Source organism: Malania oleifera, chromosome 8 (genome assembly GCF_029873635.1).
Source record: "Malania oleifera isolate guangnan ecotype guangnan chromosome 8, ASM2987363v1, whole genome shotgun sequence".
NCBI lineage: Eukaryota > Viridiplantae > Streptophyta > Magnoliopsida > Santalales > Ximeniaceae > Malania > Malania oleifera.
The window spans coordinates 7,777,479-7,921,657 of NC_080424.1; the positions used below are offsets into that span (position 1 = coordinate 7,777,479).

A 144,179-nucleotide genomic window follows, 5' to 3' on the forward strand; every position below is an offset into this window, starting at 1 on the left:
CCTTAATTTCGTCGACGAGTTTCTAAAGGACTTCATCGACAAATGTGATCCTTCATCGACAAACCCTATTTATGAGGGTTTGGGTCTCTACGTTTAGAGTCTCAATTTTTTTTTACAAAGAATACAATGAGATATTTTTGGCCCAATCCATCCATCTTGCGGACCATTTTGATATTCCATGGTTTTAATTAATGCTTCCACTCGATGGTCACATGTTTGTCTACTTTCAACTCATAATGTTGCTTTTACTAAATTTCTTGCTCAAATAATAATGTTAAGATTAAGTTTTCCTGATCATCCCATTCAGACTTTCTGTTTAGATAATGTAGGTGAATTTTCTTCAAAAGCATTTTATGACTATTGCATGTCAATAGGAATAAGTGTTGAACACTCTATTACACATGTTCATACACAAAATGGTTTAGCGGAATCCTTCATTAAACGTTTACAATTTATTGCTAGACTTATGTTTATGCGATCAAAGCTTCCTACATCTGCTTGGGGTCATGCTATAGTGCATGTTGTGTCTTTGATTAGAATTAGACCAACTGCATATAACAAGTTTTCACCTTCACAGCTGTGTTTAACCACCAATTAATATATCTCATCTTAGAATTTTTGGTTACGCTGTATATGTTCCTATTGTACTTGCACAACGAAGTAAGATGGGACCACAGTGTCGGCTTGGTATTTATGTTGGTTTTGATTCTCCTTCTATTATTAGATATCTTGAACCATTAACAGGTGATCTTTTTAGAGCAAGATTTCTAGATTGTCAATTTGATGAATTAGTTTTCCCGTCATTAGGAAAAGGAAAAGGTAAAGGATTAAAAACACAAGAAATTTGTTGGAACACACCAACTTTGTCTAATCTTGATACACGCACAAATCAATGTAAACTTGAAGTTACAAGAATAATTCATTTGTAGAATGCTGTAAATAAATTGTCAGATGTTTTTACAGACACCAAAAGGGTCACTCTATCACATGTTCCGACTGCAAATATTCCTACCAGATTGATTGTTCCTGAAGAACACCCAATGGAAATAACAGCTAATGAATCTAAAGTGCACCAGAAGTGTGGTAGACCAATTGGTGCAAAGGATATTGTTCCTCAAAAGAAAAAGGAAATGAATAAAAGTGACACTCCAAAAGATGTTATTAACACTCAAGAAAGGTTAAAAGAAATATAGATCAACAATCCCATATTTCCATAGGAGTAACACCAGAAGTGTTTCTGGTACCGGAAAATTATGAGATTTCATTAAAATTTGAAATATGCGGAAAAGAGATGAAGTTGTTGTTGACAATATGTTTGCATATGCGATTGCTTCAGAAATTATTAATGATAATGAGCCTGAGTCTCAAACTGTAGAAGAATGTTGATATCGAAATGATTAACCAAAATGAAAAGAAGCAATACAAGCTGAGTTAGACTCATTAGCCAAACGTAAGGTACTTGGACCAGTAGTTCAAACACCTAAGAATGTCAAACCTGTTGGGTATAAATGGGTTTTTGTACGTAAAAGAAATGAAATGAATGAAATTGTGAGATACAAGGCACGTCTTATAGCACAAGGTTTCTCTCAAAGGTCTGGTATAGATTATAATGAGACGTATTACCCTGTTATGGATGCAGTTACTTTCAAATTTCTGATTAATTAAATGGTTTCTAAAGGACTTGACATTCGCCTCATGGACGTAATAACAGCTTAATTGTATGGCTCATTGGATAGTGACATATATATGAAAATCCCTGAAAGATTTAAAATGCCTGAAGCATATAATCCAAAACAACGACAAATGAATTTTGTTAAATTACAAAGATAAGGAGTATGGATTGAAAGATCCTTATATGGAATGAAGCAATCTGGACAAATGTGGTACAATCGTCTAAGTGAATATTTTTTGAAAATTGGATATGAAAATAATTTTATTTGTCCTTGTGTTTTCATTAAGAAGATAAATTTTAGATTTTTTATAGTCACAGTTTATGTTTATAACATAAACATAGTAGGAACTCCAGAAGATATCTCAATGACTGCTGACTACTTAATGAAAGAATTTGAGATGAAGGATCTTAGGAAGACAAAATTTTACATTGGTTTTCAAGTTGAACATTTAACACGTGGAATTTTTATTCATCAATCATCTTATATAGAAAAAATTTTGAAACAATTTTATATGGGTAAATCTTATCCATTAAGTTCCCCGATGATTGTTTGTTCACTTAATATGAAAAAGGATCTTTTTCATCCTCGAGAAGATGATGAAGAAATCCTTGGTCCTGAAGTACCCTATAGGAGCACTCTTATATCTTGCAAATTGCATTAGACCAGATATAGCTTTTGCAGTAAATTTGTTGGCAAGATTTAGTTCTACACCAACTCAGAGACATTGGAAGGGAGTAAAACATGTTCTTCGTTATTTCCGCGGCACATCTGATATGAGTTTGTTTTACCCAAAGGGAGTAAAGTTTGTGTTGAAAGGATATGTTGATGCTGTATATCTTTTTTATCCTCATAAAGTTTGATCACAAACACGCTATGTTTTTACATGTGATGATACTGCTATCTCATGGCGATCTATAAAACAAACGATCACCACTACCTCTTTAAACCATTCAGAAATATTGGCAGTTCACGAAACAAGTCGTGAATGTGTATGGTTAAGAACTATAATCCAACACATTAAAGGGACAAGTGGATTATCACTGGAGAATGACATGCCAACAATATTATACGAGGACAATGCAGCATGTATTGCACAAATCAAAGGTGGGTACATAAAAGGTGATAGAATTAAACATATTTCACCAAAGTTTTTTTACATTCATGAACTTCTTAAGAATTGAGATGTTGACATTTGCAAAATTCGTTCAAGTGACAACCCAGCAGATCTATTCACAACAGCATTGTCAACTTCAACTTTAACTTTCAAGAAACATGTACATAACATTGGAATACGACAACTTAAGGACATTTCTTAATTGATTGTATTTTTTAGGGAAAGTATGAATATTGTACTCGTTTTCCTTCGTCAAGGTTTTGTCCCACAGGGTTTTCTTTAGCTTAGGTTTTAACGAGGCATATTCATACTGTATAGTCATCCAAGAGGAAGTGTTGTAAAACATGTATATTTATGTGGATAACTATCTAGATAATAGGTTACAACATGTGGTATGCCGACATAATGGTTCATTATGTAGGTAACTTTTGAGATGTCAATGTATTTGCCTATATAAGGACATGTTTTACAATAAAATGAGATAATAAGATGATTAGCAACATCTAGTTCCTAAAGAACTAAACTGTTGAATTTCTATAGTTCTAAAGTTTTTTTTTGTATTCCTCTTTTTATTTCATTTATAACAGGAAACTCATTTTTTTTTCTTATATTTTTCTTTTCTATTAAATACTATAAAAAAAAAAAGTTTGTTTTAATATGACTAAAAATTTAAATAAAATAAAATATTAATGATGTGTAAAATCAAAATTTTGTTTATAAATTTGGTATATATATATATATATATATATATAATTTTCTTTCTCATTTTTCTTGATAACCAAAAATGAAAATGAGGGTTCCATTATTTTATTTTATTTTTTCCTTTCCCTAATATTTTCTAAGTTCCAAATGGGTCAAAAAAAAAAAAAAAATGAAATGTACTTTAATATATACTAATTAAGGGAACCAGTGTACCCATCTCTTATGACAGAGGTGGTGTAATGACCCCCAATAACTTCTCCATATTCATGTAAAGCTAGAGATGTAAAAACCCCACGTTGCCATAGGTCTGAAATTAATAATATGAAACCATCCATGGAACTTTTGTTGTGTGATTAAATTACTACAAAACCAGAAGAATGTCTCAGCAGGTCCTGTTGAAGATGAACCCAATATCCACTGCCAGTGAGGACTGCATCCCTGTAAAGCAGATTTCCTGAAGAGTTTGAAAATCTTCTTCAGTTTTCCCACCTCTTAGAAGTGAAGAAGCCTCCCATTCAATATGAACCATTTCAGATTCATGCGTGATACAATAGCTACCAGCAGAGTTATGAAACAATGTCCACAGGTATTGTGGAGTCGTGAACTCTTTCCATAGCCTTCTTTGCCTGGGATGAGAGTGAAAATTGCAATTAGATGTAGAAAGTCATGTTAAGAAAGGATTGTTGAGAGAGAGGGAGAGAGAGAAAGAGAAGCACACTGAAAAAAAGACAGAAAGCATACTTCTTGATCCCAGTTAGTTCGTATGGTAATGGTAAGAAGCAATGACGCTTGCACGAAGAGTCCACAGATGAGCCCCGTCCACAGCCCCTATTACATTGAAACCATTTCAGAGGAAAAAATATATATAATTTAAAAAGAAAAATGCTCACAAGTCCCAGAGGACATAATCTAATAAGAATGGAGAAATGGATTATTACCTTCCCCCCGACATGGAGGACAAAAGCTAATAAAATAGCAGAAGGGATTCCCACCAGATAATATGATCCAAGATTGATAACTGCACCAATTTTCTGCCAACCACATCCTCTAGCAGTCCCTGTATATGTTCATTGAACAGATTGGCTACTGAAGACTCTAGTCTAGATGCTTAATTTCAATACTCAAAGCAATAATTCACAAGATTTACAAAAAACAAAATCGTTAAGAAGTTCTATTCTGCTTATGGAAATCATATCTCAGGAGAAATCAGGGTTATGAGGTTGGTAAGAGTTGTGCTTTGGATTGGCTAAGAATTGTTGAGAATAAACCCCAGAACAAGCAGAGTGGCAAAGCAAATAAATGAAACAAAGAAAGACAACACGCACCAACAACACCATGATTTACGTAACTTGATTTCGACGTCCATATCCACAGGCAAGGGTAGAGGGAGTTTTCATTATGAATCGAATAGTGGTGCAGCAAAGATGCAAGGATCAAAATCACACAAATGCTCATACCCTAGTCCCAAGTACATCCAACCTTGGGCCGAGAATGTAAGACTTGTAAGTGTTGAACCCAAAAACTAAAGGAACGAAAAAGGATTTTGAGCAAAACAAGAAAACATTTTCAGTGTCTCTTAAAATAAAGAAAATGAACACAACTAGAATCAAGAGAAGCACACAAACTGTCATACCAACTTGAAACCACTCCCTCATAATGCTATTTTATCCACTGAATATACAAAGTACCTGAAAGAACACACTGTATCCCATCTAGGAAGTTGGACGACGCAACAAAAGGCAACATGATTGCTACATATCTGGCAACTTCTGTTTCATTGCTATAAGCATAACCCCAAATGTTGCGAATCAATATCAGCACTGACCCAACCAAAACACCCTCAGTAATGGCAATTACTAACACAACACATACTGCCATTCGAGCTGTTCGTGGATGCCCAGCTCCTAGTTCATTTGAGACTCGAGTGCTGCAAAGGAGAAAAGAAAGATAGAATATTAAACTGGGTTATGGGAGTTTTGGAATTCAACCATGCTTTTATAGGGGGGAAATTGAGAAGGAACAAAAAAAAATGCCACAATTTTTAAATGAGGTTACAGTCTATTGACTATAGCTAGTATATATGCTTTAGGACAACAGACCTCACAGCACCACTGAGTCCAAATGGGATCATCCAAACAATTGCACCTGTATTGAGGCTGGGAAAAAATGTGCCTAGTCAGCTAAAGGAAGAGTAGAATCTATACAAGATATGAATAAATCAGAAACAAATTTTCAAGAATATTCTAATAATTAAAAAATATAGATGGATTATCAGTGGACTAAGACTAACCTGATAGAGAGCACTGATGTTTCTAACTTTGGATTAGGAAGAAGACCAGATAAAAGAACCATCATTTCAAATGACCACATTTCCAAGCTGTTCAAAATCATGTTAGTAATGTGAATTAGAAGCTTCGGATGCAGGAAATATAAATTTCAATACCTAATCATGAGATACATGAATTATGACAATGAATGATGTCCTCGTGCATCATTAGGCTGCTGGTCAACATATACATATTTCTATCTCACTGTCCTTTTAATACAGAACAAAGCAATAAGATTTAGGAACTAACCAGACCATAAGGGCAGAAGGAACAGCCAGTCCAAGAAAAGGGAGAATATTGTGTAGGGCTTCCTTTGAAAAGCCAGTCCATGTTTTTGCACATGAGGAGGAAAACTTGACAAAAAGCGCCAACAGCAACACATTCATCCAATAAGAGATGGCATTCGCCATGGCGGCTCCTTTGACTCCTAGGCCCGATTTGAGCACAAGAATCCAGCAAATGAGAAAATGAAGCAAAGTTGTAATACCAGAGGTTATCATCATTGGGAAGACAATATTTTGGGTCTGCAGGAACCTGTTAAGGCACTGAAGAAGGCCATATGCGAAAAGAGAAGGTATCATGAATCGGGCATAAACTTCAGCTTCCTTTGATATTTCAGGATCTTGGCCGAGAGTCATGAGAATGGATCCTGTGTTTGCCCAGATAACAGCAAGGGGTATGCTTACAAGCAAAAGAACAAGCATGGCTTTCTGCATGTGAATTCCAAGCATATGGTACTGCTTTGCCCCATAGGACTGGCCACATAATGTATCCAACGCACTTGCCATTCCCATCTATTCCAAATATAACACAAATCATATAAACATTCAGAGGAGAGATACAAAATAACTTAAAATGATGCATAACCATCAATAACACCATCCCAATAAATCAACGAGTATTTTAAAGTGAAACTAAATAAGGTTTTGCGGGTTTACTTTTGAGGCTGTGTATGTGTGCAGAAAGCACACTACCTTTTTTCCTCTTCCTTGAGTTTGCAACTCGATGGAACCTCAAACTCAGGAAAAATCCTATCCCTCATGGGCCGCATACTCATAATACACGCTTACAAAATCCAATTGGTGCACAAATACCCAATACAAAATATGGTCACGGATCACGGCCTTTTATTTAAATACTCCAAAAGCCCGAAATTCATATTAATAGGGGGTTTATTGAAATAAACTTTGGTGGTACATGAAATTCTAACAGTAAGTGTACACTTTTACATGACAAAAGCATATCAAACAAGAAATGAATATATAAAATCACTATATTGATGATATTTTTTTTCCTTCTGAGATCCGACAAGAACTCAGTTGTCCAAAGATCTCAGGAACAAATTTTGTTCTTACCCGAGAATTAACAGTAACAAAACATTAATAAGAACAGCACCATACCGTTTTAAGAAGGCTAACAGGGACAGAAATGAGATGGTTGAATAAATACTGAATGACACTGTTTTCCAATGCATTGAAACCTGAAGATGGGAAAGAATGATTAGACCCCATACCCAGAACAGGGCTTAAGAACCAAGTTTCTCGAGAAACTAACAGAAACCAAACTCATGAACAAAGATTGTGCGCAAGATGAGATGAGTGATCGTAATTTATATCCATCTTTAAGAAGAAACCACCATAACCCATCTCATAACCTAATGTAATAGTGCTGAAAATGGATATAAATTGAAAGGAAAAATTTCAGACGCCTGCTAAAAGCAAGAAGAACGAGGCAAAGGAACTATGGAGAAAGTAAGGGAAACCCAGCTCACCAACAAGCTCACACCAGTCACAGTTGCAAAAGAAGCGGCCATTGAAGCACAGAGAGAGATAATTCACCAATATGACCAGAGGCCCAGCTAACTACAATTGTTTCTTCACTTCTTCCACAATCTCCTTTCTCTTTTTATGCTTCTCTCTCCATTGAATCCCAACACGTTTGTTTCAGATGTGTGAATCAGACGTGAGCTGAGCGATGCCTTTTGGTCCTCCCTGCCCATTTTTTTCCCGATCTGCTTCTCTTCGCAGCAGAGGATGAACAGAGAAGGAAGAATGGAGGCGGAGAGGGAGAAAAGAATTTGACATTTTTAGTAGTAAATGAGTTTCGGGATTGGGAAATTTCTTTAAGTGGCTCCAACAATTCGAAAAGTAGTGATTTACATACAACAAACGGGAGCGCCGGATGTACATGGAAATGGAATAGAACAGGAACCCTCTTATACGACCCGCAGCAGTAGTACCATACTCTGTTCTGGTATGCCCCTGTTTGCACATCTGCTATTTGATTTCATCACTCCATCTTCTAAGAATTTTTGCATGACAAGCAAAAAAACTTTTTAGGAGTCTCTTATTATGAATGCATGTGTTGATGGATGATCTAACGAAATTCTCAAGTTGTTCTTATGAAAATGAAAATAAATTAAAATTTTAAAAATTACTTAAAATAAAAAATAATATTATAGAGCTCATTTGGAACTTTCTGTGCTATGATCATTTGAATTTTGGTCTAAAATACTACTACTTACATTAGGAATTTTGCAATCCTTATAATCTTGGAACACTAGAATGAGCAATTCTACATATATAGGCAATTATGACTCACTAAGTTTTTTCCATTATAATTCAATCATAGATGTTTTTATTTTTTTTTTAACTCGTTATCATGATCATAACACTTACTTCTTTCTAGTATTCATCCGTCATAAGTGACGAATTTTCTAATAAAGTTTAGGAGGTGCCGTCCTCTTTTTTTAAAATTATATTTCAACCCCTGTAGGTTTCTCTTGGGAAAAAAAATTCAGCTTGCCAATTAGTAACAAAATAAAAATGTAGAAAAAGATTTCAAAACATTCTATCTTTGTTCGATTCAAGGACTATAAGAGCAGAGCATGTATTACATATTGTGATTTCGAATATAACAAGCCACTACAATTTGGACAAGATGCTGAAAATACATTCAAACGCTCTATTTAAAAATGAATCAGATTTTTGGACAATTCTACACCAACTTCACGTTTAGATTACAGAAAAAAAATGGAAGTTTAAAAGGAAATAATGAAAGAATCAAATGGAAAATTTAATTCTGTTATGTAATATTCTAATCCATTCATTCCTATACACCAAATTGATTAACCATTTTATTTGCATGTGATATTTTTTTTCTTTTTTTTTTTAATAAGAGCGGCACCTCCATTTATTTATTGATAACTTTTCACTTTTGGCGGAGGAATACCGTAGTTACAAGACAATCAATGGAAGATAACAAAGACAACAAGTTAAAAATCTCCCAAAGAACAATACCAACATCCAGTCAAAAACCAGGTTACAAGTCCAAACAAAACAAAACAAAACATTACCTACAAAACAAACCTCACACAACAAAATAAAACAAAAGATAAATAAAATAAGACATAAGGTAAAATCAAAAGGAAATCAGCGAAACATACCTCATATAAGTTATACACATCTTCTCCAATTTATACAAACCATTGCTAACTCTAGAGAGTTGACTACTATTTGTAAACAAACTATTCCCCCTCATAGCACCTTATCGAGCTAAGGCATCTGCCACTTTGTTCCCTTCTGTATACCAATGATTTATCGAAAAATAATAAACCAATAAACTACTCCCAAAAATCTCACAAATACCACAAGGAGCACTTCCTAGCTCTTATCTAATTAACTATAATATTCGAATCACATTCAATATCAATACAGGTATGACCCAAATGTTTGCAAATCTTTATTCCCTCTCAATTCAGTTTCATTATTTGAATAAGAACCAAAATATTTTGAAAAATCAATCACAAAAGAACATATATGGTCTCTAAGGATGCCACCACCACCCGCCGGCCCTGGGTTTCTCAGGCTGCTCCCATCCAAATTTAGTTTCAACCTTTCTTGCCTTGGTTTTAATCATCTCACACTTTGCATAGTTTTAATTCTTTTATTCCGAATTTGTACTTTCAGATTCTATAATACCCGAAAATTAGAATCCTTTAACTGAACCATTTCTGTCATGTTCCTACTCAAAACCTCACCCAATACTTAATGGAGAATCACACATCATTACTACTCTCTAATTTGCACATGACTACATGCTACATTTTATTTGTATGTAAATTCTCCAAGTTGTCCATGGGCTACATGTTCTCTCAAGTAAATAGTAATCAAAAAAGACTCTAGCCTTTTGCTCTTGCAATGGTTTTCTCTTTTTGGTTCTTTTTGAATCGAATCTTTCTTCTCTAGAGAAGTACAGAGGAACAGCAGAACTTTCCAATCTAGTACATAATATGATAGCTTGAAATGGTGATGCACTAAAAATGTCTGAAGTATATTTATTTTTAGGTCATTGTTTCATTTCCTCTTTAAAGAATCCGGCCACATAAAGTATGCATGTATATGGTACAGTGGTGTACTGCATTTTGACCCATAGGCCAGAAAATTCTGCCATGGAAAATTTATAAGCATTCAAATCAGAAAGGGATAAGTCTTACACGAAAAAAGCATATGCCAAACAAGAGATTATAATCTAAAAAACTTGAACGATTGCTGATATTTATGCCTTCTGGAATCTGATAACATCTCAGCTGTTCAAACATCTAAGTAGTAAAATTTGTTTTTACTTCAGAGTTAACTGTGCTAACAACTAGCATTAATAACAGCAGCATGATATGTACTGTTCTCCTATGGATTCCCATCTGCCCAAGAAACGCTTACTAGTTATTGAAGACTGCAGATGGGACAGAATGATCAGAAGAATCCATACTGAGAACAGGGCCGAAGAACCAAGTTTCCCGAGAAACAAACAGAAACCAAACTCATGAACAAAGATATGAAGGGCAATAGATGAGATGGGTCATCATCATTCGTATCCATCCATAAGAAGAAACCGCCATAACCCATTTCTCAACCACCCATATAGCGGCCCTCCCAAGTTTATTAATAACCCTCATCCTGCCTTTTCATATCTTGGTTCCCAACCTGATGTCATATTGCTAAAATGGATATAAATTAAAGAGAAAAAAACAACCATCACCAAGTTTCTCGACAAACTATCAGAAACCGAACTCAAGAACCAAGATATGAAAAGGCAGGATGAGATGGGCAATCACCCATGCCCATCATCTATACGAAAAAGCAGCCATAAGGCCCATAACCCAATTCTCAACCTGATGTTACACTGCTAAAAGTGGATCGAAACTAAAGAGAGAAAAAGTAAATCTCAAAACACTGAAAAACAGGAAGAAGCATAGAAACCATGCATGGAGGGAGAAGGAGAAAGTAAGAGAAACCCAACTCACCAACAAGCTGAAACCGGTCACGGTTGCAAAAGAAGTGGCCATTGAAGAACCAGAGAGAGCTAATTCCCCTAGATGACCGACAAACATCACTGATATCATCTGCAAGAAGTACTGCAGAAGACTAACAGAGACCAGAGGCCCAGCTAGCCATAGTTGTTTCTTCACTTCTTCCACAATTTCCCCTCTCCTTTGTCTGCTTTTCTCTCCATTGAATCCCAACTCACAATTTCCTTCGGAGGCACGAATCAGAGGTGAGTTGAGGGAAGCTTTCTGGTCCTCCCTGTCCATTGCTTCCTGCTCTGCTTCACCTCAGAGCAGAGCGGAGAGAGAGAGACGCGCAGGGATAGAGGTAGCTAGGGAGGAGGAGCACACCAGGGTGCCAGGGACAGCCGCCAAGGTCATTATTTACATTCAGACAAATATGAATGGCGAGAAAATTTGGAATATTTTGGATTTACATAGACTGACTTCATATGGGCACGGCTCTGTATATAAAAGACCCTTATTGATAACTTTGCCCCTCAACCCTTCAATGAATCACATGCATAATTATATATGCGTGGGGGTGAATTAAAGGAGACTAAACTTTTATTGCATTGGTTTATCTTCACTTTTTTTGGTTTGCTAGGATAATTTAATTTTAAGGATTTATTTGGATTAAAAATTTTATTTAAGAAAAAAATAAAAGGGTCAAATACTATTAAAAAAATGATATATTTTTTATTTTTATTTTTATTTTTTTTATAACAATGAAATATGAGAAATTATAATAAAATTCAGAGTTTGCTGTATAACTTATTCACTTAATTAGTGAACTAGTTTAGACGTAACCTCTGTTTAGAGGTCGTTCAGATCAAACAAACAATCTTTTAATGATTGATTTGTCAGTTTTTAGGATGAAAACAACATAAAATGATTGGCCTCTTTGGCTATCAAAATTATTTATAACTTTTAAATAATAACAAAATATAAGATTAATTTTTTACTTTTTCAACGTTTATGCAGAAAACTTAAAAAAAAAAAAAAAAAACACGTGCTTTTTTTGTGTGCGTAAAGTTAGAAAATTAGAAACAATGGGATAGTTTATTATTTTAGATAATTAAAAATGAAAAATAAATCTACAACTTAAGAGCGCCTTAATCTCCACTAGTATATGTGGCATCCACATTAATTATATGTGTGATCATAGTCACCAAAAATTATAAAAATAAATCATAAGTTTAATTAAAAAAATAAAAATAAAAATAAAAGCCCTTGTTTGTTGGGAGCTTGGGATTGGAACTTCAAATTGAGATTTGTGTGGATTTAAATAACATATAATAAAAAATTATATAAACTTTAGTTCAAATTCACACTGTTTCATAGTCAAGACATAAAACAAACATGCTCTGAGATTATGTTTAGTTTTAGGAATTTATATTTTTAAGAATTAAATTGTTATAGTGCAAGGATTTGATAAATTACAAAAAAAAAAAACATATATGTCCATCAAATATCGAATAGCAAAAGAATATATATTTTCATGGTAAATATTAAAAACTATCGTAGTGTCTTATTTACACTTATAAAATGGACATTGTGGAATTACAAATCCTCAAAAAGGAACCCAATAGCTCCTTACATTAATTCTTGCTAAAAAAATTATTATCTTAATAGCTTATTTTGTTTGCTATATTATTTTTCATTACATTTCACTTTTAATTCATTTAATTCCAGCGTACCAAATATATATGTTATCCGAAACTCCTACTTGAATAAGTCATTTGGACCCACTAAGCTAGCATTAAATTAGGAAAATCAAAATTGTTACCTACCCATTGATGCATTCTTGATAATTTCACCCAAAAAAAGAAAAAGAAAAAAAACATACGGATCAGCGTCTTCCACTCCCAAATCTCGCTAATCATATTATATAATTTGTAAATATTATGATAATTCATACTAAAAAAGATTAATTAACTATACATATTACTATTTGTAATGCATAAAATTTACTCCACGTAGCTTTAAAAAAAAAAATCCAAAAAGTTTGGAAAGATTGAAAACCCAAGAAGCATTGAAAACCCAAAAGCCCAAAAATAATCACCGAAATTCATATCTCATCCAAATCCAGGAAATTAGGTCAAATCTAACTCAATTTGGTAACTGGGCTCCAATTAATTTTGATTTGGTAAATTAAACCCAAAGCCCAATTCCTTAGCCCATTAAATTTAGACATCCAGCCGGCCTGGTGTCGCTTTAATCCAAGCCCAATCATCCCTAGCCTCACCTAGGCTTTCCCTAAGCCCCAAGCGTTCCCCACGTGCATGAGCATGCAATAGCCCAAGGAAAGAAAATGCCCTAGTCTCACCAACACTTCTCTTCTTCACTTGCCCGTAGAAAGGCATGCACATCCCATACAAACACACTCATTTCGCCTAAGTAAATGTTGTAGACATCTTGAGAGGCATCCTCTTAACCAAGAAAATGCTGCAAAACTCTTAAAAGACTCTCCATGCTAATAGTGTTAGATTGGAGGAGTCCATAAGCGTGTTTGATACACATAAGTGAATACCAATTTGATCCAAAAGTTTAAGTCTATTGGATCTTGGGTCCAACCATGTATATAAGCACTTATCATCCACTCACTTTTTTCAATATGAGACAAACTCATTAGTAGAATTCTCAACAATCTCTCCCTCACTTGTGAGTTCCAATCGCTCCCCTTTGAATGGAAGCTCTTCCACTTGTGAGTTCCAACTACTCCCCCTTGAACGAAAGTCATCTTCTCCCTCATGGGACTAATTCTCCAACAATCGCTCAAGTGGGCCTTATCGCCGCACCATACATGTCTCGGATTGTATTCCATGTGAGCCTCCGAACCAATCCTACCTTCCACGTCTTGACCTAATTTGGATCCATCTTGGCAGCTTAGATGATCTTTCTTTAGCCTCTGTCACACACTCCCACTCCCAGAGTTTGAACCGTCGGCTCTGATACCACTTGTTAGCACCGTAGGAGTCCATAAGTGTGCTTGATACACATGGGTGAGCACCAACTTAATCCAAAAGTTTAAGTCTATAGGATCTTAGGTCCAACCATGTATATAAGTGTCCATCATTTACTCACTTTTTCCAATGTGGGACAAACTCATAAGTGGAATTCTCAACAAAGAGAACTGTACCAAATTTTTTAGAGAGATAGAAACAAGATGGAAAACTCTAGAAAAATTATTGTGCGCTTTAGCATTATTCTCTACATCTTTGATAGAGACCAGTTCCCTGTTTGGTTGGTTTTCTTGGGAGGAATTATCTTGGGCCTTATTAAGTTCAAGTTTTCTAATTTAACATTTTTTCATTGGATTGCAAGTAGCTCCCACACATGTAGTAAAAGATGTATATGCAAAAGAAGGATTAGAAGAATCTCTACTAAGAACAGGGCTGAAGAACCATGTTTCTCAAGAAACTAATAAAAACCAAACTCATGAACCAAGATATGAAGGTCAATATATATGTGAGATGGATCTACATATATGAAGAAACAACCACAACCATTTTCTCAACAGGATGTTGTATTGTTAAAAATGGGTTTGAACTTAAAGAGAAAAATCTTAGATATTGAAAAATAAGAAAAAGCATAGAAACCATGTATAAAGGGAGAAAGTATAAGAAACCTAACTTACCAACAAGCTACAACCAGTCATGGTTGTGAAAGAAGTGGCCATTGAAGCACCAGAGAGAGCTAATTCACCAAAATGACCAACAAACATCACAGATATCATTTTCAAAAAGTATTGCAAAAGGCTAATAGAGATTAGAGGCCCAGCTAACCGCAATTGTTTCTTCACTTCTTCTACAATTTCCTCTCTCCTTTTTTTGTTTTTCTCTCCATTGAATCCCGACTCGCGATTTCCTTTACAGGCATGAATCATATGTGAGTTGCGGCATACGTTTTGATTCTCTATCTCCATTGTTTATTTTGCTCTATTCCTCTTCTGAGCAGTGAACAAGGAGAGAAAAAGAGAGCTAGGGAGTCCAAGGGGGACAAAATTACCTTTTAAGTTTGAGATTAATGTGACCTCGGTGACCTAGATTAATGATATTCTCCAACCAAACGCTAATAAGGAACTCTCCAAAAGTTAAAAAGTCATTATTTATGCCCAAACAAATGTTAGTGGTAAGGAAACTTGAAAAGAATTGATTTGTGCAAGACATATCGCATAAGAGTACACTTTCACCCACTAAAAAAATACCTTTATCTTGCGTCTAGAAGCATAAAATTCTATCATTTTATTTAAATTTATTTGGTTTTCTTTCAAATCTACAAAATTCAAATTCAAACCTCCAAATTCATTCTACCAAACACTATCTTGCTTTGTTTTATTAGAGTTTTATTTGAGTTTTTCTTGGCAATTTTACCCCTTAACACACAATGCACACGCAGTGAATTCACGTAAAGGAGACTAAATTTTGTTTCATCATTTTACCTTTATTTCTTTTGTTTATTAAAAGAAATAAACTATAAAATTTTTATAATTTTGGGTACTCATTGCTCAAAGCACAGAAACCAAACCAAAATTTGATGTGAGGATGACACATTAGTCAAAATAATTACATCAAAATAGAGATTTGAAGCGTGAATTTCATATTTTAAATTTGAATTTAAAATAAAATTAATATAATTTTATATTACATTTTATCCAAATCTAACATCCAAAATTCATACTTCCAAACATAGAGTAAAAGTCTTTAGAACGTCTTCTTTTTTACTTTTTTTCTTTTTATTTTAGTAATTGAATTGCCATATTTTGTCATCTTGAAAATTGCTAGAAATGATAAAATTAGTAAAAAGTTTACTTCCTGAGATGAAAATGAGATTTTAAAAATAGATTTTATTTAGGTATTTACAAAAAATAGTACATTACTTAATTTTCAGTTTTCCAATATTTACGTGGTAACTTTAAAAAACAATAGAACATGTTTTTGGACTTTTATATCCAAATTCAAAAAATTGGAAACAAGTGGGTATTTTTACAATTATTTAAATAATTTAAAATAAAAAAATTTTGACAACTTAAAACGCCTTAGTTTACCCCAGCGAATTATCAAGAGTGCGTCAATGGGTGGGTGGCTTTCACCTCCGGATTTGGTGTCGCGACATAGTATCCAAAGTAGCGCAATGGTAGCTGCAATTATCGGGTTATTAAAAAAAAAGCGTATATGTGCGACTATAGTCATCAACAACACAATAAGACAACAATTGTGGGTCTATCGGGATGTATGAATCCTTTTTCACCAATTCATCCGGTAAAAGATATTTTCTTTGACAACTTAAAAATTATTAAATCTTTTTTTATTGCCGCATTTCGAGTTATTTTATGTCTATCCATTTTTTTCTAGTACCATTAATCATACCTAACTATTCTTGAAGTTGTTACTAATAGGAAATATAAAAGACCAATCCTACAATAAGAGTAAAGCAATCCTCAGTTTATGAGTTAGAAGTTCAAACACTGAACTAGGATTTATGTAAATTTGAACAAATTGCATTACAGATAATTATATTAAATTTTTTCTTAATAAACACAATTTTAAATTCAAAACATGAAATTAAATGTTCTTGAATTATGTTTGATTCGTGGAATTTATTTTCTTAAGAATTGATACATTATATGTAGGGATTCACTAACTTAGAAAAGAAAAAAAAATGTTATTTTCATAAAGTAATTAATAATATAAATTTTATTTTTGTCCATTAAAAATGGAACAGAATAAGCATAAACTTTGTGATAGTGAGTTTTGAAAATAATCATTCCTTGAAGTATCATACTCTTAGAATAAATACTCGCAAATAAAATAGAATCCACTTAATAAGTTAGAATAGAACAAAATGAAATAAAATTGTTCTTTAGAATAGTTTGTATTCACAGCATAATTTTTATTCTATTCTCCTCATAATGCATTTTATTCTAATATATCAAAGTTTAAATAAACTTCGGGAGAGGTCCCTGAAATTTTGAAACTTAAGATCATTGTCTTTTTGTCAAATCTCTAGGGTGGTCAATTTCTTTTGCCCAATTAATAATGATAATAAAACATTTATTAAATAAAATCTAGTAACATTCACTCATTTTTTCAAAATATAACACTCTGTCCCTTGAGTTTAAAAAGCTACCACAAAATCTCTTGAGCTATGATCTCATTGATAAAATAAACCTTTCGTTAATTGGCCGTTAGTCAACCGTTAAGTTTAACGAAAAAAATAAATTTCATCCTTAATAAAATGACAATTTTACTCTTTCACTCAATTTTGATATGATAAATTAAGAAAATGGCATTTATTTAATAAATTAATTTAAAAAATTGGTCATTTAATTACAATATGATTTAAAAATTAAATGTATAAGTGGTCGAACGCCCAGTGACAAAGTCAGATCAATTAGTTGACATAAGCATAACAACATAATTAAATTATTATTTTAAAAAAATAATAATTATGAAAAATAAAAACACAATTTATTAAAGGAAAAATTTATTTGGTTCAAATTTATTGTTCTTAAATGCAATTTATTTATGAGGCATAAACCACTCTCTCTCTCTCTCTCTCTCTCTCTCTCTCTCTCTCTCTCTCTCTCTCTCTCTCTCTCTCTCTCTCTCTCTCTCTCTCTCTCTCTCTCTTATAATAAAGTGAAAATTTAAGAAGAAACCGTAAAAAGAAATGTCTTAGTATCACCCTCAAACACTCCCAAACCACTTTGTCACTCTTTTATGTTTCCATCTAACTATGAACTAAATATCATAGAGCACCTGCGAACCTGAACCTCCTCCCTGCTACCAATGTACGTATGTCCTCTAATCCCAACTAAATTATCTTAAATGAAATCATACAAAAACAATATAGATTCATGTTGAATTTGGATCTAGACCTAACCCAATCCAATTCAAGATTCGCTATTGGGAGTTTCATAAAAAAGAAGATATGATCACTGCAAAGTAAGATTTAGGAGACATTAACGTTTTATGACATAACATGTACATTACTTGATTTTTGCATCATTGACTTGTCAGACTTCTTGACTTAAGTGTACATTTTTCATGCATACTTCGCATATGCACTTTCATCAGCGTCTTGTAGCTTACATGCTTTGAATGCTTGCTTCATCTCTTAGGATATTGAAATCAATTTCCACAATGAACTTTCTTCTAAACTTGGGGTTTATGTTTTCACATACCCTTGAGAAATCTAAGGTATGCGGGGCTTTTGTCTTTCATAAGGTCTCTCAATATTTAGTGGTCAGACAAAGCAAACCTTTAATTTGAAATAAATTTAATAAGTAACTAATCCTTGTAGGGATCATTAAGGGTTATGTCTTCGCAAACCTTTGGGGATCCTGAGGTGAAGGTAGCTTCTGTCTTACGTAGGGTTATATAATATCTAATGACTTGGTAATCAAATAAAAGGAAGAATCTAAGTCTTGATCAGTCAATTTCAAAGGTAATCTTAAGCTAATCAGTTATCGCCCGTCGGACATGTATAAAGGGGTGCTAGTACATTTCCTTTACATAACTGTAATATTCCCGAATTCAACCTGATAATACAGACTATTGACTACCGGTTTCCTTGGACTGAGATATAGTTTAGAGACCAATGAATCGGTAGTATATTAAATAGGTTTTTTAACCTCACCTAGAGTTAAAAATAGGTCAGTGAAGACTCCATTGGATTATATTTCAATCCATTTCTCACCATATATATATATATATATCCATTTTCATATGATCTTGAGCTCGCCATTTGGTGGAGGCGATTCAGAGATTTAACCCCTTTATTTCGGAAGTTGACTCTTTGGAATGTTGCGACAAAGTGTACAGCCAATAGCCATCTCTTTTAAAATTATTGTTAGAAAAAAAAATATTACTAGTTAGATTATAATTTTTTGACCTTACAAAATTGTTTGCTCTTTAATTATCTTGAATTGGTTGACCAAATCATAGAAAATAAAATCGCTCAAGCTACTACCCAATTCAAAAGGAAATCTTAGGAAATTTTGGGAAACTTCTCTCAATAGTTTTTTTAAAATTTTTAAAGTGTGAGAAAAAATATTTTGTATGATATTGTGGATATAAGTGAGGCCTTTGGATATGAGAATATTATGTATTCTTAATCATCTTTTTTGTATTCTTTCAATACAGTATATTGATATCTGCTCATTGCAACATCCATGAGTATAAGCTTTATCGTTGTATTGCATTTTTTTTGTGTTCAATTTCACTTTGTTGATGTGATCTCAAGAGCACATTTTGAAAGGATGAAAATACAACTCTTGTAATAACCCTAAAAATGACTATACAAGATTAGTGGGGTGATTCCAAAAAAAAAAAAATTTTTTTAATTAATTTAAAATTTTAAAAATTTAAATAATGAATTAATTAATTAATTGAGTTTTTTTAAAAAAAGAAAATTAATAATAATTAAAATTTATTTTTATTTTATTAATAAAATATATAATTATTAATATTAATTTATTATTATTATTATTATTATTATTATTATTTTATCCTAACATCTTGAAGCTTCAAAGAAGCTTCAAGAATTAATTCCTGCAGGTTCCCCCCCCCCCTATCTTCTTCTTCTTCTTCTTTTTCTTCTTTCTTTTCTTTTCTTTTCTTTTCTTTTCTTCTTCCTGCACGCACAGACACTCTCTCTCTCCTCTTATTCTCTCTCCCTCTCTCCCCGATTTCGTAGCGAATTTTCGCCCAATCAAAAATCAAAAAATGCCGCCGGACTCTATTCTCCGCTGCCATCATTTCTACCGGAGCGGATCGGTGGTAGGAACGACGTAGGTGTATCTCCTGAGGTAAACTAATTTCCCTTTCTTCTTTAATTTCTTGCAAATTCTAAACTCAATTGACGAACGAACACTACCACGAGAATTTAGGGATAATTCTCTACAAGTCTAGTGGGACAGAATTCTTGTGGGGTCATCGTGGGCAAAACCCCAAATTTGAGGTACGGGAGTTATTAAGGGGCTTATTTTTAATTAATTAGTATTAATTTAAAAATACTAAAATGTTGAGCATCTGGACTTGAAGTAGGATTTCTGGAATTTAGGGCTCGGGTGAGTGCCACAGGTGTAATTTTGGGACCCGCAGGCAAAATTCAGAAAATTAAGTGGGGTGTTAAATATTAGTTTAAATGTTAATTTGAGGTATATGGAGTTTAGGGAAGGTTAGATGGGTATTATTTTGAGAAATAGGTTAATTAATCTGGGAAAAATGTAAATTTGCAGGAGTTGAATTTCGGACGCCAAGGGCGTAGAATTTGGGTGTTAATGAGTCTCTCAGTGAGCCAAATAAGGGGAATAAATTATAATAGTATTTTTAGAATTATTATTTGAATTAATATGTGAAAATGAGCATATGATATTTTGTCTGAAAATTATTATGATATAAATATCAGATAAATTGTGTGGCATTTGAGTAATTGTAAATTGTGATATTTCTGAGTGTAAAATATAACGATGAGTAATTTCTGAGAAAATATTGAAATGAGAATTACTCATGTGATTAGTGAGTAATAATAATATAGTATTTATATTTGAGTAAAAATGTTTTGCCTAAAAAATGAGATTTTGTGAATTACTGATATTGGAAAATAATGAAATGTGGTATTTATTTGTGAGTAGAAATTATTTGCATGATAAATGAGTTTGTACAAATTGTTGATATGAGTATTTTGGGAAAATGTGAAAAATACGTGAAATATGATATATAATATTACGAGATAATGAAATGTGCATAGAAAATTATGAGAATATTTATATTGAACTGAATTGTGATATACTAGAATATAATTGATGAAATGTCAATACCGCACAATGATTACGGGTATGTGGTACTAAACCCTGTTGGATGGTTATGATATTGAGTACGATACCGTTGCTAGTGGTGTTAATGCAACCACACGGACTCTTGGAGCATGTGACGTGACAATCGATTGTGCCATTTTGTAGGGTCGTGGGCCCCCTAAGTCCGGATCAGGGTTATAGGTCGGTCAGTTGTACTACAGATGCGATATGTGATATGATATTTGATCTAACCGGGTTGGCCAACCGCGGTTAGATCTAGCCTTCGGACCGCACAACCTTGACCATAGGGGGAAGCATGGCGTGGATAGAAAGATCCTTAGGGTGGCCATGAGTTACAGACGCGATGTTAGTATTTGATACTGAGGATACTCATGAGTCGGAAAGTAAAATGGAAACGAAAAGTGAAAGAATGATAAAATTGACTAAAATGAAAAAGAAAATGAAAGAAAGAATGGAAATTGGGAAATAAAGAATGATAAAATTGAGAAATGGAACCGTGTGAGTTGGTAATATTCATATTTGAGGCGAAGTGAAACTCTCCGCTTGAGGGCTTGCTGAGTAAGGTGAGTGCCCTAATAGGTATCATATGTGGCCATACGTGGTTGCATAGTGTGTTAGGGCAGAAAGAAGTTACCTGTATGGGTGGGTAATCTTCCCTATTCTCAGGAACTTCACGGTAAATATGTGTTGGAACTTATTGAATTTGAGAAATGATTTTAAAGCTTATGAAAGCTTGTGTTGTATAATTATATGATTATGAGAATGTGTATATCAGTGTATTTTCTCAAATGAAACAATGATTTGAAAAGTAAAGTGTATTATAATTGAACTCATATGGCCACACACTGTAAATAATTTATTCCTTCTTACTGAGATGTGTCTCACCCAATTTATCTAAATTTTTTAGGGAATAGAGATCGACCGGGTGATAGAGCTCCATGATAATAGGGAGCTAGAACCCTGATATACAGGGTGAGTTTAGACTAGGGAGGTGTGATTTCCTAGGGTTGTATAATTTTTTAGTATGAGATAGTATTGTATAAATATGTATGTTAATACTTTGGATATTGTATTCTAGATGTTATAAATATATTGTCTTCCACTATTCGGTTGAATAAATAAAATAATTTTTTACCCGGTACCCAATGCAGGTCGAGTTGTATGAATGATACTAAGATTGTTGACGTGGCCGATTTGTGAATGTTATGGATAATGTGTAATTATTTATTTATTATTGAGGAAAAAAAATTGTACTATAATCGGGGCGTCATAGTTTGGTATCAGAACCTAGGTTGCTAGGTTCTATAGACTTTAATAGACAGCAGAATACAATACGAGAGTATAGGAGTGCATTTTGAGGAAAATAGGTGATGAGTAGACTGAAATGTAAGTTAGTGGTTGTTTGAGGATAAGGTGAGAATTTAGGGTTCGATCTTACGGCCTAGAGACAGGGGTACCGGGGTTGTTTCTGTGTTTTTCCTGGGGTGGCGATTTCAGGAAAATCATGGATACTACCGCTAGGTCTTGTTTCTGAGTGGTAGGACTGAATCTTAATTGGGGATTTAGGATGTGGATAGAGGAATAATTTATGAGTTATTGTAGTGTATGGGTTGCGTGATAGTGATTGTATGCTAAGATTTGTTGTTTCCTTTGCAGGATGGATCCGGGAAATAGCAACACGAATGTGGGAAGTGATGGAGTAGGACCTTCTAGTGTGGGTGGTGCAGACCCTGACGCGGTATTGCATAGCGTCACTCTACAGGTGATGGCTGGGATGGTGAGGAGCTTGAGGGAGCAGAAATGCACGATCGAGCAGTTCACGCGTATGCGACCCTCATTTTTTCTAGAGGAGCAGACCCATTAGTAGCAGAGAACTGGGTTCAGGACATAGAGGACATACTGGCAGTCCTCTCATATACAGACGAGCAGAGGGTGTTTTTTGCCACATTTAAATTGACCGGGGAAGCAAAGCGTTGGTGAAGGTCAGTGAGATTACTTGAGGAGTAGAGGCCTGACCTGTAGCGATGACGTGGAGTCGCTTCAGGGAGATTTTCTTTGAGCAGTACTTTCCCGCTACATTCAAGAGCGCAAAGGCATCAGAATTTCTGTATCTGACATAGGGGTCTATGACGGTGCAGTAGTACACAGTGAGGTTTCTTGAATTGTCCCGGTTCGCCCCGTATATGGTGCCAGATGAGGAGAGGAAGTTTAAGGAGGGTCTGAGACAGAAATTGTATGAGCATGTGGTAGGTTTCCGAGCTCAAACCTTCTTAGAGATAGTGGACAGGGCTACGGTGATCGAGAGCGGCATACAGAGAGGCGCAACAGCCCAGAGCCAAAGGAAAAGGCTCGCGCCTTCTGATTTTCAGGCAAGGCCCAGTCGAGGGCCATGGAGGAGATATGATAGCAGAGGGGGACGACAATAGGGAGGAGGAGATCGAGCAGTACAGGGTAGACAGATGCCCCCTCCTTGTCCCAGATGTTTGAGGAGGCACCCAGGAGAGTGCCGAGCGAGAGAGGTTGTTTGCTATCAGTGCCATCAGCCTAGGCATATTGCGCGGAACTGCCACCGGTAGCAGCTGTTCCTCGACCGTACAGAGGAGGCTACCGGGCACCTTGAGGTGGACAGCAGAGGAATACTGCGTTGGCACGAGTTTATGCGCTGACGCCTAGAGCTGCTAAGGCGGCAGAAGATTTGGTGACAAGTACGATTTCAATACTGTCATTTAAAGCTACTGTTTTGTTTGATTTTGGGGCGACGCATTCTTTTATTGCCCGAGATTATGTTAAATTGTGTGGGTTTGAGCCTCAGTAGTTAGAAATTAGTTTGTCTGGTTCTACGCTGACTGGGGCTATAAGGATATGTAGAAAGGTACTCAAAGACTGTCCGGTGGATATTCAGGGGAGTCTTTGTTAGCTAATCTGGTGGTCCTAGACATGCATGGGTTTGAGATAATCTTGGGTATGGATTGGCTAACTGTCCACTATGCTAGCATTGATTGCCATCAGATAGTGGTAGTATTCAGACCTCCAGAGGGACAGGAGTACAGATTCGTTGGATCACGTGTGCGCACCCCACCTCAGTTACTATCCGCTATTCAGGAACATGGATTGCTATCAGAAGGTTGTCATGGATATTTAGCCTATGTGAAGGTAGTATCAGAAGGGAGGCTGAGGGTGGAGGATATCCCAGTGGTGAGGGACTTTTCTGATGTATTTTCCGAGGATTTGCCGGGACTACCTTCTGATCGTGAGGTAAAGTTTGTTATTGATTTGGCTCCGGGGACAGCACTGATTTCAAAGGGCCATATAGAATGGCACCGATAGAGTTGAAAAAATTGAAAGAGCATTTGTAGAAGCTATTATATAAAGGGTTCATTCGGCCCAGTGTGTCGCCCTGAGGAGCATTGATTTTGTTTGTGAGGAAGAAGGATGGGTCGATGAGGTTATGCATCGACTACCGGGAAATAAACAAAGTGACTATTAAGAATAAATACCCGCTCCCGCGTATTGATGATTTGTTTGACCAGTTACAGGGGACACAGATCTTTTCGAAGATAGACTTACGCTCTGAGTACCATCAAGTGAAAGTCAGGGTGGAAGATGTTTCAAAGACGACATTTAGAACACAGTATGACCATTATGAATTTCTAGTTATGTCGTTTGGTTTTACGAATGCTCCTGCAGTGTTTATGGATTTGATGAATAGGTTTTTTCACCAGTATTTGAATCAGTTTGTGGTGGTATTTATTGATGATATACTGGTGTATTCGAAGAGCCCAGAGGAGCATGAGGAGCATCTGAGTATAGTGCTACAGGTGTGAGTTCAAGAAGTGTGAGTTCTGGTTGAAACAGGTTACCTTCCTTGGACACGTCATATCCAAGGGTGGTATTTCTGTTGATCCGAGTAATATTGAGGCGGTAGTAGACTGAGTACGACCAAAGAACGTGCACGAGATCAGGAGTATCCTGGGATTGACTAGGTACTACCACAGGTTTGTTGAGGGCTTCTCTAGACTGTCAGGGCCACTTACCCGATTGACTAGGAAGGGAGTGAAGTTTGAGTGGTCTGATGAATGTGAACAGAGCTTCCAGAAGTTGAAGCAGTGACTCATCACTGCGCCTGTGTTGACAATTCCTTCAAGAGAAGAGGGGTTCATAATTTACGATGATGCGTCCCATAAGGGGCTTGGATGCGTGTTGATATAGTGAGGGAGAGTGATAGCCCATGCCTCACGATAATTGAAAGAATATGAGAAGAACTACCCTACCCATGATCTAGAGTTGGCAGCAGTTGTTTACGCACTGAAGATTTGGAGACACTATCTATATGGGGGTAGGTGTTAGATATTTACTGACCATAAGAGTTTAAGGTATTTCTTCACGTAAAAGGAATTGAATATGAAGCAGAGGAGATGGTTGGAGCTAATAAAGGATTACAACTGCACTATCAGCTACCACCCGGGAAAGGCTAATGTGGTTGCTGATACTTTGAGTCGAAAATCAGTGAATTCATCTATATCTGCAGTGGCGATTCATCATCCGATCCAGATGGATCTAGAGAGACTCGGTGTCGAGCTACTAAAGGGCGATCACTAGGCGTTCATTGCTAACTTGGTTTTACAGCCGACTCTATAAGAGAGGATTAATGTAGCTCAGAGGAATGATGCAGAACTAGTAGAGCTTGTAGGAAAGGTATAGGACGGTCAAGAACCAGAGTTCAACATTTCAGAAGATGAAGCCTTGAGGTTCCATACCAGGTTATGCGTTCCTGCCGATCCTGAGATCAAGAAGGTCATTCTGGAGGAAGCACATCGGTCCTTGTATACTGTACATCCAGGTAGCACTAAAATGTCCTTCTGGTGAAGCAACATGAAGAGGGAGATAGCCCAATATATGGATCAATGTTTGACGTGCCAGCAAGTGAAAACTATGCACTAGAGACCGGCGGGATCATTACAACCACTTCACATTCCTGAGTGGAAGTGGGAGTATATAGCGATAGATTTCGTCACAGGATTACTGCAGGCGTTGCGTGGACAGGCCGCTATTTGGGTAGTGGTGGATCGACTGACGAAGACTGCCCACTTTTTGCCAATCAGAGTTAGCTACTCCATAGGCAGATTGGCTGAGTTATATATCCAAGAGATAGTTAGGCTCCACGGCGTCCTAGTGTCCATAGTTTCAGATAGAGACCCACGGTTCACATCTCGTTTTTTGAAGAGTCTGCAAGGGGTCATGGGTTCTCAGTTGTCGTTCAATACAGCTTTTCATCCTTAGATAGATGGGCAGACGGAGAGGATGATACAAGTTTTGAAGGATATGCTGCGAGCATGTGTGCTGGACTTTGGAGGTCGTTGAATGCAATATCTGCCACTAGTTGAGTTTGCATATAACAACTGCTACTAGGCTAGTATTGGGATGGCACCGTATGAGGCGTTGTATGGTAGGAGGTGTCGATTCCCATTGTACTAGGATGAGGTTGGAGAGAGACACGTATTGGGGTCAGAGCTGATACAGTAGACTCGGGATAAAATCAGACTAATCAGAGATAGGATCAGGACAGCGTAGAGTCGACAGAAGAGTTATGACTTGTCTGCGAGAATTGGAGTTTGACACAGGAGATCACGTATTCCTGAAGGTGGCACCACTGAAAGGTGTTATGAGGTTCGGAAGGAAGGGTAAGCTGAGCCCTAAGCATATTGGACCATTCGAGATTCTTGAAAAAGTGGGTCCAGTTGCCTATCATTTAGCATTACCATCTAGGATCCATGACGTATTCCACGTTTTTATGCTGAGGAAATACGTCCCAAATCCCTCCCATGTGATTAGCTATGAAGCACTGGAGTTGAGAGACACTTTAACTTATGAGGAAGTGCCAGTGCTGATTCTTGACTGGAACGAATAGGAGCTACGCATAAAGAAGATTCCACTGGTAAAAGTTTTGTGGTGCAATCATGCCGTTGAGGAGGCTTCCTGGGAACTAAAGGATCAGATGTGCCAGAGATACCCACACTTATTCAGTGGAGCTTAGAGTTGAGTCAATCAAGTGAATGGAATAATATTGTATATTTTTATTTGTATAGTATAACGTAAGAATTATAGGGTTTTTAATTTTGAAATATGAATGACTTTGGGAGAATTTTTGAAAAGTTGTAGTCTCCCTGAACCCTCATTGTAACCACGGTGTTCCTCCGCCATAAGTGAGGGTAATTAATAAAATTAGAAGTATTTCCGTTAAGGATGAAAAACAAGGGAATAGCAAATTTCGAGGACAAAATTTTTATAAGGTGGGGAGAATGTAATAACTCCAAAAATGACTATACAAGCTTAGTGGGGTGATTCCAAAAAAATTTTAAAAATTCAAAATTTAAGAAATTTAAAAATTAAAAAAATTAATTAATTAATTAATTAATTAATTGAGTTTTAAAAAAAATAAAAAGTATAATAATTAAAATTTATTTTTATTTTATTAATAAAATATATAATTATTAATATTAATTTATTATTATTATTATTATTATTATTATTATTATTATTATTATTATTATTATTATTATTATTATTATATCCTAATATCCTGAAGCTTTTTTGAAGCTTCAGGAATCATTTCCTGCATATTGCCCCCCATATCTTCTTCTTCTTCTTCTTTCTTTTCTTTTTTTTTTTTCTTTTCTTCTTCCTGCACGCACAGACACTCTTTCTCTCCTCTCATTCTCTCTCCCTTTCTCCTCGATTTCGTGGCGAATTTTCGCCCGATCAAAAATCGGAAGATATCGCCGGACTCCATTCTCCGCTACCGTCATTTCCACCAGAACGGATCGGTGGTAGGAGCGGCATAGGCGTATCTCCTGGGATAAGTCAATTTCCCATTTTTCTTTAATTTCTTGCAAATTATAAGCCTGATTGACGAACGAACACCACCACGAGAATTTAGGAATGATTCTCTACAAGTCTAGTGGGACAGAATTCTCGTGAGGTCGTCGTGGGCAAAATCCCAAATTTGGGGTACGGGGGTTATTAAGGGGCTTATTTAATTAATTAGGATTAATTTAAAAAAGCTAAAACATTGAGGATCTGGAGTTGAAGTAGAATTTCTAAAATTTAGGGCTCAGGTGAGCGCCACGATTGTAATTTTGGGACCCACAAGCAAAATTCAGAAAATTAAGTGGGGGTGTTAAATATTAATTTAAATGCTAATTTGAGGTATATGGAGCCTAGGGAAGGTTAGATGGATAGTATTTTGAGAAATAGGTTAATTAATCTCAGAAAAATGTAAATTTGTAGGAGTTAAATTTTGAGCGCCAAGGGCCTAGAATTTGGGTGTTAACGAGCCTCTCAGTAAGCCAGGTAAGGGGAATAAATTATAGCAGTGTTTTTAGAATTATTATTTAAATTAATATGTGAAAATGAGCATATGATATTTTGTTTGAAAATTATTATGATATAAATATCAGATAAATTGTGTGGCATTTGAGTAATTGTAAATTGTGATATTTTTGAGCGTAAAATATAATGATGAGTAATTTCTGAGAAAATATTGAAATGAGAATTACTGATGTGATTAGTGAGAAATAATGAAATATGATATTTATATGTGAGTAGAAATATTTTTCCTGAAAAATGAGATTTTGTGAATTACTGATATTGGAAAATAATGAAATGTGGTATTTATTTGTGAGTGAAAATTATTTGCATGATAAATGAGTTTGTACAAATTGTTGATATGAGTATTTTGGAAAAATGTGAAAAATACGTGAAATATGATATATGATATTACGAGATGATGAAATGTGCACAGAAAATGATGAGAATATTTATATTGAACTGAATTGTGATATACTGGAATATAATTGATGAAATGTTAATACCGCATAATGATTGCAGGTATATGGTAGTAAACTCTATTGTATGGTTATGATATTGAGCACGCTACAGTTGTTAGTGGTGTTAGTGCAACCATACGAACTCTTGGAGCGTGTGGCGTGACAGTCGACTGTGCCATTTTGTAGGATTGTGGGCCCTTTGAGTCCGGATCAGGGTTATAGGCTAGCCAGTCCTACTACAGATGCAATATGTGATATGATTTTTGATCTAACCAGGTCGGCCAACCGCGATTAGATCCAGCCTTCGGGCCGCACAACCTTGACCATGGGGGGAAGCATGGCGTGGATAAAAAGATCCTCAGGGTGGCCATGAGTTACAGACGCGATGTTGGTATTTGATGTTGAGGATACTCATGAACCGGAAAGTAAAATAGAAACGAAAAGTGAAAGAATGATAAAATTGGTTAAAATGAAAGAGAAAATAGAAATTGAGAAATAAAGAATGATAAAATTGAGAAATGGAACCATGTGTGTTGGTAATATATATATTTGAGGCGAAGTGAAACTCTCCGCCTGAGGGCTTGTTGAGTAAGGTGAGTGCCCTGATAGGTATCAGATATGCCCATACGTGATTGCATAACGTATTAGGGCAGAGGGAATAAATAAAATAATTTTTTACCCCTTACCCAATGCGGGTCAGGTTGTATGAATGATAGTAGGATTGTTGACGTGGCCGATTTGTGAATGTTATAGATGACGTGTGATTATTTATTTATTATTGAGGAAAAAAAAGTATACGAAAATCGGGGCGTCACAACTCTTGTCATAATTGTTTCGCATAAGTAATAGGTCGTTTGACAATACAGCTGAATTACAATTTTTTTTCTTCATTATTTTGTTGTGGGAGTTTGTTTCATAAATATCTGAATTACAAATCTAAAAAAATAATAACTCAGAATCCTTGTCATATGCTTTTATGATGGTAAGACAATATTTGAATAATTTGAAAATAACGGTCGATCAAACCTCAAATTTGATAGAATCAATCCATTAACAAATTTGGAGACTATATTTGTGCAAGCTCTTGTGATTCTTGATCAGGTGTGACAGTTTATGTTTATATAAGTTGTCGAATATCTAAAGGGATGCTCTTGTGATTCTAACAACTTCTTTATTGTAATCTTCACCAACTTGGGCATCAGAGCGTTTTTGAGAAGCTAACGTTGCTCACCTCATTTTCTATGCCTACACACAAGAAATTCTTATATGAGAAGCCCCGTCTCTAATCATGAGGTATGTCTAACCAAAAACCATTTTTTTAAAGGCAAATTCTCGAAAATAAAAAAAAAATTTAGAAGCTTCTAATCCATTTCCTCCTGTAAATTATAATGTTATTGGAAGGTCCTATGCATTATTGTGGGAGGGCAATACTCCATTGCCAACTCCTAAGCATCTAGTGCTCTCCAACACACAAAAAACAAGACCTTAAAAATATAAAACACATTTTCAAATTAGTAAGGCATGCACAAACGCATACCTTTGATTATTTAAGAAACAATAGTTTTGAACTAAACTAATTAATAATATTCCTACTCCTACCAAATCATGCATCCCACCAAAGCACCGCAGTCCACATTTTGTTCAAATGTCTCACTCTGCCTAACCAACCACTTCTTACCCACACCCACAAGTTTTTTTTTTTTTTTTCATTTCACAATAAGTAGCAATGCTAATTCAATTCCGCCGACAACCTGTAACTCAGTGAGCCGACTCAGTGTCAAATCAATTCAACCATGTTAGTTTCCTATTTTGGGATCCAAGCATGCTTATCATTGCAATCTACATATGTTGGAGCTCCAATGATATTAAATATGAGAGAGATTTGTGGTTTTATTTAAATTGGAGATTTGGAAAAATATTTGTAAATTATTTTCTATATGTTTTTTCTCTTTATACAAAACACTGATAAGACACAAATTAATTTACTTAAACATAATTTTATAAGATCAAATTTTGGTTCATTAAAATAAAACTCAACAAAAGTTGCTGATGAGAATGGTAAAGTGGATAGAATTAACTCTGAACGATAAATTAAAGAAATTAGGTAAAACACTGTATACAAGATAGGATGAGCGGGACACATATTTCACATTGAGTTAGAAAGCAGGTTTGCGTACATGTGTAGGGATAGATCTCTATTTTATTTTTCGTGTCTTTGAGAAGATCTAGGCACTTGAAAACATAAATCAAATAACAATACCATTGAAGAGGAAGTGAATGAGTTATTTATGTTAGTGGTCTAGGAACTAATTATGGAGAGACGTAGGCGAGGAATAACTTGGACCGAGGAGATATATGTAAGAATTTGATAATCCTAATCTATCTGTGGGTAAATGGATTATATTACACATGCATGAACCCCTTTTCAACATGTTGGGCGATCTAGAATTTGATCATACTAATCTATTTGTCGAAGGGTAATATTCTAGATTACATAATATGCTGAAAAAGGGTTCATGCGTGTGTAATCTACTCCATCATATGAGACATAAGACTTCCTTATTGGTTTTTCTCGTTTTCATATTTTTCTTTACTTTTCTTAGTATCTTCTAAGTTTCGGAGGCACTCATGTTAACTAAAATTATACACCCACGGCATCCTACTAACTCAAGTGAGTCGAGTCGACCCACTCAACTTGTGAACTCATTTTTGAGTCTAGATACAGCCGAGTAGAAATTTTGAGAAGACTATATATTACGTGCATGTCTGCAAGTTCTACGGAGTACACAGTTATTTACCATATAAGCATTAATATATATACACATACATGTATGTATTGGAAGGTTGTGAAAAGGACCTTTGAGGTTGACTCTTGAGAGAGCAACCTCTGGCTCTTTTTTTAACTTGTTTTTCGTATAAATATATGGAAAGGTATGGCCTTTGAAAACTATCACCCAACTAAAATTTCTATTTTATATATATATTGCCTAAATAATATAAATTAATATGACAAACGTGTAGAGCAATCATTAATTACGTAAATTAAGTATGCATGTCTCCCCCCTCCAGCCATAACCCTTCCCCTATATATATATATATATATTCAGCTATAGAAGTTGTCATATATTCAATATTAGGTAATGAGAGAGGTTGCAAAAGAGACTTTCTTACACGTACAACAGAACTAGCTGGCTAGCTGCCCTCTTGAATCAGAGAGAGAGAGGTGATCAGGTAGGTTTTGCAGGAAGATATCGGGAATGAAGAGTAAGAAGTATTAGGTAGTAATGGTGTTTTAATTATATGGGAAGAAGATGATGAGGACGAAGTACGATACGATATTAGCAAGAAGCTTTAGTAAGGAGGAGCAGAGGAAGTTCGGATGTGGGGCTTTTGTGGGCTGCTTCCTCCTTGCTTTCACATTTTTCATGGTTTTCAAGCCTTATGATCTCACCCATCTCCCAGCAGTACTCATGCGTGAGTCCCTTCCTACCTACCCATGTAGTTCCATTAACACCTCCTGCATGCAGTATTAATGGTAGACCTCTTGCATGTGTAGCTCTAAACGTAAACAAAGCATGATCGAGCTAGCTTTACCCTCTTACATGAGTTTCTGCATTTTTGGTATGATTTTCTAACTTGCTTCCATGCATCAATGTATATTTTTTGCAGCAAATTTGCAGTTGTCAATGGGGATGCGCTTTAGGTTGCGAATGGTTGAGGAGACAAGTGGCTCTCAGCACATAGGTATGCCCAAATTTTGTCGTCTGCAGCCATCATAATGATCCATGACCATATAAATAGTAATAAAATGATCAGATTCTCCTAATTAAATGAATCGAGTTTGAGTCTCCAACACTACGATTTTTTATTTGAGACAATACTTTAGTATTTAAGTAGAGAAAGGTAGAGAGACGGGTTCATTATCCTGATGAATTAGTTGAATGTCCAAAGGGCCTCGAATACCATCGTTTCAATATAATAATAATAATAATAATAGTAGTAGTAGTAGTAGTAGTTAAAATTAAGGTTATCTAGGCATAGAGTAACCTTCATAAAATGATATATTATACGAAAAAAAGTCCTATCACCATAAAGGACATACAAATATAATTTTACGTCTATCCCCATACATCCTATTTCATGAATATATAAATATAAAAATCCTTGCAAGAGTAATCTCTTTTAAAATTATTATATTTTTATATAATATGTATTGTATTCTCATTATATTTCAGGTTATTCTTAGGAAGGCGTATTTTGCAAACTAAACACATTCTAATTAACGGTTATTTAGTTGGGAAAATTAATTTTTTATTTCTTATATTTTAATTTTTTAAAGGATATCACTTTTTTTTTTAATTGTTCAACATCCATATGAAAGTTTTTTTTTTAAGAAAAAAAAAGTGGCTTATATAACACAAAGTGAAAAACTAATTACCTAAACTAGTTTTTATATTAAGTCAGCACAAGCTCATACGAAAAAACTAAAAAATAAAATGCATTTTTAATTTAAAAACTCAAAAAGTAAAGGGCAACTTATTTTTCACAACTGGACATACAATTTTGTAAAAGTAATTCAAAAAGTCAACGGAAATTGTGATTAATTAAGCTCAATGTAATTTTCACATTCAAATTCTAAAAAAAAAAAAACATTTAAAAAATTAGCTCCATCTCCATCCGGTATATAGTTAACCCTTCTTTGATATAATAATATGCCCTTTGTATTACCTCACCAGACAAGAATAAAAAATCAAATAAGAAATAAAAAGCACTTCAAATCATCAAACAAACAAAGCAATGCGTCGATTGATTAAACATTTAAAAAAAAAAAAAAACATTATTCTTAAGAACTTTAAGAATAATGTTTCTTTTTTTTTGTTTGGCAGTAGTCGCAGTGCAGGTCATACTTTCTCTACGAAAAAAAAATCATATTTTTTTCATAAGCATGATCTATGACTTAATAATTCATTTTGTGTTGTTGATTGTACAGACACAACAAGAAGTGAGGCAGAATTGGAACCCATATGCAAACTATTGGAACCGAGATCAGACTATTGTAAGATCAATGGTGATATAAGGATCCATGGAAAGTCTTCCACCATTTTTGTTGCTTCATCTGATCCAATGGGCAATTTGGGAGCAAACAGTACTACTTTGGGAGCAAACAGTACTACTTCATGGAGCATAAGGCCTTATGCTCGAAAAGGAGACACAACAGCAATGGAGTCTGTGAGGAACTTCTCGGTAAAATTGGTCAGTAACCATGACCATGAACTCCCAAGCTGCACAGTAAACCACAGTGTCCCATCTGTTCTTTTCTCTCTTGGAGGGTACGCAGGAAACCATTTCCATGACTTCACTGATGTCATGATCCCTCTCTATTCGACTTCTCGACAATTCAACGGCCAAGTTCAACTTCTAGTGGCTGATACAAAATCTCACTGGGTTTCCAAGTTCAAAGCAATATTGAGAAAATTGTCCAACTATGAAATTATCAACATTGATGGAGAACACAATCAAGTGCATTGCTTCCCAGGAATGATAGTTGGCCTTTATAAACAACGCAAGGAACTTAGCATTGATCCCTCGAAATCTCCGTATTCAATGAGAGACTTCAGGGAATTCTTAAGAAGCACTTACTCCTTAAAAAGGGCTACTGCAATCACACTAGGATCAGATCATGGAGGTAAAAGGCCAACAATGCTTATCATTTCAAGAAGGAAATCTCGATCTTTTATGAACGAACGCGAAATTGTTAAGATGGCTAGGAGGTTGGGGTTCAAGGTCATTGTTGCGGAAGCTACAGCAGACTTATCAAAATTTGCAAAAATTGTGAACTCTTGTGATGTGCTGATGGGTGTGCATGGAGCTGGCATTACTAACATGGTTTTCCTTCCTGAAAGGGCAATTTTAATCCAAGTAGTACCTTTGGGTGGGATGGGATGGTTAGCTAAATATGATTTTGGAAACCCTGCAGCAGAGATGAACCTTAGGTACTTAGAATACCAGATAAAGGAAGAAGAAAGCAGTTTGATAAAACAGTATCCACTTGATCATGTTGTTTTTAAGGATCCCTTTTCAATACACAAGTTGGGATGGAACGCAATTAGGTCAACATATTTGGACAAGCAAAATGTAAAGCTTGACCTTGTTAGGTTCAGAGCCACCCTTTTGGAAGCCCTTCGGTTGCTGTACCAATAGAGATTTGCCTTCATTTTTGTTCAAGGTTAAGTTTTTTTCTTACATGAAATTTTTACCCTTTTTTGTGCAATCTGTTTTGAGTGTTCATTGTTAGTTGCAACTTGCATAAATCCCTCGTATTTAGAGTTCTTTCTCTATGTAACACTATTTTCAGCCTGTCATAGGATCCCCAACCAAATTCGTCCTCAATACAACTCCTTTCCTTTAAACTCCTAATGCTCATCCTCCTAAATTTAGGCAAATCAATGGGTCTATCTATGTTTGCAATATATATATATATATATATATATATATATATATATATATATATATATATATATATATATATAGATAGATTGGAAAAGGAAAAGATAAAAAGAAGGGGAAATGCCCTACCCTCTTTGTGGAAGTTAAGATAACTGATCACATAACCAAGGCCGCCCCTTCCAAAAAGCAGGCAAGTTAGGTCAACCACTAACCAACCATATAGAATTTGACGCATGTATAACTTAAGGGTAAATAGATTAGCTAGGCATGCCTAAGAGGGCTTTCATCCAGACACCATAATAGAATCCCTAATCTAGATAAGCCATATGGAATGATTTTGCTACACCTTAATAAGGATCTATTATGGTATTCATTACCTGTAGGTTTCAAAGTCTAAATTATGTGAGAGATCATTTTGCCATAACATAAGCCTCTAACTAACCATGGACTTGAAAATAAAATTTACGATTTTGTTAGGGTCAATTATAGGGCCTCCTTGACACTGAAATTGATCTTAATGTTTTTTTGATTTGGTAATCTAAACCTTCTTAGTACTTGATTCAAAGATTTTTATTTTGAGCTCTGAGCTTCTTAAAAACTTTTGATAAATTTATGACGGTTTATCTTCATTTTTAAGTTTCTTAATCTTTAGCAAGCCTCCCAACATGTTTGTTGCATTTTAGAATTTTTGGGGCTTTCCTTGCACTACTCGATAATCATGGCCTTTCGAAATTTCATTTCGAATTCATCACTTGAGCATATTGATTTTTGGCAAGCCATTCAATACTCTTGATGTGTTTGTTACATTTTTTAAAGAATTTCTAAGCCTTCCTACCACTTCTAGGATTATTTGTGCCTCTTAATTTTTGAATTTTGAAGTTTTGATTTTTTTTTTTTATAATTTTGAAGATCATTTTAATTCTCTTTTTTTAAATTTTCAGAATTTATATTTTTTTTTATATTTTTCCTTTTCGAATATTTTCTTGACTTGTGTATTTGTTTTTTTATCTCTTAGATTTTCCTAAAATTTCCCATCTTGCAGATTTTTTTATTTTTTATTTTTTTTGCTTTCAATTCTCCTTATTCTTTACCTTTTTCATTTTTTTTTTAATCTTTTTTATTTTTGTTTCTGCTCTTTACTATTATAACTTAATTTTTTCCCCTCATTTTCTTTTAGTTTTTGTTCATCATCTAATTTTCTCACTTTTGTTTGTATGTATGTTTTATTTTCTATTTCTGCTTCTTAGGATTTTTGTTATTTAATTTCTTTGACTTTGAAGAACCCTCATTTTTATAAGTTTGTGACTTCTGGTTTTTCAAAAAGATGAAAATTGGCCCTTTCATTATAATTCTCTGTTATTTTTTCAATTTTACTTTTAGTGTGCTTTGAACAAAAAAAAAATTTTTTTGAGTGTTTTTTATTTTTAAAATACTAATCTCCTTTTAAGGAAATTTTAGTTTTTCTATAGACTTTTATTTTTTTTTTTTTTTTTTCTAAAAGAAAGAGGGTTTTTATTTTTTTTCTAGAGTTTCTATTTTTTGTTTTAATTTTCTTAATTTTTTGAGTATTTAATATGGATGGTTTTTTAATAAAGGAAAGTCGTTTCTAGGGTTTCTATTTAATTTTTTGTAAAGCAACACTTGTATTTAGAATATTGCAATTGAACCCTTTTTAACACCTTGCTGGTAAATTTTTGCACTCAATCCTTGCTCTATCTAATAATTTATTCAACAGTAACCCTCTGAAGTTGATCTTCGATTTCAACTAGAAATAACATTATCTTAAAACTCGTACCAAACTAATCAGTTGCACACGTTAAGTCTCTTAAGTTAACTGCCTATCTCTTTAATTACGATGATAAACACAATACAGTCAGATTAATAAGTTGGAAAAACTGTAAAAGAAGTGCCCCAAGCCACACAACTTTCTACTTTACGAAGGTAGGAAGAAAATAGTCACAAAATATATAGTCTTACTCCTACTTTTATGCAGAGTGACTATTTCCTTGACTCGAACTCATGACCAATCAATCAATAAATAGTAACCTTACCATTGATTCACGACCCAGAAAGAGTGCTCTATATAATTCTCGAATCAGAACTTAATTTTTCTTGCAATTTAACCCTACATGCATAATCCATATTAAATACCTGTAGAATACAAATGTATATACAGAGGCTTCAATGAGACAAGTGAACCCTACATAACAAATACATAAACAAATATTGGTTTTAAAAGGGATCTAAGACATGAAACTTTTAGTCTCACACATCTCACCAGCTAAACAAACAGTAGACTATCGAGTCCACAATACGGAACAACCTTAAACCAAGCCCATTAATTTGCAGAAGGAAATGTAAAATTATCTAATCATGAATGGTTGCTCTCATGCTAAAGAGGAAAAAAATTAGAAAAAATGATTTTTGTCAAACATAATTACATAAATATTGAAGGTACAGATACCATGTTGTACATGAAAAAATGATAGGTACCTGTAGCTGTAGAAGGCAAAAATTTTAGGAACACATTTAACTTGGAAACCATTCTTCTCTTATGATACAAATATTTCTTGAGACTCCATTGGGGATGACCAGTACCGGAGGAGTGATTCTACAGTTAACCTTCGAGTTGCGCTGAGCATTGAGATGAAAAATCGACAACCATCAATTTTGTACTCCTCAAGAGGATTCCTGTGCCCAAAACTCCTTACATTCACCTGTAAAGCCTCCCAATTTAAGTCCCAGTGTTTGGAAAGAAGGGATTTTAAACAAAAATTGAGAGAGAGAGAGAGAGAGAAACAAAAAAAAAAAAATGAAGAGGAAAGCATATGGGATACCGCTGAACTAAGCCTGTTCATGTTTACAAGATGATCCCTCCAGAAGCAATCCAGAGTCTTTACAAGGACTTCTCTCTGCATCCCAATTAAAAATAATAACAATGAAAGTTGAAAACAAATATAAAGTTTCAAGTAGGCTAGTAAGCAACAGCCATAACGCTTCCAAGATTGTAATAAGCTGATACATTGGCATGGAAAAAAAAAAAAAAAAACTACTCCCCTTCCAAATCCCAACTCTTGGAAAAAAAATTCAAAGCATTCAACAGCATGTCCTAATTGCAGAACAATTATTAACCACATAAAATTTCTAATGCTCTTGAGGTTATACCTAAAGAAAACCAGATGATAAATGCTTTAATTTTTATTTGTTCTTGAAAAATTCATGTCACATATTCTTTAATCCACAGATAGTTTACCACAATGGATGGCCAACACAACACCAATTCCCCACAATGGATGGCCAACTCAACACCAATTCCTTCAAACTGTGAAGCAAGGACAGAATCTCAATACCCCTTACCACATCTTGCTTCTGTTGTGTTACACAAACTCCTTGCTAGGATATGTCCTAGTCGTGAATAAGGTGTTAACAGTATAGGCCTACAGCTCATGATACTCCCACAGGAGCTCATTCAGTATATTGCCAGGTGGAGATGGGCTCATTCCACCCTGCATTTAAGCAGGGTTTAAACCTCGTATCAACGAACCAAGTGGTAATTTACAAAAAGGGGAATGATTGTGGTTAAAAGAAAAGGACTGTAAAGTTCCAAAGAGAGAAGAGCACTGGAGGATGTTAGACAAGAGTCAAAACACACACGCACGCACATGGAGAGAGAAAGAAAGAGAGTTTCCTACTCAGGATAACATCTTTTTTACTGAACATTCCATAACAGCTAATCCGCTTATGTTTTATGTTCAATGATCTAAGAGACAGCAATCTAAACAATTTTGACTTCAAGAAAGGTTTGAATACCATGACCCCCTTCAGCTTTCTACAAGTTTCCTGAGTGTTTTGACAGGACTGATCCATAGTTCAAAACCGAGCAATTGAAAAACGAAAATGGGGTTATTGGGGAAAACCAAAGGAAAAGAGCAGGGGGCCATCATGAACAACGGTAATAAAAATTGTTAAAAGGTGTTATAAAGGTTGGGTTTGGTTCACAGAATGGAACTGGATGGGAATGGTGTAGTCATTATATAAGGATATCATAGTGTACAAGAAATGGTGTTATCATTCTTAGGCAAATGAACATGCAAATCTTTGGATTATTACAGCTAACATGGAATAGGCCAGAAATGACTTTCCAAAACTAGCCATGGGAAAGTTTACCCCTATTCTATTCCATGGTAAGTGGAATAATATCAATTTTTTACATTGTCATTTGCCTAATGGCATGGCCTCCTTTTTTTACACTATTATATCCCTATACAATAGCAATATCCAAAAATTGATCCTATGCACAATACAAAATTTACTTATATGTAAGGGTATTTCACAATAAATTTGGTCTGCTACAAAATGGGTGGGATGCTAAAGTGGGAGTTAACATTACTTATCAAGTCCTTGGAAGTTTGTGTCTCGGATTTATCATTATCTTTTTCCTAATGTCCAGTATAAGAGGTGGCTAATCAGGAGAGAATTCATTTTTGGGAGGACCTTGGAGCAGGGGAGGTGCCTTTGGCTCCTTGGTAAAAATTGGGACTGCCCTCCATGTTGAAGGCTTTTAGTATTATGTTTATTGGCAAGGGAAAAGGATGCAGGAGCTTTATATTGGTGCACTACTATGGAAATTATATGGTGTGTTTGGTTGGAGAGGCGTGCTAGCATCTTCAAAGCTGTGTACTACTGACAATTTTCTTTCGAGTAGAGTACTTTGGGTGTTGACAAGTGATTTCTTTCGTGAAGGCTTACAGTAGGATTGGTTGTCCCCACTACATTTAGTTGTTTTTGTTTTTTCTGTAATACTATAGCTGGTTTCTTTTTTGTAAAGGGAGGGCTTCTTGTTCTTCTTGTTTTATTCCCCTTTTTTATGCATCGTCTTTTCTCTTATAAGTTTCTAACACAATTCTTTGCTGATCAATGTGTGTGTGTGTGTGTGTCTATATATATTCATGAGAACTCTCCCCTAATAACTAAGACTGAAGTTTTAATGTATAATATAAAAGTTAAAAATGAGTTTGTAACAATTAGGGCACTTAGTTGTGGAAAAAATTATATTTTATTTTAATTTTTCAAAGAATTACAAAAAAATTAGCTAATATTTTTAGTTTTACAACATTTGTTTAAAATAAATAAACAACAATAGGCACTATCTACCTTTGGAAATAGTTTTATTTTCATTCCTAATTTTTTAAATAATTACAAAGATGCCTCGTTTTCCAATTTTGTAAATTTATATTAAAAAAATTAGACAACATCTTTTTAATATTTTCTAGATTTTTCATTTTTTACTTTGCATATGAGCATGGAATTCATATCTTGGACTTTGATTTGTAAGGATTATGAATTGAGTTTCTTCCAAATCCACATAAATCCAATTCCGTGCTCCAAAATCCATAATCCCAAATAGCATCATATATAATTTTTGGAAAAATGAAAAATGAGTGGATATCTTCTTTATGTATATAAGAGGGATAAGGGATTCTCAGGAAATTATCGTGCTTTTGTTGATAACCCCAAACCAATCAATCGAATATTGATTAATATGTTGTAATTATAATAAATCCTTTAGTTCTTTTTTACTTAAATTCTTTCATTTTGATAGTTTTTGCAATTAGATGGATTATAAATATTTCCACAAATACCTCTCCGAATTGAAAATTCGTTGATAGTACAATTGATAATACATTTTTCCTATATATCCTTACTAGAAATTGTTAGTTTGAAAATTTCCCGAAAAGCTAATCATAGGTTCTTCTCTCCATCGGAACAATAGGGCTATTATTATCTTTGCTGTACTTATTTCGAAATCTAGAAATAAAAAATGAAAACCTGTTTTGGAGAACTAAAAACACTCTTTATTTACTACCTTTTTTATACAAATATTGGAAAACTATCTTTAAAAAAAAATTCTGAAATTCTTAAACTTCTTTAGAAAACTAAAAAAATGGAAAATAGAAAATGCTTTCCACAACTAAACGGGCCCTTAATATTTCTCTCTCGAAGATATTAAGCAAAATTGCAAATCACTATCTGATCCTACACTGGAACCATGCATGTAATGAAGACTACAATAAGAATGAGAACTTTCAGTCTGCTTGTTGATACCAAGTACCGACATAACTAGGATTAAATATTACGTAATTTTATGCAAGATTAAACTGCAATTAGCTGCATTTGGAGTAATTTTATAGCAGTATAAGTAGGAACCAAGATACATACTCAAGCCAGCTTAAGTCAGTCAATTATCACATAGAAACCAAGTTTTTTCATCTCCAGCAACTGAACACACGAAAGAGAGGACTTACCTCTATTTCCTTCACATACGTATAATCATTGCCTGATTCTTGCACAACATCTAAATATGAAGCAATTAGAAAATCTCCAAGGTATTTTCGAAGAAGATTGGAGGTTGATCGATACCTTCCATCCCTGCAATAGACGTAATAGCAGGTCATGCACCACAGAAATCACACGAAAAAAAAAAATCAAGGAAAAAACCTTTTAAATCTAAATAAAATTAAAGTTAAACTCACTTAGCCGAGTCATCAGAGCATATGTCAAGCCAACGTTTCAACGAAGAGCTTTTCTTGCGAATTCCTTTGAAAACATTTGGAGGAGTTGGCAAGCTTGGAAGGTAGAAGTTGTTAACATCTACTGAACTCAATTCATGAAGTTGAGTAAGAGACCTAAGTAAAGTTTCCTCTGTTATCCCTGCAAATGAATCTGGAGAGGCTTTATTTATAAGAATTCAAGTTGAGCATGGTAATCTGCGACTCTGATCCAGTCATTAATAATTCACAAAACCAAGGATAATGATCTTCAAAAAGAAAAGACAAAATCAAGGATGCATTCAAATAAACTCACCACTTAGTAGTTTTCCTCCAATACCCAAAAACTCTTTTAAAAGTTTACTCAAGCTCCACCTACTTGGATGCTATTAATGAAGGGAAGCAAATAATTAGAAAATGTGTTTTATGTTGTATAGAAGGATTTTTTATTTGTAGGGGGGAGGGGGAGGGGGAGGGGGAGGGGGAGGTGGTGGTGTGGGGGTGGGATGTGAAGCAGACAACATCCTTAAAAAATCTTAGCTACCTTCACTGGATCAACACTTCCAAAGACGATTTCATCTACCACTGCTTGCATGTACCTGTAAGCAGTCTTATGCTGATGAAAATTTGCAACTACAACAACAATCACACCAACAAAATGGCCAGAACACACAAAGCAAATCCTGAAAGCTGAAGGTTGAATGATTAAACATTATATTGACTACAAAAATGCCATTAAAATATCTATTAAAGTTATATATAACTATTTTAACAGTGATTTAAAAGAATTGGTACACAAGGACTAATATTTCATTTACAGTATTATAAAATGTCTGACATACTTCTGCATTTACATTTATGCAATTTAAAATACTTTATTTCTTATAAGCATGGTCTTAAATTTCAACAAAATGTTATCACAAGTGCTTTTGAAATTATATGAAAAAATAAACTTATTGAAATATTTTATTTAACCATTCATGTCTAAATTATCAATATTTGTATAATCAATAATTTTTAAATGATTTATGAATTTCATTTGCATTAACTGAATATGTTTAATGTACATTATCTTACAAGCATGTTTGATACACATACTATTTTACGACTTTTCCACTTCATACAAAACATAGATGTATTTAATTTGTAATATATTAGTCTTAAAACTTATATTATTATGTTTGTTAACCATTTCTAAAGTTTCACAAATAATTTCATGCTTTACTACTAGTTTCCGTTATTTTTTCAAATCGAAATCGAAATTGACATCGAAATCGAAATTTCTGTCGAAATTTTCGTACTTTTGGAGCTTCGAAATTTGAGTCGAAATTGAAATTTAGGACCTTGCTTATAAGTAATGTTGCACGAATGTCTGCTTTTGCATGCTGTTCACACTTTGCAACCTCACTAGTTTCAACACCTCATGATACAGAAAAACTATTTATAAGGCATGTCAGTTTTAGTAAATGTTTTCAAGATCCAACTATTTTGAGCACTCAATACTGTTTTCAACTTCACTAATAATATTGATTGTCAGAATCAGGAGCAGAATCACTTGAAGTAAATAATTACAAACTTCAAAAAGGAATTTTAAAGTTAGTTCTTGAATCTGTGAGTTTTCAAGCAGAGACTCGTTAGAAATGAATTTTTTTAATGCTCCTTTTGTTGAAAACTGAAAAAAATCATAGAGAGAGCTTCCAGGAATTCTCCTTTCCTTTTCATGGCCATAGAAGGTACCATGTTTATAGTACAAGAAGTTAGTACAAGAAGTTGCTGCAACTTTGGCTCCTCAACAATCACTTGTTTGTAAATTAGATCTCACTCTCATTTTTTATTTTATTTTTTTGTGAGATTTTACAGAATATCAATCTCATAGAAACAAAAAAGAGATGTAGGTGCAAATATCAAAGTACTAAAAAAACGTGATGGAGCAACCCATTAGGTAATTAGAATGTAATGGAATTTTAAAAATTAAGATGCAGGAAGTCTCCATATTTTTTTTTGGTTATTTTTTTTGTGAGGGGGAGGGGGGAGGTGCGGGGCGAAGGAAAGAGTGTGCACCATCATTTCCATGTCTACTATCTCTATTTGACAAAAGTGAAGTCAAATCATATTCAAAAATAAAACCATGGGAAATGAATGTATGAGTGATGTCAGCCATTGCATGAGCCATTGCGACTAATGTTGGTACTTGGTAGGCCCTGTTGCCAAATATAGTGTTAGTAGGCTTATTGATCAAGTAGGTACATACTGTCAACACATGCAGGTCCAGGGATACGATACCTCGACAAGGGGGTGAGGAAGAATGTGTTTTTATGTATTTTAAGGGTTCAATGGAGTCACCAATAACCAATTATTTTATCCTTGGTGTGGTTACATCACCTAATTACTACTGTTTTAAAGAGAACCTAAGATAAGACTAATCTCCAAAAAGCAGGTTTGCAAGGGAGAGTTGGGTTCAAGAGTACCGTTATTTGAGAAGATACTCATGCCCCACTTAACACATCCTTTTCTCAAACAGTACCATCTTAATTGTGCATGACCATTAGTCAAACCAACATTCTGTAGATTCTTCTTCATTACATTTCCTTTTATTATTGAAATACCTAAATCATTTATGCTAAGATCATTTCACTTTGTGAAGCCTACCTTCTCCTCATATAACCGTATACCCAAATCCGACTCTAGCTTGCAACCAAAAACATACTTTCATATTGTCGAATAATTAGGTAAAATGGAAGAAGTCACATCAATGATAGGTCTCTCCCTCTATTTAAAATATAAGCCAAGTACAAGCTAATGACCATAATACCCTAACAAACATAACTCTTAACACATGCTAATAATGCTAAATGACCAAATAACCATTAACACTCCCCCTCATGCTGGAGCATATATATCATATACTCCTAGCTTGTTACAAACGAATTTCGCACGAGCACCTCCAAAGGCTTCAGTGAATAAATTAGCAAGCTGAAAATCATACTTCACATGAGTGGTTGTAATAAGCTTATGTACAAGTTTCTACTTAACAAAGTAGCAATCAACTTCAATGTGCTTTGTCCGCTCATGGAAGAATGGGTTGGAGGCAGTATGAATAGTTGCTCGATTATCACACTTCAGTTTTATAGGCTGAGAATCTGGAAAATTCAATTTTTCAATAATGTTCTTCAACCAAACAAGTTCACATGTAGTGTGAGCCATAGCCCTACGCTCTGACTCAACACTTGACCTAGCCACCACATTTTATTTCCAAACAACCAAATTACCATCAACAAAGACATGGTACTCAATTGTGGATGTTTGTTCAGAAGGCAACTGGGCCCAATCTACATTTGTATATCCTTAAATATGATTGTGACCCTGATCCTGATATAAGACACCTTTCCTTGGTGCACTTTTGAGATATCTCAAAATGTAAATTATTGCGTCCCGGTGACTTGGTCATAGAGGATCGAGAAATTGACTCACAACACTTACTGCAAAAGATATATCTGGTCAAGTGACTGAGATAATTCAACTTCCCAACAAAACTCCAGCATTGTCCTAAGTTAGCAAAAAATCATTTATATGGCACCAACTTACTATTGGAATCCATGGGTGTGTTTAGGGGTGTTTAAAAATTACTAAAAAATCGAAAATCGAACTAGAACCAAACCAAAATCAGTTTTGGTTCGGTTTTTTGGTCTTCGGTTTCAATTTTTAAGCAAAAACGAAAATAATTACTAAAATATAATAACTTGTATATTTATAGATGTCGCTGACTCATCCCTCCCAAAGCCTTAGCCTTAAGTAGATCCACCATCACCACTGCAGTACCAAGAACGCTCTGCCAATCTGCCTCTGCCATCAATGGCATTAGCCTCTTCATCCTCTACCCCTAAACCCGCAACCATTCTCCCTCTCTCCCTCCTCTGCCACCGCCATCTTCCCCAAAGCCCTTCCTCTCCCCATCGTTACCTCTCTAACGAAGAAACCCATGTGGCCTACCCCTCCCCTAACCACCCCCCCACCCCCGCCCCGCCCCGCCCCGCCCCACCCAACCCAACCCAACCCAAAGACCACCGATCTCATCCAAGCCTTCCAAGATAAGTAACAAAAAAAATGAAATCATCATTTGTAGAGGATGGCCTAGAAGCTTCAGATGTGGGAGCATAATAAATAAGTTGCACACTCTTCTTTTATTCTTGTCCCACATCGATTGAATAGAATTTGGGAACTCCTTTTCACTTCCTATATATCCCCCGCAATGCTCTCCAATACAAGCATCCTCCAGTGATAGGCATCCAATTTTGTTGGGCTTAGAGATATTTGGGCTGATTCCAACTACAATGACCTCAATGGCTTGTTTAGTTTAAAATTTAAAAATCGAAAATAACCAAACCAAACCGTTTAACCAATGGATTGCAGTTTTTTTTTTAAACCAATAATTTATGGTTTGAATTTGGTCTTATATTTTCAAGAACCAAACATTTCGATTCAGTTTTCAGTTTAAGCCATAACTGAACCGAATAAAACTGAGTTCATCCCTAGGTGTATCAATAGGTTTGGAACCCAATCCAGTCTCATCTATAGATCAAGAACATACTTTCTCTGTGACAAGACCATTCCCATATGAGATCTTGATAATTACCAAGAAATACTTCAATGGTCCCAAAACCTTGGTTTGAAATTTAGTCTAAAGGAAAACTTTTAGATCCTAGATGTCTTAATCATCATCTCCAATAATCACAATATCATCCACATACACAATAAGGAAAATCTTGCCAAATGGAATATGATGACAAAATACAAAGTAATCCACTGCACACCATTGGAGGCGAAACTCAAGTGCGACAGCACTGAATTAACAAGCCATGCTCTGAAAGATTGTTTTAAACCATATAATGATTTCTTGAGTTGATATACAAAGTCGGACTCCCCCTGAGAAAGAAACCCAGATGGTTATTCCATATAGACCTCCTCTTGAAGATCACCATGTAGGAAAGTGTTCATATCTAACTAATGTAGAGGCCAATGACAAGTAGTGGCTAAGGAGATGAATAAATGTACTGAAGCAAGTTTAGCGACTGAAGAGAATGTGTCTCAATAATCCAAATCATACACTTGAGTATATCCCTTAGCAACAATATGGGCCTTCAATCAAACCATGAACCATCTAGATTAACCTTCAAGACAACCACAAACTTATCAAGAGGTAAAGGTACCAACTGAAATGAGATTTTACCACCAAAAACAAAGGATGGCATTTTATTAATGAGAGAGCAACAGTGAGTACGACATCACTCCAAAAAACATTGGGAACATTCATTTGATACAATAGGGTACAAGTGACTTTGAGAATATGTTTATTTTTCCACTTTAAAACTCCATTTTTTTGTGGAGTGTGGGCACCAGATGATTGATGGATCATACTAGAATTAGTCATACAACTACTGAATTGGGTACTAAAGTACTCGTTAGCATTATCTGTCAACGGAACAGCAAACAGCAAAGCAAAAGATTTCTTTCCTTACTTCAGCCCACATTTATTTCCTTATATTTCAATTTTATTATTTTGTACAGTTAGCATATATTTAGTTTACATGTATATGGCTTGACAGATTATAGTTTACTTGTATAGGGCTTGAATCATGCTAGACCTTATTTACTTTCCATGTATAGCATTTTTGTAAAGTCTATATATAATATACAGAACTCAAGGCCAATTCATTCAGCCATTCACAAAATATTTGACATGGTATTAGAGCCAGCTGACTGCTAGGATTTTTTTTCCCTTCGATTTTTTTTTTCTTCTCGGTTTTGTGGCTGTTGTGGTTTTGTTTTATCTTCTGGAATTTTTCTCTGTTCTTTCGGTACTTCTGTGGCTGTGTGGCTGTCGGCACAGTAGGTTTCTGGGTTGCCATTTATTCCTCCAGTTTATGTCCTTGTGATTCTCGGCAAGCAGGCAACAGTTTTCTATTTCTGTTTGTGACTTTCGGCAAGCAGGGACAGCAGGTTTCTTGTTTGCCACTAATTTCTCCGATTTCTGTTGCTGTTTGTGTCTCTCAGCAAGCAGGCAACAGCTTTCTGTTGCTGTTTCTGGTACTTATCTTCTCGACACAGCAGGTTTTTGGTTCAAGATTTAATTTTTAGTGCAGTTTTTTGATTCATGATTTAATTTTTTAGTGCAGGGAGGTTGTTCTTGGTTTTTCTTTGTACCTGCGTTGTTTATTTTGGGCTTCTAGATTTTCTGGTGGTCTGTTTCTTTTGGCACAGTTTTTTTTTTTTTTTTTTTTTTTTGGGCTTCTCTATTTTCTCCATTATTTAGCATGGACTCCGCACCTGTGTGTGCCAAGTTTACAGGCAATAATTATTCTACGTGGGCTTTTCAATTTGAACTTTTCCTGAAGGGAAAAGATCTTTGGGGTCATATTGATAGCATGGATTGTGCACCCAATCCTGATAAATCCAAGGAGTCCGCAGCTTGTCCTTCATGGGTTGTGCTTGATGCTCAGATTATGTCTTGGCTTCTTGGCTCGGTTGGGCCACATATTGTCCCCAACTTGCGACCTTATCGCACCGCTCAATCCATGTGAACTCATTTAAAAACAGTATATCATCAAGATAATGGTGCCCATCGTTTTCAGTTAGAGCATTCAACATGACAATTATTCCATCCAAGACTATTATTCGGGGTTTCTAACTCTTTGGAATGAATATTCTGGTCTAGTTACTGCAGATGTTCCTGTGGCTTCTCTTCCCATTATTCAAAGTCTTCACGAGACTAGTCGTCGTGATTAGTTTCTTATGAAACTCCACCTCGAGTATGAATATGTTCGCTCGTCTCTAGTAAATCGCTCTCTTGTACCTTCTTTAGATGTTTGTTTTCGTGAGTTACTTTGTGAAGAACAACAGCTTAGTACTCAAGTTACTCTAGCACAATCTCATGGTAGTTCCGAGTCTGCCCTTGTGGCTTATGCTGCTCAACGACGAGGACTGCTTGCGCATTCTAGCACTTTGCAATGTTTTTGCTGCAAAGAATTTGGACATATCGCTAGTAATTGTTCTAAGATATTCTGCTCTTATTGCAAGAAGAAGGGTCACATTATCAAAGAATGTCGTATCTACCCGCGGAATCATCAGGCCCACACATTCCAGACTTCTGTTAGTGTACCCCCCACAGTGACTTTTGCGGTCCCTAGCTCTTCTTCAGGTGACTTCTCTGTTCCTGCACCTCCTCCAACAAAATACTGCAACCCCAAAATGGTGCAACATATGCTAATTTTGACATTATCAGAAATGGGGCTCCAATGTAACAATTCTACTAATATCTGGTATGTGAACTCGGGTGCCTCTATTCACATGACAAATAATCCCACTACCTTGTGTCATGTTTGGCCCTACGCTAGTCAATCTACTATTCAGATTGCCAATGGCAGTTCTTTACTAATAGCTGTTGTCGGAGATGCCTCTTCTAAGTTCACTAATGTGTTTCTTGCTCCTCAGCTTACCATGAATCGTATTTCTGTTGGTCAATTAGTTGATAAAAATTGTGCTGTTAATTTTTCTGGTAATGGTTGTGTTGTGGAGGACCAAGTAACGGAGAAGCAGATCGCGAAGGGACCTAAAGTGGGGAACTTGTTTCCACTACTTTTGCCTGTTCCAGCATGTTCTCCAGTTTCTTCTATTAAGTATTTTGCTTGTAATAATGTTTCAGATCTTAGTATGGTGTGGCATCGTCGTTTAGGCCATCCCGTACTCAGATCTTATCTCATATATTGAACTCCAGTTTACTTGGTAATAAAGAACGTTCTTCTTTATCTCTTGAGTGTGCCTCTTGCAAACTTGGTAAAAGCAAAACTCTTCCTTTCCCTTTGCATGCTACTAGAGCTTCTTAGTGTTTTGAGCTTACCCATAGTAATGTTTGGGGACCTTCCCCAATTAGTTCACATGAAAAAATTAAATACTATGTGACTTTCATTGATGATCATAGCATATTTACTTTGGTCTACTTTCTTCGCTCTAAATCTGAGGTTTTCCGTACTTTCATTGAGTTTTTAGTGTATGTTGACAATCAATTTTTTGCTTCTATTAAGACATTACGTGCAGATTCTAGTGGTGAATATGTGTCTACTAAGTTTCAGGCATTTTTGGCTTCTAAAGGCATTATTTATCAATGTTCATGTCCTACTACTCCCTAATAGAATGGAGTAGCTTAACGAAAAAATCGTCATCTCCTAGATGTGCTCCGTACTCTCTTGCTCGAATCCTCTGTTCCATCTTGAGGCTCTAAAAACTGCTGCTACTTGATTAACCATTCACCTTCTCAAGTCCTACTCATGGAGTCTCCCTATTTCCGTTTATTTGCTAAGATACCTAGTTACGATAACTTCTGTACCTTTGGTTGTGTATGTTTTGTTCATTTACCTCCTCATGAGCGACATAAATTATCTGATCAATCTATTCAATGAGCATTCTTGGGATACAATGTGTGTTAAAAGGGATTTGTTTGCCATGATCCTACATTACATCGTGCACGCATTTCTAGGAATGTTATTTTCTTTGAAAATCAACATTTCTTTCCTGTGTCCTCTGTCCCCTCCTCTCCTATTGTGATTCTCCACACCTTTGAGGAGCAGTTCTCAGATCCTCATCCAGTCAGTTCTCGTTTTAAACCAAGTCTTGTGTATACGCGGCACCCCTGCCCACAGTCTCTTCTAGTAGCTCATCCGATATTCGATCCTACCATGCTCCAGATTCAGTCAGTTGCAGCACCTCCAAAGCTTTTGGTACGTCGCTTTTCTCGAGTATCTATACCCCTAGACAGGTATGGGTTTCCCTCTTTAAGTTTTGGCAACTCTGTTTCAGCTCTTACTGCTGCATTGTCCAATTTAGATATTCCCACCTTCTACTCACATGCTGCCAAGCATGATTGTTGGCGACAAGCTATGCAAGAAGAAATTGCCGCTCTAGAGGCCAATCACACCTGGGACATTGAGCCTTGTCCTCCCACCATTGTTCCTCTAGATTGTAAATGGGTTTACTCAATCAAATTCCAATCTAATGGAAGTCTGGATCGTTACAAAGCTCGCCTTGTTGCACTTGGGAATAATTAGGAATATGGTGTCAATTATGAAGAGACCATTGCTCATGTGGCTAAGATGACTACTATTCATACGATTCTGGCTACTGCTTCTAGTGAGTGGCCACTACATAAGATGGATGTCAAGAATGCTTTTCTTCACAGGGATCTTAAAGAGTGTATTTATATGAAGCCACCCTCGGGCTTTTTTCCCTCTCCAACGTCACATGTGTGTAAGCTTTGTCATTCTCTTTATGGTCTCAAACAAGCTCCGAGGGCCTGGTTTGATAAATTCTGCACCACTTTATAACAATTTTCATTCAAGCAGAGCAAGTATGACACTTCATTGTTTCTTCGGAAATCAGACATGAGCATTGTTGTTCTTTTGGTTTATGTTGATGATATTGTGATTACTGGTTCCGATTCTGCTTTACTTGCTCAGCTTAAGACTCATCTCTCAAAGTCCTTTCATATGAAAGATCTTTGGTCTCTCACATATTTTCTTGGTCTTGAGGTGAATCGTAGTCCCTCTGGTATTTCACTCAATCAACATAAGTGTGCGAGTGTCTTGGTGGCCACAGCTGGCCTTTTGAAGGGTACTTCTGTTGATACTCCCATGGAATTAAATGTCAAGCTTCGCAAAGAGTAGGGAGATTTACTTGTTGATCCCAGTTTATACCGGAAGTTGGTGGGTAGTCTTGTCTATCTCACTATTACTAGACCAAACATTTCTTTTGTTGTACAACAAGTCAGCCAGTTTCTTCAGACTCCTCGTCATGTTCATTTGGCTATTGTTCGTAGGATCATACACTATGTTCAGGGCACTTCTTCCCATGGTTTATTCTTCCCTACAGGAAATTCTACTCGCCTTGCTGCTTATAACGATGCTGATTGGGCTGGTTGTGTGGATACACGTCGCTCCATCACTGGTTGGTGTGTGTTCTTAGGTGATGCATTGATCTCTTGGAAGGGTAAGAAGCAAGACAGAGTTTCTAAGTCATTGACGGAATCTAAATACCGGGTGATGTCTCTTGTTGTTCTGAAATTATTTGGCTTCGAGGCTTGCTTGCTGAGCGAGATTTTTTTGAGACTGATCCTACGCCTCTACATGCCGATAATACGAGTGCCATCCAAATCACGGCCAATCCCGTCTATCATGAGTGCACGAAGCATATTGAAGTCAATTGTCACTCTATCTATGAAGCATTTGAAGCTTGTGTTATCACTCTTCCACACATTTCCACTGAATTACAAATTGCGGATATCTTCACCAAGGCTCTCACTCATCATCGACATTACTTCCTAAGTAGCAAATTGATGCTTGTTGATAAACCAAAATAAATTTGAAGGAGGCTATCAACGGAACAGCAAACAGCAAAGCAAAATATTTCTTTCCTTACTTCAGCCCACATTTATTTCCTTATATTTCAATTCATTATTTTGTACAGTTAGCATATATTTAGTCTACTTGTGTAGGGCTTGACAAATTATAGTTTACTTGTATAGGGCTCAAATCATGCTAGACCTTATTTACTTTCCATGTATAGCATTCTTGTAAAGTCTATATATAATATACAGAACTCAAGGCCAATTCATTCGGCCATTCACAAAATATTTAACATTATCACTATAAAGTATATTGATTGGCATATCAAACTGAGTCTTTATTTGAGAATAAAAGGCACAAAAGATATTAAAGAACTCAAAACGATCTTTCCTTAAATACAACCAAGTCATCATGGAGTAGTCATTGACAAATAATGACAACTGTAAAAAAGTACCGAAACCCCAATATCGACGTGACAGGATTAGGACCCCAAACATCATAATGGACGAACATGAAAGAACTATCTGCCCGTTTGTTGACCTAGGAAGCGAAGGGAATAGATAATGTTTTCCCAATTGACAAGACTCACACTCAAGACTTCAGAACTCAAGGTAGGAAGTAGATGTTTCAATTTGTCCAAGGACGAATGACCAAGGCAACAATGTATTTGAAGCGGTGTAACAACAGTTGATCAGGCAATGGGAGAAGCAAGCGACTCAATGTAGTAAAGTCCACAAGCCTCATGTCCTATGCCAATTGTCTTCCTTGTCTTCAGATCTTGAATAACCACAAAACTAGGAAATAAGGTTACAAAGCAATTTAGTGCCTTTGTAAGCTTACTAACTGACATGATATTGAAAGGGGATTAGCTCCAAATTTGAATTTCCAGCTAGGTTATAGAAGATTCGTCAACAGTTTTTAAGAATCAGCAACGAATCTGCTTAGCTAGCATTGAGCCGATTGAAGAGAGTTCTAACTATTTTTATGTTATAATTATGAAAGGAACTAGGTATTGCCCTTAGGGGAAGGGTAGGACCCTACTTCTTTCCTTAGAGTTCCAGACGGACTTTTTCTTTTATTGAACTACTAGACCTTTTGGTAAAGATGTAACTAGAAAAAGTCTACCCTTAGGAATGTACAAAGCAGAAGAAAGAAAGATGGAGGGAGTAGGATTTACTGTTCATATCCCCTAAATTGTAGTTGTGGACCCATCAACAAGGGAAACTTGAGGTAGATTTTTAGGATACTGGAGGGTAGAAAAGAAGTTGGTTAGACCTATCATATGGTCAACTGTAATAGAGTCGATAATCTAAGGACTAGTGGGACAGATACTAGATGACATACGAATTGTAGGATTACCCTTCTGAGCAAAAGACACAATGTGATGAGATGCTTGTCAAGATGCTTGATGTTGTAGGAACCTTGAATACTCTTCCCCCAAGACAATTATAGTATGCTATTGACCTGAACAAATGCCAGACGAGGAAAACACTTTCGGGATTTAAGGACACCGTCCCAACACACACACAACTTCAATACAGCAGCAAATTAGAAATACAGAGTGAACAAAATGCTCTTGGAATTCCCAAAGTGAACTGAACTTCCGGACCAACCGAAACAACCCCAAGTGAACTTCCTAACCAACCGAAACAAACACAAACAAGTCAACCATTGATTCAACTTCAAACAAGTACCAACAACTGGACATAGCGCTGCCATAACTCTACAAAATCAATGTACAAACGCTGCTACTGCTCCAATAGACTTAGACACAGCCCCAAGAAACCAACACAGCACCAAAACAATTGGAGAAACCACGAATAAGGTGACCCCACCTCTTATGAGTCACAACTAAACCAGCATAAGGCTACCACAGCACCAAAAAAATTATACACAGCCCCAAGAAACCAGCAGACAGCTCTAACAGTGCCAAACAGCCTCTATACAGTGGTAAATCATAAACACACACCGAACAACATCCTCCTGGAATTCATGAACACCATCCCAATACACAATGTCGACAATTGGAGCAAACCACAAGCACACGATGAACAAAATAGAAACGAATCAAGGGCACAGCAATACCACTGTTTCAGGCCTCAATGAACTCAATAAACATTGACCAACAGCTTCAGGCATTAGCTATCAATCACTCCCAGAATGCCGCACATGAACAACTAAAAAGGTGATATCTTTGAACAAAAAGATGACAAACAACTTGGTATTATGGCATGGGGAAGGATTCAAGACATTTGGGAGAAAATTGGAGCAAAATGGCTGCTAAAAAGACTCATACACCGGCTCATGGGGTCTGCACTGCCGGATTTTAGCCAGCTTGTGGAGGCTCCTCTGGCTGTGAAATTTTGCAGGCTGGCAGATCGGTGGGTTCTGTGGCTTGCTATGTGGTTACTTTTGCAAAATATGAGGAATTTCTTGAGATTTTGAAGAGGACAACAGCACCCAGGATTTTTCCCTCAACTGCAGCTTTTTCTGACAACTCCTGAGCCTGCTCCTGGACTTTGATGATGCTCATGATCCTTCTACAGCAGCAGGTTGCGTGGTATTATGATGTTTAGGGTTTGATTTAGTTTCGGTCATGCAATTAGGGTTTTGTTGGATCTTGCTCAAATACCATGTTAAATAATTGGGTAAAATGGAAGACCTCACATCAATGAATAGGTCTCTCCCTCTATTTATAATGTGTCAAGTACCATGCCAATGACCATAATACCCTTACTAACATAACTAACATATGCTAATAATGCTAAATGACCAAATAAACATTAACACATATATTGGACTAAGGCTTAACCTAGGTTTTGAGGCTTAAAGTTAAGTTCTCTTTGAAACAGCAGTACCTAGGTGACTTAACCACACCTAGAATAAAATAAAATTTCATTAACCATCAAAATATAAACAAAAGGCACTCTTCCGCTCCACCCAGTCAAGGCATCAAATGAATCGAATCCCCAAACCCACACATGTGGACAACTTAGAAAAATCCATGGGGACATTAGAGAGTCAGACCAAAATATCCATGTATGATCATCCATCATACTTTACGAGAAACATCCCCTGAAAACCCATCCATTATGACTTTACAAGTAACATAAGCACAAAGTAACACCCCCACCCACTAGGATAAAGACCACACTTACTCTTTATGACCTAGAACCAAAAAGAATTTGTTTCGAAAGGAAATCTCCTAAACCATTTTCCCACTAAAGAAATGTTTTTAGACATCAACCAATACCTAACCCCACCTCTAACTTGGGTCCACTAACTATATCCTAACTAAATGATCTCACTTACCATCCCCCCTTACCAAATAATAAAAGATCTCTCATTTCCTTCAACTACTCAGCCACATGAACAGAAATCCTAAAAAGAGAAAAGAGTCAGAAATTAGGCCCTCTTCTAACCCTCCAATCCCTTACCCACCCACTCCACCACTTGCTCCGAAAAACTAATTGATCAAAGGTTTCCCTCCCAAGGAAGACTTAAACAAGTCAACAGACACCCATGCCTCAAGAACATACTAAACATGCCTACCAGTGGAACATCCCTACCCATAATGCCAGTTCTAATAAATTCAGAAGAAATCAAAATAGGAGAAAACATAACATCAAGGCATTGGCTTGGTGGTAGGGTGTGGTGGGGTTTAGGTTCAGGTGATCTACGGTGGACCCAAAAAAAGTAAAAAATAAAAACATTCTCATCTAATTTGGCATAACCCATCAGCTTCTTAAACTCTAATGCATGAAAATAATTCAACTGCTACCATATAAATATGGAGTATTATGAGAGAAAACAGGAAACCAAGAAACACTTGTATTCAGCATTATCCATGAAATGCAGGTCAATCCACATTGGATGATATAATAGGATAAACAGCACGAGTCAAGTTGCTGAAAATTAGTTAGCACTTACTGGAATATCTGTTGTGAACAACTTTCCATATCACCAGTTAAAATCAATTGCCTGAGATCATAAACATGCTTTCTTTGCACCTGAAATGTAATCAACATTTGAATTAGTTAACCCTCTCACAGGATTCAATGTCATAACAAAGGATAAGATTTCCCATTTTTCTATTTTTTCTTTGAGAAAACCAAGAAATATTGGCTAAATAAGTTTCTTACAAAATGAGATAATAGTCGTTTAAAAAAAATGTACACCGGAATCCATAGTCTCTCCTTCTCAAAGGACATTAAAATGCACTCTAACTTGAGATATTTAAACTCACAAACTTTAGAACTAACAACCTTGATGAATAACCAACATGAGCTTACTAAAGGGGGCCCAAAAAACACAAGCTCAGCCCACCTTTCTTCTAATTTTTTAAAATTTCAAAAAGTACTCCTAGTGAGGCAATGTTACTTTCAAATGAATACCTCCAACACTTCATCGAACTCAACCAAGCTCTTTCTTATACCAAAGAAGTACTTCTCCGCATTGATTTGCAGGGCTAAAAGCTAGAAGTTGTGATCGCTCCAGTTAGTATTAAGAAGATTAGTTTTGACAGAGATAAAAAAAGTGCATAACAAAGAGAAAATAATAATAATAATAATAACAATAATAAACAATAAGGTGGCCATATAGGACATGAGCTCAAGCAGCACCTGTTTTACAATTGCGTCACCTTCAATTGGTATATCTTCGTCATTTGTAATCTTTGATATAAGTTTTACGGCCCACTCTGTGTCAAAATTAAACTTTTGAAACATCTCATCCTGCAAGCTGTTACATAAAAAATTCACAATGTAAGAATTAGCAAAGCTCCTTAAACTCATCGCACTTCTCACTTACTGCCAAAAGTTGTTGACGGGATTGGGGGATGTGTCAGCTCACACCAAAGTTCATTTACTTAAAACAATTAAGCTGGCAAAAAATCTACTAAAAACAACAAAAAGTTCATTCGCCTTTTCAGAACCTAATGAAAATTAAACATCAAATTACTATATGGGCAGTAAGTATCTTGTTAGCCAAATCACAACATCCACTCAAATTCCAGGAGGAATTATAACAATTTTTGGTTGATTTAACATTTCTTGTTACATAAAATGACATCTAAATACCCAGATGATTTTGAGGGGGGAAAATAGTCTTAAACTCTGTCAGCAAATAAAGGGAGAAGGAACTCAAGAAGTTTCTAGGATCTACTAAAAATTATCTCTGTATTTATGATATATCTCATATACATAAAAGTAAATAAAGCCCTTAACAAATGGTAACACTGTAGCAATCCCCCTCAAGCTGAACATATATATCTCCTAGCAGGTTACAAATGAACTTAACACTAGCACCCCCTAAAAACTTAGTAAACAGATCAACCGCTTGATACTTAGACGTCAAATAAGTGATTTTGGTAAGCTTTTCTCCAAAGCTTCTCTTGAAGAAAGTGAAATCAGCTTCAGTATATGTTTTTTCCTCTCACAAAAACTAGATTTGCAGCAATATGAACAGCATCTTGATTATCACGCATCAATACCGTAAGCTAGGAATGTTCAGACCCAAGTTCATCCAACATATTCATTAACCAAATCAATTGACAACAAATGTTGTTAGAATCAGCATCCGACATAGGATCATTGGGAGGTCCACAGGATCATATCCATGGAACATAAGATTTGACAACTCTCAATAAAATAAGCCTAAAAATTTGTTCTTAAGTTCAAGAAATTAAAGCAAGTTTCATTCATGTAGCTACCTTGCTAGCTAGCTCTGAGCAGGTTTTTCCTTCAACAGTTTTGACCCTAAAAAAAAAAACCTAAATACTATGAACTGCAAAGTGCTCTACAAAGAGCAAACTGTTGCAAGCTTGTTTATTCAATAATTGTCATTAAAGAGAAAAAGAGAAAAAAACGAAGAGAAAAGGAAGAAGAAATTACTAACCTTACTTCAACGAACCGATGTGAACTTCTCAGCTTGTCATCATACGATAAGAAGGAGAAGAAGGAGGAGGAAGAGGAAGAGGAAAGAGGAAGAAAAGAAGAAAGGAAAAGCTTTTTTGTTGAAGGAAGACCTTTTTGTTAGTTGAAAAGAAAAGAAGAAGAAGAAGAAAGCTACACGCTCTCTACTTTATATATATAAGAGATAGGTCTCTGGCTTGTCAATAATAATAGAAAAGGAGTAAAAACGATGCTTTCCTCTCGACGACAATGTCCTTGCCCTTCGAACCCTCGAGCATTGCATTCCCTCCCTCATTTCATCTCCTAGCCCACCTTCCAACCTTCTTCTCTATAAAAAAGACTGCTCTCCTTCCATGTAGTCATCCCTCTATTCTATTAGATAACCCTTGCCTCAACTTCAAAACCCTAGATTTGCTCTCTGTAGTTCTCCTTCTCCATCTCTGGAAGAAGTTCAAAACCTATTTCATGACAGAAGAGGCCCTCGTATTGATTGTAACCCCATTTAGATCTTTCAGATAGGTCACAAGATCAACCCTAGCTTCACGAAACCTCTACTCGTGAACTACTGACTCAAAAATCTCCTCTTTGGTAAGCCAGAGAGGTGGCTAACTGTTAGTCACCCGCTGCTACCTTGTCAAGTACCTTCATCCCTCAACCTTCTTGGATAGACTAGGTCCCACGAAGGTGTTCATATAGGGATGGGAGAGTTTGCTACTATCAAAGTTGAGAGGAAAGCATTCTCCGTAGTTCAACTGGATTCATACCTAAGTATGGAGTATGCCAAGAGACACGCATCTTCCATCGTGTAGGAGAAGGAGGAACTCTTCCGGGTCCTTAAGTATACGAGGCCAATGTAAGTACTATAGAGGGTCACCATGTAACCAAATTAAACAAGGCTTAGGATTGTGTGGATTTGAAAGCTTCTTGAAAATGACAAAGGCACATATTTATGTATGGAGAAATATTTCAGCAAGTTCCTTCCCGTTGTTTGCATCTCAGAGGGTGATCGGAAAAAGGGCTGGAGGGCTCTTCTTGATGCCCTTGTTAGAATTCTTGTTGACTGCAGCTGACATTCCTAAATCAAAGGGTGGCTGGAGGTGTTTGGACTAAGGATCATCGAACATCATAATAGAGGAAAAGAATGAGAAGAGAAGTGGGTTCCCAGATTCATTTTTGAAAAGAACCATGGCTCGGGAACATTTCTTTTTCCACTTCTTTTCCTCATCTCTTTAGATTGTGCTATGAGCCAAACAGAGTTATTTCTTTTTTGTGGACAATGTGAGTAGCATTTCGGTCTTTTGGAATCTTAATTTCAAAAGACCTCTAAATGATACGGAGATGGAGTTGTCTTCCTTGTTGTCTATACTGAACAATGAAATCTATCCTTGGGCTTGGTGTCTAGATCATTTGAAAGTGTTTTCTTGTAAATCATTCTTTGAATTTTTTACCCATTCAAACTCTATCTTTCCTCTTTATCTTGTTATTTGGAAGGTTAAAGTTCCAACAAAAATTAAAGCATTTACTTGGTTGGTTGTGCTTAACAAAATTAATACCAATAACCTGCTACAAATTAGAAGACCTTTGAAAGCTTTGTCCAAATGTTCGCGTGCTCTGTTACAGGAATTTTGAAACAACTTTCCATCTTTTTTTGCACTGTGACTTTGCATGGAGGATTTAGAGTATATTGTTTCATATTATGGAAGAGAGTAGGGTTTGCCTCTGTTTAGTGGAGGACTTGCTAAGTGTAGCCAATATGCAGTTTTATGGGGTTTATGGTTGGAACATACAACAACAACAATAGCAAGCCTTAAGTCCCACCAGGTGGGATCGGCTACATGAATCATTTTCTGCCAATTCACCAGATCCAGAACATTTTCGTCTATTATATTAAGGGCTATTAAATCTTTCCTCACTACCTCATTCCATGTAATTTTAGGCCTATCCCTAACCCTTTTCATGCCAGAAACCATAACTAACTCACTCCTCCTCATAGGTGCTCTACTAAGCATGCGTTTTAAATACCCAAACCATCTAAGTCGCCTCTCCCTTATTTTGGTTTCAATCGGTGCTATGCCTAAATATTTGTGCATATGTTCATTTCTTACTTTAACTTCTAATGTTAAACCACTCATCCACCTTAGCATGTGCATCTCAACAACTTTCATTCTTTGTATATATTGTTTCTTAGTTGCCCAGCATTCTAAAACATAAAACATAGCTGGCCTTATAGCCGTCTAATAAAATTTTCCTTCTAATTTTAAGGGTATTCTACGATCACACAACACACCTAACGCAATCCTCCATTTTACCCAACCTGTCTTAATTCTATGTACTACATCTTCTTCAATTTCCCCTTCACCTTGCATAATAGATTCAAGATATCTAAATCTATCAGTGCTATAATTATCCAGTTTAATCTTCTCTCTATTACTACTCCTTACATTACTGAAATTACATTTCATATACTCATTTTTATTCCTACTTATCCTAAACCCTTTAGACTCTAATGTGACTCACCAAAGTTCTAGCTTGGATTCCACTCCGGTCCTACTATCATCAATCAACACGATATCATCTACAAACAACATACACCAAGGGATCTCATCTTGGATATTTCTAGTAATTTCATCAATTATTAAAGTAAAATGATAAGGACTCAAGGTAGAACCTTGATGAACACTTATTGAGATTGGGAACTCTCTAGCCTCTCCTCCTACGGTCCTGATGCTAGTCACTACTCTATCATACAAATCCTTAATGACCTACATATATCTACTGCAAACTCCCTTCTTTTCTAATACCCACCAAAGTACTTCCCGAGATACGCTATAATAAGCTTTCTCAAGATCAATAAAAACCAGATGCAAGTCCTTCTTTTCCCTAAACTTTTCTATTAAACTTCTTAAAAAATAAATACCTTTTATTGTTGAACTCCCAGGTATAAAACCAAATTGATTTTCTAAAATCTTCGTTTCTAATCTTATTCTATGTTCAATTACTCTTTCCCATAATTTCATCGTATCACTCATAATCTTAATTCCACGATAGTTATTACAGTTTTGATTCAATGTCATTTTTTTTTTTTATACAGAGGTACTAAGATACTTTTCCTCCATTCTTCTAGCATTTTCTTAGTTTTTATAATATTATTGAATAGATTAGTTAACCAAATAATTCCTTTATCCCCTAAACATTTCCAAACTTCAATTGGTATTTTATCTGGTCCTATAGATTTCCCACTTTTCATCTTTTTTTAATGTCATCTTAACTTCAAGGACTCTAATTTTACGAATATATTATTTTTAATCTCTCATCATTTTTCACTTCCAAGTTCAATCTTTCATTTTGGTTTTCATTGAACAACTTATCAAAGTATCTCCGCCACCTTTCTTTTGTGTCTTCTTCTCTAATTAAGACATTATCATTCTTGTCCTTTATACATTTTACAAAACCTAAATCTTTGCATTTTCTTTCTCTAGCTCTAGCAAGTCTATAAATGTCTTTTTCTTCTTCTTTTGTATGTAGCTTAGTATATAAAGTATCATAAGCTCTATGTTTAGCTTCATTGATAGTTTTTTTGCATTTTTTCTCTCTTCTTTATATTTTTCAAGATTTTTTATATTTCCACCATTTTGCCATATCTTATACTAATTTCTTTTTGTCTTAATGGCTTTTTAGACTTCTTGATCCCACCACCAACTTTATTTACTACCCAAGTATCCTCCTCTAGACTCACCTAAAACCTTTTTTGCTATCCTTACAATAAAATTTGTCATTTTATTCCAAACAGTATTTGCATCAACCTCATCCCTATTGTCCAATCACACTCTTCGTTCAATTTATCTTTGAATTTTACCATATTATCTCCCTTCAAGTTCCACCATCTAGTCCTCTTGCGTTGATTTATGCTACTCCTCTTCCATTCTTTAATATGTATACCTAATATTAAGACTCTATGTTGTGTAGCCAAACTTTCACCGAAGATAACTTTACAATCTTTACAAGATAGACCGTCCCTGTTCTTAGCTCAAAAGAAATCTATTTTCCTTTTATTGTACCCACTCTTGAATGTTATTAAGTGTTCTTCTCCCTTTATAAAGCAAGTATTCAATATAACCTAATCATAAAACATGGCAAAATCTAAGATTGTATCACTGGACTCATTTTTATCTCCATATCCATCCTCCATGTATCCTCTCATACCCTATATTATCCTTGCCAATATGACCATTCAAATCAACTCCTAGGAATGTCTTTTCAAACATTGGAATCCATTGTAAAATACTATCCATATCTTCCCAAAATTATCTTTTCAAATTTTCTACTAAGCCTATTTGGGGAGCATATGCACTAATGACGTTCACTATGTCTAGGCCTAAATCTAACAAAATTGTAATGATCTTATCCCTTATTCTTTTAACATCTACTACATTATCTTCCAGGTCTCTATCTACAATAATACCCACCCCGTTTTTATGCTTCTCTTTGCCAGTGTACCAAAAATTAAATCCTAATTTTTCAATTTCCCTACCTTTCTCTCCTACCCATTTCATCTCCTGAAGGTAGGCTATATTAATTTTCCTTATAAATATTATTTCCACTATTTCCATACTTTTTTCCGTAAGGGTCCTTATATTCTAAGTTGCTAATCTTATCTTAGTTTCTTGTACTAACTTATTAACCCTCTCCTTTTATACTGACCCAATTTATTCCCTTGATCTAGGTGATTTTGGTAAGAATTCATGATAAAAAGATCTCACAAAGTTTTACGTTGACTATCAACTACCTAACACAACCCTACTCCTTTATCCGGGCTTGGGACAGATTGTGTGTACAAAGACTTTGTGTTACGCAAGCAAAGTACTTGTTTGCATTTTCTTTTTTTCTTTTTTTTAGCAAACTTATTTCACAAAGATAGTTTTCTAAGTTACACCCTACAACTAGTAGAAACTACTCAAACAATACAACGCATTTAAAAAAAAAAATTAAAGCATACAATTTTGAGCGTGCATCCAAGCTAGACTAATATCCACGCAATTGTACTTTTTGACAAAAAGAAAAATGGTATATTCCAAGACTTGCAAATGAAAACACAAAAAACAAATATTAAGCCTACAAATCCTAGACACAAAATCACCACAGCTAACCAACTATCGAAAAAATATATATTTAATAACAACAATAAGAAAAGAAATAACAAGAGAGGAGAAGATCTCACCGGTGGCTGAAACTAAAAAGGTGAATACAATTGCTTAAAAGTACCCTTTGATGTAGGAAAATTGATGCTGGTAACAAGAATCAATTAAAGAATATTTAAGAAACGAGGAAGTGCAATAATTCTTCAATCTGCCCAAAAAGGAGTTGGGTCAGAAAATGAATCTAAAGTTTTGGATCAAGCAGAATTTGATTTTCTATGGCTTCGGCAGCTATATTCTCGTCTCTGCCGCAGGAAATTTAATGCTGCTAACAAAAAACAATTGAAGAATATTTAAGCAACAAGGGATTGCAAGAATTCTTAAATCTAAATTCAAGATTCAAAATTCAATAATATTGAAGAAACAAGATTTCTCAACCCATAAAATCTTTATTGCTTTTTCATGATTTTAGGGTTGAAGAAACAAGAATGCTTTGGGAGAGAAGAAAGGAAAAGAAAGGAAAGAAAAGAAGAAGAAGAAGAAGAAGAAGAAGAAGAAGAACTGTTTGGCTCGTTTTTTGTTGTTTTAGTTTTTTTCTGGTTTGCTCCATATTTTTTTAGGATATTTCTTATTCTCCCTCCTTGTAAATTCTTTCTCTATTAATGATATTTATTTTTCTATCAAAAAAAAAAAACAGAAAAGAAAAGGAAAAGAAATTTTTGAAGAAAATAAAAAACTACAAGATAATGCATAACTGCTACAAGTTTGCAGCTTTAACCTCTCAGCCTTACTATACAACTCCCTATTTGTTGAAGCTCTCTACTGATCTCAAAGCTCTTAGCTGACCTCTACTATTGCTAGAAGAAGGAACAGCCCCAACCTACTGATATACAACTCAGGATCAGCCTATCAAGAACTCTTAAGCTCTTAAAGAGCTTTCAATTCCAAAGGAAGAGAGCTTTCAAGAGATGTTCAGCTGCTCTCTTGACTTGGATCGAACAAATCACAGGACATCCTCATCATTTTGCCCTAATTTTTTATGCATTTGGACTAACTGGACCAAATTTTGTGTTTATTGCAAAATTTTTAGGCCAATAAAAATATATATTAGATCTTTCCTTTAAAATTATAAATAGGAAAAATCCATATTCCATTGCACAAGTAGGACCAGTAGGATCCCAAGTAGAATTGCGAACTACTGAAATCCTACTTGATTAAGATTCTTCTTAAAATCCTCGATTAGGCAAGTCTAGATACTAGAATCGCACTATCCAAATCAAGAATTTGATAACCATGTTCAAAAATAATAATATCCAGACTCTACACTTGGACTTGAAACTGCAGTTGGCTTCTTACTCTTCCAAAACATCAAGTATTAGGGATGAGGATGCTTCAATTGACTGCAACAAAGACTCAGAAATACTAACTAAACCAAATTTCAGTTCAAAAAATTAAACCAAAACCAAACCGCTTTGATTGGTTAACCAATACTTTGGGGTAATATCCAATGATTTAAACAAACCAAACCATATAGTTTTAGGAATTATATTTTCTATGCTAAAAAATGAACAACAAATAAATACAGTGGCATGGTCTGGTCTTCTTTCCCATTACTTACAAAAACTGAACCACCAGTTTAGGTATAAGATACTATCATTACCGCCCAATAATATATCATATGTATTTATATTCTATTTATTTAAAATATTTATAAGGTGTAAATTTGGTTCGATTAACTGCAGTTATTGAGATTATTGAATTGAAACTGAATTGATTACCACAAAATGTTGAAAAATTGAACCAAGAAAATGGTAACCAATTTTTCTGTCTGTTTGATTCATTTTAGCGGTTTGGATCCATTTTTTAGTTTTCTTTGCTCCTCCCTACCAAGTTGCCACCAACAAACACATAGACTTAGTCATAGATCTTCTGCCAAGTAAGAGAGCCCATCCAATCTATATTTTTTAATATTCCTGAGGACAAGCATGACCATGATCCTCATACATAAGACCTCAACTAGGTGCACCTTTGAGGTATCTCAATGAATAACATCAACCAAGGGAGGTCTATATCTTTTTTGTCAAACCTCAAGAGAGGTCAGTTTTTTTAAGCCTAAAATTTTATTAGCGCATATCCAAAGACCAAAATCAATCACTACAAACCAAATAAGTATGCCAAACCATACTCTCGGAAACTGTTTTAAACCATATAAAGACGTTTTTAGAAGACACGCCAACTCCAACTCCGCCTAAGCAACAAACCCTAGAGATTGCTCCATATAAACCTCCTCTTGAAGGTCACCACGCAAGAAGGATATATTAACATACAATTGATGTTTCATATGTCTCAATATCGTCTTTCCTTTCTTTTTAAAAAAGCATCCAATCGGTGTAACAGCCAAAGAAAAATGGCAGCTAAGGAGATAAACAGATGCACACATGCAATTGGCCACGAATAAGAATGTATCTCAATAATCCAAGCCATCTACCTAAATATAACCATTAGCCACCACTCAAGCATTCAATCTGTCAACCAAATCGTCTAGGTTTACTTTCACATAAACACCTTACCAAAACTGAACAAGACAAGAAATGACCACCCCTAATTTTACCATCAGAACCCATAATCCTATGAAAGTATGAATGAAAGGTTTTTTTATATCATCTGCCTTAAAATAGCACCCTCTTTTCCTTAGTGAACTATGATGCGTCTAGCTGTTCCATTCCCACCCCATCCAGCGAACAAAAATGTAACCTAAGTTTACAACGCAAAAAAAAATAGGCACAATTCTAGCACATCAAGGGTCACGTTGGATTCCTATTGCTATATGTAAAGATTCAAAAATTTAAAAAACTAAAAAACTAAAAGAAAAAGAAATTGCTTAAAATAGTTACCTCACCATAAATCGGGTTGATCCAGGATCCCCTTGCCTGCCTGCTCTACCACGAAGCTATAGAAATGCATTACAATTTTGGTATTACAATTGTGTCAGAAATGGGATATATGGCAAGGAAATTAAGCAAAGAAAAAAAATGATATAAAGAGAAAATCAAGCTATAAATTATCTAAACTAACAAGTTAGTGAGTTGATGGCTTGATGCATTGGGTCTTCCTACTCCTTTAAAGACCCTCGTGGCAATATTATGCAATATAGCTAGACAACTCGGCTCATGAAAATACAAGTGTCCAAGAGTGATGGAAAAAATTGAAGAAAGTACAAAAGAATCAATAGGTAGTTTACAAAGGAAGACCTTGACTATTGTATGTAGAATTTGGGCAGCAAAACCCACACATCAAATGAAATATTACCAACTCAGAATATCATATTGAGAAGTTAGTTCATGAATTAATATAAATTTCTAGTCCATGTAATGTAAATAAAAAAACACTTCAAGAGTAAAGCTAATCAAAAATAGAAATATGCAAGGACCTAACTTACAATTTGGCTTTGAAGGATTAATGTAATTAATCATTAGGATATTACCATTTGTCCTTTAGGTGGTAAGAGAGACCATCGAGATCAGCAAGCCCTTTGGGAGGAGATGGGGAATAAATTGGTGCGTACTTAAGAAAGGACTCAAAGGAGGTAACGGTGGCTTTTGGAGGGGGTGTGGTTTAGAAAATACTGAAAATTTTAGAAACTTCAATTAACTATGGTGGGAGTGGGATGGAGGGGAGGAGATGGGTAAAAGAGGTAAAGTTGTTAAAGTATAAGGTTAATGAGTCGGAAATGTTAGGGGGTTAGGAGACTGTAAGAAAATGGGTTTGGTCTTATAACTAGAGTCTGGATACTCACCTAATGTTTTACTTTTACGGGAAACTAAGTGGGGCTAAAATTAATTCAATCCACCATGTAGAGGGAAAGATTGGGCTATTCTATCTTCACGAGGGGCATCTAAAAGTATTTTGAGGGCTTGGGATGCTCACACAACAACTAGAGTGAACTTTATTTTGGAGAAGCACTGGTGATTTGCATCATTTTATGGTCCATCCAGACCTACCTTTAGGTCCTAGTTTCGAGACAAGTTAGGGGTTGTGCAAGGGTCGTGTTATTGTAGAAGGCTAGTCAGAAACGACTTTGTAGTTAGATTCCCATTAGAGAAAAAAGGTGGTGAGATATTTTCTTCTAGCATGCAGCTTTTTGATAGCTTCACTAGGGAGTGTGGACTCAAGAGATATTCTGTTAAATGCTTTGTTCAATTGGTCAATAGGGAGGAAGTAATCATAGCTAACCGGTTAGATCACTTTCTTTTACAAAAGTAGGAGGATGAATTTCTTGATCTCACTCAAGAGATTCTACCTACATCTGTTCATATCACTTGGTTGGAGTCTAGAAAATTTAGATGGGGTCCCACTCCTCTTAGGTTCGAGAATATATGTGGCTGGATCATCATGGATTCGAAATTTAGCTAAAGAGATTCGGAGTAGAAGTGAGTTGTTGGTAGCATAGGTGTTAAGTGGAACCTAAAGGTGTTTGGAGATGTAACTGTGACTGAAAAGAGTATTGGAGTGAACTAGGTGTGCTACATAGGAAAGAGATCAAGGAGAGGCTTTCAGAGAGTTAAGCAAGTGAGTGTGAAGAATTAGTTACAAAACATACTTTTGAAGGAGGTTTGGATTTTGAAGGAGGTTTGAATTTGAAGGTAGAAAATTAAATTTTAATGGATAAGGTAGGGGGATCGTAACCCTTAGGTTTTTTTATAAAGTTGCTAATGGGCGAGATGAGGCACAATTATATAAGCGAAACAGAGTTTGGGACTGGGAAAAAAAATAGTGACTAATGTTAGGATGATAGCCAATAAAGCCACTAATTTAAAATTTTGTATATTAAAGAAGATTTAGAAAGGCCAATGATTGAAAGATTGGAGTGGAGCGCTACTTTGGAAACATACATGTCTTGGTTCATAGGCCATTTGAGGAGGAAGAGATTAGTGCAGTTGTTCTTAGTTTGGAGAGGAAAAGACTGCAAAGACAGACGGGTTTAACACAGCTTTCTTTCAGGAGTATCAGAAGCATTGCACTACTTGGCTTGTTGTTCTTATATCAATATATGCGTGTAATTTAGAATTGATTTTGGAAAGTTGTACCAAATCTTGCGATTCAATTCGATTCTTGATTCTCAATTTTGGAAAATTGGAATTTCAATTTAAGACTAAAATCATGATTTGACAACTATGACCTAGATTGCTATCTTCGTTTGGAATTAATTCAAAAACTGAATTTGGGACAACTGAAAAAGATGCACTAGATTTAAACCTCTCCTGAGAAAGGCTAGGTTCCTCTAAAATTTAAGCCTCCTTCGTACCCTGAACTCCCTTTAGATCTTTAATACCAAGGTTTCACAATTCTGGGGAAACAAAGTGTGATCCTTTAGATCATGATTCTATTTAGTTTAGACTATGATTCCATAAGAATTATAAAATTTCTTTCCAGTTTTAGGGTTCTCAACAACAAAAATACTTAATATCTATTCCAAATTTGTGAATCATCTCGGGGTTTTTTAATTGGATTGCATAGTATATACCCATTATGCACACAACCCACTGACCCAACCTTCTCCACCACCGCACAGTCCACTTGGCCAACCTGTCTCAACGATTCCCCATCTTCAAAATTAGAATATGTCATGTGTTGCAACTAATCCAATAACAGCCCCTCAGATTCAATATATTGTGATGATCCAATTTCCTTATCCATTTCTTCAAGGGATAAGGATTCAAATCAGTTACAAGTAATGATCTTCTTACCTTTCTTCTTCCTCCCTTCCTCCCCCACCCACATTGATCCCTTTGCCTTTGTGTGAAGCTCTGAAAGACAATGTACCACCTCATTCTAGTCCAACAAAGCTTCTCCAACTTTGTCATCTATATTGCTCTTTCGTACTTCCAGATCACTTGGCGCTGATTTCCCAGCTCTCCAAACTGCAAAGTTCCCACTCAAGACTTCCATTCGAAGATGTGATTCTCTCTGACTTTCAACTGAACCTTGGGGGGCCTATAACAGAATTGATCAACTCCGGCCCACCCACAGCAGCCTGGCTTCTCAAGTGGACCTTAGCAGGTTAAGGCTTCTTTTTGGGCTAAAAGAACTAAGCCCATTACACACTGAATCCAGCTCAAGCCACAAGAATGCTTTCTGATCCCTAGTCTAGGCTCCTGTGCTAAGCTACCACGGTCCTTCAGCTCTTTTTAAATTGTTTCCACTTTATTATCATGATCTTCTGGCATCAACCTTTTAATTTTGCCCTGATTAAACCCACTAAAATAGTGGTGGTGCCTTTCTTGCCTCCATTTGCTGGAGACACAGCTGCCAAGGGACTCCCAGGTGATTGAATAGTGTCTGTAGTTGGTTCTGCTAAGTCAAAACTGACAATTCTAATTTCTAACCCAAGACTCACATTCATAGAACCTCCATCCAAGCATCTCAGCTTCCTCTCCTCTGTCTCCTTAGCCTTATTTCTTTCTGTGTCAATATTGCTAATCTTGCTTTGTCTGCACACTCCCTCCAACATTTCAAAGTTGTTCTTCCACCCTGAGGCTTCCTTAACATCTAGCACACAAATCATTTGGATGCCCCCTTGTTCGGAATTTTCACCAAGGATATGAAGCAACCAAATCCACTGCATCTCAAGGCCCTGAGAGATTTCACCCATGGAAATGGAGTTTGTAAACAAAAATCACGTAGCTCCTTTTCAAACCACCTTCACTCCTCTAAGTCTAAAGATAGAATGATGGAATACCGACGCTTCTTGTTGGTCTCAAGGATGTTGAGCGAGCTGCTTTTTTCCTCAAAAGAAAACTTTTTTGCTGATTAAAATGCTGAAGTTCCCCATATGGACCAAGAAAAAAAAAAAAGTTCTTTGATAGGGAGAACTGAAAAAACCAGCAATGTTGAAGAAAAATCAATTAATAAGGACTCCAGAGGGTCGTGCAAGTATAGAAAACATATGTAATATGTAAAAAACAAGACTTATATAAATTCTAGGAAAGATTTTATTGAGCTATAAAAGAAAAAATGCATTTGTTCAAAGATGTTGAAAGGAAAACCATCTGCTCTTCCAGGAGAATTCTATATTCTTTCAGAAGGCCCCACTTCTTTTAATGGTTTTGGGAAGGGTAAGGATGTTAAGAGGTTGCAGAGGTGTGCTCTTTGTGCTGTGTCATGGGGAATTTGGCTCAAAAGAAATTCTATAAATTTTTTTTTTTTTCTAGAAAGAGAACAAAAATGAGGCTTCTTTGGGACAGGGTGCAATATTTGGCTTCACTTTAGGCTTATGAGGCAGGCTGTTTCAAGGGTTGCTGTTTTCAGGGACTTTATAAAGTTGATGTTGATTTTTCATTTCTTTGTTTTCGTGAGCTAGGATTTCTAGTTCTCCTTTGTTGTATCTGTTCTCCTTGCTATTTTCAATGAAGCATCTTTTTCTATTAAAAAAATGTAAACACTCATTAATCCATATAAAATTAGATAAAAATGTTTGGGAGTAGACACATATTTTTCGGAGACCGAAAATTAAACACCGAAGTGCAAGTGCCAAGTCTCTTTCACGCTATAAAAATGGCCAAAACTGGCTTAAACCTAAGTTTTCACCCAAAATATGTGATTTTTACAAGTAACGCAGGCAATATTTATGTTATTTGTTTTTTCCCACCTCTATTGAAATTTGTTTTCCACCTCGTTTAGTGAATGCAAAGGGAGACCCTGTGATGTACATCATTAACAGATGCCATAAGGAGAGCTTGGCAATCCCTCGGAAGCTCAAGCATAAGAGGTTGCAAATGAAGAAAGCCAAATCAATTGAGGAATCCCGAATTAGAGGCACTCTAAAGTTAAAGGGACTTTAGAGTAAAAAAGAGATCAATCACTAGAGTGCCAAAAGAATCCTAGTTAGGGGGTATTTAAAAGGGAGAGACAAATGCGAGAGAATTATCATCCTCCAATAAGGGAATGCCACTTCAGGAATCAACCAATAAGAAGAAGATAGATTCTTGATTTAATGGCAATGCAACACATGGTCAAGGTGAGATATGAAAAGCCGAAAAGACACCTCACAAGCGACATGTAGAAGACATTTGAGAGTAGAGCCTAGGAAACAGCTAACAAGGTTCCCATAATGAACCTTGGTTTAAGCCCGCCAAGCATAGGCTAACTAAGCTTTCAAACATCTCTAGGTATTGATTCATAGGAAGATGCACGACATTCCATCATAATCAGTTAGATGTTTACAATGATTTCATAATATTGTGCATGCACAATATTAGCCTTCACTTTACTTATCCCCAAGAAGGAGAGATCCTTAAGAGTAAGGGACTTTGAACCTATTAGCCCTTCCACCAATCTTAGATAGAAGACTCAAAGTTGTTTTAGGGGGCAATTTACCATGGCAGCGTCTGAATTTATCCAAGATAGGCAAATTGTAGACGCAATGCTTGTGGCTAACAAGGTGGTGGAGGACGTAAAGAGGAGTAGGAGGGTTCTTATTTAAATCGGATTTTAAGAAAGCCTATGACATGGTAAACTAGGCTTCTTTGACAAGGTAATGAGTGGGAAAGGTTCTTAGGAGGAATGGAGGAATTGGATCAGAGGTAACCTAAGCTCAACCACCTTGCTAGTTATTGTCAATGGTACCCGAGAGAGTGATTCAGGGCATCTGGGGGGCTCAGGAAGGGGATTTTTTGTCTCAGTGATGAACGCCTTAAGTAGGTTGCCTTTGCATGCACAAAGTCTGGGGGTGATCAGAGGCCTACATATAGGGTTGAATAGTATTCGGTGAAAACCGAACTCACCGACCAAACTGAAGAAGTTCAGTTCAATTGGTTCGGTTAAAATTTTAACTTTGGTTAGTTTGGTTTAATTTTTAAAAAATTTTGGTGTTCGGTGATCGGTTCGATTTAAAAGAATTTTTTTTCTGGTCAACCGAATTAACCGACAGAATGTACAAACATTAATATATAAGTTATAAATATATATATATATATATGTATATGAGTAAATATTTATAAATATATATATGTATATAAGTAAATTTATATATTCATATTATATGTAAATATAATACATTTATTTATATTATATTTGTTGAGTAATTGGGTAAAATGGAAGACCTAAACTCAATGATAGGTCTCTCCCTCTTTTCATAATATAAGTACAATTGAAATGACCATAATACACTTACTAACTCACACTTATTACTAACAAAACTCTAACACAATGCTAAACGGCTAAACAACCATTAACAGTATATAAGTAAATATATATTATAAATATTTATATATTTATATGATATATAAATATAATATATTTACTTATATTATATATAAATATAATATATTTATTCACCTATATATGTAAATACGAAAGGCATCATAATTATGGTTAAACAAATTAACCGAAATAAAATTTAGTTGGGCACTTGGGTAAGGGTTTGGCTATACCATTTAGTTCAGTTTGGTTCGGTTAATGGATATGAGTAACCAAATTTTTTTGGTGAATTTGGTACCAATAGATTGCATAGACCTACCTACACATGGGAAGGGAGGAAGTGGAGGTATCTCATCTTCTGATGATGCCATGCTTTTTTCTTGAGAACAATGTTGTGAAATTTTGTGAGATTATCATTTTTCTTTTTTAAAATCTTTGAGAAGATATTGAGTTTGAAGATTAATTTGTCCAAGAGTGGGGTGATCAACATCAATTTGGGTATTAGGGACTTAGTGGTACACAGCCTTGGCAAAATGTGTTTCCTTTACGTGGTCACCATCGCACCTCAGCCTCCCGCTTTGGGGCAACCCAAATTTTGTAGCATTTTGGGATCCTCTAATTGAGAAGGTGGGTAGGAAACAAGGGGTGGAAGAAGGCATACTTGTCTCTCAAGGGTCGTGTCACACTTTGGTGCCTTTTTTTCACCAATATACCTATTTATTTCGTCTCCCTCTTTAGAGTGCCCTTTAGAGTGGCTAGTACTTAAGAGAGGTTGATGCATGATTTCCTTTGGCAGGGGATTGAGGGAGGGTGAAAGAGGTTGCTAATAGATCCAACTTTGAAGGGGGCATAAGACTTTGCAAGTGGGAACATGATATTCAAAACATCTACTAAAATGATTATGGAGGTTTCCTTTAGAAATTAACTCCCTAGGGACAAGGTGATTAGACGTAAATACAAGGCCTATCGTAATCGGTGGGAGTTGAGAAGATGATTCGGGGCAATTCCCTTCAAATATTTTTTACTCCCACCTTTCAAAATCCCTTCTCCTAACCTCTTCCCTTGAAACCACATCATTTCGAAGGCTAAGGCTCCTTGGAAGATTCAAATTTGTGTCTGGACTATGATTTTGAATAGAATTTACACGCACTATCTACAAATCTCTCAACCCTGACATGTGTGTCATGAGCGCAAGTACAATGAAATGAATGCTCACTAGTTTGCGCATTGTAAGGTGGCAACGCACCTATGGAATGCCCTCTTCTCTTCTTTTTGCGAAGAGCAAGTAGCTCAGTAGAAAGTGGGTGATCTATTGCATGTGAGGTACAAGGGCTCTAGCTCAAGCAAAGATGGCAATGCTCTATGGAGTGGTGCTATGTTCGCTTTCTCGTGGACTCTATGGATGGAGAGGAACGTGAAAATATTTAGAGCTGTACAAATTGTTCCATTTCTTATGAGACAGGGACTTCATTTGGGGTCCACTATTTGGACTTTTTGGGGGGCTTATGACTGCAAGACCTTCAAAGAGAACAGAAGGCAGGTTTGTAGTCTTTACATTTTTTAGGACATCTTGTCTTCATCTTTTGCAGATTGATTCACCTTCAATAAAAATTTTCTCTTATCTAAAAATACTGTGCATGCATGCACCACATGAGAAAATTTTTTAATCAAGGGCAAAATAGTAACTTCCATGCATTTTCAATTAGCCCAAGTGTCACCACAATCAAATAGATGGTTATAATTAGTTCATAATATTATGCATGCAAGTTGTACGTGAGATAACTTCATAATCAAAGGCAAAGTAGTAATTTCGCATTTATTTAGCCTTATATACAAGTAGTCCTTCAAGTGCCTTGAGGAAATTCATGTGTGTCAAAAAAAAATTTCATGTGTATCAAAATTTTCCAAATGCAAAACAAAGTGATGTATGAAATTTAGCAAGAAATAGCTCAAATTTCAGAAGAAACATTAAAATGTCCCAATATTTCTAAACAATAATGCAAGACAGCACGAAAGATACGGTTATGCGAGATTGCAACCATCAAACATTCTAGGAACTAGGAAGGTATAAAAGGCTTTCAAAAAGTAAATGAGAGATCTACACCATTCTCCCTATGCACCCGCCCAAACCCTCACCTCATAGTTAAAAGTGAACTCCAAGGAGAGTAAATGGCAAAGAACACAGCTAAAAGAGAATACCAACTCATCTTCAGCTTCATGTCATGGTTGTTCTAAAAAATCTTTTTTCGACCCAATGAAAGGGTGAACGAGAAAATTTTCGTGCATGGAGTAGCCTTGGCAACCTGAGAATGGACTTGCCATCGCGAACGAACTACCCCACCACATAGGGAAATAGGATTGCCCTATGGGGGCTAGCTACTGGACTTGCCCTTGCAGCGGCTGCTGACTCCCACTAGGGAGACTCCTACAAAAATTGGCCTACATTTTTTAATAATAAATACCACAAAGTGTCTATACTGCAAGGGATTCACCCTTTGCTCCCATCACAGACTTCCATTTTCCCCCAATTTAAAAAAAAAAAATCTTTTCAAACACAAATTCTTCACCATCCATGCATGATTAGATTAGACTAAAATAAGAGAATAGAGAAAAACAGCCTATGAACTTCCTTGAATAACTTCCTTTGCTGTAATTGATTGGACTAACTTCTGCTTTCTTGTTGGTCTGAATTGGAGGATGTTAGCCATGCATACACAAGGTGCACATTAGGACTACAGCAAGGAAAGTTAGGGCTATAGAAGAGAGATCTGGGCAGACGTAGCTGGAGATTCTAACCATCACCTCTTCCTTAGGAGAAGGTTTACCAAGTGAGGAAGGTTGCTCATTTAGGAGAATGATGCAGGAGGCAATCATTAACACACAATTCTGGGGTTTTCTTAGTCACTCCAAAATAAGAAAAATGGTGGGACCATTCAATTTCAGGTGACTCCTTTCAGGCATTAGTAAAGAAGAATTAGGGGTATAGGTTGACAATGGTAAGCAATATGCTTGACTTTTCTAGAACATCCGATAATCTACAAAGCTTGGTGCTACACTTCTCAATGGAGAGGGGTGCTTCCATTCTTTATCACCAAGTTTAGACTATCAAGGACCACATAGAGATTGAGCACACAGCAGATAAGGGAGCTTGATGATGACGCTCTTCGAATTCATTGATTGGATGAGTTGGAGGCAAAGGCAACCCTCTTAATCAAAGAATCGACATTTGTTGACGGCTTGAATATAGTAAATTCGAGTCAATTGTGGGAAATCTGAAGGATGAAAATCATTGGAGGAATAGCCTAGAGGAGCTTGATAAACAGCTCAAACAAGCTCAAAGAAAACTCTAAAGAAGTATGAAGAAAAGTCAAGAGGAGTTAAGAGGAGCTCAAAGAACAGTACAAGGAAGCAACAGTCCCAAGCAAGGATTTCCAATACAAGAATATTAAGGAGAAAAATTGAGGTGATGTTGATGGTGGGTTTTGACGTTTCTACACATGTTGATTCTAATGGGGATTTTGCAGGCAAAGAGTAATGCAGTAAACTTTTTGACTCTCCAGTATCTGAGTTGCTTGGAGAGGAGGATGAGAATCTTAAGTTTTGACAATATTAGTGACTCGAGGAGAGAGTTATTGTTGGATTAATTGATGGAAGTCAAACAGCTATAGTAGTTGAACCCTAAACGAAGCATTCTGTTCGAGCTATGTGAATTTGCAGATTGTTTTATATTTGATCAAGAGGAGAAGGCACTTTGGACATAACTCATAAGGAAATCCTCCAACAATGCGTAGGTTGGTGTTTGCCATTTGAAGGAAGCTACAAGTCTTCCAAATATTGTAGTTAAGGGACTATGGCTATTATGTCATATAAGACTCATCCTATACAAGGAATGCAACTAGCTTTGAAAGTGTTGTGGGGAGTCCTCACTTTGACTTCTACAAAGACATATTAGGTGTCTCCTAAGCCTTTGAAAAGTATTCTTCGCATTCAAGGTAGTAGAACTAACTTAGTGAATATAGATTTTGTGCCAGAGGGAAAAACTAATTTAAAACTCAATTAAGAAACCTCCTTTTAATCAGGACTGAGTTAGAATCTCGTTTTTCATTTTCTTTTCATATCAGGAGTCAACTTTCCCTATAGTTCTTACTTTTCTCGCCCAAGGTTACACACACCATGTGTGTGGATGTTTTAAATTCAACCATGAAAACCAAAAAAATAGGAAGCAATTGCAACAAAAGGAAACCATTCAAGGAAGCCTACATTCTGTTGTATGCTATTTCACTAGTGTCAGTCAAAGAATAAATGAATGTTCACAGACTTGTTTAAAAATCCATAAATAAATAAAAAGGTAAACAGTGAGAAAATATATGCATGTGGCATTTTTCTTAAAAAATGTCAACTGGCTCCAGCAGGAGCGATTCCCCATGTGAGAGTCATCCCCCCGAAGGCCAAACCTGTGGGAATCAACTTTCATGAGAGCCATCCCCTTTTGGGGCCAACCACTGCAAGGGTAGGCTAGCCTCTGAGGGTTAGCCAATCCCAATGACTGCTGGGGGAGGCTCCTCCCACCACCACAACCGAGGGTTAGGCAAGTCCACGCAAGAATAGCTCTACGAGAGGTTATTCCATCCATAAAAACATTATTCTCCTTATCTTACGCTTAATGAAATAAGAGGTTGAAGATAAGTTGTTCTCCATTCTTGGTTCCCAGCTCTTTGCCCTCATCTTTGGAGTTCATTCTCAACTATGAGGTGTGGGCTTGAGTTATGAGGGAGAATAGGTAGAGATCACTCCTCTCATTTCTGGAAGTCCTTTGGACCTTCCTAAAATATTTTCTATGTTTGTAATCTAAACATAGTTTGTAAACCCAGAACAGACAGTCCTCAACAGGGTGCGTATCAGTGGTTTGGCCAGTCCAAACATAGGGAAAACAGAACCAGATGTGAGTCGAACTGGGTCGGTAGGAATTGTCCGAACTGGCCGAACCCAGAGGGGTAGGGGAGCTGACCCAGTTGAAAATTTGATAATAAGCATACAAAATGTGTGAAGATGGGAGTTTGAACTCGGGCAGAGCAGGGAAAGAAAGGGGCCAACCTTCATGTTATGTTATATTGTGAAATATATTTATTTGTTTATATATATTTAAAGGCTTCTTGACATTTTTCATGCATCATTTGTTTAATAAAAATGGAAAAGTATTAAATTCATATTTTTTAAAATTTATTTTTACACAAAGACATATGTATACAATATGAAAATCATATTTTATAATGATTTTATTGGTTTGATCATTGGGATCACCTGGTATGCACTATCTATACAAGTGCTATCAACAACACATTCTGAATCAAACAAATATTGAGATGGCATGCCCTGGTTAAAAAATAAAAAAAATAAAAATAAAAAGAACTTTCCTTTTTCGCGGATTACAAAAATATGGTTTAAACTGAGGATTATACAAAATATTCTTAATGATAACAATGATGATGATGATTGTGATTATTGTGACAGCTATAGGGCCTTTAAAAAATTATTTGCAAACATAACAAAAATTATGAAAAAAAAGAACCACATTATCAAATTCAATTTGTGCAACAAATATAGCCTTTATGTGGCAATAAATGTATTGCCATCCCAAGCAATTGAGATTTATCTTGCAGCATATTCACATCAACTTCTTTATATTATAAATGATATAATTAATAAATGTATGACACAGATTCTAAAAGAATTTAAATTTAAAAAAAAAAAAATGTTTGTTTCTAACAGGAAAATGCAAGATTGTTCATATAAACACAGGCCAGTAACTTTAGAATATATACCTAATTTAGAGTATATACTACGACCTAAATTGTGCGATTAAATGGCTCACCTGGTTATCTATTCTCCGGGATTCATGCAAAGATGTCCCTATCACATGGAGGCCCCCCAAACTTTTCACTTCAGAACCTTCATTCAGACAGTGTACTTCACAATCCTTCAATACTGACAGATAAGCGAGGGCTATGGTAGGCCCAAGGGGGTACATCTCACACTGTTCATCAGCAAGCTTCTTTAGCTCTTCCAAATCCATTGACTGACTCATTTGTATGGACTCTGAGATAATGGACTTTGCTTCACGATAGGTCCACCTCTTACCCTCACTTTTGCATACATATCTAGCTGGTGATTTATGTTTCAAATTAACAGATTCTAATCAAAGAAATAGATAAACATAAACAAAGGAAAAAAAAATGTCAATCTGAAATGCATATTTCTTTTCTTGAACAGAGAAAGAACCACTGAATCAAAGACCACTGGATCAAAGACTTTGAGAGTACAGTCACTAACCCATGAGGGCTGACCTAGCCAGCAAAGCCAGTGAGGATGGTCCAACCTTTATCTTCGGTAGTACCTACTCTAAAATAATAATTAGGAACTGAATATATTTGCTGAGCAGCACACATAACATAAATAATCACCTTTTCTGAAGCAAGCTCCCCATCATCTTCAGCATCAGGAGATTCTTGTGTCATAAATGAAAGCAAGCTGTCTTCTATAACTTCTTTTGCAAGCATCTTAAATATTACAACCAGAAAAGGCGTAAATTTACTTTCTAGAGTGAAAGAATGATCAGTAACTAAGAAACATGTATAAAAAGTAGAAGTTTCCAAAATGCAAATGTTAACGTAGATGAATGGTATAACATAAAAAGATAAATTAAGGAATGAACATATATGCAATAAATTAGGCATAGAACCGGTTGAAGACAAGATAAGGGAAGGGCGGCTTAGATGGTTTGGCCATTTGAAATGCAGGCCTAGTAGCACTTGTGAAGTGCAGTGATTTAGTTATTGTTTCTAGAACAAAAAGGGGTAGGGGTAGACCTAAAACAACCTGGAATGAGGTAGTGAGGAAGGATTTCATAGCTCTTAAGCTAGATAAGGAAATGATCTCGATCAAATGAATTGGCGGAAAAAGGTTCACGTAGCCAACCCCACCTAGTGGGACTTGAGGCTTGTTGTTGTTGTTGTTGTTGTCATAGTGAAAGAATGATGAATTTTGTCAAAAAAAAAAAATTAATAGCACAAAAAGCAAGCCATGTGGATGAAAAAGTTCACCATCAATCCTCAAAGCCGCCTAGAATAGAAAATAAAGGCATAAGAAAAATCTTCTCAAACAATGACCCCAGAATAAAATCAAAAAACAAGTAAACCTACTTTTGGATTTCCTCCAAGTATTATGTCAGTGCCTCTGCCAGCCATATTCGTAGAAAGGGTGATGGCATATTTTCGCCCTGCTTGGGCAACAATTTCAGCCTCTCTTGCAGCATACTGAGGGGAAAAACAAAATAATAATATTGGCAAAATGATATAACTAAAGATACAACCTCATTTATCAAATAAGCAATGAGATGATATAACTAAACATAAAACCACTTCCATCAAATAAGGAACCAGGAGCCAAATGACGTGCTATGCATCCAACTTTAGGATATCAACCAATTAAGCTTTAGCAGACCTTGGGCCGTGCATTGAGGACATTGTGGGGGATTTTCCATTCCTTCAGCAAATCAGACAAATATTCAGAATTCTCCACACTGCATCAAAAATATAAGAGATCACAGGTGATCACAGGTGTTAATTAACTGACTTCAGAATACTCAAGAAAAAATTAAACAATCTGCAGATCTCTTCTACAATAATTACTAACTGGAAAAAAGAAAAGATAATATAGCTCATATTAAATGATAGTAATAAGCATCCAAGAAAACCAAATGTAAATCATGACAAGCATAACTCAATAAGGAAAAACATTTCATTTTTGTATGAGATGAAATTAAATGAAGGAGAAGGGGCTGATAGATCAGAGAAAGATTGAGAAAGAAGAAGAAGAAGATTCTAGAGGGCCAATGGGCAAGCGATAGAGCAAGAGGGAGTGGAAGAGAGAACAGAAGTGTCAGCACCTATTCTTGTCCAGGGTCATCACATTTTAAAATTAATTTTTAACTTTTAGTTAAGTTTTCGTTAAATTTCTTTTATTTAAGAGCTCTTCCAAAGTATTGTCAAGACCTTCTTTCAAGTTTAAACCATGTAAAGTGATTGCTATTTTTTGTGGAAATGCGAAAAAACAAAAAAGATCATAAACTTTGGAAAATTTTGTGTATTGCAAAAGGAAACATTAGTTGATATTTGATGAATAAAATGAGTTCAAAGTTAGACGAGTTTTTGCGAATAAATGAGAGCGCTTGATTTTACACAATTGTGGTTCATGTATTGCAGATGCATCCATAAAAGTCCTAGAGGAATGTTAGCGTCAGTTGCTTCTTGCACTCTCCTTATACAAGCCCTCTTTAACTGGGCCATTAGGCCATTTTTCTCAAACATAATATGAGGCAACCACTTCAAATTTTATGTTCTCAATATTGCAGTTTTTTTTCACTTTTTTCTTTTCATAGTGCGGTTAAGAAGAGTGCATAAACCAACAGTTCTTATCATTTCACAAAAGACCATAATATCTTCTTTTGAACAAGTTTATAATGACAACACAAGATAGCGAGTAGAAGGCAACAGCTCATACTACCAGAACATTGGTTTGGTTAAAGAACATGCGAAAAGAACTTAGGTTTCAACATTCCCTGCATATGGAGTTGATATATGCTAATCAAGCAGTTATTCAAACTTCAAACTCAATTTTTCATGAGAGGACTAAGCCGCTAAAGTTGATTGTCACTTCATTCAAGAAAAGCTGTTGCAGAAGCTTATGAAAACCACGAACACGAATTCTAAGTATCAGTTAGCTCTTTCTTTACTGAATTTTTTTTATTCAAGAAAAGCTGTTGCAGAAGCTTATGAAAATCACAAACACGAATTCTAAGTATCAGTTAGCTCTTTCTTTACTGAATTTTTTTGGGGTGCTTGGATTAAGTTCATTTAACAAATTAGGAGCGTACAATATATATGCTCCATCTTGAAGGTGTGTTACAGTTTTACGGCATTAGTATCATTGATAATGATATTTTATGAATATGTGGTATATTACAAATACAGCAGAAGATCTATTCATTAATGATGACAACCCAAGATAGTGAAGACAAGGCGATGGCTCATACTAACTGTGCATTGGTTTGGTTAAAGAATATGTTGAAAGAACTTAAATTTAAACATTCCCTGCCTATGTAGTTAATATGTGATTATCAAGCAGTTGTTTGTATTGCTTCAAACTCAATGTTTCATGAGAGGACTAAGCACATTAAAGTTGGTTGTCAGTTTATTGAAGAAAACCCGTTGCAAAAGCTTACAGAAACCACTAACATGAAATCTAAGTGTAAGTCTCATTTCTTCAATGAATTCTTTTGGGGGTGCCTGGTTTAAGTTATTTAAACACGTTAGGAGCAGACGATATATATGCTCCAGCTTGAAGGTGTGTACAGTTTTACCACATAAAGGGTATCATTGGTATTTTATGAATATGTGGTACATTATAAATGCAGCAGAAGACCTAATTATTTGTAGGTTCTCCAGTTCCTTCTCTTTATTCTATTTCTCCACAAGAAGGATGATGGCAATGGTAGCTATCATCAACTCTAATATTCTTGGAAAGAAATCCTGATTTTTAGGCCCCAATTTTCCAAAACGAATTGATTTTCACTAAGGACAGATCCCTAAAATAATATTTTTCAGAAGTCATACTTTCCTTTCTCTAGGGATCGTCCAAACAAAATAAATATTTTTCATGGGCTCTAAGGGCAGGACCAGCGCAGCCACATAACTGTGAATCAAAGAGAGTATGCAGATCTACATTCATAGTTCTCACACAGATCCCTGAAAGTGAAACCACCTGAAGCTGGATCTGCTCATACAGCATGGATTCACATCCTGGATGCGAGCCCAACCTCTCTTTTTTCAGCAAATTGTTCCCGTGTTATTAAGGACCCAATAAGCTAAGAAATACTTGGCTTGGCATCCAGTCAGCATATTCACAGACTGAAACTACTTTCTAAATAATAGAGTTATCTCTGGTAAGCAGATGATAGTCCCCACAAACAACAACCACTAGTTTTTCATTTGTCAAGAACAAAAAATGAATGACGAAAAAAGCAGTCATTAGTTGTCAAAAAAACTTTATCATTTATGCTCACAGTTCTATATTTTTAAACTAGGTAAAAGACAATGACCTCCATTGAGGTTTGCCAAAAACCGGCAGACCTCCCTTGAGGTTTCAAAAATTTCTTAGACCTCCCTTGAGATTTCCAAAATCCCACTGACCTCCCATGAAATTTGATGAAAAGACACGAATCTTCCCTGATATTTGGCAAAACGTAAGCCCAACGAGGGATTATAAGTGTCCCAGAAATCAAATTTTAGGTCTCTAGGGTTTTTGAAACCTCAAGGGAGGTCCATGTCTTTTTACTAAACCTCAGGAGAGGTCTATTGAATTTTTGGAATAGTAAGGGAGTTCTGCATCCTTTTGCAAGACCTCAAGAGAAATCAGTGTTTTTTGCCTTTCAAAAATATAAAGAAATGAATAAATAATTTCAGCCTGCTTCCTAAATCTTCTTGCAGAGTGGACAGAACAAAAAATGCTACTCTATGCATCCTTTTAAACAATGAAACACAACTAAAATTCTGTCTATAATTGCTAATATGCAATCATAAAAGACAAATGAAGAAATCATGTTTTGAAGTAATAAATAAAACAACTTGGAGTTAAATTTTCTCCAACATGCACAAACTAATACCACACAAAGCCTGGTAAAAGAGATTTACCTAGTTGTCCCAACTAAAACAGGACGGCCCTGTCTAAACATGTATTCAACTTCATCACGAACATACTCCCATTTCCCTCGTGCAGTCTGGGACAACAAACAACCCAAAGCAGAGGTCTAGTGCCTCCTAAAAAACCTTTTATACTAGGAAAATAAAATTTTCAACTAAAATAAAGAACCAAAATTGGAAAATCCTACGGCAAAAGCTTGGATGGGTAAATCTTTACGAATATTTGGCAGATTTGTAGGAACTTCAATAACAGGCATCTGAAACATTTTCAAGAACTCTTTCTCCTGCAACAATATGATTGGAAGAATCTTGAACAAGAATAGAATTGGATGAAGTAACATTGCATATAATAAATGAACCCAAAAAAAAAAAACTTAAAAATATTAGAATCCATCCCATACTTCAGTTTTTGCAGTACCAGTCATTCCTGACAGCTTTGGGTAGAGCTTGAATAGTGATTGGTATGTTATTTGTGCCACAACAACTGAATCGGCCTAAGGAGTGTATAAAAAATAAATTTTCAATCACACAATTGTAAGTGAATCTTGGATGTAGCAAAGAAGAAGAAACTTCAGAAACCAATAGCCTAACATCAAAATGTACCTGAATCTTCAGACCTTCTTTAGCCTCTACAGCCTGGTGAATTCCCTCGGACCATCTTCTTTTCTCTTCTACTCTGCCTGTCAACTACCAAAATTTTTGAGAATTATCATCTCATCCCACTATATATTCAGAATCTTCACATACTGAACTATCACTTATGTACAAGCCCAAAACAATGTATGCATATAAGCCAAATATGGATCTGCCCAGACAAGTTTATAGCCTCAGCATGCTTGCACTTCATTTAAGCAAAAGTTTATACTGATTTTAATCCATATTGAGTCAAATAACTCACAGTATTTCTTTCATACCTAATTTTTCTCAAAGAATAAATGAGTTTGATGGCATACTTCCTTGTGATTTAAGGTGGTAGCCAGGTAGGAGCATTTTTGAAGAATATACCATGCATCTGTGTTTGTATGTGCCCCTGCATGTGCATGTCTTCTGAGAATGGTCCATCATAACAACAACGAGGGGGGGGGGGGGGGGGGGAGGCAACTTGCCTTGGCAGCTGGGCTCAAGTCACCCCATCCATGTAGCACCCCCTCCCCTTCAATCCTACATAGATATACCAAACATATATGTGCGTGTATGCAGATGTGAGTGAGTGTGTGTGTGCAAGAAGAAAGAATGAAAAAATGCATACAGAAAATCTCTCTAAAAAAAAAAAAACATTCATGTTATTTGAGCAAATTTGAGCAGTGTCTACCACAGGAATCAGGAACATGATCATGAACGGTCCAGAAACACAGATTTTAGATAAACGCAACATCTTAGAAAGCAATATGAAATGATAATGTCATAGAAGGCAATAATCCAAATATTAAAGCTGCTTATACCTCATTGATTATGAGGGCCTTCCCATTTCTAACAATGTATTGGACATCCCGTCGATAGAACTCTTTTGCCTTCAAGGCATTTATCACAAATCTGCAATATTTTAATGCACATTACAAAGATGAATGTTGAAATAAAACCAAATGTCAGCGAATTCAAATTATCTATGCAGGAGAATAACCAATCCCTAAACACAATTTTCACAACCAGCTAATACAAGTCCTCTACCACCTCCAGTTATCAGTAGAAAATAAACAATAAACTAAATAGAATAGAAGTTGTTTAAACTTGCTCTTGAAAAATCAAAATAAATAAACAAGGTGAAGATTTGGCTATTATAATTTTTAAGGAATGTCTTCAAAAGAAAAGAACACAAAATAAAATAACGGAAGAAACAAATGCAGGATATTATTTTGATTGTTTATCCAATATTTTTTAACAGGAAGAATGGTAAAGTCAATAAGATTCTATCCAAAATGCATATTCGCCTGGCTTATGGATATTTTTCATCCCATAAATCAAGAATGGTAATATGAAGTCCATAATATTCTATTTAAAAAATCCATATTCACCTAGCCCAAGGGTCATTTTCATCCCATAGGTCATTTGTTTCAAGAGCACTCTCAGCAAGTGCAATTCCTTCCTCAGTCAACTCCACTGAATTATCCTTAAGCTCCACACTGTAATGCTGTTGACAGAATTTTCATTTTTACAGCACATTAGTTTGCCGCAGTAGTAGGTAAAAAATAACAAAATAATTGGCATGTTTTTATGGCACATCAGTTCGCTGCAATAATATATAATAAATAACAAAAATGCAGGAAAATACATGTCAATTGAAGACAGAAGAATGCTACAGTTAAACTAAAAAGGAGGGGCGGAGAGGCAAAAGACTACTCACGAGACCTCTTACAAGCAGCTCAGCCACTTTGGCAGCAACTGGGTATCGTGCAGCATCCTTACTGGCCTGATATACAAAGCTTCAAGTGACATAGGGCTCTAATAAACTATTTCTACAGCGTGACTATTCCTTCATTGTTATTATTAGATAAAAGTTTATAAATACATTGGAAACCCATTTAATTATAAAAATAAAAAATATAAGAATAAAAGACAGCCGCAAGAAGGTATGATTACCTCACCACTTATTAACAAAGGATTTCTTCCTTCATCTATAAGGACTGAATCAACTTCATCGACTATTGCAAAATGAAATGGCTTTGGCCTGTGTTTGCACAATAAAAAACTGCCAGTGGTCCAATAAAACAACTAAGGAAGATCTTCATATAATGTTTGAAGAAATACCATCTCATCACAAGTTGCCCACTATTTCCAGCAAGATTATCTCGGAGATAATCAAAACCAAGTTCCTGAAACCAATATATATATATTAAATTAAAAACATAGAAAAGGAAGATAACAAGCTATAGTGTCAACTGCGCCAATCACATGAGGCAACAAAGGTAAGCCAAGAAACCACCAAAAAAAAAAATGACTGCAAATAACATCACAAAATTTTTAACCTTGACCAAGGCACAACATGAATTTGAAGTGACTTACGGAATTATTGGTGTATGTTATATCACATCTATAGTTCAATCTCCTCTCCTCAGCTGTCATTCCCCTCTACAAACACAAGTATAAAATGTAGAATGCATATTAAAATGCCACATTTATGCTCATTTGATTCCCACTTGCATACGTAATGCAGGAATAAGCCCGGGGCGTATACATTCCAAAACTTACAGCATTAGGACACATGTTCCAGTCCACTCACACCAACATGAACAAATAAATAGTAACCATAACTGTAAGTTTTCAGCTATATAATAACAGGAAATTACTTGAATAAGACCCACTGAAAGCCCAAGGAACCTATGAACACGACCCATCCACTCAGCATCACGTTGGGCCAGGTAATCATTGACAGTTACCACTGTCACAGAAAAATCAGTAAATTAAAAAGCATCATTAGAGTAAACAATAGAAATAGCCAATGCACCATTTAATCTACATAAGCATCATAGCACTTGCAAGACCGTACCAGAGACCCTTCAAGGTTGCAGCAGAAAGAAATGATCTACCAAACATTCTACAACTGACATAAAAGTAGACCACAAATACCTCCAAAATAAATTCTCTCCTAATTTCTTTTTATGTTTTTACTATTTCACCATTTTAACTCTGCTCCCCCTGTATCAAGAATTCATAACCACAGACATTTGACAAGATGATGAGAGGAATTACCAAATTAGCCATAAAATGGGGCTGACATACAGTCTCAGGTGTGCTGCTTTCTCCAAATGTTTACTTGAAAACCATAAAGTCTTTTAGGAGTTCAATTTCAGCTGGCTTTGGAACCTCTCCAATACAATAGTAGTTTGTGCATGTTGAGGAAGTTTTCCAAAAGCCTAGCTTCTTCATGTTAAACTTTTCAGAAAGAGAATCCTAAATGTAATTTATGGAACCTATTTAACAAAAAGCTATCTTAAATACTTGAAAACAGTAGGCAAACCCTGTTCCGCAATGTCTTTGGCTAGTCAGCCACAAATAATCGAGCAAATAAGAAAGAAAGCAAAGTATGACCTGAACACAAGAAGTGGTGAAGAGGAAATTATGACCAAAAAATCAGATAGGAAAGCAAAGAATGAACTTTGGACTCCAAATATAGAACAATTTCTTCCTCATACTAGCAAATACTCCATTTCAAACCATGCACCTTCATATTTTATGACAGTTCCATCCCAACAATCTACAAGTTTCAACTGGATGTGATACAAAAAAACAAACAAGAAGGTTTCCATACACAATGATGGTTTCAATGATTTTCAAAGAGGCAAATAAATATGTAGCAAAGAATTGATAAACAAAAACATACCATGAACACCTTCACCAGATAGGGCATTAAGATATGCCGCTAATGTGGAAACCAAGGTTTTTCCTTCACCTGTCTTCATCTCAGCAATGGACCCATCATGTAGCACAGCTCCACCAATGATCTAAAGTTGAAACTCAAAACATAAATGACTTACCTTCACATGAATAAAATTGCATCCAGTTATGCATAAAAGCAATACCTAACACTTCTATAAGAGTTCCATGCCCGATACTCCTCCAAAATGTATCCAACACTTTAAAACATGTTGAAAAAAAAAAAATTTAAGTGTTTTTCTTATGCTCTTATGTTCAACACTTTCTCAACACTTTTTGGACACTCAGTGAACACTCATGAGACACTTCCCTTGTATTTTTTATATGACTCTTGTAGTATAAATTTATTTTAGTAACTACAAAAGAATAACATCCAAAATATTGTTTTTTTGAAAAAAAATATATATAATAAAGTTGTCAAAACTTACAATGAAGAAAGTGATACATTCATTTACTTCATAAAATTAAAAAAATGGATATGCTGTTATATTGAATTTTTCAATATAAAGTGTTATATATATTAAAAGCATAATATTTGACATACATAATTTATTTAAATATAATGCTATAATATTATTAATTAGTTTATCACTCCCATGTCATGTCCTATATTTTTAATTTTCTATATGACCATATGATATCACGTCTACATCCATGCTTTATAGAGCATACAAAGATAATTATATATGTACATATGAGTGCTTGTAAGCGTGCATACCAGCATGTGTGTTTGTGTGTGCATGTGAGAGACAGACAGAGAGACCTGCACATCAAAATGGCGCATCCCAAGCTTTCTTCTAGCAGCTTCACGGACAACAGCAAATACCTCTGAAATAAATAAATGACTAAAAAACATCAAAATTATACAATCCAATAGTTTTTTTCTAGTATCCCGTTCATGTACTTCTCTTGCTTCTAAATGTGAATTTGCATTGCCTTTAGCTCCCATTGCAACATGAAAAATCCATCGAAGCTACTAACCAAACAATTTCCAGAACCGTTACTTGTTCAAAAATAATTAAAAAATGAAAATGACCGTTATAACTTGTTTAAGGACAAAAATACAAAGACCCAAAAGATCAAAAGTATAAGACATGAGAAGGGATAGTTGAAAACCAGCTTGAATATCTGCAATTGTCTCCCCATGTTTAAGCCGGTGCCGGAACTCCCCCGTTTTTGCAGTCAGCTAAAAAAAACCAATTGCAACTCAGCATTAAAAGTAACATTAAAAACAAACCAACCCAACACCACTCCCGGCAAACAAATGCAATCCCAGAAACCTGGTCATCAGCGAGACCCTGAATCCGTGGCTCCAGCGCATTGACAGAGCTGACGAGACGGTAGTAGTCCCTGACCACCCAGTGGTTTAAGCTCGTAATATCACTCCAGCCTTTTCTAAGACGACCCAAATTTTCCTGAAACAAAACAATTCCGTCTCAGCGATGAACCCTACAGCGGGGCATATCGACAAACAGGTGGTGGTCATGGAGCAGAGGATGACCTTGAGGGCTGCAACGGTGGGCGTGGTCACAAAATGACGACGTCGCAGTCCAGACAGAGATAAAGAAGAAGAAAGTGGAGAGGAAATGGATGTCGGGGAGATGAAATTTGTGCGCTGAGAAGGTTGCTTTGCAGCGCGGAAGGAAGGGATTTGGACAGCAGAGGGAGCGGGCACCGCCATGCTCGTTTCTGCTCTCTCTTGGCTCTCTGATTCAGTAGCCGCCAACTAGAGTCTGACCCAAATCAGCGCCTAGTTCAAAAAGAACCAGCGCCCTCTTTGCAAGGTATTTATTCGATATACAGAATAAAGAAAGTATAGGTTAATGTGATTTTCTTTTATCTCATTTGAGTCATATTAATGATTTGAAAGTATAAATTTTATATCTTAAAATTTAAGATATTTTAACATATTATATTATTTTTTAATTACATAATAAAAAAGTAATTCAACTGTATTTTATATTCTTTTTATATTTTTTCATGTTGCAGCTCTAACTCCAAAGTATCAACTCTAATTTTTTGGATGCTCACAAAAAATTGTCAAGAATTGCTTCATATTTAATTAATTGCTTTGAAATTTTCGTAGAAAATTATTTAAGTTGGCTCTTTGTTTTATTTTTATTTTTTTTTGTAAGATAACGAAGACATATACCTATTGAAACTATTGTAATAAAAGAAAATTGTTATAATGCCTAATAGTAACAATTCAAGCATCTAATATTAAACCAAATGTGACCTTCCGTTGCTTAATAGTGTTAAGGAAACAATTTGTTAAGTAAGAGTTAGTAAGGAGGTAAGCAAAATGCAGAGTGAAAATTTTAGGAGTCATTTGATATCATTGTCAATAATTAGATAAACGAAAATTAAAAATCAAAAATCAAAAACTATGAAAAAAAAAACAACCTATTTGGTTAACATTTATAAAACTAGTACAAATTAAAATTTTAAGCTAAAAAAAAAAGCTCATTTTCATCTCTAAATTGAAAATGTTATAAAAATATGATTAAAATAATAAATTAATAATAATACACATTGAAAAACTTAAAAAAAAATTATTATAATTATTTTTATTAATTGTTCTATTTTTAAAATTTAATTTACAATAAAAATTTTATTAAACATGACAATTGAAAGATAATAAAAGTATTTTATAATTGACTTTATTATTATTTTAAAATATATGTACATTTTATTTTTAATTATATTTAAATTTATATGACCATTTAATTTTGATTTTAATTTAAAAATATATAAAATGAATAATTTAGTCCAAAAAGTTATTTGTGGATATTAAAAAATTTGACAACAAGTAGTCAAAACAACTAAAAACCATGAAATATGGCTTTCTATTTTTCGACAAATAGCTAAAAATCGACAATAGAAACAAAAACTAACAATAAAAACAAATGCGTTTTTATAATTTGTTTTTTGACTATAGAGACACAAAAATACAAAACATGAATCAACAATAATACCAAATAGACCCTTAGTTTTGCCATTACTCTTCATATATTTCATGAAGGTGTTCAAGACTTTTCTTACCACAAAAATTCTCATAAATGTGAAATCACGATACTTGTGGATTTTATCATCAATTATGTTAAAACAATTATAATAAACAAATGTAAATAAGTAATAAATAAACAACTTAAGGGTTCTGATTGGTAACACTACCAAAAATTAGAGAAAAAAATAATTAGAAACGAAAATTAAAAACCAAAAACTAGAAACCAACAATATGTTTGGTTAACATTAATGAAACAAACACAAACTAAAAACTTAATTTGAAAAATGCCCATTTTCATCTTTAAATCAAAATATTATAAAAATATCATTAAAATAATAAAATTATAATAATACACATTAAAAAATTACTACAATAGAAATAAAACTTATTATAAATATTTTACTTAATTGTTCTACTTTCAAAAGTTACTTTATAATAAAAAATTTATTAAACATGACAATTGAAAAATAGTAAAAGTATTTTGTAATTGACTTTACTATGATTTCTTTTGAAATCATACTTTTTAGCATTTTAGCATGGGTGCATGCAAGTCCCACAAATTTCCTCTTTACCATTATTTAAATATTTTTATTTTAGAACAAAATGTTTTGGGGAGCTTGTGTTATTTTCACTTCTTTCAGATGGTCGTATTGTCAATTGTTACAAATCTAACTCTCAAAAAAATATTCCTCGAAGAACAGTTTTAACTTTTAAGCTCCTTATCACGCGCGCGCGCGCGCGCACACACACACACACACACATATATATATATATATATATATATATATATATATATATATATATATATATACATATATTTGAAACCTCTCTAATTTTCAAAGCAAAGAGCCCATAGACAAGTTCCCCAAAAGAAATCCCTTAACCCTTCCTTTGTCGCATGAAGGTCTTAAAGATTTCTCACCTCTTTATGACAGATAATGATCACAAGACAAATGAAGACTTAGTAACTAAATTTAAAATTTCATGTTTGCCCAATATTCCATGAAAAATTCTTTAAACTCTTCGTCCTTCAATAATTATAGAAATGTCGCTATCACAACAACCTCTGCATACTCCTCCCGGGATCAAAACAAAGCAAGTAGATAAAAAGAATAAACAAGCAAGTAGCAACAATGGGATGAGTTGGTTTAAATAAGATGCGATTATTACATTTATTGAAGAATTTTTCCAAGCCCTCTCAGTATCCATTCTTAAAAACTCCACTCCTCAAATAATATCAGACTATTAACCATATCCTTCAAATTACCCATCATCATAACACATTCTAATTACCCAATATTGGGCACCATGTGTGAGAAGAAAGTAATTTTCTTAAGCTTGATATACAATGGGGAAGGGTAAAATTTACCATCGATCACTAAACTTGGAACTAGGTTACAAAATTCTAGCTTGAAACGACTGCCCATTATTGGTATCAAACCAATAGCAGTTAATTGAGCAGAAATTTCATGGTGTATAAACAAAAACCTTATTCACAAGGGATGTTCTTATTCACAGGATTAGTGGAGGGGCCTTCGTATTTTTCATTTGTTTAGATTAATCTATAGCACCAAAGAAAACCAACTTGCAATCTGTATCACCAACAAGATCCTGCCAAGACCAGTTATTCTCCACAATAATGTGCCTGGCAAAATCATATAGCTCACTGAATCAACATTTAATTAGTAGTTTAAAAGAAAATAAAACAGAATGTCATACCACCATGAATTACTGAACTGAAAAAAGTTTCAAAAGCGAATACAACTTCCTGTGGAACTGGAAACCATTATGGAAAGAAAAGAAAAAGAAGAAAAAATCTTTCTTTCTTTTTTTTTATGTTTGGTGCAAGAAAAGTGAGGAAATCAAGTTGAGAATGGATTTCCTTCTTATTTTATTTTCTGTTTCTTTTATCAAAAAAAAAAATCTTTAATCTAGACAGAAACAGAAAGTTCATTACTAGAGTAATGCGTGCATCTTATAAATTTTCTGAGAAATTTTAACAGATTCTCCCATGAAATGATAATAAGGGCAAGTTTGAAGCATACCTTGATCAGTCTATCAGCAAAGCCAACAAAAAGGTTTCCTTGCCAATATAATAGAGCTGTTATGACAGACTCACAAGAAATAGATCCAACAGGAATAGCATCTATGTGAAACTCATCTCCAGATAATTCCTATAAATCAATATCCATGTTAGCAATTTCACAAGATGGAGCAGATCTCAGTTTTTAAAAAATCAAAACTGGGGAAAAAAAAACACCATTTAAAAGGATTTATTTCCAATTCAGAAATGTATTAGGATTTAAAAAAATAAAGAAAAGAAAAGAAACTCCAAATGCTTTTGTAATTTGGAGCATGAATTCTTACGTCAATTTCAGTAAGTCAATAATCTTGTCAAACCTTTGAGCAATGCAATGATGACTTCAATAGAATCTATACAAACAGAATGTAGTATTTTGCACATGTACCTGTACATCGAGAATCTCATCCCATCCTCCTGTAAACAACCATTTCCCCTCCATGCCAACCGCAAAAATTGCACCAGTATGAAGTTGTGTAGATCTCATAAAGACATCATTTCTCCAGATCTAAAAAAACAATGAAGAAATAAATAGACTGCTTACCCATGAAAATTATGCATAAACCCATGCCAGACTTCCCCCTCATAAAGTACTAGAAGACATCAGTGCACTCTCAGCTCCCTAGTTTTCATAATTGCAATTAATTTAAGGAAGTTTGGAATCAAAGATAAGAATAAAATAATTCTGTTGTCTTGCTAATCATTCACATGAACTGAGGTAATGCCATTTAAAACTGTAAAAAAATTATCATTTATTCCATTTATTAGCATTCTAGCAATTACTCTACATTACATGACTTTATTTTTCCCACTTAAATACTCTTTTTGCAATATGACTAACTTGAAATTTCCAGGGTTGTGGATTTGAAATTGAATCATTTCATTTCCATGTGGTTTACAAATAATGCACAAGCCAAGGGCAATATTCTCATATCGATTCTAGTTTAAGCAGGATTAATATCCACACCTTTATATTTCCATTCTCATAAGCCACGACAAGCACATGCCGATTGGCAGTAAGTGACCTGACAGAAGCTACATTTCCAGATGCCTCTTCACCTAAAACTGTCAGAGGACTGTGATCATTTAAAGACCATAATCGAACAGTTCCATCCCAACTTCCACTATAAAGAATCCCTTCATAAACTGCCAACGTGGACACTACTGACTTATGACCATTCATTGCACAGGACAAGGTGTAATCCTGAATAAAGAAGGGAAACATATTATGAATTTTCAAATATTAAATGGAAAGATCCAGATATACGCATGCTTGTGAGCAGCGTAAATCACAAAACTATTACAATCAGTACCTGCAAAGACCATGCTTTTATTGACTTATCTCCACTGCCGGTATAAAGATATCCAGCACAAGAAACAGCAAGGGCATGGATTCCACTATAGCGCCAATCCTTTTGCTCGTACCATTTCTTTATTGGTTCTTGACCAAAGGGGCTACTGACGCCCCACATAAAAATTCCTCCTCCAATATCACCACTGATGCAAAATGGTTGTTCTTCGTCAACAAAAACTACAGCCATTACCCTATGTTCATGACCTCTAAACGAATGTACAAGAGTGAAGTCCTGCAAGGTGTAGAAGCACCAAAAAACTCATCAAAAGTTTACAAAACCGTGCTTCAAGTTCTTAACTAAATCTAAAGCAAGATATTTTTTTAACAAACCTAATGCATGCAGCAATATAGATCAAGTTCGTAAATGATAGTAATGTTGCATGCCAATTACAATTTATCAATCATCAGCAAAATTAAATGTTTCCATGCTCAACCAGAATCCCATGTCCACATCAAACCTCATTGTTCATTAGTAATTTCATTTTTGGAACTTAAAAATGAATATGACAATTTTTTCCTGCAAGTGGATCATTAACGGTGAATTCCCTCTAGCACATAAAAATTACACGCAGCCTTGACAAGCTAGGGGGCACAGATTCAACCTTGTAGAAAAATACCTCATTGAATTGGGCAGGAACACATACAAATGAAAGTAGACAAAAACAAACAAACAAAAAAATATTCCATGTTCATTTTAAGTTTATCAACCAACTACAGCTCTCATTTTTTTAAGGACACAAAACAACGCATTTAAATGATTCTACTACTAGAAAACAGTACCCTGTTCCCAGCACCAAAGGATAGATCCTGTGTTGATAGCAAGTTATAAACTTATAATAATTCTCCTCTTTTGTTTAGAATATCAACTTCTAGAATAGATTCTGGTTGCATGCGTGCTTCACAAATAATTCAAAACAATATTGTACACTGCATGTTTGAGGAAAATCAAAAATCAGGAGGGAAAACTTTGAAGAGTTTTTTTCTATCCTGCTCCCCACACCTGATCCATGATCTTCTCTTGATTGAATCTGATGATTCTTGATCTGGGTTCACCAATTTGATATTCCGTTCTCATTGTTGTTCCTCGTTGCTCTCTATTGGCAATTTGATCCATCTTGTTAATTAATCGTTGTTCAGACTTTCAGTGTCCCTGTTCTGTTGCATCTTCCTAAGGACATAACGCAGACAATTTTAGTTCACATGGTCAAACTCCTTTTTCCTTATCCAGTTCATAAACCACTCCTCTTTTCCCACCCTTTAAGTAGGCGACCACAACTTTGTTCGCAATAAGGTTGATATCCATGATCTGCTTGCCTACAACAAAAGCATGCTGGTGCAACCCAATAAATTCTGAAATTGCCAACTTGAGACTAGCAGCGAGAACTTTAGAGAGAAGTTTATACGAGCTGCTCACAAGGCTGATGGGACGAAAATCTTTGATGTTTGAAACCTCTGCTCTTTTAGTGATCAAGGAGACAAAGATTGAACCAATGCTAGACACCTGCCTGAGTTGTGGAAGTCTTTGAAGATCCCAATTATGTCCTGCTTGAGAATGTCCCAGTTCCTTTGAAAGAATGCCATGTTAAAGCCATCAGGCCAAGGGGCATTGTCCCCATTGCAGCTCTTGAAAGCGATCACAATTTCCTCTTCTTCAAAGGCCCTTTCAAGCCACCGAGCCAGGGAGATTCAGCTCTTTGAAAGAAACACCATTTACTGTTGGTCTCCAGGCCTCCCGTGCAGTATACAGGTTCATGTAAATTTGCAAGTTATCCTTTTAATATCCACTTCCTCCACAAGGAGCTCACCCCCCAATTCAAATTTTGTTAACAAGCTGTACCTACAACACGCATTAGCAGCTCGGTGGAAAAAACCGATATTCCTGTCTCCTGCCTTCAGCCAAAGGGGCCTAGATTTTGTCTCCATGCTATTCACTCTGAAGTGGCTACTTCAGCAAGGGCTTTGTGACAGCAACTTTTCTGGATCTGTTCTCAACACTTAGGCCTAAGCTCCTGGCCGTCCAGTTCCTTAAAGTCGTTCAAGATTTCATTCTTCCTTAAAAGTAATATTGCCTAATATATTTTTGTCCCATCACTTCAGTTTCTCTTAGCAATTTCAGTATTTTAGGCGACAACAAAGCTGGCCTTCCCTTCGACCTGCATATTGTACCACCAATTCTAAACCAGATCATCAAAACCTTCACGTTTAAGCCACATATTCTCAAAATGGAAGGGGGTTGGCCCCTACCTGATTCCTCCCGCGTCAAGTAAGATTGAAAGTGATCTGATATGGGCCGAGCCGCCGAGGGAGTAAGGATTGTGTAGCTTTTGGATAATGTTCCTCCCAATCAAAGGAAATAAGAAATCTGTCAATCCATGAGCGTGAGGTGAGGGAGACTCTCTAGAGTTTGACAACGTGAAAGAGCCACTGGTGAGGGGAAGGTCAATGAGGGCAAAATCATTCATGAACTCATGAAACTCCTGCATGCTGGAAGAATCAGAGGATCTCCCACTCCTTTCATAAGGATATAGGACCAAGTTAATGTCTCCCCAAATATCCCAAAGGGCCTCCCATTTAAATCTTATGTCCGTTAGAAAGATTACTAAATCCATGAATTGTTCAGTGACATTCTTCCTTGATTCTATCATAATTCAGGATTTGAAGATGAGGAATGATTACACGTCAAAGTTGCATAATTAGGCGTTTAAAATTGTTAAATAAATATTACAATTTCACTTAAATGCCTGATTATGTCCCATATTTTAACATTGAGCTCATTTGATAACATTAAGATAATTATCCTATTCTTTCCGCAAATTAACGAATATTCATGTTTAATTATCACAAGATAATTTTCAGAAAATTGGAGAGGCCATGCATTTAATGTCTCGGACCATACATGCAACATACAATGAAGTTGGAGGCCAAGCATATTACGTGGGTCGTGTACAAGCATTCAAAGAAGAGACCGGGCCATGCAAAGTGAAGAGAGCCGTGCGCTGGAGTCCAAGAGAGGCCATGCACGTGAAGAAGCATGTTTTTAATGGGCTGTACGTGAACTGGGGCCACGCATGAAACCATGAGCATCAAATGCAAGCTAGGCCATTAAATGAAGGAAGCTGGCCATGTAATGAAATTGGAAGGAGGTCCGTGCGTGTGGAAGAATAGGAAAGGCCCATGCAACAAAGATGTGTGAAGATTGGAGAACCAAAGCTACGCCATGCATGTGTATTGGAGCTGAAGGAGAGGCGTGAGCATTAATTGCAAGCCCGGCCCATGTATGCAATGAAAGGGCATGCGGAGGACTAAAGGCCCGTGCGTGAGAAGCCTTGAAGGATGGCTGGCCCATGCATGCACGTAGAAGCCATGCGCCAAGAAGGCCGTATACACGTGAAGGGGAGTGCTCGGTTGGGCCTTAAATCAAAAAGCAAAAGAAGAGCCGTGTGCATGGGCCTGGGTGACAAGACCACGTGAATAGGGCCTGCCATGCACTGCCAACAAAGAGACAAGCCGCTGGCAAAAAGAAAGGGGGTGAGAGGCAGCCGTAGGGGTTGCTTTTATAGGGTTACTTTTGGGAGCTTTTTAGGGTTGCTTTTTGAGGTCTTTATTAGCTAGCTTTTTAGGGTTTTGAGAGGGGGAGTTTTGGAGAGTTTGCTTGGGAAGGGCGCCGCACAGAAGGCAGCAGCCTCCTCACACTCACGGCTACTCTCTCTCTCTCTCTCTCTCTCTCTCTCGCTCTCATTCTCTCTCTTTACTTTGTTATTATTTAGTTGTATTGTTATTACTTTAATGTCACTTTTAAATACCTTGCTATTATTTAGTTGAATTTTCACTTTAATGTCATTTTAAATATATTGTGGGAGCTTTTCTATTAGCTTGAGTTTAGTTCATTATTTTACTTTAATGTCATTTTAAATATATTGTTGGAGCTTTTCATTAGCTTAAATTTGGTTATTTTTATTCAAGAGTTTGTTTGAGTTTATCTATTGTTTAGTTTAGTCTATTTTTATTCAAGATATTGTTGGATCTATTTTTCATTTAAGTTATTAAGGTGTGAGTTCATTTTTGGTTAAACTATCGTTGGATTTAGTTTTGTTAATCCGTTATTGAAGTTTAAGATTACTTTACCTTTGTTTGAATCTATTGTTGGATTGAAGTTTAATTATTATTGTGTTGAGTTAGTTTATTAATGTCATTGAGTCTAGTTATTGAGTTTTTTTTGTCGTTTGCTTGCCAGCGTTTATTTATCGTTATTCTTTTCTTGTCATTTATTTTATGCGTGTTAAGTTCTTGGTTTATGTTTTGCGTTATTTCAATTTAGTCACAAACCCTCAAAAATCCAGAAATCCGAATATGAACTCTGTTCAGTAAACTATGTTTTCTTAATTCCTTCTTTCTGTTTTATGCGAGTTTAAAACCGATCTGCATTCCTTGAGGAGACGATCTGGCCTTTTGGGCTAATTATTACACAATAGAACTCCTATACTTGGGATAGCCTTTGCGCTGCTCATTTCAGAGTGAGTCAAGGAAGATGATTGGCGGAGGGCGTGACGCTAGTGGACTCTATCACTTTGAGTCGCTGTCTCCTACTACCGCCTGCACTACTGCTGCCATACCTTTCCAAATTCATTGGTCATCCTTTACTAGAAAAGTTAAAATGTCTTGTTCCTAGTTTGAGTCCTATGTCTAGTCCTGATTGTGAGTCCTGTCATTTGGGAAAGCACCATCGTGTCCCTTTCACTTGCTGAGTCAATAAACAGGCTGCAAGCCCTTTTACGTTAGTTCATTCTGATTGTTTGGGGTCCTAGTAGAGTTGTGTCCAAGTTGCGTTCCCGTTACTTTGTAACCTTTGTGGATGAGTATTCAAGAATGACTTAGTTATATTTAATAAAAGATCATTTCAAGTTTTCATGTATTTTGTGCGCCTTATGTTCTAAAAGAAAGACCCAATTCGGTTTCCCGGTTTAAATACTTCAAAGTGATAATGCTAAAGCGTATTTCAGTGCACAATTCACTACTTATATGACTCATTTTAGTGTTGTCCATCAATCATCCTGTGTCAACACTCCTCAACAAAATGGGGTTGCAGAGAGGAAAAATAGACATATCCTTGAAATCACTCACACCTTACTTTATCAAATGCATGTACCTAAAGTGTTTTGGAGTAGTATTATACTTACTGCTTGTTATCTGATCAACGAGATTCCATCCTTTGTTCTTAGTGTGGTAAAATTCCCTACTCCATACTCTTTCCTAAATCACCTTTATCCTCTCTCCCTCCTCGTATATCTGGGTATGTGTCCTTTCTTCATCGACTAACTCCTGGGGTGGATAAGTTGGAACTAATGCTATAAAATGAGTCTTTCTACTCATATACTCAAAAAGGGATATCATTGTTATAGTCTTGTGCTACATTGCTTCTTTGTTTCTACCAATGTTACCTTTTTTGAGTCTACACCTTAATACACCCAATCCCCAAGTGCTTATGAGCTCCATAAGTCTATTCCTTTGCCTAATCTTCCAGATTCCACTTTCTGTCCTTGCCCAACCAACCATCTGTGTCCCCATGTAGTTCGAGTCTTTCTTATCATCTTGATCATTCTAACTTGCAAGTGTATTCACAAAAGCGGCTCCAAGGAAGAGAATCCCCTCTAGCTTCTACTACAATGCCTTTGGTTTCCTCGTCTGATGATCATATTCCCCATGATGTTGATCCTCCCATTCTTGTTGGGAAAGGTAAACGCACATATACGCAACATCCCATTTTCAACTATGTTTGTTATGACTTCTTATCACCCTCCTATTATTGATTTATTGTTTTGTTACTACTCTATCATATACTACCCTTCCTAAATCTGTTTCGGAAGCCTTAGCCCACTCTGGAAGTAGGAATGCTATGGTTGAAGAGATTAATTCTTTACATGACAATGGCACTTGGGACTTGGTACCTCTTCCTCCTGACAAGTATGTGGTTGGTTGTCGTTTGGTTTGCATTGTGAAAATCAACACTAATGGTTTTGTGGCTCGTCTAAAGACCCGTCTTGTTGCTAAGAGACATACTCAGGTGTATGGTCTGGATTATTCTGATACTTTTTCTCCGGTTTCCAAACTTACATCAGTACATCAGTTCATCTCCTTGGCTACAACTTGTCATTGGCCTCTGCATCAGTTAGATGTTAAGAATGTCTTCTTGCATGGTGACCTTGAGGAGAAGGTTTATACGGAGCAACCACTTGGGTTTGTTGCTCAGGGAAGAGTCAGGCTTAGTGTGTCGATTGAAGAAGGCTCTATAAGGTTTAAAACAGTCTCCCTGAGCATGGTTAGATCACTTCAGTGTTGTAGTACTTGAGTTGGTTTTGACGGTGTGCAGTGGATCACTCCGTGTTTTATCATCATACATCATCGGGTAGGATTCTTCTTGTTGTTTATGTGGATGATATTGTTATTACAGGTGGTGATGATAAAGTTATTCAGAGTCCCAAACTTTTTCTACAGACTAAGTTTCAAACCAAAAATTTGGGACTGTTGTAATACTTCTTGGGTATAATAGAAGAATCTACATCTTGAATTGGAACTATTTTGTCATAGAGGATGTTTGCTCTTGATATGTTGGATGAAGTTGGATTGTTGGGATCTAAACTGGTTGATACAACTATGGATCCTAACAGCAAGTTAGTGTCGGATACGAGTGATTTGCTACCTTATCCTGGACAATACCAAAGACTTATTAGAAAGTTGGATTATCTCATAGTCACTCACTCGGATATATCTTTTGTAACAAGTGTTGTGAATCAATTTCTAGATTCTCCAAGGACAAGTCATTAGGGAGCAGTAATTCGTATATTGAGATATCTCAAAGGTGCGCCCAGGAAAGGTCTTTTATATCATGATCAAGGTCACACTTAATATCCATGGATGTATACAGATTGGGGTTGGGTCACCTTTTGACCGGAGATCCACAACCGGTTACTATATCTTGGTTGGTGGTAATTTGGTTTCTTGGAAGAGCAAAAAACAAACTGTGGTAGCCAAATCAAATGTTGAATCAAAATATAGAGCTATGGCTCACGCTACTTGTGAACTTTTCTAATTGAAGAACATGTTGGAAGAATTGGGTTTTTCGCATTCTCAACCTATGAAGTTGATGTGTGACAATCAAGCCATTTTTCATAATGTCTCCAACCTGGTCTTCCATGAGCAAATGAAGCACACTGAAGTAGATTGCCACTTTCTTAAAGTATGATATGCAGCTTGCTGATTTGTTTACCAAAGCATTGGGGGATGCTCATGTTAAATTTATTTGTAACGAGCCAAGAGCATATGACATTTATGCTCCAACTTGAGGAGGAGTGTTAGAAGTTATTTATGTCTTTTAGTATTATTATTATTAAGTGTGTTAGTATGTTAATTAGTGACAGCTAGTAAGGGTTATTGTCATTAGAACGTATTTAATTTGTATTATAAATAGAGAGAGAGACCCATCTTCAAGTTAGGTCATTCATTTCAAAATCTCAACAATCTCTAATCTCCACGAGCTCAATCCCTAAGAGATGCTTGGATGAGCCTTCACCTGGAGTATAAACACCTATGAAAATCCACGAAAAATTGTCATCCAAAGTCTTGAGCAAAGAGGACACCAAGAAGGTGCTTATGGACTGATCCAACAATTCCACAAACAAATCATTCCACCAGATGAGAATACCTCCAACTGCACCTGCAGCATTAATGCAATCCATTTGATGCTTTTTAACGCCCATAAGCTATTCACCAACCAGCAGTTTAGAAATTCAACCTTGGTTTCATGACAACAGATAAAATCACCTTCCCAATCATTAAGAAATACCTTATAACAGCCTTTTGGTTTTATCATTCAGCTCCCTCACATCCCAAGTGATTACCTTTCTCTACATAGGTTTGAAACAGTCCCGCTGCTTCCAGCCCCTCCCATTTCTGAAAAACTTTCCAACTTGTCATAGTTCACTAAATATTCCAATCTCTTCAGTTCCCTGCTTGTGCTTTTCTTATGGTTGCTGTCTTGCTGCTTTTTCTCAAGAATTTCTCTTTTTCTCAATTTCCTCAAGAAGACACAACGCTCTTTCTTCAAAGCCTTAAAAAGAAACCCCTACTTACCAGGTTCATTTTACTAAGCACCGAGTCCAAAAATTGCATCTTGAAGCTGGGGCTACAATAATCCAGACTATTGAGATCACTCAAGGGTAGCAAGGGCAGCAGTCCTCTATGTTCAATATGCTTGGGTCATCTACAGGGGTAATCACCAGTTTATCTCTCAAACTCTCAGGCATCAATGGCTTCTCCCTTGGGTGTTCGTCAGCCAAGGCAGGCCATGCTAGCTGAAGTTGAACTTTCTGTGACACAAGCACCAACGTAGATCTAAGAGCCCACGGAACAGGCTGGGGCCAGCACAAGAAGAGAAGGGAGCAAAAGCTTTGGGCTTAATAGGAGGCCGTGGAGAGGAGGCCCAGGTGGTTGAGAGTCCAAAATTGAAGCAAAGTGGACTGGAAACAAAGGGCTCACAAAGAGATACAACCCTACATCTTTGAAGCAGGCGAACAAAATGGGCCGAGGAGGGTTAGGCCCAGGGAATTCAAAATTGTTTTCCTTTTTTGACTGCCTGTTGTCCAAAACACCATACCAAACAACAAGCACAAAGGGCATGTGTCCTCACTGGTCATCTCCATCGCCTACAGCTTCTTTATGGAGATAACAAGACAACCTCTGCAGTCAGGGCAAATGAGTCTACCTCAGAAGAAGAAGCAGTTGCTGAAGGCGCATTAGAGGCAACCTAGGTTCTTGGTTGTGGAGGCTAAAGAGGCTCAATTGAAGACCTTCACCAGCAATGTCTTGGAGCAAGGAGGAAAAGTTGGGATAACTCTTCTTCCCAGCTCCAAGGCGCTGATGATCTCGAACCAAGAGGGAGGAGGGCACCTCACCACGCAGCTTCTTCAGAAATCTTCCAACACCAAGAGGAACCACTCGATTTTCCCCTTCTCAAGAAAGATGGAAATCCCTCTGCCCTTCCTGTTCTCGGTTATTCTAAGAAGATTGATGCTCTCCCCTTAGAGTACAAAGTCAAATGGTTTCCGTTCGGTGAAGACTAAAATTCTCTCATCTCTTTACATGGCAGAGAGAGAAAGAGAGAGAGAGAAGCAACTTAGATGTTTGGTTCACTAAGGAGGAACAACCCTATTAGAGTAGCTTGATCTTCTATTTGTCTGCAAATCTTGAGTCAATGGCTTATTCAGATTCTGGGCCTGCACACTAGAAGGTACTGGGCTGCATGTACTTCAGACCTCTATGAGAAGGGCTAACTGAAGCCTGCCTATTAATCCCTGCAGAGTCTTTTTGAATACCCAAGATCTGGCCCCAAATGCAATGTAATTGATAATACCCAGTCTAACCCACCTCAAGGCCACACCATTTGCCTTTGACTCACATGCCCTACTCTTTGCCTGTCCCAGCCTATTACACCCCGTCTTCTTCACACGATCATCATCCTTAGAAACCCTAGTTGCATCAAAGATGATCACCATACCTCCCAAATGCAGAGGATTGAGGTAGATGATGCACGATCACAAAATTTGTTGCTTTCTGTCCTCACAACCTTGCACCTCCATCAATCATTGTTCTTTACCAAATCCTTGGCCATCGCACAAATTCCTTAGCCAACGACCAACGTATGAACTTCTCGCACAAATTCTCCCCATCCATCTCCTTTAGACCCACCAGGAACAAAAATCAAAAATATTTTACCTTTCCATCCTAACCCTAAGTCCAAAAAGTTCCCCATTTTCGTTTATCAAATCTCCAGCTAATATGTGACAATACCAATCCCAAGTCCCAACCTTCCAGACACCATCAACATTCCCTCCAAGAATGACTTCACCAATGACAAAGGAAACCTCACACATCAATTACGATTCAGGTCATACTTGAACACAAATAAAAGCCCACCCTTTCCCATTCTACCCAGTCAAACATTGAAGGTCTAATCTTTTGCACGCTCCTTTCCTTCATGATCCACCATTATCAGAGCGATATTTTTTTATTATTAAAAAAATATATATTAAGAGAGGAAAAAGAGATTACAACACGAACAAGGACGAGCAAACCTCAGAAATAAAATTAAAATAAAGACATAACTAACAGCTCAAATAAGAAACCACATCTTTCGCCCTTACCCTCTACTTCATTGAACACTTTGAATTTGCTAACTCATGCTATCCCTTCTTCAACTTTCTTTAACATCCACCCAAGCAAACTTTGTTACCTCCAAGACTGGAAAACCATAAATCCATCTCATCCATCAATTGTTGAGCTTCTAAGTCCTTCCAATCAACTTCAACAGTAACTAGAGTGGGCAGAATCTCTTCCTTACACTCTTTAACTGCTGATCCTTATCCAAACCATCCTCAATTATCAAAGTACCCTCTAAACCTTCCGTCAAATATGGAAGCACATACAATAAATCCCCAAGTAAATCAGATGATTCAGAGTCATGGCCATACTGGTCTTGAATCCCATCCAAAAGAAAACTGCCGTCATCCACAAATTCAATAATATCAACACTATCAATATTTGAAACATCACCTCACTTCTTCTTCTCCTTGCCCTCGCTACTCCTCACATTTGTATCTGCCTTTTAAATACTTTGGGAATTCACAACACAAAAAATACTTTCAGCAATGTTTCTTTCATTTTTTCCAGTGGTCCTAGAAGAATTATCTCACTCGTCCACCCAGCAAACATAGAACATCTCAAAATTCCTTCCTTACTAGAAGAACTAGACCCCTCATTGGCAGCAAACCTCTGAACCTTAGTGCAGGCCCCTCCTTCAGCTAACAACAAGGGCATATTATTGATCAAGCCCTCATCCAGGGCAGCAACACTCTTAAACCCAAAGCACAAGAGCACCAGTTGAATTCCCAAGACTAAGTTGATACTGTCCCAGGTCAGAGGCCGACCTGCCAACCCCACTATGCCAGGCAGTGGAAGGCATGGAATCCCTTTTCTGCAATAAGGCTGAAGCACCAATGAGCATAGGGAGGAGAGGGGGAGGGATCTCTCGAGTCACTCCTCAAAAGTACCTTCTAAGATCAAAGCCTTTAACAGAGTTAACACCAACAATCTGCTGACTGAATCTGCTGACTGTAAGAGCTTCAAAGGCATTGTCCACAGATGTTTGTTTCTTTTGTTTTAACAGTTTGAAAAACATTTCTTATCAATTTCTACATTGTCCATTTTCTTTGGATATTTTAGAATAGCTTGTTTGGATAATTTGGCAAGGATTGGATGCAGCCAAAGACAGTGGAAGAGCTACTAAGTATTTCTTTCACAGGGTATGGGAAGAGGAAGGACGTTGTTAGTTTGTGGAGGCATGCGCTCTTTGCTGTTACGTGGGGGATTTGGCCAGAGTAGAATGTGCATATTTTCAAAATGGAAGCAAATTGTCTCCACCTTTGCTTTAGGAGAGGATTTGATAGTTATCACCTCTTTGGACTTTTATTGTAGGCTGTTTTAATGGTACAAGTTTTGAGGATTTTCAGCGGGATCGGAAAAATTTATTGAGATGATTGTATTTTATGTTCATTTTCTCTTCTTGAGAGGATTTCCTTTCCTCACTGTTGTATTTCTTTTTCTCCTATCAATATATATATTATTCAATCTTTCAAAAAAAAACACTTATCAATAATCAGTAAAATCAAATGTTTCCATGCCCAACCAAAATTTCTAGTCCACATCAACCCCCTTTTTTATCAACAGTTTTTATTTTAGGCAACAAAAAATGAAAACAAGAGGCAAAATTTTTCAGACATTTCTCCTGCAAGTCACTCATTAACTCCCCATTTTCATCAACAGTTTCATTTTAGGCACCAAAAAATTAAACCAAGAGGCAAAATTTTTTACACATTTCTCCTGCAAGTCACTCATTAACTTTTGAGTTTCCTTTGATGCACTTTAAATTATACATACTTGACAAGCTAAAGGTTAAAGGTTGCAACTGCTTTTTTTTTAAAGATAATAAAAACAAATGTATTAAAAAGAATACAAAATTACAGCAGAATGAGGATAAGAAATCCCCAAAGAAAAAAGTGTGAAAAAGGACCTCATTGCAATGGGCAGGAACACATAAAAAAAAAATCAACAAAACAAAAATGTTTCCAAGTTCATTTCATATTTCTCAACCAATTAAGGCCCATTTTTATATCAGGAAATGACATAGTAAAAATATTCTACTGGAAATCAATGCTATCATTTTGTTTCAAGCACCGAACGATTGATTCTCTGATAGCAAGTTATTGGTAGCCTCCCTTTTTTGATCCCCTGATACTTGATTACAAATTATAGTAGCTTTCCTTTTTTGATTGGGATGTCAACTCCTACAAAAGATTCCGGTTGCATGCGTATGTCACAAATATTTATACAATATTGTACACTATCAAAACTTAAAACAATAGTATAGACCAACCACAGCAATGCACGGCTCACCCAACATGAAGGAAATATTTGTTTGCAAAATATATATATATTATCCTATAGAGCAAGAAAAAACGAAAATGTTCATATTCCATATTAAACTTTTCTTTTCTTGTTTTTGCTTCATTTCATTGATTTATTTCCAGAATCTGTGGAACATTGCTACTCAATATCTCACAAGATTATGATACTTGCAAAGAATTTGCACATAAAAAGGCCACACCAGTTCACTTTACTTTCCATAGAAATTCTCTTCAACTACACTAGAAGCTAATATGAGTAGAATTAGTTGTACCAAATGCTAAACTCTGAAGTATATCTTTAAAGTGTGTACCTGCAGAGACCATACGTGGATTGTTTTATCAAAGGAAGAGCTAAACAAAAAACCCCCTACAAGAGAAAAGAAAAAGTACATTCAAAATGCAAAGTACTTGATGGACCCAACAACCCAATTGCCAAAGTTGAATGAATAATAGTAACCTCTGTTATATATAGCAATCAAATGCACCTGGAATCAGAAAAATTTTAGAATGGTTAGTATATATAAAAGCAGGATAATAGGCCTTCCACCTAAACCTCAATCCTAATTTCTGGTAATTTTGAATTAAAAAGTAAAGAAAATAATGTGAAGCAATCATATATAATTTTGTTTTTAAAAATATTTTCTTTTAATAGAAGGGGTCTACATATTTCCATCAATCACTCGCTATTACTATAATTTGGCAATATTTTTTAAGAAATGAATAGTGTAGAGGTACCAAACAACGACCTACCTGACAAGTTGACTTGACACTTGTGGATGGCACATGTGTGACTGACCTGCCCTAACCGACCTAATCATGCAAGCTCCTTGACTGACCTGCCCCAAACTGATCAGCTCATGCAAGCTCCTAATCAACCTGCTCACACAAGCCCTTGATCGACCTGCCCTAAACTGACTTGCTCATGCAAACTCCTTAACAAACCTACCTCATCGAGCTCCTTGACCGACTTTCTACCGGACGGATTTGCCCTCACAAAGCCCCTGATCGACCTACTCAACCAAGCTCCCTAACCAACCTGCTCTTGCCGAGCCCTTGGCTGATCTTACCTGTTGAGCTCATCAATTATCTAACTATCCACTCCCTAATGATGGGACCACATACCCACAATGGTAATTCTTAACCATCCACCTTGATGAAAAAGTCACATTCCCACAATGAAAAGAGGTAACTAACGACATCCGAACAAGGGAACCCTCATCTCTTGGACAATTATAAGAAAAGACGCAAAGAAACAAAAAGGGGGCTGAGTTCACTAAAGATGAGAGATTCACTATCTTTCACAGTTTGCTCTCAGGACTATTTGCTAACTTAAGGCATCAGAGAGATCTTCCGAAGGTTACTGAGACCTCCCAAGAACTCCTCCTTATTCTTGCATATCAAAAGTGAGAAGGATTCTTCACCAAATTTTACTTAAAACAACCTCTGAAGCAATGATCTATTTTCAAGCATCAACCGAATTGGCAACTCCACTGGGGATGACCTAGTCATCCTTGCAACCTTAGATATGCCATCAACGAAGTCAAAGAAAGTTGTTTTTGACGAGGTAAACCAGCCCCCTGGCCTGGTCACTCAAACTCAGGGGAGTAAGTGGTCTTCTACAACCCACATCATCTGAACCAAAAACCCATGATCAATTCACCTCACTCCAAAGGAAGATTAAAGGGATCCATGAGGAGGTTCTTCAAAACCAATAAGCACCACCGCCAACATATCACACGACCATTATAGCTCCTAGAAGAGAAGAAGAATCGTCAGCGAGCCTAGTTCCTCCGGTGGCTGCTACTCCGATGGTAGAGTATTTCGAAAAAACAAGCATGGCAACAGGTTACTCCTTAACCATCAATGAATAGTTCAAAGAGATGAACGAATACTTTGATAAGATGGTCAAGGAGATGAGGGAAGGAAAAGAAAAGTTGGAGTTGTTAGGCGTGGAGCAAACAAATCTTTCACGACTATGATTTTGGAAGCCCCATGTTGGCCTAACAAGGCTTAATCTCGTTTTGATGATAACAAATTAAGGTTACTAAATATGCTTTCAAGTTAAATTTCAGGAATCAAGCTTTGTGTTAAGCAAAGTGATTCTACTTGAAAGAGCTTGAATGAAGTTTAAACTTAAAACTATGAGTCATGAGGGATATGAAGCATATTGAAGAATTGGTTAAAGCTTGTACAAAGCATTGAAGCTATACGACATGAAGACTTAGGAACTTATTAATATTCATTCTTTGAGAGTCTCATGCAAGTACTTCAAACTTCAATATTGTATTTGAAGCTCATAGGATTTATTCTGGACTTAGAGACCTGATTTAAAACATGGAAAATATCTTTTAAAAGGCCTAAAATACTTTTCAAGTCAATGAAAACAAGTTTTGGAATTAACATGTGGAAAACGCTAAGTAGCATAGTGTTCAGGCGACTAATGATTATCCATCAGGCGACTGATATGCTACTACCAGAGTTAATAAGAAAACAGAATAGGTTCAGGCGACTGAACTATCGTGGTCAGGTGACTAACATGCTACCTGCCCATTCTAATGCGCTATTTTGAATAAGTTCAGGCGACTAACCTCTCAGGTTCAGGCGACTGAAGTTTATGTTTAAACTTCCTAAAGCACGGATTTTCTTTCCAAACTCGCACGATGTGGTTTCCAAACTTGGGGAAAATGGTCAGAAGGTTTCCTACCCTATATAAAGATGTTTATCACGCGATTAAGGCAAGGACATACACTCACATATACTTTCAAAATCGTGTTGTTGCTGTGAGTTTTTGCTGAAAACCCTACACGAAAATTTTGATTTGATTTCTAAACCTTTATTCTACAATCAAAATAATTTTAATATCTTCGTGAGCTTCATCTCTATATTGATTTATTGAAGTATATTGTGCTCTAACGTGTACAAATTCTGCTATGCTGAGAGTATTTTTATTGTACAAACATACTTGCTTTGTTTTGTGATTGATGGTTCAGGATTGTTGAATCGTTGCCTAGCGAGAGGGTGTTCTCGTTAAAGAGGGGTCTCCACCTGCCAACGGAGAGAGGTTTGCTTCACCTGTTCAACAAAGTGATAAAGGAAATCCTCACAGCAAGTTGCTTGAGGCAAGGACATAGACTACTGGCCGAACCTTGTAAAAATCTGGTGTTCAGCTATTCTTCCCTATCTCTTTAATTTTTGCATCTTATAATCTGTGTGTATGATTTTAAATTCATTGGGAAATTTGCTGAATATTGAGATTTGATTGTGGTTAAAATTATTGTGATTGAATGCTTGATTGAAGCATAGGTTTCAAAGTTACCCAATTTATATTACTAAATTTGCACCTTGAGAAAATCGTTAATTCTTGTTGAATTTCAGAATTGAATATTGAAATATCTGAAGTTTAATTTGTGGATTGTATTGTCAGCTTCATATATATAACTAGGATTGTCGATTGGTATAGTACGTTTGCTGATTAGATTATTGTAATTTAATATTAGAGTGTAGTTGTGGTTGGTTTAAATTAAATAGGTTAAGATAAAACTGAAATTCCGCAAAGTAATTTTAAAATACCCAATTCACCCCCCCTCTTGGGAATACATCTTTAGTTTCACCCCACTGCTTGCAAAGTTCAAGATGCCACAAGTAGAGTCATATGATGGGAACGAAGACCCCTAGCCACCTTGCATGGATGAATCATCTTCTCCAAACGAGAACTCAAGGCTCCCTGTGACAAGTGCTTAGGAACTCCCCACCATAGCAAGTGCAGAAGTGACCTTTCCCAACCAGCGTACCCTAGCTCCATGGATGCTCAATTCATTAACATACTTCACCCAAAAATTCTTTTCTACTGCCACCACTCGACTCCACAAGTGGAGAAATTTGTTGCTTCCTTTGCCTTTGCCTTTGCCACCAGAATCATATCTTGAGCCAACTAGCAAAACCAATTCACAAAGCTTCGCCACTCATCACCTTGTGAACCACTCGGGATGAACATCGAAAATCTTTTCCCTTTCCACCCCAGCCCTAACTCCAAGAACTTGTTGACTTTCTTTAAACAAATCGATATCCAATATTGCAAATTACCCATTCAAATGCTTTGCAAACCTCTCCCCAACCAACCGAAGATCAACAAGCCACCAAAAAACCATCACCAACACCTTAGGAAATCCCACCCACCTATTGCGTGAGACTATGTGTTCAAGAATGACCAAATAAGGACTCTACCCACTTTGTCCAACCTCATATTAAAGGCCTTCCCTTTGATATGGATCAAATGTTTTGGCATCTCTCTTGATATGTTTTATCAAAACCATGGCGCAATTCTTATGAGAAATAGGAGATTTCGAAGAGAGAAAAAGACGAGAGTGTAACCCATCAAGAGTCATCCATCAATCTTTTATTTTTATAAACGAAGATTTTGTCTTGATTATTAGTATTGGGGACAATAAAAGAGACCATTTAGTTAGTTGGGATGTTGTTAAGAGGCCTAAGCCAAAGGGGAGGGGCGGTTGGGGCCTGATAATGTGGTTCCAATGAACATATCCTTAATAGGGAAATGGTTATGGTGGTTCCCCTTAGAATCTAATTCCCTATGGCACTAGGTAATGAAGAGTAAACATGGAAAACACATAATGGGTGGGATTTCCAAGGGGAGTGGTAATGCCACTCATACAAGTCCTTGGAAGTTTGTTTCCCAAGTTGCTAGCCTTTTCTTTACTCTCACACATTTCAAAGCAGCCATTGGGATAAAATACATTACTGAAATGATATTTGGACCGATGATTCTTCATTGGAGCTTTTGTTGCCACACTTGTTTAGACTTTCCTCTGTTCACAATGCTCCGGTTTTAGCTTTTTATTCTTTTAAGTGAGGCTCTTTTTCTTGAATTTCCATTTTCTTTAGGAGTCTCAATGACAGAGATGTTGATGAATTAATTTGTTTACTGGGTGTGCTAGATTCTTTCTTGCCAAACTTGTAGGGGTACAAGGCTTTGAATTGGGGATGCTTCAGGGTCTTTCTCTTTTGAAGTCATTTTTTCCAATCTCACAAAATCCCCAAATCCTAGCTCTTTCCTTTTACATAAGGTTGTTCAAAAAAACAAGGTTCCTTTGAAAATTTGGGCCTTTGTTTAGATTTTAATTGTTGACAAGAACAATACAAATGGTATGCTACAAACAAGGAGGCCTCACAAAGCCCCTAGTCCGGATATTTGCATGTTGTGCAATGAGTTATGAGTCTAATGAGACTATTATTCATACGCACATTCATTGTAAAATAGCAAGGTACATATGGAACAACTTGTTTTTGTACTCCTGTGAGGATTTTGAATGTGAAGTTTTGGGTTTTTGGGAAGGAGAAAGGTTGGGATTGTGTCGTTTTCACATTTCTTAGGCCACTTTCGCTTGAAAGCAATGCTATAGTTTAAAGATTAGAAGACTTCTCCAAGATTGCTTTGGGGGAGTTATTTTTCTTGCTTCTTTTTGGGCACATTCTGTGGGGTTTCGGGGGGGGGGGGGGTCTTTCGCTGCTAAATATCCAAAGGGATTGGAAGGCAGATTTAATGTAATATTTTAGCTTTTTTTCTTTTTTGCACTTTTTTCTTGGAGGATTTCTCATCTCATTCCACTGTAACTATGTCTTCTCTTTAATAGATTTGTTTTGTTATCCAAAAAAAAAATAGGTGCATGCTTATGTTGGAGTACAAACAAAACTAAGGCTATAGTAGGGACTAAATGTATTTCTCAGAGAATGCACCACTACTTGCATAAAAAATTGCAATCAGGGTGACAATTGTAACACCAATTTCTCTGATGTTGTGGTTGGAAACATGAACTTCAGGCCTGGAGATTGGATTTGTGTGAATTTGGACAAAACACATTACAATTTTGTAAATGCATCTTATCGTTATCTACACGAGGGCAACACTTTGTTTGGGAATATGGATTTGGAATTGTCTGGATTTGACAATATTTAAAACAACTGAATCCATGTTTAAGAACACATTATTAAGAAGGAGAAACTCCGACACACAAGATAGAGAGGAAATAAGTGTTTCCTCCAACTAGCACATTCATGGATTATCAAATTGCCAATCACAGCAGCCATGTCACAGAACATATCAGCATTACTGTCCCCATAGATCTGTACCATGACTTGGCAATTGGCATGCTAACAATTCAAAACCATAAAGATGCAACATTTAATTTTTAGAGCAGTGCCTATAAACAAAGGCAATACCTGAGTTTCAGCAGTCATCACATAGTTTACAAATAATTAAACATCGTCATCATAAATAGAATTTGTTAAATGAAATGTACTTAATAGAGATTGCATCACATTTGATGAAAATGACAATGTCAAATTCTTACCACCAACAGCTAAGCTTGTAATACAATCAAGATGGCCCCGCAGATCAACAACTTTAAAATTGCCTGCAGAGACGCCCTCAAAAAGATCCCTGTCGACACTCAATTCCCCAACTTGATCTACTTTAGCTACACCGTTGTGCTCTTCCCCCTCCAAGTCATCTACTTTCTGAGTTTCTAATCCTTTGATAGTTTTCTCTTGGAACTTGCACAATTCTCCAAGCACCATGCAACAACCCGCATTGTTCTCCTTAACTGCACCATCCAAACTGACAAAAATATCATATTGAGGTTTTATTATCAATTCTCTAATGCACTTCCATACATCAGTCACAAGTGGACGACTTTTGGGATCAGAATTCAAGCAATTGCAGAGAATCTGCTGAAAGCATGCATATTTCGAACCAATTTTAGCTTCCAACAGAGACGTAACTTTCTCCATCCAACCCAAATATGAACCTAAATGATCAGCATCATTCTCTTTGTTTCTTGATTGAAAGATAGATTGCATATAATTTGCCAGCTCTTCAGTGAAAGGTTTTCCTATAAAAAGACTCAGCAATATGCAAGCTAGGGACCAAGCATCAGAGCCATAGCCAACTGAATATCTCAAGCCCCCAAATTCTAAGGCAACGCCCGCTTTCTGCAATAGTTCAAACAACACCTCTGGGCTTACAAACACATGGGTTTTCAATATTTTACCCCAAATTATTCCCATTTCTGATTTATCAACTCTTCTTCTGCCAGAAACACCCTCCACAATGCACCTACAAATCTTCCTTCCTGTCACCAAAATCTCATTCAAGTTAACATAAACATGACCCAAGTCATCAAAATGAAAACAGGAAAAACCTACACAACCAGCAACTAATCCCTCTGAATGTAAATTAATCAGCGCTTCGCATATCTCCAAACCAACGAGTGCAAAACCCAAAATCCCATCTCCAAACACCAAATCCATCTTCTCAGTCAAACCATGCCAACTGCCCAATTCACCCAACTTCTCCACAAAACCCAAGCAACACCTTTCGCACACTAAATACACACACGAATCTTCCGAATTATACCACAACCCATAACAATTACAAACTCGAGGCTGCCTGGAACACGCCCTCAAAATCAAATCCAGTTCAGCCCTTTCCCCATCCCTCATTTTACTCAAACATTCCGTAATTCGCACAACATAACCAGGAGCAAACACACTGTCATTCACCCGCAGACTAGAACTGACTCGAACAAGGCTCACCGTCTGATTCTCCTTGCACCGAAAACGAGAACGCAACGAAGAAGAAGAAGAACGCGAAACAACTTTACCATGTAATAGAAGTTCAGAGGGGAATCTCTGGATTCCCTGCTCGTCAGCTTGGGGTTGAACCGCCGAAACGGCGTTGTTTGGGAGGACCCAGTCCTTCCAAGCAGAGTAGAACTCGTCGGACCAGGAAGGGGGTAGGAAGTCGAATTTTGGGGAGGAGATGGGTCGCTTGGGATCGGGGTTTAGGGAGGGTTTATGGGAGAGGGAAAGCCTGAGGAGATCGATGTTCTTGGGGAGAGCGGAGGGCCCCTGGGGATGGGGGTAGCTGACGAGTTGGGTGCAGGCGGGGCAGCGAATGGTTTGAGGGAAGCGTCGGGGAAGGTGGGTCAAGCACGCCTCACAGAGCGAGTGGCCGCAGCCCAGTACGCGAGGCACTGTCTCATCGCCGTCATAGGTTTGGAGGCAGACGGGGCACTCCGGCAGCTCCATGCCTGACTGGTCTGCCCTTCGCTTTTGTTGATCACAGTTCGCCCGTTTAATCTGCTGCTATCAACTTGCCTATGTACTAATTCATGTACTATGAACCTATCTCACATATCCTGCACTAGTTACATTCCCATGTGAACTATCACATCTTCCGCCCCTTAGATTTTCGTCCCAAATAAATATTTATAGGTTCATAAGTAACCTCCCCTTCTCATTTGTGACATGTACCAAAGATAGAAGTTAGAGATAAAGTAAAAAGAAATAATATTTTGTATAATATCAGTTCCATAAAATTTTGTAATTCATCTCGTGATAGTGAAGTTTGGATCTCATCCGCTCGTGGAGTAGGCATAGTCGGATCATGTAAATTTATGTCTCGTCTCTATTTATTTATTTTTCTACATCTTTTATAACAAGTTATCAGCACGTAACTCTAACTAACTGGCATATTTCTTTAATTCTTATTTAATTTACGAGACTCTAACCGACTGATATATTTTTGTATATTTATATTGCCTTAATAGACGGTTTTATTTTTGTACCGCCTATAAACTTTAAATATATATATATATATATATATTTAAAGTATCAATCTTTAGAAGATATGGTAAAATAGTCCTCCTGAAGAGGTTATATATTTAAATCTTCCATATATATATATCTCGAAAAGATAGTTCTCCTTAAGAGGCAATATATTTAAATTTCTTGTTTACATATTTAAATCTCCCAAATATATAGTCATCCTAAAGAGACCTCCCGAAGGGATGCTAAATTCAACCTCATGAAGAGGTGAAATGTCTATCCTTTAGATGAGGTGGTATATTTAACCTCCGAAAAATGTGATAAATTATTACAATCATACTCCTGAAAAGTATAAATTGAGAAAAATAATATAATGTTATTGAAAAAACATATTTAAGTACCCTAAAAGGTGGAAATAATATTATATTATTATATCAGTTTTATTTCAGTTTTTACATTTTGTTTTCTAAATTATTTTTTTATTGTTATTTTATTCAGATGTCTAACATAAGCAAAGTTGAATTTGTTCCCCTTGATATCAAAGGCAATAATTATTTATCATGAATTTTTATATTGATATTCATCTAAATGCAATGAACTTAGGAGATACTATTTTAGATGAAAATACTGCATCCTTACAAGATCGCACAAAAGTTATGATCTTCCTCCCTCATCATTTAGATGATGAATTAAAGTCTGAATACTTTACTGTTAAAGACTCACTTATTCTATGGAAAAATTTAAATGATAGATTTGATCAGCAAAAAACAATGATTTTGCCAAAAGCTTGATATGAATGGTTGCACCTGAGGTTGTAAGATTTTAAAACAGTCAGTGAATATAACTCAACTCTGCATAAGATTAACTTGAAACTAAAATTATGTAGTGAAAATATTACTAATAAATACATGCTAGAAAAAAATTACTACTTTTCATCCCACTAATGTGCTTTTGCATCATCAATATAGGGAGAGGATATTTACTAAATTTTATGAACTTATATTATGTTTTCTTGTCGCTGAATAAAATATCGAGTTTTTGATGAAAAATCACCAAACTCGTCCAACTAGTTCAACCCCATTTCCTCAAGTGATTATGAATATATCTCGTGGTCGAGGACGAGGTCACAGACATGGTTGTGGGCATGGTCGTGGTCGTGGCCGTGGCCGAAATAATCACTGGCATCAACGTGATGTTGTAATTACTTAGAAGAGGGATGGCCCCCTAGAAGCGAGTAAATGCTAAAAATCAGCGACTCAGGCAGCATGAAACTCAATATTACATATCCAGAGGAAAGGTTCATTGGTCGCATACCTGTTGTATGCCCAGGCACTGGTAGACCTATACCAAGCATCTACAAAAGAAAAGGAAAAGATTAAAGAAGTTGAAACAAATTTTGCCGATAATGTTCTTCCAACAAATTTTAATGCTGGACCATCAAACTCTATTTATTTTGATGTAGCTGATTTCCTTTTAAATCAAGATGAAAATAATGATATAATATTTTAGGATAGATAATAAGTAATATTGTATTTTGATTATAAATAAATTGCGGCTATGATCAATTATAGTAATAAGTTTTTAAAATATTTGTTGTAGTGTGAATTGTCTTAAAGCTTTGATCGATTCTAAGATGTCTTCGGAAAAAGTTTATTTAGCTAACACACAATTCTTCGAGATAGGAAATATTTTCATTACTTGAATATATCTTCAACATATGTTAATACAATATCTAGTTCAACAAATTTGATTTAAGACTTCAGAAGAGCTATGTAAAGTTACCCAATGATACTTTATTACAAAATGATGAAACTTTATATTCTAGCATATTTAGAAGAAATTTGTTAAACTTTAAAGATTTAAGACTTAATGGATATCACATTGAAAATACAAATGAAGGCAGTACAGAATTCTTTTATATTACTTCTTTTGTTTATGGGAAGAAACAAATTTTAGAAAAGTTGTCAACTTTATCTTCTGAATTGTATTATACAAAGATTAAAACAGTTGAATCACATAATGTCTTGCACCAGAAGTGCAATAACCCAAAGTTATTTGCACTTTGACATGATCGTCTTGGACATCCGGAGATGTAATGATGCGAAGAATCATTGAGAATTCATATGGTCATCCACTAAAGAATGAGAAGATTCTTTTATCAAATGATTTCATGTGTATTGCTTGCTCTCAAGGGAAATTAATTGTTGTTGGTGTATTTTTATATTATTATATCATTAGTGTATTTTAACAATATTATTTTTTTTATTATATTGAAAAAAAAGATGTACCTTGGATTGGGTTATGGTCATTCATTCATTTCATAAATGCATAAGATTAATTATATGGATGTACTTTGAATCTAGGTTTATATACACTTAACATATACATATTTTAATTATTAAGTACATGGAGAATGAAGGGTCATTTTGTGCCTATAAATAAACCCTTGAGGCATTAGCACAACACACCAATCTCTTCCCTTCATTCTCATCATATTATCCATCTTTTGAGTCTAGAGAGTTTGACAAGAAAAGAAAGGTGTTTTTAGTGGAGCTTTGGACTCCTTTATTTGTGCAAAATTAGAGAGAGTCATACGATTCAAGTCAGGTTGTTGTATCATAGGGAAGACAAGTCTTGAAGAGTTCTACTGCATTGGTTCGTGGGCTAAACTGATAAACCACAGAGGACTTGAATCTCCTTAAAGAGAGCGAGATAACTGTGCTTGAGCCTATTTGTGAATCGTGGTGGTTTTATTTTTATTTTATTTGTAAGTTTTATCATTTTATATTATTAGTTTTCTAACAATTGTCAAACCATCTGTTTCAAAAGTAAGTATTGAATCACCTAGTTTCTTACAGAGAATTCATGGTGATATATGCAGACCAATACATCCATCATTTAGACCATTTAGATTGTTAATCGTCCCACCCGATAGTATATAGAGTCAGAGGGGGGTGAATGGATTCTTTTGGCGTATTTTGGTTTTCTCTACAAAATAAAATACTTAGCAAGAATGCAAGCAATTATATCACAATATATAAAATAAAATAAAGCACGAGACACAAATAAAAGAGTATAGGGAGAGAAAGCTTTAAATCGGTATTTAACGTGGTTCGGCACCAAGCCTACGTCCACGCCTTAACACCAAGCCAATGATTCCAGCATGTATTGATTTCTTAAAGGACAACAACTGACTAATGAACCTAAACCACAAGTTAAGCGTGGAAGGCCTGTTCTTGGAAAAGATAAAACTCCTAGAAAAAGAATATTTGTTGACCCTATGGGTCATACCCTGTTTTGATTATGACAAATACTTCGGTATTCAATATTTTTAAGTTTGTGTGCTTGATATATTAGCAAATCAAATTGATGACACATGAAGTAAAGGCTGAAGACCCTGAAGATTATATTATGTTGTATTTCAATTCAGTTTTTATTCTAGTTTGTAATAGTAAATAGGAAATGATCCATAATAATCATTGCATTACATGCATGATAGGGTAGATGAGCTCAAAGGATTATTGAATGACCTTAGGGATCCCCTTCGGTTGGTTGACGTCAGATTTTTGGAGTTAACTCACAAAGACCATAGATTGTCTTTAGAACCCTAAATATTGCACAAAAATGTTCCTCATAATTGAAAATAAACCTCATATAATTAGGGACAATTTAATAACAAAACAAGACCAAAATGCCTAAGGATGGCATGTTCGATCGACCGAACTAAATTACATTGAGATCTTCGGTCGACCGAACCCCCACTAGGTCAACAAGTTGACCCTTCGATCGATCGACCGACTAGAAATATATAGGCAACACCCTGGTCGACCGAACCCCCACGTGGGAAATTCCAACTGCATGGTCGACCGAACCCTTAAGTTTAAAATATCTCGGTCAACCAAACTCACTTCGGTCGACCGAACAGCGGAGGTTCTGGAATCGCTTTATGAATGGCTGACCGAACACAAAGTTCAAATTTTACCTGGTCGACCAAACTTGGCACTACGGTCGACCGAACCCTCAAGATGGTCGACCGACCCTCTCAGGTTGTCAAAATTTACCGAGGTTAAAAATGTTGTTATTTTTATTAACCTCACTTAAAATTTTGAAAAAAATGACTCATATGTCCTGAGCGATTATAATTTTAGGGAAGTCTTTATATACCCCCTTATTTGCAAAAATTAGTGTGAGATTAGCAAACATAATTAGAAAATACCCTCTGAATTTCAAAAAGCCTATTTCTTATACTCAAGCTTCATACTCCCATTCTTACTCATCCATATTGCAAATACCACTTAGTAAGAGTGCTTTTGTGTTCATCTCACCAAGCTTAAACTCTCACTTGCTCATTTTGATTGAGATTAATTTTTCTTTCAAAGTAAGCTTCTAGATTTTTTAAGGGGCTTCGTAAATAAGCCTTCCATAGGAAAACTTCTTAGAACTTCTGAGTTTTGAATATTCATTGCAATACTCAAAAGTTCATTTTACGTTTTGTTTGTGAAATACTATTTTACAAATCGATTTCAAATAATCTTGTGTGGTTTATTTTGAGAAAAATATTTGTTGAAGGTATTTGAAGTGTGCTTGAAGATAAATACTATTTTACAAACCAATTTCAAATATCTCTTGTGATTTATTTTGAGAAAAATATTTGTTGAGGATATTTGAAGTGTGCTGGAGATCTTTATTGCTGCATTGTGATTGATACTACTATTTTGACACAAAGATCCTTTCACATACACTCTCACGAACTGATTGTCATATTTGCATTAATCTTTGAGAGTAGACATTAAGACTACATTAAGCTTATCATATCTTATCATTTGGTAGTGTGTTGATTATATTGGTACATTTCAACTTGTATAAGAAGCATTTCTATTTACGTAAATTTTATATTCGTTGTATTCCAATTGTGGGCCTGAAAAAGGAGACTAGCCTTGTTGAATAGTCCCAGAGTGGCTAAGACATGGTTAGGAAAGTTAGGTGCCCCGTCCTAGTAAAGTGTGGTTGTAGGTTGAAGTCAGTCCCGTTAATTGACATGGTTGTAATCGGTACCGCTCCACCCGTTAAGTGAGCATTAGTGAAATCCTTGGACTTGCGAGCCAGAGGCGAGACATAGGCACAATTGGCCAAACTTCGAAAACATATCTTGTGTGCACTTTACATTTTCACAATTTACATTTCTGCACATGTATGTTATATTATGAATGTTGCTCATGATTTAATTTCTACACATTTTATTTATCTACGCATTTGGGATTCCATAGACATACTCTAGGTCATGTATTATTACTTGTGAAATTGAAATCAATATAGGAAATTTTAAATACCCAATTCACCCCCCTCTTGGGAATACACCAAAGTCAACAATATTGAAATATGTAAACACTTAGAAGAGGTTATAGAGGTGGATAATCCATTCGACATTCACAAAACTCATTTCTCCTAAAAATAAAATCCTTATTATAAAACCTCCTAAAGAAGAATCTCCTGAAAAGAAAACTCCTAATGAGACATCTCTTGAAAAGGGACAGGTACATGGAAATAATAATGAGATCTCAATTCATTATACAGGAGAAATGTGGGATAGAAATAAAGTATTGTCAACAACACATATGCATATGCAGTAGCTATTGCTATAATTGTCAAAACACATCAGTAACTCTCCCTCAAAATCTGGACTTTAATACAATACCAGGAGCCCCTAAAATACCACTACTCACATGACAGATCTCACCAATACTTACCATTTACACACAGCCAACCAGACCTGCCCTGAAGCTTTCTAGACTTGATTCCTGGTATTCTCTGAAATGTTAAATTTATAAGAGTGAGACACCTCTCAGTAAGACCGAATAAATTATTGACAGTGTGTGGCAACATAAGTTTTGGTGTATCATAACACAATCATTTAAATAATTATTTCAATTAAGAAAAACAAACAGATATGTACCCATTGTCACGCCCTGAACCCGACAATGGGACACAGGGTGTGATGTAGTAACCTAACCTGTCCATGTATCATACAAAACACCAATGATACAATAATGAATGAGGGTCCGACCCCGTGGGGTTCCCGTACACCTTGTATACATTCACATATATAACATATATGCAGCGAAAAATGTTCTTTCTATACAAACATAGTACCATACCAGAGTTTATACAAATAGAGTATAAGCTCCATAATACAAAACATAACCCAGGGTGTCAGCAAATACCCCAAAATGACCACCCTGTTACAGCCTAAGTACTTACACTAGTACTCTATGCAGTAAACCGACCACCACACTCCCAACACAAGGATGCTAGTTCTGGTTACTCGAAGGACCTAAAAACATGTACGTGCGATAGGGGTGAGATACCTCTAAGTAAGGAAGAATAAGGTTATATCGGTGCATGACATATAAGTGTTATCATGACATAAAACATACACAATTCAATACAGTTCAAGTATATTTCTCATCACACACACATATATGATCAAGTAACCTGATGTCGTCGGGCCCGAAGCCGGCCCGCATTACACGGCATCCCCAGCACATAGCGTAGCCCTAGGCTCCCATGGCATCGTACTAGTACAACTGGTGGATCCACACCCTTCGGTGATCAGCCAAAAAAAGGAGATATTTCACGCCCTTTGATATAGAGCTGGACACTCTTGCCACTGGCAGGCGATATTTCACGCCCTCGGATATAGAGTCGGACACTCTTTCACAACCTGAAACAATTCAGAACCCCGTTCCTATATCTCATTTTAAAAAATCATAACTCATGCATGTTCATATAACAATTCATTCCACACTTGTTTGGTAATCTCAAAATCATGATTTTTCAAAAATACAGTTTAAACAAGTCAAGGCACGACCATCTCCATAACATATGTAAGTAACACAATATATCCACGGTTTTCCAACGAAACCAGAGATGCAACCCAATGCCCCCTTTTTCCAAAAATCGTAACATGAAAATCCCATAATTTCCACCCATTATATTTCCCTAAATGAGTAGTCAAAACACACACAAGACCATGAACCACAGTTCTACCGAATCCGATTTTGAAAATAAACTATATAAATAGAATCCCCTTACCTCTCCCCGAAAATCCAAACTCAAACTCTACGACTCCTAAACAGTGAACCGAGTTTCCAAAACCTATAAATCACAGTACAAAACATACTTATAATTCCATTCTCTACAGAATTACCAAAACGAAAATAAAAATCAAGCCTTACCTCGATTTTGGGTAAAACCCCAAAAATCCTCAAAACAAAGATCTGCTCCACAAATCATGAAGAGAATCCTTCCCTGATCCTCGTAGTAACGTCGGATCGTCGATTCTAACAACAAATGACGAAGAAATCTAGAGAGAGAGAGAGTGGAGTTTTGAGTTCTTAGAGAGAGAAAGAGAGAGAGAGAGAGAGAGAGAGAGAGAGAGAGAGAGAGAGAGAGAACTTAACTTAGCTTCTAAGCAAAGAAATGGATATTTATAGGCCCTTTGACTCAGCCAACTTCGTCGAAGAGGTGGCGTCTTCGTCGACGAGTTAACGTACGCAGTTCATCGACGTAGTGGTGGCCTCGTCCACGAGCCTGAGATTTTTGGATTTCCTAAATCTCTCGGTTTCTCCTTGTCGACGAGCCTCTGCATTTCGTCACCGAACAACAGAAAGGCCTTTGTCGACAAACTATAGCTTCGTCGAAGAAGCCTACTCAATTCACTGCTTTGCCATTTCTTACTTATTTATTCCAGATCTCATGGATCGGGTTCTTACAACCTCCCCTCCTTACAAAAATTTTTTCCTCGAAATTTGTAATCTCTCATTTACGAACTCATTCGCATAACCAAATACACATACCTAACTCTAGAAAGAGTTGGCGACCACTTACAACGCAGTCTCATCACAATACATACATACCGTCACTTATGGCGGAGGAATACCGTGGTTACATACATAAACTGTCTCATGAGTTCACAATGATACACACTCCCAATGACTAACCACCTATCCCAATACAATAGTAGGGTAACACACACATACTCACTGATTCTACTATCAAAACCACAACTCAGAACAACTGTGGATACTTACGGTATATCTCTACTTCCAATTCCCAAGAAACTTCCTCAATCTCATGATTTAGCCGCAATGCCTTCACTAACGGTATATCCTTGGTACGTAGTTTCTAAACTTTACAATCCAGAATGTGAACGGTTACTTCCTCGTACGCTAAAGTATCCCCAATTGCCAAGTTCTCGTAACTAATAACATGTAATGGATCCGACACGTACCTCCTCAACATGGATACATGAAACACGTTGTGGATCCTCGAAAGCGCGTAGTGCAATCCTGTAGGCTACCGTACCCACTCGCTTAAGAACCTCGAATGGTCTAATATACCTCGGGCTCAGCTTGCCCTCCTTTCCGAATCTCATCACCCCTTTCATTGGAACGATTCTCAAGAATATCTTACCCCCCCACCTCGAATTCCAACTCACGGCATCCGCGTAACACTTCTGCCGACTCTGAGCTGATCTAATCTTATCTCGGATCAAACCCACCTTCTCAGACACCTGCTGCACGAGTTCAGGTCCTAAAACCTGATGTTCACCCACCTCATCCCAATACAGAGGAGATCGACACCTCCATCCATACAGAGCCTCGAATGGTGTCATCCCGATACTAGTTTGGAAGCTATTGTTATAGGCAAACTCTACTAGTGGAAGAAACTACATCCAACCACCATCGAAGTCTAACACGCACGCCCGTAACATATCCTCCAAGATCTGTATTGTTCTCTCTAACTGTCCATCAGTCTAGGGGTGGAACGCTGTACTAAAAGTAAGCTTCGTCCCCAGTGCTTCCTGCAAGCTCTTCCAGAAATGAGAGGGAAACCTCGGGTCTCAATTTGACACAATGGACACTGGTACCCCGTGCATTCTAACTATCTCATGCATGTACAAGTACGTTAGCCTACTAAAGGAGTAGTTAATCTTCATTGGTACGAAGTGACCAGATTTCATCAACCTTTTGATGATTTCCCAAATGGGATTTTGCTTGTGAAGCGCTTGCGGCAATCCGGTCACAAAGTCCATGAAAATATGCTCTCGTTTCCACTCTGGAATAGTTAAGGGTTGTAACGGCCCTGCCGACCTCTGATGTTCAGCTTTCACCTACTGACACGTCAGACACTGCTCCATGAACTGAGCAATCTATCTTTTCATACCACTCCACCAGAAGGTATCGCACAAATCCTGATACATCTTCGTGCTACCTGTATGTACCGTATACAAAGAACACTGCGCTTCCTCTAGAATCGTCCTCCTGATCTCATCATCGTTTGAAACACGTAGTCTGGTTCCAAACCTCAACACACCTCTCTCAGAGATCTTAAAATTTGTAGCCAACCCGTGCTACACTTTCTCCACAATCTCAACTAAATCCGCATCACTAGCCTGCGCGGCTTTAATACGCTCAAACAAAGTCAGCTGGATCACCAAGCTAGCAATGAAAGCCTAATGATCTTCGGCCACCAACTCAATGCCAAGGCTTTCTAGATCTCGTATGATATGATGTTGAGCTACAACTGCAGAAACTGCTGCATGCTTCGACTTTTAACTTAACGCATAAGCTACCATGTTAGCCTTCCCTAGGTGATATTTGATGGTGCAATCATAGTCTTTGATCAGCTCTAGTCACCGTCTCTGCCTCATGTTCAACTCCTTCTATGTGAAAAAGTACCTGAAGCTTTTGTGGTCAGTGAAAATCTCGCATTGAACACCATACAGGTAGTGTCACTAGATCTTCAGTGCATAAACTACAGCAACCAATTCCAAATCATGTGTAGGGTAATCTTCTTGTATTCCTTGAGTTGTTGAGAAGCATAAGCTATTACCTTACCCTGTTGTATAAGCACACATCCCAAACCCTTCAAAGATGCATTATTATAGATCACAAAATCACCATCCCCAGAAGGAGTGGTCAAAACTGGAGCAGTAACCAATCGTCGTTTCAGCTCCTAGAAACACCACTCACAATCCTCGGTCCAATCAAACTTCACCCCCTTCCTAGTCAATCATGTCAGAGGCCTAGACAACTTAGAGAATCCCTCCAAGAACCGACGATAATAACCCACCTGTCCTAGAAAACTCCGAACCTCCTGCACACTCTTCGGTCTCACCCAGTCGACCATAACTTCAATTTTACTATGATCAACTAAGATACCGCCCTTAGACACCACATGGCCTAAAAATGTGACATGATTCAACCATAACTCAAACTTCTTCACCTTGGCATACAGCTTCCTCTCCCGCAGAATCTGTAGCACCAACCTCAGATGATTTTCATGCTCTTCCGAACTCCTCAAGTATACCAGAATATCATTGATGAACACCACTATAAACTGGTCCGGGTACTCATAGAAAACCCTTTTCATTATATCCATGAATACTGCCGGAGTATTTGTTAACCCAAAAGGCATGACTAAGAACTCGTAATGGCCGTATTTGGTTTGGAAAGCAGTCTTCGCAACATCTTCAGATTGTACCCTCACCTGATGATTCCCTAACCGTAGGTCGATCTTCGAAAAGACCTGCATCTCCTGTAGCTGGTCAAAGAGATCATAGATACATGGCAACGGGTAACGGTTCTTCACAGTCACCTTGTTGATCTTGCGGTAATCAATGCACATGCGCATCGACCCGTCCTTCTTCTTTACAAACAAAATTGGAGCTCATAAAGCCTTTATCTAGTAATTCCTGCAACTGCTCCTTCAACTCCTTAAGTTCTGCTGGAGCCATTCTGTATAGAGCTTTAGAGATCGGTGCCTTGACAAGCAGCAACTCTATCGCACGCTCCACCTCACAATCCAGAGGTAAACCAGGTAAATCTTCAAGAAACACATCCGAGAACTCGTTAACCACTTGAATATCCTTAAGCTTTTACTCATCCCGCGGTGGTTCCCTCACGCAAGCTAAGTACCCCTAACATCCATCCAAGAGTAACCTCCTCGCTTGTAATGTCGATAAAACCTGTGACGTCGAATGCACATACGATCCCAAAAACTCGTACTCTCGCTCCCCAAGAGGTCTGAATACTTCCACCTTTACACAATAGTCGATCACAACATAACTGGAGAATAACCAATCCATCCCCAGTATGACATCGAACCCAAACATGTCGTATACCACAAGATTCATCGGCAGTAGCTTTCCTTGAATTTCCACTAGGCAGCGTTCTAACATCCTCCTACAAGACGTTACGCTCTTAGATGGTGTAGCTACTGATAGCCCCCTATTCATTACTTGGGTCTCAACCCCACACAACTTTACAAAGTTTACAGATACAAAGGAATGGATTGCCCCTGAATGAAATAAAACAACAACTCTATTTGAAAGCAATAAAGTGTCTGTCACTACATTCCCTACATGATCAGCATTCGCTGGAGTAAGAGAATATAGCCTCGCCAGTGTTGTGTTCGCCATAATGGTTCCCTGAGGCATTTGATGGCTACCCTAGTTCACACTGGATGCAGGTATGTCTCTCTTCAGTACGCGGCAATCCTGAGCTATGTGACCTGACTAGCCATAGTTGTAGCAATTACCCCCAAACGACTGGCATTCACCATCATGCCATCTATGGCACCTGATACAACGATCACGCGATTGATTCACCAAAGAACCCTGACGCTTGGTATTCTGGCGATAACTCGAGCCCTTATTCTTCTTCTTCCATGATCCCTAGCTAGAACCTGATGGCACTGGCCTCTTCTTTGGTTCCTGATCGAGATCCACCTCATCCTCATGGATGCCGGTCTCGATCACAGTGGTCTTATCCACCAAAATCGAAAACTCATGGATCTGCAGCATACCCACTAATTTGCGGATGTCTTTTCAAAGGCCCTTCTCGAACCTTCGAGTCTTCTCGTACTCGTTCGAGATCAAGCACGACGCAAAATGGGATAGCTCTATATACCGAGCAGTGTACCCCTCCACCGTCATATCTCCTTATGTTAAAGTAGAAAACTCATTCGCCTTAGCATCGCGTGTGGAGGTCGGGAAGTATCTCTCAAAGAACACTTCCTTGAATCAACTCCATGTCATCTCTGTAGGACCGACATTTTGCTTCTCCAGCAGATTCACCACACTCCACCATCGCCACACCTCCCCAGACAGCTAGAAGGTAGCATTGAGGACTCTCTGCTTATCTGTGCAGTGTAGGACTTCAAGAATCCTCTCAGTCTTCTCAACCCCATCCTCTACTATCATCGGATCGGGTCCTTCTAAGAATGTTGGAGGGTGCATACGTGTGAACCTCTCGATGGTACATCCCGTGGCAATAGGAGAACATTCGCGTCTCCTAACACTCCGCCCAATCTCCTGCATAACCTACCTCGTCAACCTTTGAGGCACATAAGTAGACTCAGCGCTCGCAGTCTCCTCGGAGCGACTATCCAAGTTGTTATCCTTGGGCTCCATTCTGAAAATAGAATAGGAATCTATTAGCACTCCTACGTCACGTACAGTTAACGCAATCATTTATAACTAATCATGTTAACTACCATCTCACGGGTCCAGGTCTGTCCTATCACACCAACACGAAAATCATCAATGGTTTACTGTGATTTTACTGAAATCGTCATTTCAAGAAAAAAATAGAACACCGCCAACGAGTCTTTGTCTAGCAACAAAACAACCCTCGACCTACTCTACCCATTTCTTACATCCTGTACTCTAGTATGTACACACAACTATGCCTAACCAAGTTTACAATATCTAGCAACCTAGTTAGTTCTATTACCAAGCTGTCACACCCTGAACCCGGCAATGGGACCCAGGGTGTGATGTAGTAACCTAACCTGTCCTTGTATTATACAAAACACCAATAATACAATAATGAATGAGGGTCTGACCCTGTGGGGTTCCTGTACACCCTGTACACATTCATAAACATGACATATACGCAGCATAAAATGTTCTTTCTATACATACGTACCATACCAGAGTCTATACAAATAGAGTCTAAGCTCTGTAATACAAAACATAACCCAGGGTGTCAACAAATACCCCAAAATGACCACCCTATTACAGTTTAAGTACTTACACTAGTACTCCACGCAGTAAACTGACCACCACGCTCCCAACACAAGGACGCTAGTTCCAGTTACTCGAAGGACCTGAAAAAGTGTACGTACGATAGGGGTGAGACACCTCTTAGTAAGGAAGAATTATGTTATATTGATGTGTGGCATATGAGTGTTATCATGACATAAAACATACACAGTTCAATACAGTTCAAGTATTTTTATCATCACACACACACACACATAATCAAGTAACCCGATGTCGTCACACCCTTCGGCTCGAAGCCAGCTCGCATTACACGGCGTCCTCGGCATATGGCGTAGCCCCACACTCCCATGACATCGTACCGATACAACTGGTGGATCCATACCCTTCGGTGATCAACTAGAAAAAGGTGATATTTCACGCCCTCGGATATAGAGTTGGACACTCTTTCACAACCTGGAACAATTCGGAACACCGTTCCTATATCTCATTTCAAAAAATCACAACTTATGCATGTTCATATAACAATTCATTCCACACACACTTGGTAATCTCAAAATCACGATTTTCCAAAAATACAGTTTAAACAAGTCAAGGCACGACCATCTCCATAAAACATATATATGACACAATATATCCACGGTTTTCCAACGAAACTAGAGATGCAACCTAATGTCCCATTTTTCCCAAAACTGTAACATGAAAATCTCGTAATTTCTACCCATTAGATTTCCCCAAATAAGTAGTTAAAACACACACAGGACCGTGAACCACAGTTCTATCGAATCCGATTTCGAAAAAAATCGATATAAACAGAATCCTCTTACCTTTCCCCGAAAATCCAAACCTGAACTCTACGGCTCCTAAACAGTGAACCGAGTTCCCAAAACCTATAAATCACGGTACAAAACACACTTACAATTTCATTCTCTACAGAACTACCAAAATGGAAATAAAATTTGAGCCTTGCCTCAATTTTGGGTCAAACCCCAAAAATCCTCAAAACAAAGATCTATTCCACAAATCACGAACAGAATCGTTCCCTGATCCTAGTAGTGACGTCGGATCGTCGATTATAACAACAAACGGTGAAGAAATCTAAAGAGAGAGAGTGGAGTTTCGAGTTCTTAGAGAGATAGAGAAAAAAAAAACTTGATAACTTAGCTTCTAAGTAATGAAATGGATATTTATAGGCCCTTTGACTCGGTCAACTTCATCCACGAGGCAGCATCTTCGTCAACGAGCTAACGTAGGCAATTCTTCGACGTAGCGATGGCCTCGTCGACGAGCCTGAGATTTCCGGATTTCTCGAAACCTCTCGGCTTCTCCTCATCAATGAGCCTCTGCATTTCGTTGCCGAACAACAGAAGGGCCTTCGTCGACGAACTCTGGCTTCGTCAACGAAGCCTGCTCAATTCACTATTTTGCCCTTTCTTACTTATTTATTCCAGATCTCATGGATTGGGTCTTACACCCATAATCATATATATAAACATAATTTCATAAGCTTTCATTTTTCATATTCAAGTTCTAGCTCATGAGTATCCACCAGTATATAACATTACGTGTCTGTAACTCATGGCTGTTCATTTTTCATTTCATTTCTCATATTCAAGTTCTAACTCATGAGTATCCACCAGTATATAACACTACGCGTCTGTAACTAATGGTTATTCATCATATCTGTAACATACATTCATCATGTCTATAATGAGTGTATTCACCCCACATGACCGGGTTGTGCAGCCTAAAGGCGGGACCTAACCACAGTTGGCCTACCAGCTGGTTAGATCAAAATTGTACTCGTTTGTAGTACAATTGGCCTACCCATTCCTGGTCCGGACCCTAGGGGGTAACTCTACTCTTTATAGGCCTAATCGACTGTTACTGCCACACTCTATCCAAGATGTGTGGTTGCACTAACACATATGCTGGCAACGATACCGTGTTCTCTATATATCATTGATCCATTTGGGTTTTCATTTCAACATTTCTATACTCATATTTCATCAAGTCTGTATAATTCTCATAATATCTATATCAAACATGTTTGCATATATCACATATCATCATTTCTCAATAAAATATATTTGTGTATCACATTTCATCATTTCTCAGTAAAACATATTTGCATATCACATTTCATCATATCTATATAAAACATAGTTGGGTTTCTCGTATCTTCATATTTGTATAAAACACATCAGTATATCTCATATTATCATATCTCAGTGCAAATCAGATATTTCAGTATAAATCACATTCTTAATACAAAACTGTTATTTCACATTCCTCATGCCACACAATTTTTTTTTCTTCTGATAATCATAATATAATAATCATCGGGATATATTCATATCATAGTTTTCCACAACCATATTCAGTATTCTCATTTTCACATACTTTAAATCAACTAGTTAATTTTCCAAAAATTTACTGAGAGGGTGCCTACTGAGATCTCTAAACCAATGCCCATGGCGTTCGGAGCTCAAAACCGTGAAATCATATTTTTCCCAATTTAATCAACTCAACCTCAAAATTATAATTATCTTAATATTCCTAAGCTCACACGCTCCCATTAACTAGTTAAATTTTAAAAAAAAACGCGGGTATGATCCATTTCCCATATTTAAATTTAATTTTTAACATATTTAAAAACACCAATATGATCAAATGCCCGCAGTTTAATCTAATTCCAAAATATCCCTAAGCCCAAACATATATTTAAATCACATAAATATAATTAAATTTATATATTCAGATTTAATTGAAATTATTTAAAATATGCTTGACATAACCTACTCTTCTTACCTTATCTTAAGAGTGGTGCCTATGACGCCCAAATGACAAATCCACTCTGGTTAAAATGTTGGTGATTGAATTTGGAACCTAGGGATATTTTCCGTTCTTCAATTGGCGCACGTTTGGTCGAAAAATTTAGGAGAGAGAAAGTGAGTTGAGTAGAGAGAGAATTGGGACGATGAGAGAGAGAGCTTCTAGGGGGGTACTGGATTGAAATTGAATTCAATCCTTCCTGATATATATATATATAAATAATAATAATAATAATAATATTATTATTATTATATATTATTTAATTATTAATAATAATTTAATTATTTAATTTTATATATTTATTTATTATTTTATTATTATTATTATTATTTATTTTTTTATTTTTTACACTCCCAAATGTGCCATTTTTGGGGCGTTATAGTTTCCCCTCCTTATAAAAATTTCGTCCTCGAAATTTGCTAACAATCACTTATTATATTATCTGTCTAGCTCTAAGCCCCACTAAACAAGTGTCGGTACCTCTTGCGCATTTCCTTCTCTAGTTCATATGAAGCTTCCTCAACTGCATGATTACACCAGAGTACCTTTACTAGTGGGATTTTCTTAGTATGCAACTCTTTCTCTTTCTGGTCTAAGATCTGAACTGGCACTTCATCATAAGATAGAGTATCCCCGAGCCCTAGTGCCTCATAACTTATTACATGTGACAAATTCGGGACCTATTTCTTCAACATGGGCACATGAAATACATCGTAGATTCTGGATAATGTTGGGGCAAGCGTCAGCCCATAGGCAACTGGACAACTTCTTTCTAATATTCGAACGACTCAATATACCTAGAGCTCAGTTTTCCATTTTTCCTAAACCTTATAACTCCTTTCATCGATGCAACTTTCAAGAATATATGATCCCCTACACCAAACTCCATCTCTCATTGGAGAGTGTCTGCATAACTTTTCTGTCGATTTTGAGTTGTTTTGATTCAATCTCGGATGAGTCTGATCTTCTCCGAAGTCTACTGAACCATCTCTGGCCTCAAAACCTACCTTTCACCAATTTCATCCCTATATAATGGAGATCGGTACCTCCTACTATACAATGTTTCATATGGTGTCATCCCAATACTGGCCTGGTAGTTGTTGTTATAAGCAAATTCAACATGTCAATTTTGGTGTATTCCCAATAGGGGGGTGAATTGGAATTTTAAACTTTTCTCCTAGGTTAATAATAGTATTACACAACCTAGGGTCTATCTATGCAGTTCTAAATGTGCAGATAAGTATAACGTGTGGAAATTAGATCATGCGCAACATTCACAATATAACTTACACGTGTGGAAATATAAATTACGGAAATATAAATAGTGCATACACGATATGTTATCGGGGTTCGGCCAACTGTGCCTTCATCCTCGCCTCTAGTTCGCAAGCCCGAGGATTCCACTAATGCTCACTTAACGGGTAGAGTGGCACCGTTTACAACTAAGTCAATTAGCACAGGGTTGACCTCAACCTTTATAATCAGGTCAATTAAGGGGGCTGACCTCAACCTACACGTTACCAAGATGGTGTGTAATAACCCAAGAAAAAAAAATGAATAATAATAATAGTTAGTATTAAAAGCGAAAGTGTTTCTCTGTTAGGATCCTTGATTCTATGTTTAATGCCTAAGAAATACCTTGTCCAAGTGAGTGCTCAGAGACCACTGCGGCTCAGTCGCTCCCTGGAGGTCGGTCTGGTCAAAATGGAATTTCATAGGATAAAACAGAGTAGACACTGTTTATATACGTAAATAAGTACATAAAATAATATTTTGACTGACATAATTTGTAGAAATAAATGATAAAATAATAATAATATAAGTATCATATACGAGGCCCGCATGAGTACCGAAGCCGTGTGGAGGTTTACACGAGTCTCGAAACTGTATAGGGCTCATAAAATCGTATGAGAATTATTAGAGTTACGTAGGATCCATTTGGGTCTCGAAGTTGTATGGGGCCCACATGAGTTTTCAAAATTTAAATTTAATTTTTGTTCAAAAATAAATAATAAAATAAATAAATACTAAAAATAGTTTAAAAGTAATAACAATGATAATAATAATGATAATATTGATTAAGAAAAATAATAAAATAATTAATTAACTAATTGATTAATTAATTAGGTAAGTGATTAATTAAAAATTTATTTAATGGGAATGATGGCAAGCACTCCCACATGGCCTCCATCCCCATCCCATACACAACCCGTACCTTGCCCATTCTTTAATTTTTAAAAATTATAATTTCACCCATCTCTTCACACTTTTATAAATTTCATTTCTTCCCCAAAATTTTCCTATAAATAGGGAGCTCTCAACCTTCATTTTTCACAACAATTTTCCAAGGAAGAGAAGGATTAGTGAGTGAAAGAATTTGTGGTGGAGAGAAAATTTTTGAATAAGTTCTCAATCACACCACTCTTTTCGATCTCATTTCTTAGAGATAGTTACAGTGTCCGTAAGGAAGAAGGTAAGTAAATTTTGATTATGTTAGTTTTTCTTATTTAAAATTCATACTCGAATTTATTTTATAAGTAAATTTCAATTATGTTAATTAGTTCCACAAAATTTTCATGAGTTTATTTTTATGCATATTTAATTATACAAGTTCTATCTTTAGTATACTTGCATCTATTTTTGGGTTAAGAAATGTTTTAATCTCCTCAGGTAAATTTTCAACATTTCTTTCTATTCAAAAATAAAATTATATATATTTTTAACACAAAAATTGTGTGGCATGAGTTTGTTTCTATGTTGCATTTTTTTTTTGAAAATATGAGTAAAGATGAGATTTTCACGATATTATTTTAAATTGCATAAATTATAATAAGATGATTTTAAAACTCTTTATGGCAACGAAAGTTTAAAGTTACAGATGCTCGATACCGCAAATTAAAGTTTATACGGATTAGAGTGCATCCACACTGTTTACAGAGTGGTTATTTATGTTAGTGGATTTCTCCTGAGTGCACACCTGGTTCCGGACCAGGACTTAATAAGGAAAATCTCACTTAAAGTTTATGTATGTTGATTTAGTTTGGTCGGTCAGCCAGTTAAGTCCAGTCTTCGAACCGCACAACCCAGTCATGGGGGTAAACATGACTTACGGCAAACAGGCCTAAGGGTAGTTTTTACAATATATGTTTATACATAGTTAATTACGTATACAAAGTCACTAATGATTTGAAGGAAAAGTATAAGTTTACATGAAAATGATCATTCTAGTGCTTAAATGACAATCTAAAGAAAACGTATAAGGAAAAGTATATGTATATTTATCATTAAATATTTATACAGTTTTAAAGTTAAAAGTTTAATTTAACAGTTATAGTATATGATTATAAAATTTTATTGTTATAGTTGATGGTAAAAGTTTCATGCAGAAATTTTTAAATTTATATTTATTCTAGAGATAGTTTTGAAGTTATAATATTAAATATTGTTTTACAAAATTTTTAAAAAGATCATTTTGTCCACACACTAATAATAATCTTATTTACTTACTGAGCCTCGTCTCACTCCAATCATATTTTTATTTTAGATAACTCTGAAGAGCATGTTGGAAATCAGGCTTAGCAAACATGCGGGTGGGGATAGAAAAATAAAGATTGTTTAGAAATATTAGTATGATGCCAGATATTTATGCTTATGTAATTTTTCTTCTTTTGAAATAAATGATTGTAATATGGATAATTAGTGCTCTGGTTTAATAATAATTGAGTTTATTTTGCTTCCGCTGTAAATTAGTAGTAAAAAGTTAATATCCTAGACCCTTCGGGGTCGGGGTGTTACATGGTGTACCTAACTTTCCTAACCGGGTCTAAACCAATCCGGGACTATTCCACAGGGCTAGTCTCCCTCTTCAGGCTCATACTTGGAATACAACGAATATGAAAATTTTTGTACAAACAAATGCCTCTTACACAAGTAGATATGTACTACAATACGCACAGTATAATCAATGCACCTCAAGAATGTATGAACTATAAGTTCGGTGCTCTACGTGTGCAATCAACACTCAAGGTTATGTTTATAGTCTATCAAGCACAAAAGTGTTTTACAAGCTAATCTTTGAAAGCAAAGTATATCAAATCTTAATATCAGATTAGTGTTTCAAAGATGCTAGCAACAATATTCAAATTAACTCAAAAATATTTTCCTCAATGAAATATGGCACAAGAGTTGTTTGAAAAATATTATAGCTTATGAAAATATTTGCATAACAAAAATATAGTTATAGGAATCTTGCAATGACAATGCAAAGATCCTCAAGCTACTTAGTTTATCCCAACACAAGATTTATTAAATTTAAATCAGTGGGATAAGCTTAGCTTAACTCCCCAAAATAAATATCATCCAATCAAGCAAACAGTGGGAGAATTAGCCAATTAATAATATAACAATAGCAAACTAGATACTCTCACAATGTTAGGATTTATCAAAGGAATGAAGGTATGAGAGTATTTGGAAGTAGAATGGGCAAAATAAGGTTATGGATTTTCAGAGAATTTTTACCCTAATCTTTTTGCTAATCCCCACTAATTTTGACAAATGATTGGGTATATATAGAAATGGGGAAAAATAACCGTTAGGGGACATGCTGGGAATTTTTCAAAATGTTTTAATTATGTTTAGAAAAAATAACCCTCTTTACTTAATTTTAACCCCGATAAAAAATAAACAACCCGAGAGGTTTTGGGTGGCTAAACTTTAGTTCGGTTGCCCGAATAGACTCAGTTCAAAAATATATTTTTAAACGTTCGAGTGCCCGAGTTTAGGTTTGGTTGGCTGAACCAAGGCAATTTTCCTATTATCCGTGGTTCGGGTGCCTGGTTAAACATTTGGTTAATCGAACTCACAAGTTCAGTCGCCCGGGTTGGTGAAAAGTACCCTAACATAGGTTCGGTCGTCCGAGAGCGCTACGTCCATTACTAGTTCGATCGCCCGAAACCAGGTCAACCCACTGACTTCCCAGAGGTTCGGGCGCCCGAGGTCTTTTGAACACCAAGGGTTCGGTTGCCCGAATCCTTATAATTTTGATCCTTTAAGTCCAATTTTAAACCAATTGATTCTCCAGTTATATAAGTGATATGGGGATTGTTTGTGCATTTGTTTATGGACTTAAGGTCTTTCTATCCTACCGGAAAGTTCCTGCGTCGATCGACCGAATGGTGATCTTTAAGGTCTCTCTAAGGTCTTGAGCGTATAGTCCTACATGTATGATATGCAAATTATTACAGACCTTGGATGATTATTATTACAGAGCCAGCGAAATGAAAAATATATTACAACAATTAAAAACATTTCAGGTCTTTATTTTCCTCAAATTGCCATGTGCCATCAATATGATCTTCCTAATACAGTCCTGCACACAAATTTGGCAAACGTTGAATACCAGAGTATTTGTCATAATCAAAACAGAATAAGACCCATGGGGTCAACACAACCAGTGGTAAATATTGGATCCAACTACCTCCAAAGTCTAGCATGCAGGCCCGCAACATATCCTTCAGTATTTGTATGCTCCTCTCAATCTGTCCATCGGTCAGAGGATGAAAGGTTGTACTGAATGTCAGTTGGGTACCCATGGCTCTATGCAAACTCTTCCAAAATTGAGATGTGAACCATGGGTCTTAGTCCGATACGATTGACACTGACACGCCATGCAGTTTAATTATCTCCTATATGTACAACTCCGCAAATCTACTCATCGAGTAGTTACTCTGATTGGTAAAAAATGAGCAGTCTTTGTCAATCGGTCAATGACTACCCAAATGGCGTCCTGTCCATAAAGTGCAGGCGGTAATCCTGTGACCAAATCCATAAAAATGTGCTCCCAGTTCCATTCAGGGATGTGAAGTGGTTGCAACGTTCCCGCCGGTATCTGATGCTCAACTTTCACCTGCTGGCATGTCAAACACTGCTCTACATATATAGTAATTTATTTGTTCATATTGCCCTACCAAAAAGACTCCCGAAGATCCTTATACATCTTAGTACTTCCTGGGTGCACTGTATAAAAGGATCGATGCACCTCCTCAATGATGGTTCTTTTAATCTCAACATTAGTAGGCACACAAAGTTTGGTATGGAATCTCAAAGCTCCATCATCCGAGATGTTAAACTCTGCTCCCTAACCACTATGCACTTTATCCATAATTTTCATTAATTCCACATATTTCATCTGAGCAACTTTAATTCTTTCTTGCAAAGTGGGTTGAATTACCAGATTAGCGACGAGTGCTTGGTGATTACCCTCTACTAACTCAACACCCAGCCTTTCTAAGTCCATATGTATTGGATGCTGAGTCACCATTGTTGATATTGAGGCATTCCCTGATTTTTGACTTTAAGCATTAGCTACCATATTAGCTTTCCCTGAGTGGTAACTTATGGTACAATCGTAATCTTTAATTAATTCCAGCCACCTCCTCTGCCTCACATTTAACTCTTTCTGTGTGAAAAAATACTTCAAACTTTTATAGTCAGTATAGATTTCACATTTTTCGTCGTACAAATAGTGTCTCCAAATTTTCAATGCATAAACCACCGTTGCTAACTCCAAATCATGGCTAGGATAATTCTTTTCAGGCCATTTGAGTTGTCGAGAAGCATAAGCCACAACCCTCCCTTGTTGCATCAATACACACCCAAGTTCTCTCAGAGACGTGTCACTGTAGATCACAAATCCACCATCTTTTGATAAAATAGTCCAAACTGGTGCTATGACGAGTCGTTGCTTCAATTCCTGAAATCTCTGCTCACAATCATCATTCCACTTAAATTTTACATTATTCCTCGTCAACCATGTCAGAGGACCCATTAGTTTTGAAAATCCTTTCACAAACTGGCAATAATACCCTGCTAAACCCAAGAAACTCCTAACCTCTTGAACATTTCTCAGTCTCGCCCAATCAACTACCGCCTCTATTTTGCTAGGGTCAACTGAGACATCATCCCTATATATCATGTGTCCAAGGAATGCATCTTTCTCAAACCAGAATTCACATTTCTTGAAGTACTAACGTCAAATGATTTCCGTGCTCCTCAAAACTCCTTGAATAAATCAGAATATCATCTATGAATACCATCACAAATTGATCGAAGTATTCTTGGAAAACCCTGTTCATCGGATCCATAAAAGCAGCAGGAGTATTCGTTAGTCAGAACAGCATAACTAAGAACTCATAATGGTCATACCTAAATCAGAAAACAGTCCTTCGAACATCCTATTCCTTGATTTTCACTTGATGATACCCTGATCGGAGATCAATCTTGGAGTAAACTTGTGGCCCTCTGAAGTTTGTCAAACAAGTTATCAATGTGGGGAAACGGGTATTTATTCTTAATTGTTACTTTATTTATTTCTCTGTAGTCGATGCACAATCTCATCGACCCATCTTTCTTTTTCACAAACAATACCTGCACTTCCCAGGGTGACACGCTGGGCCTTATAAACCCCTTATCTAACAACTTTTGTAACTATTTTTTCAACTCTTTTAACTCCACCAGCGCCATCCTGTACGGTGCTTTAGAAATCGGCACTGTTCTCGAAGATAGGTTGATAGAAAACTCTATCTCATCATCAGTAGGTAGTCTTGGCAAATCCTCCAGAAACACATAAGGAAAATCCTTCACTATCGGGATATCTTTCAACTTTAATTCCCCTTCTGGTGCTTCCTTTACACAAGCAAGGTATCCTTGACATCCCTCCAGTAACAACCTCCTCGCCTGGATGGCTAATAATATTGGTGGTGGGGTACGCACACATGTCCCCACAAATATGTACTCCAGCTCTCCTAGAGGTCTAAATACTACCTCTTTCTGGTAGCAGTCAATACTAGCATAGTTGGCAGCTAGCCAGTCCATTCCTAAAATCACCTCAAAACCATGCATGTCTAGAACTACCAAGTTAGATGGCAAGGACCTCCCCTGAATACGGATTGGGCAATATTTGAGTACCCTCCTACACAACATTACGGTCCATGTCGGCGTAGTCACTGATAAACTAACATCTAGTGGTTGAACTTCTATTTCACATATCTTGATAAACTCTCGGGCTATGAAGAAGTGAGTCGCCCCTGAATCAAACAAAACAATAGTTTTATACGACAAAATAGAAATGATACCTGTCACCACGTCATCTACTGCCTCTGTATCTCCTAGTGTCAGAGCATAAACCCACGTCGAGGCGGTATTCCTCTGCTGATTTCCTTGAGGTGCTTAATTATTCCCTAGGAATTGTCTAGGAGCGAGTGCATTACCTATATGTGCACGACAGTCTCGTGCTATGTGGCTGGGTCGACTGCATCGATAACAAATCCCCTATCTAACCCGACATTCTCCTAAACGTCTCCTGTGGCACTTAGGACACGGAGGGTGCAATGGTATACCCCGTATGACTCGGTCTCCCATCCCATGTATCTGACCCTTTATGCCACCATGCCTCCTCCAAGGCCCTTAATTGGTACCTGCTTGAAAATCTGGAGGTGTGGGTCTTTTCCTCTGGTTCTGTACCCCAACACCTCTCCGTAGGCTGGTCTTAATCACTGTGGCTTTACTTAACTAGTTCTGAAAAAGTCTCGACCTGAAAAGCCACTACCTGCTAAAAAATGCCCTACCTTAGGCCGCTCTCAAAATTCCTTGCCTTCTTTTCATTGTCTGGTACCATGTATAGGGTAAAACGGGACAACTTGATGAATCTAGCGGCATACTGTTGTACCATCATGTGTCCCTGTGTCAAATTCAAGAGTTCTACTGCTTTAGCATTTCGAGTAGTAGCGGGAAAATACCACTCGAAGAATATCTCCCTGAAGCGGCTCCAAGTCATAGCTATAGGCACGGGTCTCTGCTCCTCCAACAATCTCGCTGATCTCCACCAGTGTTTAGCCTCTCCTGTCAACTTAAACGTAGCAAATAGAACCTTCTGCTCATCGGTACAAGGGAGAAGTGCCAACGTCTCCTTAGTCTACTGGATCCAGTTCTCAGCCACAAATGGGTCGGCCCATTCAAAGAATGACGAGGATTCATACGTGTAAACTTTTCAATCGTACAACCCCGTTCCCCTGAATTCCTGGCCATCTCTGCCATCACTTTCTGCGTGACATTACGCAACACTGCATCTGAATCTCTGCCACCTATATTAGAAGGCCCTGCTTCGTCACCACCACCAGCATTCATATTGTTGTTTCCAAGGTCCATCCTAAAAATGGAAAAAAATAGTTTTAGAACCTTATCATCATAACACAATTATTACACTCATCATATTAAGAATCATAAGACATTCTCCTATTGTAACGCCCCAACCTGGGACTGTCAGGGAGCACTGCGTCTCTCCTCCTCCACCTGGACCAGACAACAGAGGGGGCAGGTCTTATCAGACTAATGACTGGCCCGACAAACCAACACGTGTCCTTTTTAGTGTGTTTTTTCCTCACTCACACACTTCTTGAGAAAACTTCCCAAGTGGTCACTCATCCTAAGATTGCTCCAAACCAAGCATGTTTAACTATGGAGTTCTTATGGGAAAGCTCCTGAAAAGAAAGGTGCACCTTATTGATATGGGTAGTAATATCTAATCTTTTAAGTCTTTTCATCCATGGGGTATCACACCTATAACCATTCATTTTAGCGTCCTCATTCCCAATTTAAGATTTAGTCTTACCACTCAAAAACAAGAACCAACGATAGTTTACCATGCCTTTCTTGAAATCGTCACCCCGGGAAAATCACAAAAACCATCACGAAATTTTCTGCCTCTAGGCTGCAAGTTAAAACCTTAAATTCCAATCTTTAACCTCCAACAATAACTGACAAAAATCTTAATCTACACATCTCCTACTCTCACCAAGATCCATTCCTATACTGTGGTGTTGTTTTTCGCTGAAGTCTGCGAAACCTAGCAACCTAGGCTCTGATACCAAACTGTCACGCCCTGATTTTTCAACCATTTTTTTTCTAATACAATAATAAACAATAATAATCAATCATCTATCAAATATCTCTGATACCATATATCAACATGACCCGACCCAAAGTGGGGTATCGGGTAATCTGTCCAACACTTATAAAAATACCAAGCAACAGAAACAAATATGTATATAATCCCAAACATAATACCAGAGTGCTAGCATCGTCAAAACACATCAATAGCTCTCTCTCCAAATCTATACTTTAATACAATACCAGGAGTCCTCAAAATACCACTACTCACATGACAGATCTCACCAATACTTACCCTTTACACACAGCCAACAAGACCTGCCCTGGAGCTTTCTAGACTTTATTCCTGGTATTCCCTAAAATGTTAAATTTATAAGAGCGAGACCCCTCTCTGTAAGACGGAATAAATTATTAGCAGTGTGTGGCAACATGAGTTTTGGTGTATCATAACACATTCATTTAAATAATTATATCAACTGATAAAAACATATAGCTATGTACCTATAATCATATATATAGATATATATAAACATAGTTTCATAAGCTTTCATTTTTTATATTCAAGTTCTAGCTCATGAGTATCCACTAGTATACAACACTACGCGTTTGTAACTCGTGGATATTCATTTTTCATTTCATTTCTCATATTCAAGTTCTAGCTCATGAGCATCCACTAATATATAACACTACGTGCCTGTAACTTATAGCAGTTCATCATGTCTATAACACACATTTATCGCGTCCGTAATGAGGAACCATCTTGAGGACATTCATATCACATCGTCATGTATTCACCCCATATAACCGAGTTATGCGGCCCTAAGATGGGACCTAACTGTGGTTGGCCTACCAGGTTAGATCAAAACCGTATGCGTCTGTAGTACGATTAGCCTACACATTCCTAGTCCGGACCCGAGGGGGTAACTCTACTCTTCACAGGCCCAATCGACTGTCACTACCACACTCTATCCAAGACGTGTGGTTGCACTAACACATATGCTGGAAAAAGTGTCGTGCTCTCTGTATATCATCGATCCATCAGGGTTCTCATTTCCACATTTCTGTACTCATATTTCATCATATATGTATCAAACATGTCTATATATATCACATATCGTCAATTCTATATAAAACATATATATGTAACGACCCAAATAATAATGGTATTAAAATGATAAAAGAAATGGAAATGGAATCATCGAGGAGATCATCAGGGCTTCGTCGAGGAGATCATCAGGGCTTCGTCGACGAATCCCCTGTATTCGTCAACGAGGTCTTAAGGGAATTCGTCGAGGAAGACAGGATTCATCGATGAGGAAATACCGAGAGGGGTTTTTGAGCCGACTGAATTTCATCGACAAGGAGTGGATTTCATTGGCGAAATTATTGAAGGACTCGTCAACGAATGACGTGGCTTGTCGATGAATCCTCTACTCTATAAATATCAAAATCCGGATTTAAACTTCATTATTAAGCAAGCTTCACTCCTCTCTTCGGTTTTCTCTCTCTTTCGCTCTCTCTTCGTTTCCGGGCCTGTTTCTTGTTGGATCGAAGATTTGAAGCCACTACGACGCTCCTGGGGAAGTTCTCTCCAAATCTGTCGGAGCAAATCGTTGGTGAAAGTAAGTTGGAAATCATCCCTGAGTTGACGTAAGGCTTTTTAAGCAAAATTTGATCTTATGGTAGTTATAAGAAATGATGTACGCATGAAAATGCTGAAGTTTAATACTGGGAGTTTTCATTTTCAGGATATTGGTAAGGAAATCCTACGAGTGTTAGACTAGAACATTTTTGGGGAGGGGGGGGGGCTTTCTCAGTGGCCAGGTAAGGGGATAAACTAAGTTAGTTCTTTTTGAGAAAATGTATGTATGTATAGCATGTGATTTCTGGAAAGTAAATATGTTTATATATATATGAGTTATAATTTGGAAAATATGGTTTAAATGATGGTATGTTAAATATGCGGAAAATTTGTTCAGTGTGGCATGAGTATATAACATTGTGAAATACTTTTTTTTGGAATGGGATTATGATATGGATTCTTATAATGGGAAAACCGGCGTACGGGCTGAGATTTTATATATATATGTATGTGTTTGCCGGCGTACGGGCCGTGCTATGATGTGATTTTGCCAGCGTACGGGCTGTGCTATGATGTAAGTTGCCAGCGTACGGGCTATGCTATGATGTGATTTGTCAGCATACGGGCTGTGCTATGATTTGTCGGCGTTCGAGCCGAGTTATGATAAAATGTGTAATACCGGCATACGAGCCGATGATTTTCATGATATACGTATATATGCAAAATGATATGATCGATGTAAAAATTAATGATATGAAATATTCATGTATCACATTTTCAGTATATGTTATATGATATCAGAACCTGGTTGGCTTGGTCTAGGCTAGCACTTGCACAGTACCGTTGCTATATGTCCATGGTCCTCGTGATCATGATATTTGTGTTAACGCCGCTATACGGAGTGGTGTGAGATTGGATGGTCGATGTGGTTTTTAAGAAGTGTGTGATCGCCCCTAGTGTACGGACCAGGTCTGGCAGACACATCGGACTTACAGACTGTATGATTGACTTGGCAGTGGTCGGCTAACCATTGTTAGGTCCCACCTTCGGGCCACACAACCCAGTCATGTGGGGGTAATACATGACAACAACCAGCTAACCTATCAGGAATGTTTCATGTTATATGAGATAAGATTTGTTTATGAAAATGCAATATGTTCTACCATGATTTGATATATGTATGTTTTCCCAGATTTGACAAAACAGTTACTGAATATATTATGTATGGTATATGTAGAACACGAAATACTCATGTTGCCACACACTAGTATTAGTTTATTTCCCTTACTGAGAGGTGTCTCACTCCTAAACTTATAAACTTTTCAGAAGCCCCAGATAGAAGAGCGGGAAAAACACTGCTAATCTAGTACTGTAGATCTGCCCTTTTTGAAGGGTAAGTTTTTGTAGGGACTGTTAGATTTTGTGGGAAATGTCCTTAGATCTTATTTTTGGGATGTATATATGGAAATACAATGATTATAGAAACTCTGGTATTTGTAGTAATATGATGGATGTTTTGTATTTACAATATTGTGAATATATGTTCCTGCTGCTTAGGCTTCCATGTCGTGTCTGATTTATCCTTGGTACCTATGGGTTCAAGTGGATTATGATATGTTG

General features: G+C 36.5%; 3 protein-coding genes across 5 annotated transcripts; 1 reads left to right on the forward strand and 2 right to left on the reverse strand.

Annotated features, from left to right (window-relative positions):
* Positions 1-3,770: 3,770 nt before the first annotated feature.
* On the reverse strand, positions 3,771-15,215 carry LOC131162081 (protein DETOXIFICATION 16-like). Of its 2 annotated transcripts, none has more exons than XM_058118217.1 (8): positions 14,780-15,215; positions 6,066-6,610; positions 5,780-5,866; positions 5,589-5,645; positions 5,178-5,416; positions 4,428-4,546; positions 4,231-4,317; positions 3,771-4,115 (listed from the first exon to the last, which is right to left on the reverse strand). In XM_058118217.1, the coding sequence occupies exons 1-8, from the start codon at positions 15,065-15,067 to the stop codon at positions 4,056-4,058; spliced, it is 1,482 nt and encodes a 493-aa protein (XP_057974200.1). In that variant the 5' UTR covers positions 15,068-15,215; the 3' UTR covers positions 3,771-4,055. The 2 variants fall into 2 exon arrangements, with proteins under 2 accessions (XP_057974200.1, XP_057974199.1); XM_058118216.1 differs by lacking the exon at positions 14,780-15,215 and adding an exon at positions 11,119-11,642.
* A 1,000-nt stretch (positions 15,216-16,215) lies between these two features.
* On the forward strand, positions 16,216-34,992 carry LOC131162563 (beta-1,2-xylosyltransferase XYXT1-like). The gene is made up of 6 exons (XM_058119178.1): positions 16,216-16,295; positions 22,622-22,742; positions 23,107-23,334; positions 32,103-32,265; positions 32,461-32,535; positions 33,782-34,992. The coding sequence occupies exons 1-6, from the start codon at positions 16,216-16,218 to the stop codon at positions 34,990-34,992; spliced, it is 1,878 nt and encodes a 625-aa protein (XP_057975161.1).
* Positions 34,993-37,651: 2,659 nt separating this feature from the next.
* Positions 37,652-114,762, reverse strand: LOC131162013 (protein translocase subunit SECA2, chloroplastic). Of its 2 annotated transcripts, XM_058118108.1 has the most exons (36): positions 112,875-114,762; positions 106,818-106,873; positions 93,951-94,223; positions 93,605-93,841; positions 93,026-93,145; positions 92,603-92,731; positions 88,831-88,965; positions 88,667-88,736; positions 88,314-88,378; positions 87,498-87,618; positions 86,464-86,555; positions 86,180-86,245; positions 85,925-85,989; positions 85,757-85,844; positions 85,521-85,586; positions 85,192-85,307; positions 84,622-84,712; positions 83,783-83,866; positions 83,581-83,673; positions 83,368-83,463; positions 83,171-83,256; positions 79,923-80,001; positions 79,622-79,735; positions 78,884-78,979; positions 78,753-78,816; positions 78,295-78,584; positions 66,119-66,174; positions 56,800-56,917; positions 56,572-56,652; positions 56,108-56,187; positions 42,331-42,385; positions 42,103-42,172; positions 41,772-41,961; positions 41,544-41,667; positions 38,076-38,150; positions 37,652-37,955 (listed from the first exon to the last, which is right to left on the reverse strand). In XM_058118108.1, the coding sequence occupies exons 1-36, from the start codon at positions 114,610-114,612 to the stop codon at positions 37,791-37,793; spliced, it is 5,544 nt and encodes a 1,847-aa protein (XP_057974091.1). In that variant the 5' UTR covers positions 114,613-114,762; the 3' UTR covers positions 37,652-37,790. The 2 variants fall into 2 exon arrangements, with proteins under 2 accessions (XP_057974091.1, XP_057974090.1); XM_058118107.1 differs by lacking the exons at positions 92,603-92,731; positions 93,026-93,145; positions 93,605-93,841; ... (1 more) ...; positions 106,818-106,873; positions 112,875-114,762 and adding an exon at positions 89,052-89,369.
* Positions 114,763-144,179: the final 29,417 nt, after the last annotated feature.

Excerpts from the sequence above, each read along its gene's own strand:
- LOC131162563 (XM_058119178.1), top strand. The coding sequence starts at position 16,216 with ATGGGTGGGTGGCTTTCACCTCCGGATTTGGTGTCGCGACATAGTATC. Across the intron at positions 23,335-32,102 it reads TCGCGCCTTCTGATTTTCAG|ATGATGAGGACGAAGTACGA; the intron begins GCAAGGCCCAGT and ends TATGGGAAGAAG. Across the intron at positions 32,536-33,781 it reads AAGTGGCTCTCAGCACATAG|ACACAACAAGAAGTGAGGCA; the intron begins GTATGCCCAAAT and ends TTGATTGTACAG.
- LOC131162013 (XM_058118108.1), bottom strand. The coding sequence starts at position 114,612 with ATGGAGCTGCCGGAGTGCCCCGTCTGCCTCCAAACCTATGACGGCGAT. Across the intron at positions 93,146-93,604 it reads ATGAGAATGGAAATATAAAG|ATCTGGAGAAATGATGTCTT; the intron begins GTGTGGATATTA and ends TTGTTTTTTTAG. Across the intron at positions 88,737-88,830 it reads AGGGTCTCGCTGATGACCAG|CTGACTGCAAAAACGGGGGA; the intron begins GTTTCTGGGATT and ends GGTTTTTTTTAG.
- LOC131162081 (XM_058118217.1), bottom strand. The coding sequence starts at position 15,067 with ATGGAGATAGAGAATCAAAACGTATGCCGCAACTCACATATGATTCAT. Across the intron at positions 6,611-14,779 it reads TGACTGGTTGTAGCTTGTTG|ATGGGAATGGCAAGTGCGTT; the intron begins GTAAGTTAGGTT and ends TATTTGGAATAG. Across the intron at positions 5,646-5,779 it reads ACATCAGTGCTCTCTATCAG|CCTCAATACAGGTGCAATTG; the intron begins GTTAGTCTTAGT and ends ATTTTTTCCCAG.